The sequence below is a fragment of the Carica papaya genome, chromosome 4 (assembly GCF_054855325.1).
Source record: "Carica papaya isolate Zhongbai chromosome 4, ASM5485532v1, whole genome shotgun sequence".
NCBI lineage: Eukaryota > Viridiplantae > Streptophyta > Magnoliopsida > Brassicales > Caricaceae > Carica > Carica papaya.
The window spans coordinates 22678281-22797571 of record NC_142312.1 but is presented as its reverse complement, the minus strand read 5'-3'; the positions used below and the strand labels follow the sequence as shown (position 1 = coordinate 22797571).

The following is a 119291-nucleotide window of genomic DNA, read 5'->3' as shown; positions in this document are numbered from 1 at the left end:
CTTAATATATGAACCACAACAACATATAAGACTAGGATAAGAATTACAAAAATGTATTATTATGAACTAGAAGTTGCAATAATACATGTATGTTGTAGCTAGTATGATCGATACAGATACAAAGAACACACAAATGAGGTTCGTTATCTTGAAATATCAAGCACTGAACTTGTAAAGAGGAAAGCATTTCAGACAAAATACATGCGAAAGATTCAATTTCTTTCCTCCCTCGTTTGCTCGTGACATCTAGTTTAATTGCTTGTACAACAAGTTCATCAATCTGTCATTTACACATGATTAAATCAAAGTTAGCTTCACAATAAGGTTACCACATATACTAGACTATGTATGTTTCCCAGAAATAACAAGGATAGAAAAATAACTCTTTGGCAATGTTCTAAAACCCATATCTAGACCATGCTAGTGAAATCAATTACACATGTTGCAACACCATACTCATTCAAGATCACCAAGTTATCATCCTTGGATCCTGGTATTGCCATCAATAAGGCCTTTCTATTGCATAGGAATGCTTTAAAATTGTTTTTGTTCTCATTCAAGAATTTTTTGTGCAAGTGCAAAATGTCCCACTGATGGCACCGCCAATGTGCTTACTGCTAAGGAAAACAGTCATGTTCTTTGAATTATTGTGACCTTGCATTAATTAGTCCATATTGACTCATTACTAGCGATTCCTTCATGATTATTAATAAAAAATACCGAATTTTAGCAAAATATTAATGTTAAGCATCACAGTATCAAGTTGTTTTAGAATTAGTTGTCGATAAACATTTTTCAAATTCTTCCAATTAAGCATTTATATTCAATATTTATACCAATATTTTTCAAGGAAGAATCCTGGAACACAATCTACGAACATCATATTATGCGTCCGAACACAGGAGAAGTTGATCGACTTTATAAAATCAAATTGCAAACTATACTTTCTATTCGGTTTTACAATTTTTCAATAATCAGACAGTATTAGAATAATAGATAGTTTTGTAATTAATGTAAATGATGTGGTTAATTTTGTAATTATATTCCCTGTATAATTTTGGGTAGATTGTGTGATACATGTTGTCTACTTGATCAATCGCATACCCTATCTGGTCATCAACAATAATACTCAATTTAAGGTGTTTGGATGTCTTTATTATATCTCAACCATTGATAATCATAGATCAAAGTTTGTTCACCGAGCCACCAAATGCCTTTTTGTCAGTCATCCTGCTCATGTAAAAAGGTTTCAGGTATATGAACTCGAAACACAGAAAATATTTGTTTCAAGGAATGTCCATTCCGTTGAAACTATTTTTCCTTTCTCTTCTACTATTGCGAGCATTTCAGATAATTTTTTTTATCCTCACTGATTTTACAGCAGAATTTGATAGTAACATAAACAGGTCTTTAAGTAGTCAAGATGGTGTGGAACATGGCAGCTCTGTTGAACCAGTTACTTCTGGTAATTATCCTTCATCTACTTCTCATTTTTTCGATAATACCAGATTTTTTTAATAAAGATATAAACCTTATTCCCATTGTTTCCACTGAACTTGTTCACTCAGAACATGTTCCCACTGTTTCCACTAAACCTGTTAACCAATATACACATAAACGGCCTACCAGAACACTCAAACAACCTACACATTTTCAGGATTATTACATGTATGGTCTCAAGCCTCGGATTAATTCTAATATATCAACTCCTCATTGCATTTCACAAGTTATTTTATACAATAAAATCAGTGAGTCATATAAGTCTTTTATCCATGCCATTTCTTAAGACTAAGAGCTTAAAACCTATAACAAAGCCATTAAGTTCGCATATTGGCAAGAAGCAATTCTTGTTGAAACTAGTGCACTAGAAAAGGACCAAACTTGGGAGTTAACCACTTTACCTCTCAATAAGAATACAATTGGGTGTAAATAGGTATATAAGATAAAAAAAAGATGGATGGTTCCACTAAAAGGTATAAAGCCAGATTTGTTGGTAAACGTTACATTTAGCAATAAGGTATTTATTACTTGGATACTTTTTTTTATTGTTAAGTTAACTACTATATGAACATTGTTAACCGTTACTGCTGTTAAAGGTTGGTTTTTACATCAACTTGTTATTAATAATGTTTTTCTATATGATGATCTACATGAGAAAGTTTATATGCAACTTCCACCCGATTTTTCTTCTACTCATAAGAATCAGGTATTTAAATTGAAGAAAAGTCTTTTTAGTTTGTAACAAGCAAGTAGGTAATGGCATTTCAAGCTCATTAATGCATTAAAAAAGAAAGGCTTTGTACATACACATTCAGATCCTTCACTATTTCTTAAGTCTACTGCTTCCTCATTAATTGCACTTGTTGCATATGTTGATGCTGTTATCTTGGCTAACAATAATATGGATGAGATTCAAATTGTCAAAGTCTATCTTCATGATGTTTTCAAAATAAAAGACCTTAGATATTTAATTTTTTTTTAGGGTTTAAAGTCGCAAGGTCTAGTAGTGGTATTAACATTTGCCAACGAAAATATATGTTGGATTTTTTACGAGATACTAGATTCTTGGGTTATAAACCAGCATTGACACCCATAATGCCTTCACATAAATTGTCTCGTAATGATGGCTCTCTTTTTGTTGACAATACTTCTTACCGACGTCTTATGCCTTCTTTGACTAGATATATGCTATGCTTTGCAGCAATTATCTCAATTCTTGGAGGCACTTACACAATTGCATTTATAAGCTGCTCATAGAGTCTTACGATATCTCAAGGTTACGCTTAGTTAAGGCTTGTTTTATCCTTCATAGAACTCTTTGTATCTAGAGGCGTTTAGTGATTCTGATTGGCTTCCTACATTGACTCTCGCAAGTCTGTTATTGGTTTTTGTATTTTTCTCGGTGATGCTCTTATTTCCTAGAAAATGAAAAAGCAACAAAGTGTCTCTCGATCGTCTTCAAAGGTCGAGTATAGGGCACTTGAAGTAATAACATGTGAATTGCAATGGTTATAGTACTTGTTACTTGATTTACATATTCCTTATCAGACAACTACTTTATACTGTGATAATTTATTGGCTATTCAAATAGCAGATAACCCAATTTTTCATGAACGGATGAAGCACATTGAAATTGGTTGTCACATTATTCGTTGAAAAATTTCTAATTAACTAATTCACTTACTTTCAATTCCTTTATCTCATTAGTTGGTATATTATTTTACGAAGTCATTTTTAGTTTCAAGTTTTTAAACAAGCCATTGGCAAGATAGGTATCCAAAATTTGTATACTTCATCTAGAGATGAGCTATTAGAATAATAGATAGTTTTAGAATTAATGTAAATGTTGGGGTGAATTTTGTAATTATATTCTCTGTATAAATAGTACAAAATTTTCATTAATACACACAAAATCATTTTCACTCCCGAATTTCTTCCTCTCGATATCTTTCTCCAGAATGCTCCTTGTGCGTTCTGTTTCACCAAAGTTCATCAAGTTCATTTCATTTGTCTCCAACTCTAAGTTGTAAACTTTAATAGACAGAAGCTCAACTTTCAATGAATATGTTAAGTAAAAAAGGAACAATAGCAATCCTCAACAAAGTTCAAGGTTCATAGGAGAAAAAGAAAAAAGAAATAATTTATAAATGGATAACCATGAACATGGATATAACTCAATTTAAAAGGCTTTCTCGCCCTAGAAAGTACCTAGCTACTTAGAGATGAGATACTAGAGTGGACAAGAAGGAGGGGGTCGAGGGCACCATTCCTTTAGCCCTAAGACTCTTTTTTTTCTCATTTTCCATAACTTTCTCAGGGGGTTTCTTCTTCGATTTTGCAGATTTAGAGAAAAATCTACCATTTCTAACATTATTTGGTAAATCTCTTAACGCCGACTATTATAATAGTTTTGTAATTAATGTAAATAAAAAAATTTACATAGAAAAGAAAGAATTCATAAAAAAATTGAAGTGTTTACACCTTGCACTGATTATTAGTAGTATTACACTTATCAGCTGTTAGCCGCGTCTCAATAGTAATGCTATAACATCTAAATACCTGTAGGTATTCATTGTTTTCTATGTGCACTCATTCTGATTTTCTGATTTCCTACCCATTTTTTGGTGTTTGTAACCGAGTTCTAACACATGTAAAATTATAAACTTAATATAAATACCAAGCACAATGATGGAGATCACGACAAGACACACATGAGTGGAGATCATCATGGCAAGGCTCACATGAGCAAAGATCACAGCAAGGCCCACATGAGCAGAGATCACATCAAGATGTACATGAATGTACATCATCACGGCAAAGCCCCAATAAACGAAAATCAAGACCTAATTCAAGATGAGTAACATCTACACAGAGATAAGCCTAAGATGGACACAACAAAAGATGGGTGTGGGCTATAAGGAAGGAGTATCATAATGCCTAATGGACCAATCACTATACTACAATCTAAGAAACTCAAGCAAGCCTGTCACATAAAGCCACTCACTTCTCTTAATCCAATGGGAGAGATGACCAATCCTTTTCTTATAAGTCATGAACAAATGACCAACTTGTCCATAAGAGTCCTAACACTTCTTCAACTCATGGAAACCGAGCACTGAGGATCCTAACTCTTCCACAAAGAGTCCTAGAAATCTTGGACATTCGGCCAAATCTTCTACAAAGAGTTCTTATTGATCACTCATCTTATCTTAGGCGATTTTTAACTAAAGAATAAGGATTTTAATCCCACAAAATCATGACCAGTTCTCAATGTCAATCTCATAAAGAATAAAAGTCTTTATCCTACAATTAGATTTCAATTCATCTACAAGCCGAAAAACTCTTCTTTATGAAAAGTTCCTGTCGAGCACTCATCCATAAGCATAGTCAGCTTCCCACACACTAAAGAGTCCATGCATTTGACTATTCTTTAATCCAAGAGTAAGTAACCTATATTATGTTATTTAGCTTGTGCAAATTATCATGTTTAAAGAATCTATGATAAACATTGTTAGTTAAAAAATATTGTTAATTTAGGAGTCCTTTTTCTATGCAGAGTCTCACGGCCTACCTCTATAAATAAGCCATCTTGTATTCATTTTCATCAAATCAAGTTTCAATCAATAAAGCTTGCTACTTGTGAGGTTTCATCAACCTTTTATTTGGCATAAAAATTTGGTTTCAATTCATCAAGGTATTCTAGTGGTATTTTAATTATTTTTATCTTTTATCCTAATTACTTGTTAATTGTGAGTTAAGTATGGAGTATTTATTTAGATATTAACCTTTTATATTAATTATGTATGTGTGGGTTCGGATTATATATTAATCATGGGTTCCACATCAAATTGGTATTAGAGCTTAGGCACTAGATAAATCTCAATTTATCTTCCATATTTTTACGTTCTTTATTTCCAAACTACTTATCAATTGTTAGTTTGGCTTTATCCTTGTTTTCTTTTTCAATTGGTTAGCACCAACAGCAATTGCTAGTTCCTTATTTATGCGCTATCTTTGTTTATATTCACCCGAAGGTTCTTATCTTTGATTGTGGAGAAATCAAGTTAATTCATTACATTATTACTTCAAGTAATCAAAGTCAATCTCTTATTTAAGAGAGAGAGAGAGAGAATGAAGTTAGAATCAATTATTATTGTCCAAAATTGATTGTCACATATTCAACTCGGTTAGCATCAAATTGCTCGTTCAATTGCTTGATTCTTATTTTTGATTGATCAAGTTAAGTCATTCTAGTTTAAAGTGTCCAAATTCAAGTCCTTCACATTAAGGCATGTTTTCCCATTCTTTCCATACTAAAGCGAACGTGTATCCATTCAAACACATTACACTACATTAGCATTAAATTAAATCAAATCTCTAACGACATATCCATCTTGTCTTCCTTGCACTCTTATACTTTTTCTTTCTTATACTTCTATTCCTTTACGTTATTAAATGACTAATTATGTAACGGCCCCGGAAATATTAAAATGAAATGAGTATTTAAATATATCAAATGCGGAAGCGAGATCAAAATTTCAGTTAACATCCCTTACACGAAAAACCAAAAACGTACTTAAAATATAAAAGATTAAACTAACTAAGAGAGAAACTCGAAAATAAAACTATGAGTATGACTACAGAGTCTCTAGGCATCCCCTTCGTCGTCCTCCTGCGGAACGGGCTCGGGAACCATGTCTTCCTGATCTGAAATGGTTAAATAAGGAGTGAGCTACACTAGCCCAGTAAGAACATCACGATATCTCACCGTCACGGAGGTAAAGGTGGGTAGAAAAACACAAAAAGACCAATGGAGCATAATTTACAATAAACTCGTTTATTAACATGAAAACCTTTACCATCCACTTACCTCGGTAGAATTTATGAAAACAATATAAGAAAAATAATAACATTATCATAATCATGGAATAATATAAGCTGTAAAACATAACACTTATCACGCCTCTTTTATTCAATCATTGTACAACATATCTTTTTTCTCATTTACCAGCCTACTAGTATCCGTGGGGGTCCATAGGGGTTCCGCTACCCGTTAACCTTTAACATTCATAATCAGTTTCCAGGGCCGTCCCCATACCCCGTCCGGTATGGGCGCCAAAACCATGAACCTCAATACCCCGTCCGGTATAAGGGTGAAACGGGCCGTCCCCATACCCCGTCCGGTATGGGCGCCAAAACCATAAACCTCAATACCCCGTCCGGTATGAGGGTGAAACGGGCCGTCCCCATACCCCGTCCGATATGGGTGCCAAAACCATAAGATCTCCATACCCCGTCCGGCATGTGAGACCACAATCCCGGTAGGGTTCCCTACGGACCTGGTCCGTCCACCATCTCCCAGGATATCTAGTTAGGCTGACCCTCATAATACAATTATCAGTCTACACAATCTTTCATTTTCCTTTTCCTCAGTCAGCATCATCAATTCACATACAAACAAGCAAAACAGTAATTCATGCCGAACAGACAACATACAGTATCAGTTTTTCAGTCATTCAACCCATGATTAATAAAAACGTAGTATTTGCACACAAATCTGTAAAATGAACACATCAAATCTCATTTTGCATTTAAAGCTGTAAACAGGCTAAATAACAGTAAATCACCAATCACACTAGACTCGGGCTCCATTAGCCACCTTAAGCAATTTCACACATTCGTTAATTCAAGAAATACCGTTTTATCATTTTGAACTTTAATACTGTGATAGGAAATAGGGTGATGGGTCCTTACTTGTTTTCGGGATCCGAATACGATTCACAGTGCGCCTGCAGGCCGTCCCTAATTTTCCCTGAATTTTTCCCGGGGAACTGAAACACACTAACAGTACCTGCACGTGTTCCAAAAAAAATCCAAATTAGGCCCAGGGCCCCTTTCGGACCAAATCGCAACTCCGGCACGGCGGCGGCGAGTCGCCTCGGGTTGGCTGTTTTCGGCCGTTTTCGGCCGAATTCGGCCACACTCGCATTGGTCCTTGTCAGAAAACAACCCTAGGGCCCTCGGGGGGCCAAAAATCACGGAAAAGCGGAGCTTACCGGCGGCGGCGCTCTCGGGTACGGCGGCTCTCCGGTGAGGTTCGTGTTTTGGTGATTCGGCTTCGGTCAACCTGTAGAGAAAAGAATGGTGATCACGGTGATATAAAAATTGCATCGAACGGAGGCCGGGAAGGACCTCGTCGGAGGCAAAAACCGAGAGGGGCGCGGCGGCGCCGCTGGGTTTCGGCCGCGTATTCCGGCCGTTTGGCCGGGATTTCGGCCTCAATTTGGCCATAGGAGGAATCAGCGGAGAAAAACGAGTCGGGGTATGAAATTTACCTCGATCGGCGGTCGGAAATTTCCCCGGTGCGGCGGCGGGTGGCGGCGGTCGGCCTCTGGTTCGTCTTCTCCGGCGAGCGGCGGGCGGCTAGGGTTTGTGGTCTGGTGTGGGGGTTCTATTTATAACCCCTTGCCTTTTGATCACAGCCGTTCATTTCGTTTTAATCTGGGCCGTTCATTTTTGTTTGAATCTGGGCCGTCCGATCGCGCGATTGATCTGGGCCGTCGGATCGCACCCACGCGGATCGCCAACGTGGCTCCTTTCGGAGTGACGCGGTCTTGCCACGTGGCAGGCCCCGGTTGGCCGGGACTGCTGACCGGGCCTGCTGACGTGGCTGCTGACGTGGCCCCTTTTTTTTATTATTTTTTTTTCCTCCTTTCCGGGTGCTACAACTCTCCCCCCCATAAAGAAATTTGGTCCCCAAATTTGCCTCATTACTCTTGATCAAACAGATGAGGATATTGGGCCCTAAATTCTGATTCCAGCTCCCAAGTCGCCTCCCTAGGCGTGTGGTTCTGCCACAAGACTTTTACAAATGATATTTCCCAGTTAAGGAGTATTCTGCTTTCTCGGTCCGTGATACTGACCGGTACTTCTTCATAAGATAAGTCCTCTCGGAGTGAAAGCGGTTCATGAGCCACGACATGAGAAGGGTCCGGATTGTACTTGCGCAGCATAGATACATGAAACACATTGTGAACCCGGGAGAGCTCAGGGGGCAGTGCAAGTCTGTAGGCAGTGGTACCAATCTTGTCTAAGATTTCAAAGGGTCCAATGTATCTGGGGTTTAATTTTTCCCTTCTGCCGAACCTACTAATTCCCTTGAAGGGGGTGACTTTAAGAAACACCCGGTCACCTTTCTCAAAGGCCAGGTCTCTCCTCCGGGTATCAGCATAGCTCTTCTGCCTACTCTGAGCTGTCTGGATGTTCTTCTTGATCTTAACTATCTTGGACGTGGTTTCTTCCACCAAATCCGGGCCAAACAATCTTCTATCGCCCACTTCCTCCCAACAAATCGGTGACCTGCACGGACGCCCGTATAGCGCCTCGTATGGGGCCATGCCGATGCTTGCTTGGTAACTGTTGTTGTAGGCAAACTCTATCAGGGGTAGATGGTCGTCCCAATGGCCTCCGGAGTCAAGGACACAAGCTCGGAGCATATCCTCCAGCGTACGGATTGTCCTCTCTGATTGTCCATCGGTTTGGGGGTGGAAGGCAGTACTAAGGGACAGCTTTGTTCCCATAGCTTGCTGGAAACTATTCCAGAACCGAGAAGTGAATCTGGGATCCCTGTCGGATACCACTGTTACTGGGACCCCATGCAGTCTGACTATTTCCCGGACATACATTCTTGCCAACTTGTCCAACGAATCAGACATTCTGATGGCCAGGAAGTGGGAAGACTTAGTGAGTCGGTCAACAATTACCCATATGGCATCGTGTCCCGATCGTGCCTTGGGTAGTCCCGATACGAAGTCCATGGTGATGTGTTCCCACTTCCATTCTGGAATCGGTAAAGGCTGAAGCAACCCCCCTGGGCGTTGATGTTCTGCTTTGACCTGCTGACATACCAAGCACTTAGATACAAAGTCGGCTATATCTCTCTTCATCCCATTCCACCAGAATCGGGGTCGCATAGTTTGGTACATTTTTGTACTTCCTGGATGCATGGCGAACCTTGAACTATGGGACTCTGTCATGATGTCTCTTTTTAATTCATTGTCGTCTGTGACACACATTCTGTCCTTGAAACGAATCAATCCGTCGGCAGAGATCTGAAATTCTGAGTTCACTCCCTGTTCTGCATCCTTCTTGCGGTTTACTAGGGCGGGGTCGATTGACTGGGCTTCCTTTATTCTTTGGATTAACTCGGGTTGGACTGCTAGGTGGCTCAAATATGTGGCCCTCTTCAGATCTTGCAGTCGAACCTGCTGCGTAGCCCCAATGGACCTGCATTCCGAAACCATCAGATGGGCTAGGGTGCCTGCACTCTTCCTACTGAGGGCATCGGCTACTACGTTGCCCTTACCTGGATGGTATAGGATGTCACAATCATAGTCCTTGAGGAGTTCCATCCACCTTCTCTGACGCATGTTGAGATCCTTCTGAGTGAAGATGTGCTTCAAGCTCTTATGATCGGTGTAGATCTGAAAGGTCTCTCCATACAAATAATGGCGCCAGATTTTCAAGGTGTGTATGATTGCGGCAAGCTCCAAGTCATGGGTAGGATAGTTCTTCTCATGATTCTTTAGCTGTCTAGACCCATATGCTATAACCTTTCCATGCTGCATCAGGACACAACCCAGGCCCAGATAAGAGGCATCACTATAAACTGTATACCCTCCTGATCCACTCGGTAGAGCCAGCACGGGTGCAGTAGTCAGTCGCTTCTTCAATTCGGAAAAACTCCTTTCGCAGTTCTCATTCCAATCAAACTTTGCATTCTTCTTTGTGAGTCGGGTTAGAGGGGCCGCTAGACTGGAGAACCCTTCGACAAACCGGCGGTAATAACCCGCCATCCCTAGAAAACTGCGAATTTCCTTAACTGTTGTCAGCCTTTCCCAACCAAGTACCGCTTCAACCTTTTCGGGGTTCACCGACACCCCTTCCTTCGATATAACATGTCCTAGGAAGGCGGTTTGCTCGAGCCAAAATCCACACTTGCTCAACTTTGCATACAACTTCTTTTCCCTGAGTACCTGGAGGACTTGGGCAAGATGATGAGCATGTTCTTCTCTACTTTTTGAGTAGACTAAGATATCATCGATGAACACGATGACAAATTTATCCAGAAACTCTCTGAAGATTCTGTTCATTAGATCCATAAAGATGGCCGGGGCGTTGGTTAGCCCAAACGGCATAACCAGGAACTCATAGTGTCCGTACCTGGTTCGGAATGCCGTCTTGGGGATGTCTTCAGCTCTCACTTTCACCTGATGGTAACCTGATCGTAGATCTATTTTAGAAAAGACCTGTGCACCCTGCAACTGATCGAAAAGGTCATCAATCCGGGGGAGAGGGTACTTGTTTTTAATTGTTACCTTGTTTATCCTTCTATAATCAATACACAGTCTCAACGTTCCATCTCTTTTTTTTGCAAAAGTAACCCCGGCACCCCATGGGGAAATGCTGTGTCTAATGAAGCCACTGTTTTGTAGCTCAGTGATTTGTTTCCTTAGCTCTTCCATCTCGATGCGGCTCATTCGGTAAGGAGCTACCGAGATGGGTTGGGTTCCTGGCTGTAAGTCTATGGTGAACTCGACCTCTCTGTCCCCTGGTAGACCGGGCAGTTCATCCGGAAATACGTCTGGAAAGTCTCGGACTACTGGAATCTCTTGGATACAAACTTCCTTCTTGGGTTTACCATGTACCACGTCCGGGTCTGCATCGGCATCCTTCTGGGTAAGGTTGTAAACTCTGCCCTGGATTGGAGGCCTCCCTTGATTCTGGTTCCTAGGGCACTCCCTCGCATAGTGCTGGGCACTGCCGCATATGCGACAGGTGTTGTTGAGGCGGTAGCAGGGTCGGTCCCCATGATCCCTGCCGCAGTACTGGCAGGTCTTCCCACGAGCTGCCCCCATAGCCTGAGGAGGGCCCTGAACGGCAGGCCTGGGTCTCTTACTGGGTTGGGCAGGCATGGTAGGCGCTGGCCTGCGGAGCGGGGCTGAAGGTCGGGAACTTCCCGTTAGCTGAGGGCGGGTGTCGAAGCTCCTTTCTATGATCTGCACCTTTGCCAGGACTGCCGAATATGTCTCGAGCTCCATCACCAACAAGTGCTGTCTGATTGCCGGGCGGAGACCCCACTGGAATTTCCTGGCCTTTCGGCCCTCATCCAACAATGTCTCCGGGGCATGTCGGCCCAGCTCCAGGAACTTGCGGGCATACTCCGACACTGTCATATTACCCTGGACCAACAGAGCAAATTCCATTTCCTTTAAATGTTGGATGTGCTTAGGGAGATACTCCGCATGGAAAGCCGCTAGGAACTGCTCCCAAGTAACTGGTACAGGCAGGGTGGCCCGCTTGAGCTCCCACCAGCGTACTGCTTCCCCTACCAGCATGTAGGAGGCAATGGCAGCCCTCTGCTCAGGAATTACTCCCAAGGTCTCAAAGGCTCTCTCAGTCTCCGCCAGCCAGTATTGGGCCTCTTCGAAAGAGGATCCCCCTGAAAAAGTAGAAGGGTTCAGTCTCCTGTACCTCTCTATGAAGCCGGGGTCGATCAAGGAGGGAGCGGGGTCCCGAGGTAAAGGGACTGGGGCCGGCTGAGGGTGAACTGGGGGACCCTGTGGTGGCGCCTGCTGATGGGGTGGGGGCACTGGAATGTGCTGTGGCGGTACCTGTTGGTACTGTGGCTATGGTACCGGGTCGTACCGCGGCTGTGGTGCCGGGTGGTACTGTGGAGGAACAGGCTCCTGCCGGGGTGGCTCGGGATCAGCCTGCTGTAACGGGGGCTCAACATGCGCTAGCGGAGGAGGTCCGGGTAACTCCCTTCTCTCCTCTTGCCTTTGCTGGGCAGCTACGAGAGCTTCCACCATCTCATATAATCTGTCCAAATCCTCCCGAAGCGAATTATCTTGGGCCGCTCGGTTTAGTGGGGGCCTTCCTCTCCTCATTTCTGTGTACCTGCATTTACAAGGAATGGTTGAGTAACGACCAATCGGTGAGTATTTCTTTAAAGGACTATAGTGTAAGGGATGGGTCCGAGGAAATGCGGCTCTGATACCAACTGTAACGGCCCCGGAAATATTAAAATGAAATGAGTATTTAAATATATCAAATGCGAAAACGAGATCAAAATTTCAGTTAACATCCCTTACACGAAAAACCAAAAACGTACTTAAAATATAAAAGATTAAACTAACTAAGAGAGAAACTCGAAAATAAAACTATGAGTATGACTACAGAGTCTCTAGGCATCCCCTTCGTCGTCCTCCTGCGGAACGGGCTCGGGAACCATGTCTTCCTGATCTGAAATGGTTAAATAAGGAGTGAGCTACACTAGCCCAGTAAGAACATCACGATATCTCACCGTCACGGAGGTAAAGGTGGGTAGAAAAACACAAAAAGACCAATGGAGCATAATTTACAATAAACTCGTTTATTAACATGAAAACCTTTACCATCCACTTACCTCGGTGGAATTTATGAAAACAATATAAGAAAAATAATAACATTATCATAATCATGGAATAATATAAGCTGTAAAACATAACACTTATCACGCCTCTTTTATTCAATCATTGTACAACATATCTTTTTTCTCATTTACCAGCCTACTAGTATCCGTGGGGGTCCATAGGGGTTCCGCTACCCGTTAACCTTTAACATTCATAATCAGTTTCCAGGGCCGTCCCCATACCCCGTCCGGTATGGGCGCCAAAACCATGAACCTCAAAACCCCGTCCGGTATGAGGGTGAAACGGGCCGTCCCCATACCCCGTCCGGTATGGGCGCCAAAACCATAAACCTCAATACCCCGTCCGGTATGAGGGTGAAACGGGCCGTCCCCATACCCCGTCCGATATGGGTGCCAAAATCATAAGATCTCCATACCCCGTCCGGCATGTGAGACCACAATCCCGGTAGGGTTCCCTACGGACCTGGTCCGTCCACCATCTCCCAGGATATCTAGTTAGGCTGACCCTCATAATACAATTATCAGTCTACGCAATCTTTCATTTTCCTTTTCCTCAGTCAGCATCATCAATTCACATACAAACAAGCAAAACAGTAATTCATGCCGAACAGACAACATACAGTATCAGTTTTTCAGTCATTCAACCCATGATTAATAAAAACGTAGTATTTGCACACAAATCTGTAAAATGAACACATCAAATCTCATTTTGCATTTAAAGCTGTAAACAGGCTAAATAACAGTAAATCACCAATCACACTAGACTCGGGCTCCATTAGCCACCTTAAGCAATTTCACACATTCGTTAATTCAAGAAATACTGTTTTATCATTTTGAACTTTAATACTGTGATAGGAAATAGGGTGAGGGGTCCTTACTTGTTTTCGGGATCCGAATACGATTCACAGTGCGCCTGCAGGCCGTCCCTAATTTTCCCTGAATTTTTCCCGGGGAACTGAAACACACTAACAGTACCTGCACGTGTTCCAAAAAAAATCCAAATTAGGCCCAGGGCCCCTTTCGGACCAAATCGCAACTCCGGCACGGCGGCGGCGAGTCGCCTCGGGTTGGCTGTTTTCGGCCGTTTTCGGCCGAATTCGGCCACACTCGCATTGGTCCTTGTCAGAAAACAACCCTAGGGCCCTCGGGGGGCCAAAAATCACGGAAAAGCGGAGCTTACCGGCGGCGGCGCTCTCGGGTACGGCGGCTCTCCGGTGAGGTTCGTGTTTTGGTGATTCGGCTTCGGTCAACCTGTAGAGAAAAGAATGGTGATCACGGTGATATAAAAATTGCATCGAACGGAGGCCGGGAAGGACCTCGTCGGAGGCAAAAACCGAGACGGGCGCGGCGGCGCCGCTGGGTTTCGGCCGCGTATTCCGGCCGTTTGGCCGGGATTTCGGCCTCAATTTGGCCATAGGAGGAATCAGCGGAGAAAAACGAGTCGGGGGTATGAAATTTACCTCGATCGGCGGTCGGAAATTTCCCCGGTGCGGCGGCGGGTGGCGGCGGTCGGCCTCTGGTTCGTCTTCTCCGGCGAGCGGCGGGCGGCTAGGGTTTGTGGTCTGGTGTGGGGGTTCTATTTATAACCCCTTGCCTTTTGATCACAGCCGTTCATTTCGTTTTAATCTGGGCCGTTCATTTTTGTTTGAATCTGGACCGTCCGATCGCGCGATTGATCTGGGCCGTCGGATCGCACCCACGCGGATCGCCAACGTGGCTCCTTTCGGAGTGACGCGGTCTTACCACGTGGCAGGCCCCGGTTGGCCGGGATTGCTGACCGGGCCTGCTGACGTGGCTGCTGACGTGGCCCCCTTTTTTTTTTTTTTTTTTTTTTCCTCCTTTCCGTTTGCTACAAATTGCATCCTAACTACTTAGCATTAAAACCAAACACACACTCTTTACAACCATGTGTTTAATTTATGTTGCTTCTAGAATTGATTTACAATTTTTCTTTTCTTAGGATTCCTTTAAGTGTTTTAAAATTGAACTTGATTACCTTAATTTTATTGATCTCAATTCTAGTATTCAACTTAAAATAAGAAGATTAAATGGTAAAAGACTTGAAAGTGTGAGCTCAAAAGAGGGTAAAAGCCAACTTTAAATGAACACAAAAGTGAAACACATGAGAGAGTGTTAGATATGATTATTTTTTTTACTAACCTTTTCTTGAAAGCTTTTACAATCTCTTGGACTAGTGAACATCATACCCCATTTGACACAAAGCTCTACATGGAAGTTATACAAAGGGAGTTTACTGTAATGTCTCGCACTCGATATGAGGTGCAATTCCTTGTAATGTTATTTTCATGCAAGGGGCCCACAAAATATATATATACATAACTCAAAATTTATCATACAACCTAACATATCATGTGATATATATACAGTAGTTATATATACAAAACATAAGGTCAAAATTTAGAGTTTAATAAAACAAAATAAGAATTTATCGAATATGCACAAAATATACATAAACAAGAATATTTTTACAGGTCCTACTCGTCTGGCAGCGGTTCTTACTCTTTTTTTTCATCTAAAAAATATCAGGGTGAAATTTAATGAGTTTCACCAACTCAATAAGTATTTTTGTTCTTTCAACGCAGATAAGATTTAACACAAAATACACAATATGAAACAAATGCAATAGTAATATTTCAAATGCAAAATTCATTTATTATTTTTACTATTTCACATGTTCGGATCAAATTTTTGAATTTCTCTCGAATATCATATACAATTCTCGAATATATATCCGCATACTCTTGAAAAAATACATATATACTCTCGAATATCAATCTTAACCTCAAAACATAACCACATACACATGAAAGATCACATATACACTCGAAAGACCATTTCTAAAGTTTCATCGCGCGATACTGTTTATGTTGTCATCGATGAAAGGTGAAATAGATCTCACTATCGCATGGATAACACACACACATAAATCTCATAAGAATCACAGCAAGTACATTTGTTAGGTGAGTCACTTTCACAAACACCTATCTACATTTGGATTAGGTTTTAAACTTTATCCATGTGTAGGTTCATCATACCTGCTGAACCACACACACACACTCTCCTCCTTGATTTAGACTAAACGAAAAGGCATTCAGAGTCCATACTCTAATTACTTGCATTATCTCGTTTCTGATTTCTTATTTATTTTATTCTCACTATATTTTTTCTAAAATTTTATTTAACTGATCTTTTCAACACCATAATTAATCCTTTTCATTTTTTTATTTTCTTATATTATTTTTTTTCAACATTTCACTTAATTAGGAATCTCTTTTAATTTTAAATTCATTTATCATCACAGTCTAGGTATTTTTCAGTCTTTAAGTTTATTTTCTAGTTTCATCTCATCATAATTTCCAATAGCTTAGGTTCACTGGGTATAGGTTCAGGTTCTGTTCTTCATCGAAAATCGAGTCAGTATTCGTTCAAATTTTAAAATATACATAAATTAATAAAATACATGCAAATTTCAAAAATTCTAATTTAGGTCCAGAATCGAAAATACTTACACTCCTAAGCAACAATCTTCCCGGATATGCCTGGACGTTTTAGTTCCTTATACGTGTATGACACAAATTAATTAATATAATTTAAGTACTAAACAAAATTAATTTAATTAAATTTATGAGTTTCAATGACAACCCGACAGAATATCCGAAAATATCAAGATCTATACCTGGAGAAGACCTTTTGGCTTTCCATTCGGCGGATTGAATTTTCGTACTCGAAGAAGACTTTTTAGCTTCCTGAACGGTGAATCGGAATCCCAAAAGGGTGAATCTAGTCTCTATTCCTGATGAAGGCCCCTCGGCTTCCATTGGTGGGCCAGTTCCCACTCTCGAGGAAGGCTCCTCAGTTCCCGCACGGGTAACTGGCCAAGCTGAGTCGTGCAGCCAACCCGACCACCTCTCCCATGCCGCTCAATAGCCACCAAAAACACAGAAAAACACTTCACCTTTCTGGCATGGGGTGATTCGACCTCAGTTTGGCTCCTGGTGATTTCTTCTCGGCTACCCCCCGACTCCCTTGCTTGCTTATTATTGGAATGATGATTTTCACTCCTAAAAATAGGTTACTGCAATCTCCATTAAATTTTAGCCATTTGATCTCCTCAGATGGTTTTATCAGGATTGTCTATTTTTTTTTACCCCCTTACACTTCTACTTATTTATACTTTCACCCATATTTTTTCTTATTTGTTTTCATTTAAGTCATTCAATTTAAATGAACTCCCAAAATTCTTAAAACTCTTTCATTTAAATCCAATTCTCAATTTTTTTAAATTTATTTTTCACAAATAAAAAGGGTGGATGTTACACTTACAAAACTTCGTAGAGCAATGGAAAAGATGAAAACTGACCTTGAAGAAGTAAAGCAATGAAACCATACTTCATCAAGGCCTAAAAACCAAATCCAAGAGGAAGAGGCTAGTTCATGTAATGATGTTGACTTGGAGGAAGTAATATCCAGCCGGAGGGAAGATAAAAGAGGCAATAACTTAAGCTTTATCAAGATGAAAATACCATATTTTAAAGAGATGAATGATGTTGAAGCTTACTTGAGTGGGAGAAAGGTAGAGTTTGTCTTTCATTGTTACAATTATTGTAAAGAAAAGAATGTGAAACTTGCAGCGATTAAATTCATGATTATGTTATACTTGTGTCAGATCAGCTATTGATTAATAGGAGACGTAATAAAGAAAGACATCTCAACATGGAGGGAGATGAAGACCATCATGAGAAAGAGATTTGTGCCTTCATACTACTACCATGAGATCATCAAAAGTTGCAACATTTAACATAAAGATCCATGTCTATTAAATATTATTACAAGGAGATTGAGATAGCTATAATAAGCCAACATGGAGGAGGATATCGAAACTACAATAACAAGGTTCTTGAGTGGTTTAAATAGATAAATTGCTAATGTAGTAGAGTTGTAACACTATGTGGAGTTAGAAGACATGGTGCAATGGACATGAAGATTGAGAAACACTTAAAGCATAGAGGGATAACAGGAGAATTTTTGAATTTCACCATTAATCATAATTCAAGATGGCCAAAAAAAGATGAAATATTAAAGAAAAAGAGGGTTGATTTGAAAATAAAATAAAAACAAGTCCAAGCTGACCCTAAATGTAATTTTAAAACACAACTTTTATCAAAAGCATAGCAATATTAAATGTTTTATATGTTGGTTATATTGCAACACAATGTCCTAATAAGAAGATCATGTTGATAAGAGATGATGGTTAAATTAATGGTACTAGTGAGTATGACATTGATGATAATAAAAACATGCCACCATTACAGGACATTGATGAGGATGTTGAGTACGCCGCCCAAGGTGAAACTTTAATTATTAGAAGAGTTTTAAATATATAAGTAAATGAAGAAAATAGTGACCAAAGAGAAAATATATTCCATACTCGTTGTCTTGTGAATGGGAGAGAGTGTAGTCTGATTGTTAGGAAAAGCAGTTGAACCAATGTTAATAATATTACACTTGTTGATAAATTGGGGTTGACATGCATAGACATCCTAATCCCTACAAGTAAAAATGGTTGCATGAATGCGGGAAGTGAAAGTAACTAAGCAAGTTTTGGTTTCTTCTGCTATTGAATGATACAAAAATGAAGTTTGCTATGATACTTTGTCCATACATAGTAGTCATATTCTACTTGGATGGCGATTGTAATATGATAGATGCATAGTTTATGATGTCTTTAGGAATTCGTTATTCCTTTATCTTGAATAGACAGAAATTTGCTCTTACTCTATTATTACCTAAAGAAGTGTTTGAAGACCAAATGAAGATTAAAAAAAAATCACTGGAGAGGAGTTCGGGTTATGAGAATAAAAAGGATGAAAGTAAAAGAAAAGAGGGAAAAGAGGTCAAGAGAGAAAAGAAAAATAATAATGATCCACTGGTGAGAGAAAATGAGGAAGTGAGTGGAAAAAAAACAAACAAAATGTTTTTATGCAAAAAACAAAAAAAAAGAGTTGAGTAATGCATTGTGTGAGTAAAAAAATTTAAATTGTACTTAGATACAAAGAGACTTCAAGGAATTTGACTAAGCCTATCTCTTCTTCATTTAGTGGTGTTGCTCTTTCTTGCAGGATTTTAAGAATGATTTCCTAGTGAAATACCAAAAGGATTACCAACATTACATGAGAAGACATGTCCACATCTTGAAAAGAAATATGAGTGTTATGCTCAAGATGTCAACAAAGAAATAACAGTTTTTATTTGTTTTAGAAATCAATTTTTTTTTTATTTTCTGATGATAAAAGTTAAAATAGTTAAACTATACTTGAATGCCAAAATTAATTTAATAACAATATTAATTTACCGAGTTTGAAAAATTTATTAAATTAATAAATTAATAATATTATTGTTATTAATTCAATTAATTATTTAAAATTATTTTTTAATTATTTTTTAAAGTATTAAATGTAATTCAATTACTATTTTAGTTTTTTTTTATTACGAAATATTAAAAAAAAAAACTAAGTATTTGAGGTAATAATACTCACGAAATTATAATAAAAAAACTAAGAAATAAATTATAGTAAATTTCAAATATTAGAAACTAACTTAATGATTTATTATTTCTTTAATTATGATGTAACACATAAAATTTTGTTACAATAAAACTTAAAATTGACTCTCCAGTATAAGAGAAAAAAAAGCAGAGATAATTTATTAGTTAGAAAACCTTAGTGGAATGGTTAGTACCCTATTTTCTTTACAAGAAATTATTACTTCGAATTACGTTGTGCTCTTATGGAAATTATTTTTAAAATACACAGAAAAAAATATCATGCAGAAAACGTAAAATATTACATTTATGCCCTCCGTTTTATATGGATTTGGCGGGAGTAGTTCGTTATACTTTTTACCAGTTGCAGGAATCTTTCACTTCTCTTATCTCTCTTCGTGTGTGTATATATATGCATCTACACAAACAAAAAAACACCATCTTTCTCTTTTTCTCTACGAAAACCAGGTAGAAGAAATCAAGAAAAGGGAATTCTGCTTTTTCTCTTTAATGGCCACCACTCACCACCACCAACTTTCTCTCATCTTCCTCTTCCCTCTCCTCGCCATGGAAACTCCACGAGATCCAGAAGTAAATCGCATCATTGACTCGCTCTTATCGGGACCGTGGATCTCAGAAGCTCGATCAACATAATCTCTGCCGTCGACTTTTGCTATTTCCCCGTCTCTGCCACCTACTTCGTCCCCCCCGACGACTCTCTCTCCGGCGGAATCCTTACCACCTCCACTGCCGGCGATGGAATCTTGGATCCTTACAAGATCCCTTACCACATCGTCCCTAAATGTCTCTCTTTCTCCGATCTCCGCCTTCTCAATCCCCTTTCTTGTTTCCCCACTCTCTTTCCCCCCATGTCAATTCTCCTCACAAATACTTCTATCTCCAATTTCATTCTTGACAACACGCTTCTTTCCCAACCAGATCTTTACCTTTCTTCCTCTATTTCTCTCCACGGCGTCGTTTCTCTCCTCGACTACTCTCTTTATGGTGTTGCTCACGGTGGTGCTCCTTTCCGGTAGGATTATGTGGGATTTTAGAGTGGTCGATGCGGGTGGCCGGATGTCCGGCGGTGGTTGCTGGTGCAGGGAGTTTTCTTTAGTTTTGAAATGGGTAATGATCTTTTTGTTTTTGTTCTGCGTAATGCTGTGGGATGATGTGTAGATGATGATGACAACGATGAGGAGAGTCTTCGAATGGGTGAAGAAATTCTGTATGTTTTCTTAATTGAATCAGCGTGTTCTAGTTGTCAATTGATAGGTGAAGAAGAATTTGGACTGTTCTTATTTTTCTTCTTGCTCTTCAATTGGGTTCTTGACACCATATAATTTACTTCAAGTCATCAAAGTAAATAAAGAAAGTATTCTTTTCAACAAAAAAAAGATTTTCTTTGTAGAACATGTGATTTATATATCACAGGGATGACCAATTTGCTGTTTTTAATATTTAATTCTAAAATTTATAATTTTTAAAAAAATTTACATACATTAAATTTCACAGTTTTTATTTGTTCAAACAATATATTTTAATTATTAATATTCATATTATTAAAATAAATCTTTTCTTTTTTTGGGTTGAAGTGTCAGAACATGTTTCTTTAATTATGAGCAAGAAAAAGTTCATGGGATAAAATCACAAGAAAAGGGATTCTTGAAGCTTTAATTTGTGCATTTTCTTTATTTGATAAGAGTTTGAAACTTTAGAATATTTTCTTTAAATCTGTACCATCATCTTTTTTCGAATTTGATATTCTACAATCACACACTTAATACATATTTTTATGTATAAAAATATAGACATGAAAAAGATTTTCATATAGTAAAAAGAGTTATATTTTTCTATGATATAATAAATGGGTGGAGAAAAATTCTCTTTAAAAGAAAAAAATATTATTATTGACTAAACAAAAAGAATTTTAATACTAGTGATATCATATTTTAGAATGAGATTTGAAGTTTAATGGATTTAAAATTAATTCTGCACTCTTTACATGTCGCTGATGAAATCTAAAATAATTCTAAAAACTTATAACTTTATATAAAAAAACATTAGAAGTGACTTCACAAAATTAAAAACTTTGGTAAAATCAATAATAATTATCAATTCAGAATTACAAAAATTTCTTTTTCTATAATATTGGGGGTTGTATAAAGAAGAACATATTAGGACATGAAAAATAATAGCTAAAAAGGTGTACCTGGGCCTCTTGTTTATCTTATATTTATGGATCTTAGGGCTTGCTAGAAACAAAATGATTTTAAAATCATTGAGTTTCAGCCAAATTTGTATTACATCTGCATAATCTAGTCATCTAATATCATTTATGAAGTATATGATTTATTTTAACATTGAAGCATTTACAGATCATGCTTTTTGTATTACTTAGCCATGAGTCCTTGAAGGGGAGTCTCTTTTTCCTTGCATCTCAGCTAGAATTTAGGTGTTAAACAAGGTTTGAGAGAGCACTCGTGGGCAGAGAAACCCTAGCTTTAAGCATTACGATAACAGTTCCAATGATAGTTAGTCAGATAGGCATGTAGCCAAAGATCAGGATAAGGATAGAGAACATGGTCATTTGAATAAAAGCTTGAGATACACAAGTAAAGGGTCTGATTATACAAATTATGGGGACAAAAAGAAAACAGTCCGCAGAGCTTATTCTGATGACTATTGTTTAGACATGGATTCAGATGGTTAAAGCCACCATAGTCATGCGAAGAAAGCTCAAAACTCCAGAGGAAAATGGAATTTTCCAGATGATGGAAATAAGGGCAGTAAACCTTATGAAGCAAACAAAGAGTATCTGAGTAAGAAAAGAGTAAGAAAACATCATGGCAGTAAGTGAAGGAGCTCAAGACAAGAGACCATGGTGGGATCCCAAGTTGATCATGGGAACAACAAAAAAAGAAATAATGAAAGTAATAAAACTGAAGAGTGATTAGATAGAGACACCAACAACCAAAAGACATCATCAACATAAAAGAAGAAGCTCAAGGCACCATGACAAGGTTTTAAAATCTCTTGATCATGATGATGCTAGCTATTGGACTCACAAAACTGATTTCAATAATGATGATATGTTAGATAGTGACAACTGCAAGGGAAAAAGTAGTTCTCATAAAAAGAAAAATTCAAGACAAATGTGAGAAATATTCAGGTGATCAAGGGAAGACAATTGAGTTGAAAATAAAACCAGAACTAAAAAGAGCCTATACACGAATGCATTCAAGTAGGAGGGACTATTCAAGCTTGGAGATTGGTAAAGCAGATTCATGTGATGAGGTTTCAAAAATGAAAGAAAGCCGTGGGATACAAATATAATAAACCAGATGGTGAAGTCAAATGTAAATCATCAGAAAACATTAGCAGACGGGGTCATTAGAAATCTAAAAATTCTTAGAAGGATCTCACTTCTGTGACCTTTCTTGGAATACTACTTTGATGAAATTGAGGGAGGAAACAAGAATTCTATATGGACCACAAGCTGAAATTTGTGATGATCGTGAAGAATAACATGCAGAGAAGCCTATAAACGACTTTGATCCATGGTGCACGTTGGGGGGTTAATCATCAAAATTTGAGAGGCACTTGAAATGAATGGAGGAGAGAGCTTCTTTTTCTGCAGAGTACCTAGTATACAAAAAGAAGAAAGAAACATGGGAAGTAGAATCCCATAGTCAGGAAAGGAAATTTCTCTGTTAGACAGTTGCTTTAAAAGAATGAGAAAAGCTGGCTTAATGAATCTCATGCAGTTTAGAAGGGTATATACAATTTGGAAATGAGATAATATTAGAGAGACGTATTTGATAGAAGCAATGTTAGAAGCCCAAGTTAAGGATGATGAGAAAATCAGGAAATATACACTTTCATAGAGAAACCTTTTAGATGGGAAACTTCCCAATGATATGTTGTTTAATCTTTGTATTGAATTATATGACTGTACTATACTATCATAAAGATATAGTTTGTAGTCTATGTGCTTCTAGGCGTGAATTATATGATTATTTCAAGCGGTATCTAATATGTGATTTGATTAAACTAGAATTTACCCTCTCTTTATTTTCTTAAGTATGTTCATCAATTTGTCAACTCAGATAAGACTCTTGCGAGCCCTACGCTCTTTTCAAGCAGTCTAATATTGTTACAATTTATTGTTTGAACAAATTAAAACTATGAAATTTATTATTTAGATTTTTTTTTTAAATTATAAAATTTGGAGTAAAATATTAAAAAAGTTAGTAAATTGGATAATCCCCCATAGTATATAAAACACAATTTCTACAAAGAAAATATTTTTTAAAAAATATTTTTCCTTATTTATTCTAATAATTTGAACTAAATTATATGCTCTCAATGACCGAGTTGAATAGCAAGAAGATGAAACAAGAACAGGCAAGATTCTTCTTGATCTATCAATTAACAAACAAAACACACTGAATTCCATCACCCATTTCAACACTTTCTTCATCGAGAGTGAAATTTGAGATAGAAGTGTTGGTGAGGAGGATTGAGATGGGGGGAAGGAGAGCGGGGAGACGAGAAAGAGGTCTGAGGAGACGGAGATCTGAGAAAGAGAGACGTTTAGGGATGATGTGGTAAGGGATTGCGTAAGGATCTAAGATTCCGTCGCCGGCGGTGGTGAGGATTCCGGCAGGGAGGGAGCCGTCGGAGGGGATGAAGAAGGTGGCGGGAACGGGGACATCGGCAAAGTCGACAGTGGAGATGATGCTGGGCCAGCTTCTGAAGGTGTAAGCACTTTCTCTGCTTACTCCATCGATGTTAAAAGATTCTCATTAGGTTGATTCTTCAATAAGGTGAAAAATGAATATGTTAGTAACGTAGAAATTGTGAGGTAGAAGTTTTTACTAGTGGAATAATAAAAGAAGAAATCATAACAGTTTTTCTATCGTTGAAGAAATCGGATGAAGAGTAATAAAAAGAAATTAAATTTAGAAAGAAACCCTAATCAAACTATCAATTTAATAATTTTAATTATACCAACATTTTAAGTAATTTATTCATTAATTTTATTATTAAAGTAGAGTATGATAGTAATAGAATTAACAAATATGATAGTTGCTCACTTGCCTGCTAATTGAGAATCATAATCCGAGAGTCAAACGACTTAACATTTCCTCCATTTGCTTCTTCAAGAAAATTATATTTATATATAAATATTTTGAGATAAAAATATATATTATATACATAAGCATTACAAACTCTAACAAACCTTGTTCTGCCTCCCTTCCTTCAGCTTCATCTTTCTGCATTCTTCAGCCACGTTCTGAAACTGCAGTCTGCAACGCTATCTGCACTTTGCAACTCTACAGTTTAGCCGTCCTTCTGCTATTTTTTTTTTTTTAAAAAAAATCTTTTTCATGAATATGAGAGGTGAGAGGGAGAGCCTATTTGGTGTTTGTGTATACAAATATGTATATAGAGGAGGGCGGGCAATACGCATATTCATGTTTGTTCTGATTCCTTTTCCATTTTAAGCTTCTGCACCATGACGTGTTGATCTTCTCACTTTCTCTTTTCATGTTTCTTCTGATTCCTTTTCTATTTTAAGCTGCTGCATCACGTGATGCATCGTCCCCCTCTTTTTCTTCTTCTCCGCGGGAATACATCAACCAAACAAGATGACGTGAGCATGAACGTCATAAGTCATCCCAACTCTGAAATTTAAAGAAGGGCTGAAGAAGGTGGTAAAAGGATGCGAGAAATGCAAAGAAGAGAACCAACTCTGAACTTAATGCTCAGTAGCTCGCTACATTGTGCGACCTCTCTGTTTGTCTGTTATGTTTTGGTCCGACATAGCCGGAGAACCCTACGGAAGTAACTCAATTTCTTTCACTGCCGTAGGATTTTGCGGTTTGTCATCATCTAAGATGCTTGCCCGGTAATCAAGTAATAATCTCGATTAGTCTTCAATCAATCAGTTTACACTAAACTGTTCTGCATGCCTTGAACTTTGTAATAGGTTTTTTGAACATAACTAGCAAATTAATTGTGAGTATCTTTATTCTTTTTAAATTATTAAGTATTTAAATTATATAATTATTAAATACTTTGGTAAATATAAACTAATAATATATTCATATATTATGACAAATAATTAAAGATAAATTTTATCTTTATAGAGTTTTATATTGAAATATATTATGATAACAAAATAATGATGGAATTTAAATAATTATAAATGTTAATATAAATATATTATTATTGTCGAAGCCTGTAATTTAGTTACGTAAGGAAAAAAAAAAAAAGAAAGCTACTGAATATAAAATTTTATTTTTGTTATTAATTATTAGAATATTATTAAAATTAAAAAATTAATTAATTAATTTTTATTGCTATATTTATTTTTACTAAATATATAATATATACTTTTTTTTATTTTTTTAAAAAGTACTTTTACTAAATTGCTAGTTTATCATTTTTAACACACAATACAAATACCAGCATAGTTATTAAGAAAGAAAAAGTATTTTGCATGGACTACAATTATTTTTACCAAAATGCTTATTTTAACAGTCAAATAAGCACTTTAATGTATTAGTACATTCCTATATCATTAAGTTTAAATTATGAAAAGAGAAAAAAATCGTATTTTTACAGATTTATTGTTAAGTTTAAATTATGAAATAAAATCATATTCTCCAAAAAATTCTAAAATAAAATTATATTTTGATAGTTCAATCTAAATTTTAAATTTTGTGGAGTCTATTACTGTATGTCTTTCTAACAATACAGTATACTTTATGTAAAGTTCAATTTAGTATTATAACAACATAAATATATCATTATCATTCTATTCAATAAAAGAGAAGATGTTTTCACTCATAACCTTGGTAGAACCAATTACAATAGTGTACCAGTGAAATCCAAAAACAAATATTCTATTATTGACTAATTCAATAAAAGAGAGGATGCTTTTGTTTACAACCTTGTTAGAATCAATCACAGTGGTGCACCAGCAAAATCCAAAAACCGGAAACAAAATCTTTACTCCGCGTGTCTCTCTTCTGGATGTTGACAATTGTTATTGTTGGCCTATACACGAACCATGACAACATAAAAGACTGGAGACAGATTGCAAAAATGTATTTTCTTGAACTAAAAGCTGCACCATTACATGTTTATTTTAGTTGGTATGATCAACTAGAAATACAAAGAATACACGAAATGGTTCGTTATCTTATAACAGCAAGCAGTGAACTTTCTCCATCACAAGAACCCTCGTCCAGCATGTCAGGGAATCCTTTCTTGGTAGTCTTTCGGAATGTAGGGGCATTACAGTGAAACTCATAAGTAGATGCTGCTTCAAACCTAGTCCACCTTCTTCAGAGTATTCTCACCTGGCCATTTGCTTGTCCGAATTGTGCTTTCTGGTTCCCTTGCGTCCTTTTGGTAGGTGTCACCAGGCATATGTTTCTAATAGGAGACAACAATTTGCCCTTCTTTTTACAATTTGGATGAAATCGAATTCCAATAATTGTTCAGACTGGAGAAACTTAGAGCCTAAGTAGTGTGAACATCAGGAAGAATTGTACGAGCTCCTAGTACCTTGCCGCCAACATCAAGAAATGTTTCAAATCCAGGCAGAGGACTTACTTTGCCATTTTTATCTACCGCAAGTGGGTATTTGAGAAGGTGCCCCTGCAATTTTGAAAAATCATTGTTGGTGAACTTTTCCCAGTTATCCTCACCAATCCTGTTCACACTCACACAGGCTAAACTTCCAGGCTCCTTGAACAGATTATCCACCATCCCCGTGTGTTCTACCCACGGCGACATTCGGTACCCGAAAACCTGTAAATGCAAAGAAGCCACCTGATCAGACTACTTTTCAAGAAAGATCTCCAATAGGCCTTGTGATAAGAGTAATTACTTGAGTTGATCATGTTTTTTCTTTCACTACTTGTAATGGCCCTAGACATGGACTGATGCTAAATGCTCAATCAAAACCAGCCTATGCTAAATGCTTAATCAAAAACAAGGTATGCTAAATTTGCTTCTCGCTCTTTGACATCCTAGAGAGTAGAAATCACAACTTTAATGCTTGCAGTATGGTATATGATCAGATAAACTGGAAGTATGAATATGATGAACAAAGCCATGTGGATGCCTTTTCTTCTGACCACATGTATGTTGGGGTTGATATGCGCCTATGGCAATCTCTGTGTCTCTTGAACCAGCCAAAGAGGGTGGTTTATATTGGCTGACCCCAATATAACATATACATCATCAATTATTATTCCCTTTTCATGCACATAAATCATAAAGCGCTGAAGCTTTTGTGAAGCTGAAACCTGAAAATAAATCAGAAAGGACACGTCATTTCACATTTCCAGTACTTCTACTGCATTTGGAATAAACTGGAAGGTCATCATATTTTGAAATACTTACAACTAAAACGAATATCAATAGTTAATGACTTACTCCCCACCAATCTGACACAGGAAATAATTTTCATCTTACCTGATTCAGTTCTCCTAAATATATCAAGTACTTTACCAATAAATTTAACCAGCCTTCAACTTAATTGTTCATGTAACTGATCCATCTTTATTTTGGTAACAGGGGACAGAAAAACTATTTGTTGATTCAAAAGAAAATCGTGTTAGTTTTCAAATCTAGAGTTCGTACATTCCTTGAAACAACTAATTATTAGAATTGTTTCCCTTTCAAAAATAAAAATATCTAGTGAAACAATATGAAATACCTAAAGAGGGTGGACAGGTTTCTGTAAGGACTGACTTATAGCAAGGGTAAGGCAGCAAGCTGAAAAAAACTGGGAAAGGTACCAACAGGTCACTGTTGGTTTACTCAAGGAGGGCCCAGCCTAAAATGGGTAACTGAATTAGCAAGAGGATAGGTTAGGCACATTGGACTCAGCTAGCAGGATTTTCATTTCAAATTCTTGTTATTTCCACTCGGATAGCTGGCATTAAATTCTGTAATTTGTTATGGATTCTTTTCTGTCGTTGTATTTGTCATCAGTAGCTAGTGGTAGAAATGGTTATGTACTGGTGTATGGATTCCCTACAAAGAGAAGTGCTTTCAATAAGCATAAGCTGCATCTAACTGGCTCTCTAGTAAGAAATGCATAACCTTTAACTAAGTTATATTCAATATGCTGAGTGTACTAAATACTATGAGAACAATAAAGCACGAATTGGAAAAAAAAAAAAGCAAAAGAGAAAACTTCAAAAATTCTACACTACCGGACAATCACCAGTAGTATTATTTGCTTCAAATAGAGACTTCTCCATAGGCTGAACCAAATCATGAATGATTGACAAGTTGCAATTGTTGCCAGTTTTGTCCATTGACCTCTTTTTTTTTTTTCCTGAAATACAAAGTGTTGTCCATTGACCTCTCATCCAGTGTTCCAACAAAGCACAACTTTTAGGAGGAGAGAATGACCAATCTGGTGAGGTTTAATGCCATTCTTCCCAATTCTTGATCTATAAGCATGCTGGCCCCTAAAGGCTCAGGACATTTCAAAGCCAAAGCCCCAGATATTCACTTCCAAAGGATTCAGAAGTATGTGAGTCACTTGAATTATGAATTTCAACTGGGAATGGGGTTTATCTAACAACCTTGTTATTGCCATGAGAACGGAACTCAGAAACAGGTTCAAGCAATATGCAAGATATAGGAAGGCACATTTTTAAGCGTGGAGTCATGACAAGCTGTGGTATTTCCTTTGGGACATTGATGAGCAACAACATCCATCTTCTAGCATCTTTCCTGCCACAGCTGCAGCTGAATCAATAGGCTCACTTGAAGTGGGCAAAATCTCTGAACCTTGAGGTAAAAGGATCATTGAATTCTCTAGAAATAGTGGCAAGTAATTGTAGCTGAGAAATAGTGAAAGTAAACATTTCAAATGCAGGTTTTGATGAATCCTGCAATTTGGAAGAAAATGCTTCCATTTTGGAAGAGATGTCAGCAGAAACAGTTGTCTATCTCTCTTAACATCACAGCCAAGACGCCGTGATACAAGGGAGAAGGAGAGCTTAAAGAGTCCAACTTTATTTGCTCTGGACTTTCAACTTCAAAATGTTCGTCCTCAATGACATAAGAAACAGTTTTACTTGCCAATGATTGCTCCAAATCTTTCTCAGCCTGCCTAGAAGAAGTTGATAGTGCCTTCTAAAATCTGGGGACCCATGGCTGCAAATATGGAACATAATAACCAAAAGTTGTGTCAGTGGATGCATGCAAGTGTTACATTAGGGCATAAAGGAATAAAGCAAAAGAAATAAAGAGGAAAGCATATTGGACAGACAGACGTCAAAGATTCAATTTTTTCCTCCCCTGTTTGCTCATAGCATCTAGTTTAATTGTTTGCACAACAAGTTCATTAATTTGCTATTCAAACATTGATTAAACCAAAGTTAGCGTCATAATAAGGTAAGTATATATGCTAGACTATATACTCACCAGAATGACAGGGATTAAAAGATAACTATTTGGCAATGTTCTAAAAACCATATCTAGAGTATGCTGGTGAAACCAACATTCAGACATTGTAACCCCATGCTCAATTAAAATCACCAAGCTATCATCCTTGTGTACTGGTGTTGCCATAAAAGCGTTCTTTCCTATTTGCAGAAGAATGCTTTAAACATCCATATCCAAAATTACTTTTGTGCTCATTGAAGGCATTCTTATGCTATGTTCCCCTGATGACGCAGCCACTGTGCTTACTGCCGAGGATAACAACCTTGTTACTTTGAATTATTGTGATCTTGCTTAGATTAGTTCATATTGACTCATGTAGCAGCAAGCTTTCATGATTATAATCAAAGAAAATATTGTTACTTTGAATTATCAACTTGTCTTTGATTCATAATTGCATAAACTTTTTCAATTCTGATTAAGCATTTATCATGCAATATCTCAACTGGCATTTCTCAAGTAAGAAATCCTGGAGCACGATCCACGGACATCATTCTGAGCATCCAAATTGAGTATTCGACAAACTCCGTAAAATCACGAGTCCTTTAAAGATTAAGTAAAGATTAAAGGATATCATTTCCAAAAGGAATAAAAAAAGGAACAAGAACAAGAGATGACATTTTTTTTTTGAAATAAGAACGAGAGATGACATTGGCTGACTGTTAAACAATATAGGTCAGTTCCAAATTTATTTTGATAGCTAAGAAAAACTATTTATAATGTGATTTTCTTTTTAACATACAAGATTCATAAATTGAAAACCTCGTTTCTGATTAACATAAGAAACACACTTCAATCACTAGAAGTTTTTCGAAAACCCAGAACTTTACATATACCCATTTTTAAAAAAGAAATTATCAGACACCCTTTGACTCAACAGTAAGGCACAACAATTTCAAAGCTCAAACCATAAATTAAAAATTATCCATGTGCATACTAAGAATCAAAAATAGAAAATAAAAATGCACATGTATGAAGGTTCAACATTTTTTGTTCCCAAAAGGGAAAATGATAAAGAGCTAAATTACCTGATTAAATCCACCCTGATCATCAATAATCTGGATATGAAACCTTGAGCCGAAGCAAGAGTCTCACAACGAGCAAGAAGAGAGAAAAGAGATTTTAATTGAAAGGTTAGGTAATTTTATTTACGCCCATTTTAATTTAATTTTTAATCTTTTAAACAATGAGCAAGAAGACCCATTTAAATTTTTAAGTCCACAGATTATTTTATTACGCTTTGGGCTTTAAGAAAAGCTTTTGGGTCTGACCCGGTTTTACAATCCTTGTTCTCTTCTGGAGCGGGAACAAAAAAAGTAGCCGTTAGTTCAAGATCTGGGGAATAAATACAGGAGCGTCTTTCCCCCTTTTTCATTCTCTCTTCTACTACTCTCTTCTCAATGGAAACTTCAATTCCAAATCCCACCAACAAGAGAAACCGGTCTCTTCAATTCATCGCTAACAACAATGCCAGAAACGCAAGCTGGAAGAAGAGAATCCAAACCCTAAAACTTAAGGCTCACCAACTTGCGACATTGGCCGACGTCTCTGTTTCCGTCTTGTGTTTCGCTCCCGACGGTAAGCTCGATACCTGGCCGGAGAATCCTACGGAGGTAAAACAAATTGTAATGAATTACAAGAACTGTGTTGATCGTGATCCTCGACAAGGAAAAGGGAGTGAAAACGTCGATCTTTCGTCTTTTCTGGAAACCAAGAAAAGAAAAATTCAAGAAGAGAAGAGCGAGATCGATGGAGTGAAGGAGGCAAAGAGTTGTACTTCGGAACAGAGGCTTGATGAATTGCCGAAATCAGAATTGATGAATATGATGGGTCGCCTGGATTTCACCCTGCAAAGATTGAGAGAAAGAAGAGATCAGTTGCTCCTTGATAAAAATAACGTACCACTTCCATCGGATAATTTTGCGGTGACTGGGTTTAATGATAATATGGGTAGTCTGCAAGCTTTTTGTTCAGAGAATGAGAAAATCAACAATGGCGGCTCTGGTAATTTTATTACCAGTTGCGATATGTTTGGATACCAACCAATGCTAATGCCACCATTTCAAGTGGTTCCTGATCATCAACTAATGCTAATACCGCCATTTCAAGTGGTTTCCAGCGATCAAGCGATGTTAATGCCGTCGTTTCAAGAACCTTTGCCACTTTCATGGTGAATATACAGCAGGCAATTAAAGGACTCAATGGTTGCAATTTGGTTTTTTTTTTTTTTTTTTTTTTGGCTGATTAGTAGATGAGCAATCAAAGACTTAATGATTCAGCTCTAATCGTAGCATAGTAGACTGTGAGAATGAAAATTGTTACAAGAACCTGTTAAGAGGAAATTTTTGTATATAAATTTTTTTGTTAAGATAGAAAGTAATGGAGAAGAGAAGTGTGTGGTAATGTAAGATGTTAACCTGAAAATCTACTAATCCTCTTGATTAGTCTTCTAATCAATTAATTACACATTTAAGTATCAAATCACCTCAATTAGTCTTCAAATCAATCAATTGCACATTAAACTATTTTGCATGGCTTGAATAGTAGTATGATAAATAATATTTATTTAAAGTATCACTCTTTTAAAAATTTGTAATGTAAATTATCAACTTTTTTATAAAATTGTCACGTAATGAAACAATAACTATACTAAATGAAAATTATTTAAACCCAATGTCGAAACTAGTCCAAGCAAAATTACTGTATAACATTATTTATGAGCATAGTTGGTGGAGGGTTTTGTGTAAAATTAACTATACGTGATATTATATTTTAGGTTCATTAGTTTATTATTATTATTATTACAGTTAAGTGAACTATTTTTTTACATACAAAAAATTAATTCCGTAAAGTAATTATAATTATCTATTATAAGTTAAATATTGATTTTTTTACTAGACATCATATGTTTGATTTCAAAATTTTCATTTCACCAAAAAATTTAATCTAACCTACATTTTAGTTCGAAAAAGAAAGATAATGAGACCTCATTGATAAAGATATGCATAAGGAGAAACTAAAAACTTGTTGGAAAGATAATATTTTACATAATCTAGAAATATATATATGTATTGTTTAATTATCTTAAAAGTCAAATTAGTATCACAAATTTAAATTATGAAAACAGAAATCATATTTTTATAATTTTCTAAAATGAAATTATGTTTTGATGGCTTATCTAAATTTTAGTAATATTTTTAAAATTTACTCATATTTAACTTACTTTATGTGGAATTCAATTATGATATCTCTTTGTAGCAATATAAATGTACTAGTAACAAAAAGCTCAGTAGAAGAGATGATGCTTTTGTTCATAAGTTTGGTAGAACCAATTACTGTAGTGGACTATTGCACAAGTACTCAAACAAAATCTTTCCTCTGTGTGGCTCCCTTCTGGATGTTGACAATGGCTATTGTCGGTTTATATATGAACCACAACAAATATGATTGGGAGAGGAATTACAAAAATGTATTATTTTGAACTAAAAGATGCACCAATACACAGTAAATTTTAACCAGTATGATCAAATATAGATACAAAGAACACGCAAACAAGGTTCGTTATCTTGAAACATCAAGCACTGAACTTTCTCCATCACAAAAAGCCTCTTCCAGCATGTCGAGGAATCCTTTCTTTGAAGTCTTTTGGGATGTAGAGGCATTGTAGTGAAACCCATAAGTAGATGCAGCTTCGAACCTAGTCCACAGCTCTTTCTTTAGAGTATTCTCACCAGGCCGTTTGCCTGTCTGAATTGTCCTTTCTGGTTCTCTCCACAGAGGAGTGCTTTTAATGAGTGCTAAGCTGCCTCCAGCTGGTTCTGTAGTAAGAAAAGCATAACTTTTTACTAAATCGTGTTCAATATGCTAACTGAGCATACTAAATGTTATCATAACAATAAAACAGAATTTTAAAAAAAGAAAAAGAGAAAGCTATTGAAATTTCTAACTTTCTGGCAATCACCTGTACCATTATTTGCTTTGGATAGAGAATTCTCGATTGGTTGAATGATATCAGAGATGACTGGCAAGTTGCATTTGTTGTCGATTTTTTCAATTGACCTCTCATCCGGCGGTTCCAACAAAGCACAACTTTTAGGAGGAGAGAATGACCAATCTGGTGAAGTTTCAATGTCATTCTTCCCAATTCCTGATTTATAAGCATGCTGGATTCCTAAAAGCTCAGGATATTTTAAAGCCAAAGCCCCAGGATATTCACTTCCAGAGGATTCAGAAGTCTGAGAGTCACTGGAGTTATGAATTCCAACTGGATATGGGGTTGATCTAATAACCTTTTTATTGCCATGATAACGGGACTCAAAAAGAGGTTCAAGCAATATGCAAGATTTAGGAGGAGACATTTTCAAGCACGGAGTCATGACAAGCATGCTGTGGTCTTTCCTTTGGGATGTTGGTGAGCAGAGAAATCCATCTTCTAGCATCTTTCCTGCCACAGTTGCAGCGGAATCAGTAGGCTTATTTGAAGCGGACGATACTTCTGAACCTTCAGGCAAAGGATCATTGGATTCTCTAGAAATAGTGGCAAGTGAATTTAGCTGAGTAGCAGTGGAAGGAAACCTTTCAAATGCAGGTTTTGATGAATCCTGCAATTTGGAAGATAATGCTTTTGATATTGGAAGAGGTGTCAGGAGAAACAGTTGTCTACCTCTCTCAACATCACAGCCAGCACGCCAGGATACAAGGGGAGAAGGAGAGATTAAAGAGTCCAGCTTTATTTGCTCTGGATTTTTAACTTCAGCCTTGACTTCGTAAGAAACAGTTTTACTTGCCAATGATTGCTCCAACTCTTTCTCAGTCTGCCTAGAAGTAGTTGAAAGTGCCTTCTGAAATCTGGGGACCCATGGCTGCAGATACAGAACATAATAATCCATAAAGTAGTGTGCATTGGATGCATGCAAGTGTCATATTGAAGTATAAACGAATAAAGCAAAAGAAACCAAAGAATTAACCTCTAAAGAGGATAGCATTTCAGACAAAATAGATGTGAAAGATTCAATTTCTTTCCTCCCTTGTTTGCCCATGGCATCTAGTTTAATTGCTTGTACAACAAGTTCATCAATCTGCCATTCAAAACATTGATTAAATCAAAGTTAGCTTCACAATAAGGTAACTAAATATACTAGACTATGTATGTTTCCCCAGAAATGACAGGGATAGAAAAGTAACTCTCTGGCAGTGTTCTAAAACCCATATCTAGAACATGCTGGTGAAAACAATATACAGATGTTGCAACACCATGCTCATTCAAGATGACCAAGTTATCATCCTTGGATACTGGTATTGCCATCAATGAGTCCTTTCCCAAGGAATGCTTTAAAAGCATCCATACTTGCAATTGTTTTTTTTTTCTCATTCAAGTATTTCATATGCAAGTGCAAAATGTTCCACTGATGGCATTGCCAGTGTGCTTACTGCTGAGGAAAACAACCATGTTACTATACCTTGCATAAATTAGTCCATATTGACTCATGTACTAGCCATTCCTTCATGATTATTAATCATAGAAAATACTGAATTTTAACAAAACAATGCATATTAATTTTCTTTAATTAATGTTAAGCATCACGTTATCAAGTTGTCTTGGAATTAATAGTCGCATAAACATTTTTCAAATTCTTCTAATTAAGCATTTATATGCAATATTTCCACCGACATTTCTCAAGTAAGAAATCCTGGAGATCTACAAACATCATACTGTGCGTCCAAACACTGGGGAAGTTGATTGACTCCATAAAATCAAATTGCAAACTATACTTTCTATTCCTTTAAAGGAGAAGACTAGAGCTAAAGTGGATTTTCGCCAAAAACTACTCACTCATTCAAAACTGAAGGAAAGGAAGACCGGGAGAAGGGGACTCCCTCCCCATAAAGGAGAAAACCAGGCGAGAGGAGAAGGGACCCCACACCCAAATGAGAAGTCCCAGACTCCTAATCAGGATTAGCATAGACTTTTTCAGCGCTAGAGATTCCAGTACTGGTTCTCCCCATTTCTTGGGGGGGAAATCTCGCACTTACGAGTTTCTACTCGGGTTTTCTTAGGTAATTCAAAAACAAAGCAGTTAAGAGTAAAATATTCAGGGGATACCTGGCTACTGAGAGATGAGAGATTAGAGTGGACAAGAAGGAGGCGGTCGAGGGAGCCATCATCTTCCTCTTTAGCCCCAAGACTCTTCTCTTTCTCATTTTCCATCACTTTCTCGGGGAGTTTCTTCTTCGATTTTGCAGATTTAGAGGAAAATCTCCCATTTCTAGCATTATTTGGTAAATCTCTCAACGCCGGCCTCGCTGTTTTTGGTTTCCCGCTCACCGGCATCTCTCGAAGTGTATGCTTCTCTCTGTTTCTCTTCTCACTCTTTTTCAAATTTCTGCTCAACCTCTCTTAAGCGGGTCTCTCTGTCATTTAATTATTATAAAATGTTTCTTTAAATAAATTGATTTTGTAATTTTATATAAAAAAAAAAAAAATTCTCTGAATTTTATCCTAATTTTAAAAAATAAATAGTAAGTTTCATACACTATTATAAACTTTTTTAACTGTTAAATTCAATTATTAAATATAACGGAAACAGTAAAATTATTAGCATAATCTTACATTAATAAAAAATTTAATTACTAAATAGTTTTTTTTAAGTATAAATAAATACTAATATAGTTTAAATTATTAAATTAATTAGTTTAAATTTTCTTTTCTTTCTCTTACTTTATTTTTTTTTTCTTTTAATTTGAGTAAATCTAAATAGAGATTATCATATAGTAGGATTATGCGTGAATATATTTTGGATGGTGTAACACCAACAAATTTTTTATTGTGATTAAATAATTAATAAATATAAATTTTATTAATATATTTTATTTTATTGTATTTTGTTTTATTTAACTTAGAGTAAAAAATGAAATAAAATTGATGAAAAATTTAATTGAAAATAATTTTGGAGAAAATTAGTGAAAATTTGGATTATGTGGATATTTTTGAAAGAAAAATTAGAAAATAAGAACCAAAATACAATTTTAGAAAGTTTTGCCACATCAGACAGCCTTGACCAACAAAGATGCGCCAAGTGGTAGAGACACTGATGTGGAAGGCCACGCGGGGGGCCACGTGGGCGATCCACGTGCCCGCGATCGAACGGCTGAGAATCGTTCCCGCGTGCACGGACGGCCTGGATGCGCTTCCTCCCAAACGCGATCGAACGGCCAGATTCAAACACGATCGGACGGCCTAGAGTGAATCGCGATAGACGACCCAGATTAGATCGTGATGAATGGCTCATATTCACTCCCTATTAAATCACGATCGGACAGTTCAGATCAAACGCGATAGACAGCTCAAATCAAAAGTGGATGGATTTAAATAACTCGCATTCACACCAAACCCTAACCCTAGCCGCCAAAACCCCTCGTCGGAGAAGACGACCCAGCCACTCGGGAGCCGACCGTCGTTGCACCGGAAACCTTTTTGACCGCCAAAAAAGGTAAAAACTTTTCCTTTTGCATGAAATTCAATTTTAAGCTCACCCATGGCCAAATCGGAGTGAAAAGACTGGCCAATTGGCCAGAAAATACCGGCGAAGTTCGGCGGCGCCATCGCGGGAGATTTCACAAAACGCCTCCGATGAGGCCCTTCCCGATTCTTGTTTCGCGTAATTTTTCTACCGTTGTGATCACCGTTTTCTTCTTTACAGGTTTACTGAAGCAAAACACACAACCACAACGCGAGTCGGAGGAGCCGCTGCACCAGAGAGCCCCGCCACCGGTGAGTTTCAGTTTTTTATATTTTTTCGGCCAACCGAGACCCTTTAATGTGTTTGCTCGTAGGGATCGATGTAAAATCGGCTAAAAACGACCGACCTGATGGGGACCGCCGCCACGGGCGACAGTACCGTCGCCGGAGCACGACAGAGCCATTGTGCCAAATTTTTAAAATTGGGCAAATCGGCCCTGTGACTGATTTTGAGTTTATTTAGAACATTTGTAGGTATTAATAGCACGTTTCAGTTCCCGGAGAAAAATTCACGGAATTCAAGGACCACCCGTAGGTGCAGTAAATAGTTCAATTTTTCGAGCGTTAAATCGAGTAAGGATCCCTCACCTTATTCCCTATCATAGAACTGAAGTAAAGTTCTAAATAAATAATAATACGATATTTTGTATGAATTTAAAAAATGTACATAATTGATTACGGATTACTAATGGAGCAAGAACTGAAAATTCTCTACTATTGTTTTGTTGATATTTTTACAGTTTAAATGCATGATAGTACCTTATTAATTGATTTTATGGCTTTGAATATATGTATGGTTTATTCTATGTGTTTACTGCTGAATCGGAAAAAAAGAAGGTTAAACGGTAAAAATTGTGTGATGAAATGAATAGATGAAACGACAGTCTTACTGGATATCTTGGGAGTTGGTGGACGGACTAGGTACATAGGGAACCGTACCGTGAACGTTGTCTCATACCGGACGGGGTATGGAGACTTGATAATTTGACGCTCATACCGGATGGGGCATGGGGACGGTCCGCTTCACCCTCATACTGGACGGGGTATTGAGATTTAGTAAATTGGCGCTCATACCGGACGGAGTATGTGGACGGCCCATAATTGAGAATGATAAATGAAAGGGTTCACGTGTAGCAGGAGCATCCCTATGAGCCCCCATGGATACCAGCAGGCTGGTGAAAAAGGTGGTAGTTATTGTTTGGTTTATTGATAACGGATATGGATTTATAACATGTACTATGATGGCTGATTATGTATGAGATATCGGTCTGTATGATATTATTATTCTTACAGGTTGTTTGCATAAATTCCACGATGGTAAGTGAACGAGAAATAATTTTATGATTGATAAATGAATTTACTAAATTTAATGCTCCATTAGTGATTTTTGATTTTATACCAATTTTTACTTCTGTATCAATGATATAGTGTGATATCCTTACTGAGGTAGTGTAGCTCATCTTTTATTTAACCATTTCAAATCAAGAGGATCAGGTTCTAGAACCCGATCGGCAAGAAGATTGCGAGTAGATGCTAGATATTTTTTATTTGTCATTTGTTTCCTTATTTCTCGTGTTTCTTTCAAAAAATGAATTCTCTAATGCTGTTTAGTACTTTTAAGTTATTGTATAAGAAATGTAAATCTTAACCTTTTATTTCGCTTCTGCACTTAAGTTATTATACATTTCCTTTTGGATTTCCGGAGTTATTACAGTTGGTATCAGAGTCCTGTTCCTCTGACCCATTCATTGCACAATAATCTTTAGGGAACACCAAAACAATGAATTATCACTCAACCATTCCTTATGAAATGCAGGTACAAAGAGATGAGGAGATGAAGACCCCCACTAAACCGAGCAGTTCGGGATGGTTCATTTAAGGAAGATGTTGACCAGATATTTGAGATGCTGGAGAGACTCATTACTGCCCAGCAGGGCCTAGAGGAGAGGAGGGAGCTACCTGACCCTCCCCCACTGCCACAGGTTGAGCCACCCCTGCAGTGAGAGGATCTCGAGCCGCCGCGGTATGACCCTGCTCCTCCATAGTACCACCCGGCACCACCACAGTGTGATCTGGTGCCCTAGCCACAGTACCACCCGGCACCGCTACAATATAATTCGGTGCCCCCACTGTATCAGCAAGTACCACTGTAGGGCCCCCCAGTCTATCCTCAGCATGGCCCAGTCCCTCTTCCATGGGACCCAGCTCCTTCCATGATTGACCCAGGCTATATAGAGCAGTATAAGAGGTTAAACCTATCTACTTTTGTAGGGAGATCCTCTTTTGAAGATGTCGAGTACTAGTTAGCAGAGATTGAGAAGGTCTTCAAGACCCTGGGAGTGACTCCCGAATAGAAAGTCACCCTTACTCCCTATATGCTAGTGGGAGAAGCAGACCGCCGGTGGGAACTCAAACAGATCACCCTGCTTATTCCAGTTATTTGGGAATAGTTCATGGCGGCTTTTCGTGCAGAATACTTTCCAGAGCATCTCCGACATCTGAAGGAGATGGAGTTTTTACAGTTGGTTCAGGGAACATGACCTGTCAGAATATGCTCGCAAGTTTCTAGAGTTGGGCCAATATTCCTCTGATACATTATTGGATGAAGGCAGGAAGGTAGAAGGTTCGAGTGGGACCTTCGTCCAGAGATCAGACAACATTTATTTGTGTTGGAGGTCATGACTTATTCGGCCGTTCTGGCCAAGGCACAGCTAGTGGAGAGGAGCTTCCGCATCCTCTCTCAGACAGCAGGGAACCTCAGCTCCACTCCGCATACCAACACCTACTGCGCCTATTCAACAGAACAAGAAGCCCAGGTCGGTGATCCAGGCTCTTTAGGCTCCAGTAGCAGGACGCGGTAAGATCTGTCAGCATTATGGCAGGGATTATGGGGACCAACTATGCTATCGCCTCAACAACACCTGTTGCATATGTGGTAGTGTCCAACATTATCCGAAGGAGTTCCCAAGGAACTAGAATAAGGGCAGACTTCCTATCTAGGGCAGAACTTACAATCTCACTCAGTAGGATGCAGAAGCTAACTCGGATATGGTACAGGATATGTACACTATCTGTAACTATTTTGCTCATGTTTTGATTGATACTGGTGCATCGCATTCATTTATTTCACCTATTTTTGCATCAAAATTTAATATATTACTTGATAAACTTGATTCTATATTATTTGTGTCTACTGCTAGGAGTATGACACTATTGGAAAAAGTTGTCTACAGGGCCTCTGTCATAGATATAGTAGGTAAAAAATTGAGTGTGGACCTAATAGAATTAGACACGGGAGATTTTGATGTAATTTTAGGAATGAATTGCCTAGCAGTGTATCACGACACCGTAGATTATTTTAGTAAAAATGTTGTATTCAATCATTCTAATAAGGAGTCATTTACAAATTAATAAAGTCATTTAGCATTTATTCTTTCATGGTAAATTTTCTTATTTGTCGAGTACTTTAATCTTGCTGTTTTCTCTAAATAGGCAAACCCAAGAAAGAGATTTGTATTCAAGAGATTCTGGTAGTCCGAGATTTTTCAGATATATTTTCGGATGAACTACTCGGATTGCCAGTGGACAGGGAAGTCGAATTAACCATAGACCTCCAGCCAGGTGCCTTGCCTATTTCGGTTGCTCCTTACCGCATAAGCCGTGTTGAGATGGAAGAACTGAGAAAACATATCACTGAATTGTAGGACAGTAGTTTTATCTGACATAGTGTGTCTCTTTGAGGTGCCAGAGTCACCTTTGCTAGAAAGGGAGATGGGACATTAAGATTATGTATTGATTACAGATGGTTGAGCAGAGTTACAATCAAGAATAAATATCCCTTCCCCAGGATTGATGATCTCTTCGATCAGTTGCAGGGTGCCTAGGTCTTCTCCAAAATAGATATGCGTTCAGGTTACCATCAGGTGAAATCATGACAGAAGACATCCCAAAGATAGCCTTTCGAACCAAGTACAGACACTATGAGTTCCTGGTCATGCCATTTGGATTAACCAATGTCCCAGCCATCTTCATGGACTTGATGAATAGGGTCTTCAGACAATTCTTAAATTAGTTTGTTATTGTGTTCATCCATGACATCCTGGTTTATTCAAAAAGCAGAGAGGAACATGTTCACCATCTAGCTCAGATTTTACAGGTTCTCAAAGAAAAGAAGCTGTATGCAATGTTGAGTAAGTGTGGATTTTAGCTTGAGTAGACTACCTTCATATGACACATCATATCAAAGGATGGAGTGTCAGTGAATCCTAAAAAAGTTGAAGCAGTGCTCGGCTGGAAAAAATTGACATCAGTTTAAGAGATCCGTAGCTTTTTGGGGATGAAGGTTATTATTGCAGGTTTGTGGAAGGGTTTTCTAGTCTAGCTGCTCCCCTAACTCGGCTCACAAAGAGAAATGTCGAGTTTGAGTGGATTGAGGACTGTGAAAGAATTTTTTCAGAGCTAAAGAAGCGGCTGACTACTGCACCTGTGTTGTCCTTGCCGAGTGGATCAGGATGTATACAGTTTACAGTGATGCCTCCTATCTATGTCTGAGTTGTGTTTTAATGCAGTATGGGGAGGTCATAACTTATGAGTCCAGACAATTGAAGTGTCATGAGAAAAATTATCTGACTATGGCTTAGAGCTTGCTGCAATCATACACGCTTTGAAGATTTGGTACCATTATTTGTATGAAAAGACCTTTCATATCTATACCGATCACAAGAGTTTGAAACATATATTCACTCAAAAAGATCTCAACATGCGTAAGAAAAAGTGGATAGAACTTCTTAAGGACTATGATTGCATTATTTTATATCATCTGGGTAAGGGCAACGTCGTAACCGATGCACTCAGTAGAAAAAGTGTAGGTACATTAGCCCATTTGATGGTTTTAGAATGTAGGCAGATTGAGGCCACACAACATGTACGACTTTAGGACTTGAGGAGAGTCACATATTTGGGTCACCTGACCGTTCAGCTTGAGTTAATCCAGAGAATAAGGGAAGCTCAGTCCGCTGATTCCATTCTAATAGCCCTCAAGAGAGGTGCAGAACAGGAAGTTAGCTCAGAATTTTGAATCTCGGCTGATGAGTTGCTCAGATTCCAAAATAGGGTGTGTGTTCCAGGTGACAGTGAGTTAAAGAGGGACATTATGACAGAGGTCCATAGCTCAAAGTTTGTCATGTATCCTAGAAGCATTAAAATGTACCAAAGTATGCGACTCCGATTTTGGTGAAACGGGATGAAAAGAGTTATAGCTGACTTTATTTTTAAGTGTTTGATATATCAGCAGGTCAAGACAGAGCATGAACGCCCAGACGGGCTACTTCAGCCATTATTGATCCCGGAATGGAAGTAGGTATATATCACCATGGACTTCGTGACAGGATTATCTAAGGCATGTTTAGGACATGATGCCATCTGGGTAATTATTGACCGGCTTACCAAGTCTTCTCACTTCTTAGCCATTAGGATGACCAATCCCTTAGATAAGTTAGCAAGAATGTATATCCGAAAAATAATCAGATTGCATGGAGTGCTAGTGACAGTAGTGTCCGTCAGGGACCCTAGGTTCACTTTTCGATTTTTGAATAGCTTTTAACAAGCCATGGGAACGAAGCTGTCCCTTAGTATTACATTCCATTCTCAAACCGATGGATAGTCAGAAAAGACAATCCGTACACTTGAGGATATGCTGCGAGCTTGTGTCCTTGACTTCGGGGGCCATTGGGATGATCATCTACCCCTGATAGAATTCGCCTACAACAACAGCTACCCAGCGAGTATTGGCATGACTTCGTATGAGGTGTTATATGGGCGCCCATGCAGATCGCTGATTTGTTGGGAAAAAATGGACGATAGGAAACTGTTCGGCCCAGATCTAGTAGAGGAGACTACATCCAAAATTGTTAAGATTAGGAAGAACATTCACACAACTCAGAGCAGGCAGAAGAGTTATACAGACACCCGTAGGAGAGATTTGAAATTTGAGAAAGGCGATCGGGTGTTCCTTAAGGTTACTCATTTCAAGGAAATCAGTAGGTTCGGCAGGAGGGGGAAACTAAACCTTTGATTTATTGGACCATTTGAAGTCTTTGACAGAATTGGTATCGCCGCCTACAAACTAGTACTGCATTCAAAAATTTTCAAAGTCCATAATATATTTCATGTGTTTATGCTACGCAAGTACAATTCGGACCCCTCTCATGTCTTAGCCCACGAGTCTCTTCCACTCCAAGAGTATCTGTCCTACGAAGAAGTGTCGGTCGGTAATGTGGATCGAAAGAGTAGATTACTGCACAACTGAAAAATTTCCTTTATAAAGGTCATATGACAGAACCACACACTGAGGAAGACTACATGGGAGCTAGAATCAGACTTTAGAGTCCAATATCTCCAGCTGTTCGATTGAGAGTGAGAGACAAATTTGATGGACCAAATTTCTTTTAAAGGAAGAAGAGTTGTAACACCCAAAAAATTTTTGTTACGATTAAATAATTAATAAATATAAATTTTATTGTATTTTATTTTATTTAATTTAGAGTAAAATATGAAATAAAATTGTTCGAAGATTTAATTGAAAATAATTTTGGGGAAAAGAAGTGAAAATTTGGGTTTTGAGAGTATTTTTGAAAAAAAATCAGAAAACAGGGACCAAAACGTAATTTTAAAAAGTTTCGCTACGTCAAACACTGGGTCAGCAGTCCTGGCGAACCAGGACGGGCCAAGTGGCAGAGATGCTGACTTAGAAGGCCACGCGGGGGGCCACGCGGGCGATCCACGTGTCTGCGATCGAATTGCTGAGGTCCGTTCCTGCGCGCACGGATGGCCTAGATGCACTCCTTCCTAAACGTGATCGAACGGCCAGATTTAAACGCGATCAGACAGCTTAGAGTGAATCGCGATGGACGGTCCAGATTGGATCGCGATGAGCGGTTCAGATTCACTCTCTATTTAATCGTGATTGGACAATCCAGATCAAACATAATGGACAGCCCATATCAAAAGTAGATGAATATAAATAACCCCCATCCGCACCAAACCCTAACCCTAGCCACCAGAACCCCTCACCGGAGAAGACGACTCAGCCACCGGGGAGCCGACAGCCGCCACCCGCCACCGCACCGGAACCCTTTCCGACTTTCAAAAAAGGTAAAAACTTTTCTTTTTGCACGAAATTCAATTTTAAGCTCACCTATGGCCAAATCGAAGTGAAAAGACCGGCCAATTGGCCGAAAAACACCAGCGAAGCCTAATGGCACCGCCGCGGGGAATTTCACAAAATGCCTCCGATGAGGCCCTTTCCGATTCTCGTTTTGCATATTTTTTCTACCGTTGTGATCACCGTTTTCTTCTCTACGGTTGGTCGAAGCAAAACACCCAACCGCAACGTTAGCCGGAGGAGCCGCCGGACCGGAGAGCCCCGCCACCGGTGAATTTTAGTTTTTCGTATTTTTTTGACCAACCGAGGCTCTTTAACGTTTTTGCTCATAGGGATCGATGTAAAATCGACTGAATTCGGTCAAAAACAACTGACCTAAGGCGAATCGCCGCCGCAGGCGGAGGCACCATTGCCGGAGTAAGGTGGAGCCGCCGTGTCGAATTTTTAAAATTGGGTGAGTGTGCCCTGGGACTGATTTTGAGTTTATTTAGAACATTTTTAGGTATTATTAGCACGTTTCAATTCCTGGAGAAAAATTCAGGGAACCTAGGGACTGTCCGTAGGCACAGTAAACAGTTTATTTTTTCGGGTGTCAAATTGAGTAAAGATCCTTCACCCTATTCCCTATTATAGAACTGGAGTCTAAATAAATAATAATACGATATTTTGTGTGAATTTAAAAAATGTGTATAATTGATTTCAGATTGCTAATGGAGCTAGAACCGAAAATTCTCTACTGTTATTTTGTTGATTGTTTTAAAGTTTAAATGCATGATAGTACCTTATTAATTGATTTTATAGCTTTGAATAGATGTATAGTTTATTCTATGTGTTTACTGCTGAATCGAAAAAAAAAGAAGGTTAAACGGTAAAAATTATGTGATGAAATGAATAGATGAAACGACAGTCTTACTGAATATCCTGGGAGATGGTGGACGGACCGAGTACATAGGAAATCCTACTATGAACGTTGTCTCATACCGAATGGGGTATGGAGACTTGATAATTTGGCGCTCATACTGGACGGGGTATGGGGACAGCTCGCTTCACTCTCATACCGGACGGGGTATTGAGGTTTGGTAAATTGGTACTCATATCGAACGGGGTATGAGGACGGCTCATAATTGAGAAATGATAAATGAAAGGGTTCACGTGTAGCGGGAGCATCCCTATGAGCCCTCATGAATATCAGCAGACTGGTGAAAAGGGTGGTAGTTATTGTTTGGTTTATTAATAACGGATATGGATTTATAACATGTACTATGATGGCTGAATATGTATGAGATATTGGTCTGTATGATATTATTTTTCTTACAGGTTGTTTGCATAAATTTCACGATGGTAAATGAACGAAAAATAATTTTATGATTGATAAATGAATTTACTAAATTTAATGCTCCATTAGTGGTTTTCAATTTTATACCAATCTTTACTTTTATGTCGGTGATATAGTGTGATATCTTTACTAGGTTAGTATATCTCATCCTTTATTTAACCATTTCAAATCAAAAGGATCAGGTTCCAGAGCCTGATCCGCAAGAAGATTGCGAGTAGATGCTAGATATTTTCTATTTTTCATTTGTTTACTTATTTTTCGTGTTTCTTTTACAGAATGAATTTCGTAATTATGTTTAGTACTTTTAAGTTATTGTATAAGAAATGTAAATCTTAACATTTTATTTCACTTCCGCACTTAAGTTATTATATATTTCTTTTTGGATTTCCAGAATTGTTACAGATGGAGTAAGTAAAAATTTGTAATTAATAAATTAAGAATAAAATATATGTAAAAAATTATCAACCCAAGATAAATATAAAATGAGTATTGATTAAAAGATATCCTTAACATGCCCTAACCTCATTGCCATATATTAATTAATAAATTTGTAGTTTATTCTTATCCCAACATAAATTAATTCTATTTGAAATTAAATTTTGATTAATTGTAATTGAGCAAATTGATAGTTTAAATATTTTGTATTATATCTAATATCTAACAATTTGTTGAATTGAAATGCTTTAGTTTAAAATTTTTAATGTTATATTTTTATGGTATTTATTTTATATGTTTTATTGAGTAAATTATATTTAAAATATTATTTATATACATTGATACATAATATATATATATATATATATATATATATAAATTAGCTTTTTAGCATGCACAAATGTGCTTCCTTCCATGAAATCTTGCGTGGTTTCAACTGCATCCTCAACCTTTTATTCACCCTCAAGGACACTCATAAAGAGAAGGGCATTAGAGAGACTTTTTTCTATTAATAAAGACCTCCATCACAATATAAAAAAAAATTGGCTTAGGTATTTTGTTTTAAGCTTTGCTGATGGATATTACCTGTTGGTATGGTGTGGGTCTCGTAAGAAAAGAGGTGATCCTTTGACTTGGTGACTAGAGGCCTCTTCAGAATTAATGAAAATAGAATGGGTACGTCAAAATGTAGTCTTAAAAACTTCCTACTCTGCTTAATTTGTAGCTAGCTTAAACCATAAATGTGGGGCGAGATTTGCACTGGATGGAAATATATTAGTGAGCTTTCCATGCAATTCTGTGAAATTAATACTATTATGTTCGTCAATATTTAAGAGATTTTTTGCTAACCTAATCACTTAAAACCTACATTTATTATTGGTTTGACATTGATCCTTCTCAAGTTTTCTTCTTTTTAAATAAATATTAATGATTATTCACCATTTATACCTTGGTATAAGCATCCATTCATTGAATTACTTTCTTATTTTAATTCAGATGATGTCATTATCAAAGCTTTCCTTGAATATTTGTTGAGTTAATAATAGATCTCAGCTAAACAACATAATTTTCCTCTCAAACAACTTTTTCTACGTAGCACTCGTAGCAATAACCAATTCTATCTTATGGAAGGAGATGGAGTAAAGCCATTGTATCCACCCTGAGGAGTAGTTTGTAAACTCGAATCTTAGAGACAAGTGATTGTTGAAGATTAATTTTTAATACAAAATCTAACAAGTTATCTATGAATTCATTGAAGAGTGGTTTCGTTAATGTATATAAAGAAATAGAAAAAAAAAATGACTAAATTAATTTATTCCTTTATGATATTGACAATGATAAAATTACTATTGTCTTTTTTACACATTAATAATTATATATATATATATATATATTTTTTAACATTTTATTGAGACAATGTAAAATATTGTTATTTTTCTCTCATCTTCGTTATAATCTTATCCAAACAATTTAAATTTGTTTTCCTTACATTCGATTCGATTCCATTCCATTAGTGTTCATTTTGCACCAACCCTTTCTCTCAAACAAATTCAAATATTAGAGATAAATAGTTATTGAAAGTTGATTTCAACATAAAACGAAATAAATTACATAATACATTTAAAGAGTGATCTCATTAACGCATATATAGAAATAGATGAAAGAGACTAAATCACCCTCATTCCTTCGTTATATTAATAATGATGAAGTTATTATGGTCTTTTGCACATTAGTATTTTTGCACTTTTCTTCATGACAATCTTATCCAAACAAATTAAATTGTTTGATTTCCATTTCATTCTAGTAATGTTCATTCTACCCAACCCCATCTCCCAAACAAAACCCTTTTTTGTTTTAGTATTTTTGTAAAAATTTAAACATTTTCCAGCAGGAATTAGTTTGCAAGCCCTTAGAGACAAGTAGTTATTAAAGGTTGATTTCAACAGAAAACCTACTAAATTACTTCTGGACTCTTGAAGAGCAGTTTCGTTGATGCGTATATAAAAGCATATGAAAAGAAACAGAATCACCTTCATTCTTTTATTATATTGATAATAATAAAATTATTATTATTTTTGTACATTAGTAATTTTACGTTTTCCCCTTTCACTTTTTATTCAGCTCGCATCTTCATTGAAGTCTTACCCAAATAATTTACACTGTTTTCCTTACATTCATTCCCAAACAAAGCCTTTTCTTTTAGTATTTACGTAAAATTTTATAGTTAGTTTAATTAGAAACAATTCTATCAAAATTCGAACTACAACATCTTCTCCTATTATAAAACGTGTTTGAGTATCCGTATGCATCATTTGCAGAATACTAATAACAAAGTTTCACTCAGCAGGCACATGACAGAAAGCCTTTACATGTGCTTGCGATTACTCAATCAAGTCATACAAGTAGAAGAGAGAGACTCTGAGTTAATTTCATATAAATACCCGTCGCTAGAAAGTTAATTATAATAGAAGGGGTAAAGAAACATTTTAAACTGCATCTTGTTAGGTTGAAAAGTGTGAAATAAAAAAGAAATTTGTTAAATATAACAAAAATCTAATTCCTTATCAAAAGTCATAATTATGACTTTTAAAATAATTAAGTAATTATAGAAAAAATATAACATTAAATGTACTGTAAAACCTTCTCAATCCCTAATTTGGGAGACTGAATAATCAAGGGTTAAAATTAAATTGACTGAACTAACTCATAATTCCATTGTTTTCCTTTAAAAAACTGTTTAAGCATGGTTACAATTATACCCATCTTACTCTACACTCATTTACTTTAAAAATTAATCTTACAAATACAGTAAATTGACTGAACTATTTACAAATAGCATTCATTTTTAGGATTAAAAATAAAAAAAAAGCAATGTGTATCCACCCTGTCGCATGGCTTAGAAAATGCTTTCCATGAATTCTCACGAATGAAGACTTCTTGATGCAGTTGATGCCCTGTTTGGTATTCATTGCATATCTAAGTTAAAAAAATCAAACAGGACTCCGCACATGGAAGAAACAAGATATAAGAATCTAAAGCACTAACCATGCTTGCCGGCATCTGACAGCTTCTTGACGAACAATTCTTTTTGGGTCATCAAGTGCCTTTACTACACCTTGTATTACCTGAAAAAAAAGGCAAATACAGCCATTTAAGATAAATACCAAGACGGCCTCAAAGCAAACATGGTATGGTGATACAAAAGCTTAAAAGTATATAGTATTGTACAATCCATAACCAACCATCAATTCTCTGATGACATATTACAAGAGAAATATCTTGGCCAACAAAGGTTTGCATCTATCTTTGCTTATTACAAATGTATTTCACACTTTGGCTTTGTTTAGAGAATCCGACGACCTTTATGAATATAGAAATCAGTAAGCGTTTCGAAATGTTTGTGATTGTTTTTTCCCTTGCCTATTTTGAGTTCTTATTTTTAGGTTTCGTTTAGAGAATCCTATCATCTATTGAGTAAAAGTACTCAAATTTTCATAAATTTTATTCAAGCATAAATCCGTCTCCAAGAGAGCAGATTTTATTACCTTAAGAGTAGTATATACCTAGAAGTTATTTATATATTTATCTTAACTAACATTTTGTCCTAATCCTAATATTCTGCCGTATTCCTACACAACTTACACTGTTCACGTAACAGAATGTAGTCCTAATAGATGAACAATTTATATTATACTCCCAATATATAATATACTAATTAATTTAAACACACAATTATGCTCCTACTTTATTCTTCCTTCTTTGATACACCTTATCAGAAGGTGTAATGTTTGTTACACTTAAAGTGCCCTTATAATTACTCCCCTACTTAAAATGATGCTTGTCCTTGAAGCCCAAATTGTGGATATGGAAGCTTCTTTTGATCTTAAAGTTCCCAAGAAGCATCACCCGGAGAAAGAACCTCCCAATGAATCAGAACCTCTTGCTGGCATTTATAAGTCCGCGAAGCTAATTGAGCTTGTGGTGAAGGATGAGAAATGATTTTAATGAATGGGGAGTAGAGTTTGGCACACATTCACTGTCTATGAAACAGTTTGAGTGAAGAGATAGGAAAAATCGGATGTAATTGAGAGTTAGTAGGCAAATCCAGCTTGTATGCTACAACACCAATATGTTGGAGGACCTTGAAAGGGCCATAAAAGCAAGGATACAACTTCTGGATTTGCTTTTGACCAAGAGAAACTTAATAATGTGGCTCGAGTTTCAAAAGTACTAAGTCCCCTTCCTTAAACTGCACTTCATGGTGTTGAGAATCATAAATAAATTTCATGTGCTGCTGTACTTTAAATGATTATGGAGGTTGGATAAGATCTAGTCACGGTTCTGAAGCTCACAATCTACTGCTTCTAACTTGGATAATCCAGGACTTAGGAAAATAGGCAAAGAGCTGGATGACCATACAGCATTTCAAAGGTGCAATTTGCAAGAAAGAATGGAATGCGATGTTGTATGCATATTCAGCCGAAGGAAGCCACTGAACCCACTGAGAAGGATGTTTGCCATAGAAAACATTATAGATACATTTCCACAATCCCATCGACTACCTTGGTTTACCCATCGGATTGAGGATGGTATGAATAGCTAAAAGCAAGCTTGGCACCACAGAGATGGAGTTTGTTCCAAAATAAACTTGTGAAAACCACATCAAGACCACAAACAATAGACTCTGGCAAACTATATAACTTGAAAATAGAATTGAAGAAGAGTCGGGCTCCTATGGCAGCAGTATAAGGCTGCGATAAAAGAATAAAGTGAGCACACTTAGAAAAACGATCAACTACCACCAGTAAAACATTTTTACCTCAAGATACTGGCAGCTCTTCCACAAAATCCAAAGAGACATCTTATACAGGTACTGGTAAAGGTAATAAACCGATATTTTGTAGATGTTCAACTTTATTGCATTCCCATACTGAAAAAGCATGAAAAAAGTCCCTCACCTAAGGTTTCATACCTTTCCAAAAGAAGCTCATAGAGAGCATAAAAGAATTTTTTGATAACCCTCATGGAATTGATTCCTACCGGTAGTTACCAGAAGTTGACAGAAAGGAGAGTCAGGATTCAAGAAAATCTTCTTTTGTAGAAAATTAAGCTACCAAGAAGTTGGCATTGATCAGTTAATTCTCCTAGTAAGATCTGATTGACCAATTGCTGCAGAGAAACTAAAATTTTGACTTCTTTGTGGATTCCATCAAAGTAGTCAAGAGAAGGAATAGAAATAGTATGACAGGCAGTGTCTAACTCAAACTGTCTGGAGAGTGCATCTGTCATCATATTTTCTTCACCTGCCTGGTATTCAGCCACAAAATCAAAACCTAATAATTTCCTAATAGAATCAAAACCTAATGCATTGCTGCTGGGGAGAATTTATAATTCCAACAAGAACTTGAGGTTGTAATGATCTGTTTTAATGCGAAATTGCTGCCCCCATAAATAAGGAGGCCAAGTTCGACAGCCTTGACACTAGCCCAATTAACTCCTTTTAGTAAGCTAGCAATTCCACATGTTGAGAAGCCAAATGTTGAACTAAAAAAAAAGCCATTTGGCGACCTTGTTGTTGAAGGATTGCCCCAATACCCACATCAAAAGCATCAAATCAATAACAAAGGTTGGAGTAAAATCTGGAAGAGCCAAGATAGGGTAGTTACAATAGCAGCCTTAAGAGTCTTAAAGCATGTTTGTTGTCTTCGCTCCGCATAAATGAATGTTTTTTGAGCATGTTAGTCAAAAGGCAACAATAAGACCATAATCCTTGACAAACTTTCTATAGTACCCCGTAAGGCCTAGAAAACCTCTTAAAGCAGTTAAAGAAGAAAGAAGAGGCTAGTGTTGCATAGCTTCAATGCTGTCATTGTCAACGGCAACTCCATGTCAAGAATCATATGCCCAGGTAAGCTACAGATGTTTGGCCCAAAATACACTTGGAATTCTTAAGAAACAGAACATGCTGGCGAAGAGTCGTAAAGCCTGTTTGGAGGTATTGTGAAAGTTCAACTCATAACTTGCTATAAATTAAAATATCATCAAAGAAACTAGGACAAATTTACTTAAATATTTCTAGAAAATATGGGTCATCAAGGACTGAAAAGTTGGAGCACTAGTGAGACCAAAAAGGACTACCAAAAACTTAAAAATGACCATGTTTCAATTGGAAACCATGCGAATCTCGTGGTATTCAGAATGCAAATCCAATTCAAAGAAAGAAAAAGCATAATATTATTAAGTAACTCCAAAACAACAGAAACGATAAATTTATATTTCACTATATGAGAATTAAGAGCTCGATAATCCATGCAAAACCACCAAGTTTGATAAGTGTTCCTAACCAATCAATGACACAGGAGATGAAAAAGGAGATTGATTGTGCCTAATAATTCCTTGTTTTAACACAGTGCCACATTGCTTTTCAATTTCATTTCCCAAAAATGTGGGTAATGGTATGGACGTACCATTACCAGCAGAGTATCAAGTAGCAAAGTGATGCCATGATCACAAGCTCGCTATGGAGGCAAATTTATTGGCTCTTGAAACAAATTCCACCAATAAATGACTGATATAGGTTGAATGATATCCTAATATAGCTTTAAAAGCAACTGACCAAAACTTGTAAAGACAATTACAGCGATCATACAAAGTGATCTGCCTTCCATCGAACATAGCCCATTTTCATTAACTGGAAATCCCATGTAATAAGCCCCAATGTGCACAACCAGTTTACTCCCAACACTGCATTCAATCCAGTCAAAAGAAATAAGGATAAAGTCCAAAGTAAAATTACTACTAACCATTAGCCATTTCCAATGAGACTGATTCAAAAAGGTATTTACTCCTAATTTTTTCTTCATTTGCCACGCAAGTCGTTTTGCTAGTCAACAGGTTATTGTACTGTTGAAGAATGTACTTATATGTAATTAATCCAGGATAATTATGTTAGAGGTCATTGTGGGAAAATATACCCTATGTAATTTGTCGATTTTCTTTCTTACTTAAGAAAACTTGTATATTTGAGGTCTTGATATTCAATAAAAAGCACAATACATCATTCCTGACATCGTATAAGAGCCCTGGTAAAAGAAATCCTTTATAAACCTAATCCACCTTCATTACCGAAATAAGAAAAACCCTAAGGAGGCCAGCCTTAATAACCAGCCACCACTACAGATTGCCACCACCTACTAAGATCGGCCTTCATCACTGGCAGCAGCAACCTATTCGTGCTCCAGCTGCGCCACCTTCTGCTCAACCTTCCTATCAGCCATTTTAAGTGTGCCTGCCCCTCCTACGTGCAGCACCAGCCAATGGCCATGCATCCGCCAGGAGGACTGCCTGCAGCAGTGCTTGCCCCTCTTGCACGCAGCTTCTAGCCAAACCTGCCCCTCCTGCTGTACCTATTCCAGCAGCAGGCAGCTTCTCCAAATGCGCGGGAGTTGTATTCCAGCTGTGTATTTACACCTGTCTAGTCCGTAATCCCTAATTTTGCCTATTAAATTGACCTTAATTGTCCTGAAAGAAGACTTTAATTATGTTGAAAGCTACTTCTCAAGTTACTGGCGTGAAACCCCACATGAGAAATTCATCACACATCAATGGAGAATTTCAATCAATTCATGTAGTGTATTGCCTATATAGAGAGAATTATTTGAACTGGTTACAGTTAAACAATTCTCAAGGGAAAAGGAAACTCAGCCACATTCTAGATACTGAACCTCAATCGGACCACCCACAATTTGCAGTACTGGATTATATGAAATGCTGATTGCAGACTTGTTGTTCCAATAGTCTCATCGGGCCATCTGACTCAATCTTTAAGTCTTCCAAGATAAAATTTAATCGTAACAGTTCGCAAACTCCTTGTGTCATTACTTAGAACTTCGAGTCTGCATAAAACCTTGCTACTATTTTCTCTTTGTTGCTTCTCCATGTGACCAGATGTCCTCTAACAAAAGACACTAAACTGAGGTGGATCTTTTATCCACTGTTGACCCAACATAGTCATGATCAGCGTAAGCTTCCATTAGTAGTCCGGTATTCCTTTTGAACATGATACCTTTCCCTAGGATTCCTGGGAAAAGGTTCCTTTCAGATACTGTAGCAAGCTTCCAGTAGTAGACTGATATTCCTTTTGCACATGATACCTTTTCCTAGGTTCCTTTCAGATACTGTAGCACCTGGATGCTGCCTGTACATGCTCTTCTTTGGATTGTGTATGAACTGACTTATTTACTATGTCTGGTCTTGTATGTCTTTCAACTAATCTTTGATACATCTCCTTGTTGATGGCATTATCTTCCTTTGCTAGTCCCAGCTTGTGGTTGGGATTGATTACTGTGCTATAAGTTTGCATGTTAGCCTGCCTGTATTTTAAAAAATCAATAATGTACTTTGCTATAAGATGAAGATTCTTTATTTTGAGTGAGCTACTTCAATTCCAAATAAATATTTTAGTCTTTCTAATTCTTTAATTTCAAATTCTTTTGCTAGACACTGTTTGAGTACCAATTTCTCTTTCTCTTCATTACTCGTCACAATGGATGTCATATGTAATTTAGGAAGAATTAGATTAAAGGACATTGGGATAGAGTACGCCATCTGTAACTAATTGTTTGTTTTCTCTTCTATCTTAAAAAAAACCTGTATATATAAGGTTTTGATATTCAACAAAATACACCCCTAATCATTTTTAACATGATCTAAAAGTTATAGGTTAAAGAAAAACTAAGACTTTTTTTACAAACCTTATTCGGTGTTCGTTACCAAGACAAGAAAACTCTATGAGGACAATTTTCATTGCCGCCTCCCTCCATCACCAAAATAGCCAGCCACCATGGACCGACAACCAGCCACAAAAAACCAGCCTTCATTGCCGCTTCCAAAAGTCAGCCACGTATCAAGGTTCCTCTAGCTATGCATCCAAGGTTTCTGTCGACCCAGCACATTCATCACTCTCTTGCTCAGGCCAGAACCCGTGCACCACCGCTGTTCAGCTGGGCACCCTCGACTGCTCAACCGTTCCGTTCCAGATGCAGGCACTCTATCCAAGCATTCACAACTGCATGCGCCTACCTTGAGTGCCTTCACTAGTCATAACGCAGCCTCTGTCTTCGAGCAGCCTAACTACGTGTAGCAAAGTCCTGCACCCCTCTACCCCAATAACAGCCGCTCTCTGTACCAGTGCACATGCTCCTGCCGTGTGCTTGCCACCAGTACCTGCTCCAGCTACTCAACCACCTTTCTGGAATATACTGCATCACCAGCCACCACCTGCAGTCGTTCCTTAGCTGCTGTCCTTGCTGTCCAACCATAACAAGCGGTATATTTAACCCAGTTAATCGCCCTTGTTGTCTAATTTTTTCAGATCATGTCAGACGTAACCACTGACCCTAGTCGCGACATAACAACTTCAGATCTCAGTAAATTCAAAGTAGAGACTGAAAGACTAAGGACTCAACCTTTGGGGTCCGTTAAATATTCCCAACATTTCTGGGAGTAAATGATTTGTTTCTTTTATATATGATTGTACATAGATAACCTGGGTCTTCCTACAGAATCCAAATATGAAGTGAGTCGTGTTTTTCCTCAATTTTATTACATGATTAACACTCTGTTGGGGTAAAACACCTTCCGACTAATAATGCTAAAGATTACTTCAATCAAACGTTGTCATCCTTTTTTCACACTAAGAAGATTATTCATGAGTCTTTGTGTACACATTCCATAACAAAACGGAGGGGTAGAAAAGACAAGTAATCACTTATGTGATACTATCTGTGTCTTCTTGTTTCAACACCAGGTACCTAAATAATATTGGGGGCAAGATAGTTTTAACTGCCACATATCTTCAAACAGCTAGGGTATTAGAGTTCTGAAGCCCATAGAAGTTCTCTATATCTTTTTCATTGAGGCAAGGGTCACCAATCACCTTTCCCTAGAATTTTTGTGTGTTGCTTATATTCACGTACATCACCACTAAAACAGAAAACTTTGCTCGAGGTCCATTAAGTGTGTGTTTGTAGGATACTCTGATAAAAATGCTATCAACCTCCTATAAAAAAATATATGCATTTGCAAATACACATTTGTTGAAACCAAATCTTTTTTTAAACCAAATCTTTTTTTAAACCAAACTTATTTTTAGGAGAAGACGGTACTGGAAGATAAGGCTTAACGACCAAACACTACGCGCTCCCAGCCTTAGTTAGCCTAAAACCAAGAAAGTTAATCCCAGATAAACCAAAATTCAGATAATGAGCCTAGCACAATAACCATACAACACCCACAATTCACTCAAGGAGAAAAAAATCGATTCCTGAACCAAAACAAGTTCAAGAGTTTGAGCTGAGTGCTGAGAATGAGATAACTCTTGGGAACTCTTAGTTCTTTGAGATGGATTTACCTATTACTCTCAGAAAAAGGACTAAGGAATGTGCTAAAAATTTACTCTACCAAATTTCAAACTTTGTGTCATTTGATAAATGTTTTTTATCTCACAAAAATTTTCTTATGAGTTTAAATGCAGTGCCTATTCCTAGTACACTATCTAACACTTTATCTTGTGAAAAGTGGATAACTGCCATAGATGTTAAAGTGTAGATACTAAGTAGTGGATCTACCTAAAGGAAAGAAACCTGCATAATGCAAATGGGTGTTCACAATAAAATACAATATAGGTGGGACAATCAAAAAGTGTAAAGTAAGACTGGTGGTAAAAGGCTATATCCAAACTTACGGGATAAACTATCAAGAGATTTTTGTACCAGTGGCTAAAATGAGTACAATGCGAATAATATTTGTCCTTAACTACTCACTTTGACTAGAAACTATAATAATTCGATGTGATGAATGTTTTCCTACACGGAGATTTATAAGAAAAAATTTATATAAAAATTCCAACAGAATTTACCAAAGGATTAGGACTAAACACAATGTGCAAACTCAAGAAGGCACTCTACAGACTGAAGTAATCACCCAAAACATGATTTGGTAGGTTTGCAAAAGTAATGATAGGCTTGAGATATTAGCAGGCGCAAGGAGATCGTACCCTTTTTATCAAGCACTTAGATTAAGAAAAAATTGTAACTCTCATAATATATGTTGATGATATTATTGTAACAAGAAACAATGAAAAAGAAAAACTGATGCTTACATAATGTAGGACAAAAAAGTATTGAGATTAAAGGAGTTAAGAAAGTTGAAACACTTCCTTAGAATTAAAATTACCCGTTCAAAATCAGGAATCTTCATCTCACAACAAAAATACATCCATGACCTATTAAGAGATACTAGCAAGCTAACATGTCAACCAACTAGTACTCCCATCGATCTCAATCATAAATTGGAACTAGCAAAAGAGGATACGCTAATAAATAAAGAAACATATCAGAGGCTGCTTAGAAGATATTATACCTATCACATACAAGATTGAACATTGCCTATTTAGTTAGTATCATAAGTCACTTCATGCAAAACTCTAAAAGGTACACTTATAAACAGTTAATAGAAAACCATATTACCTAAAAGAGACATCTATGAAAAGTATCATGTTCAGAAAAAATGACAAACTATCCTTATAAGCCTATATTGATGCAGACTACATGCGGTTAGTGGTAGACAGAAAATCTACATTAAGTTATTGTACCTTCCTTAGAGTAACTTAGTTTCTTAAAGTGAGGAAGAAGCCAAATGTAGTTCAAGGATTGAATGTAGACTCAGAATTTTGAACAATGACTTAAGAAATATGTGAGCTACTGTGATTGAAAAGAATTTTTAGAAGATCTAAGGATCGAGTGGAATGGTCTCATGCCTTTATACTGCAACAATAAATCACCCATAAATATCGTTCATAATCTGATATAATACGACATGACCAAATATATTGAGGTTGACAGACACTTTATTAAAAAGAAGTTAGACAATGATTTAATATGTACTCCATCCATGTCTACCATCTTATAGCTTGCAAAAGTGTTGGCTAAAAACTTGACTAATCCAGTATTTTATACTATCATTGATAAGTTGGGACTGAACAATATCTATTCTCCAGTTTGATAAGGAGTATTAAAGAATATATCATATATAATTAAGAGATAATTAAATCAAAGGACGTTATAGTAAAATATACTCTCTGTAATTAATTGTTTGTTTCTTTTTCTATTCTAGAAACCTTCTATATATAGAGTCTTAATCTTCAATAGAATACATAGTTAACCATTCTCAACAATAACTCCCACTGAATTGAGTATTTGATGAACAAGATATGGTCTCCTTAACTTTGCTTGTATCTCATTGCTAGTATCACTTTTGTGAATCTCTCAAACCATGTTCTCATTGACTTTTTGAGTCCATATAGAGCCTTTTTAGTTTGCATACTTTATTGTCCCCTACATTTTTAGTGAATTTTAGTGGAATCTCCATGTATATTTATTATGCATAAAACCAGACATTACCTATGCAATAAGTATGATAGATCAATTTATGCACAATCTTAGAAAAATATGTTTATAGGCAATGCCTAGTACTGCATTACCTAATGAGGACACCAGGGGAAGGTATCATATCAAGAAGAAATAACAGGTTATTTCTTGAATCTTATACTGACGCAAGCTAACCAAAATTATTACTAGATCTTGAAGCTTATATTGACGCAGGGTAACCAAAATTATTACTAGATAGAAGATCTACCACAAACTATTGTATCTTCTTTGGAGAAAATCTAGTCATGTGGAAAAGCAAGAAATATAATATAGTAGCAAGGTCTACAACAAAGTCAGAATTTTGGGCAATAACTCAAGGAATATGTGAACTAAAATGGTTTAAGATGATTCTGGAAGACCTAAAGATCAAATGTGGATGGCTTTATGCAGCTCTACTGTGACAACAAATTGACAATCAACACTACTAAAAATTTAGTGCAACACGACATTTATAAAACATATTGAAATTGATAGACATTTTATAAAAAAAAAACTTAATAGTGGCTTGAAATATACATCGTACATGCCTACAAATTCTCAGCTTGCAAATGTGTTGACTAAAGACATGAATAATCCAGTATTCCAGATAATCATTGCTAAGTTAGGAATGAACAATATCTATTCATCAACATGAGGAGGAATGTTGGAAAGTAGTTAAGGTAAAAGGTATAATAGTAAAATATTCCAGATGTAATTACCTGTACGTTTCCTTTTAAATTCTCAAGAATGTGTGTATATATATAGAGAGCCATGCTATTCAATAAAATACACACAACTGATTCTTCACAATTACAATACCTCATTCTTCTTAGATTTTTTGAAAAATGTATATGTATATTAATATATATTAATAAACTTTATATATGCTACTTAATAAATTAATTAAATTTATTAACAAATTATACATATTATATTTTATTTTTCATTTCATATTACTTTAATTTCATCAAATTATAAAAATTATATAATTATTTCAAAAACTTCTCAATTTTTCAAATTATTTCAGAAATTTTTCTTTATGTTCAATTTTAAACAATAAAAAATTTATTTAATTAATAATAGAATTTTAAATATCAAAAACAAAATCACAATTAGAGTTCATCCACATACTCAATCTTGATTCAAGACACATTTACTCATGTGTTGAAATTACATCTTTGGGTACGAAGTAATCCTGATATAATTAATGAAATAATGTAATAAATATTTACACACAATAGCTATTATATTACCGACATATTCTTGCGTTATACAGTGAATCAAAAGTGGCATAGATATTTCTAACTAACCTGTGTTCTCAAGGGGAAAATTCTTGTATACGGCAACCCAGACATAGCAACAAGACATTGAATTGCCGTCTCTCGAACAAGCTGAGAATGTTCACATAAAGCAGCTATAAGTTAAGTTGAAGCTAAATAACAGCCAACCAGTAAAGGTGTTTAGAAGCCCAAATGCGTATAATGTGGAATAGAAATCTTTAATTTCTCGCGACCTAGTGGAAGATCACAACTCAGGAATCATTATACCAACCAACTTATTCTCTGTGGGTTCATGTTTTACTGTGTAAATGATGTCTTCTTGTTCATAATTCTTTGTGGAGGATGACTTATTTCCTTCATTTGTATTCTTTTTCCTCTTATCTTAATAGTAATTCTTTTTCTCTCCCAAAACCAACTTACCTACCTGCTGCCATTCCAAATCCACAGGACGATAGACCTGTTCTAGTTTTAATGTAATTCAGGCTATGTTTGAAATTTTTTGAATTCATTTGTAAATCAACACTAAGTTGAATTACGAAAATGCATAAGTTTATTAGAAGACGATAAAAATTGACCTCATAAGAAATTTCGTGTAGAATTAGAATGATATATTTCAATTCTATATGAAATTAATATGGAATATCATTCTAAATGAATTTGCAATAGTATTTACAATGCATTGTTCCAATTCCATATGAAATGCACATAAGGTTAGTTTATTATCATTTTAGTGAGGATTTTCACCATATTCTGTAGAAGGGTGGATTTGCAAATGAAATTTAGAAGAACCCGGAATTTGTTCCAAATGTAGCTTTATAAAATGATAGACTCATGATTCATCCCCTAACACTGCTAGTTATGGTGTTCCCGGGGTAATTAAACTACAATATATACCATATGCTTTCCATTGCACAAATACAGGATGCTACAAGTTTCCTATGTTTAGATCTCATATGACTGATCTGGTATAATGATAGGGGACAAGGGATGCTGTATATATATAAATTAGAACAGATTAGTTAATATTTCTTTGCTTTTCAGCATGTAGAGGCTATCTTCCATTTACCTACTGTTGAAAGTATTTCTATTTTTATGCATTTGAAAGTAGTTCAGTTCCTGAACTTTCCAGCAGGGTAGTTGGATCTGTAATATAAGATTTAAGGGCAAAAGAGAAAGGTTTAACAAAAATGATGCATTTTTTGTTATAGTTGGATTAACTTCCGTAAAAAAATGGCAGCAAAAGATTTTTGGACTTTGTAATACCAGATCCAACTCCAAAACCATTGAGTCTAAAAGCAGCCCGTAAAAGTTTAGCCAGGTAGTCAAATGGTCTTCTAAACTCATAATCTGGCAAGCCAGTTCAAATAAAATAACAAATGAAAACATTACATAGTGGCTACCTCATGTGTGACAGTGTCCTTCATGTGACAAATTAAGAAGGCATATACAGTGCAATAAACCAAAATTTTCGGTGAGATGAGATTTTTACCATCATATGCGGGTAAGAAATCAGGGCAACGAGGCAATTAATGATGATATGTGCATTCTCTGTAGCCGCTTCTTGTCCTACAAGCATAAGAAGTAATCAAATGGTCAAGTAAATTAAAGAATCATCATACACAGAACTATAACCATATCATTTTGAGCAATACCCCAATTGTTTCTTCCATATAGCAACTTATGTGGCAGAATTAGCAGGTCCACAGGAGAAAACAAACTCCTAAATTGAAAATTTTTCTCTTCCTAAACATTGCCAGCTGTAGTCTTCTCCCTTATAATCTGCTTTCCTTTTCTATTCTGTACATATTGTTCATTTGTGTAATCTTTTCCATCTATAATTAAGTTGCCTATTACTCAAACCTTGAATATATATATATACTTATATGTTGGATATGATGATATGAAATGTACATATAAAGAGAACTTTCTCTCGGCCTAACAGTCATTTTACAATATGGTATTAGAGCTTAGCCTGTGATTGCTGCTAACGTCAAACTTGATCTTTCTTCTTTCATACAGCTGCATGTCAACTGCAACTCAGGGAACCGAGGGTTCTATGCTAACTGAAGCTGCCTCCTCTTACAGCTTAGCACACCCCTCTTTTCTTTCCCAAGTAAATGTAAATGAATGTGCATTCTACAGGAAGTTGACGCACTGGAGAAGCCCATTCTCCTAGTATCGACTGCCAGAATCCTCTCCCAAAAGATCTTTCTCCTTTAATCTTAACCAATCTCTTGATTGTTGCATCTTTTATTTTGTAACCATCTACAACTAATTTTCCTATCATGGAAACCTTGTATATTTATGTTATTTACAATCATATGCAATATAGACATGGAGAAAATATCCTGTTTATCTGGTTCAGCTGTTTTTACAAAAGAGAACTAGCATGGAAGCTCATCACTGTATACCAGTGTCAGAGTCCTAGGCTCTGGATCTGATCAGAAGATCTCCCAGTGCAAAATCCTGAAGCAAGCAAGCTGCTTGCTTCCTGGTTTTCTGGCCCTGCCAGTCCGTGATAAGGCTCGTCCAAGGGAACCTCTAATCTTCAGAGAGAAACTCTTAAATTAGTAACTTGATAATTTTATTCATGACAATTGGTGTATTTATAGGAAAGCTAATAGAATTAGATCCTTATTACAGTTCTAGGAATTGTGTCTTAGTTAGATTCCAATTCTTAATCTAAATTTAATTATAACTCTAGGAATCATAATCCTAATTCTATCCAATATCTTAATCTATGCCTAAATCTAAATATTTAATATAAATTCTTAAAGAATTATAACTCTTATTAGTTACTTAAATAAACAAATTTTCCACTTAACTATAGATGTCAGTTCCTTCATTTTGTTGCTTCCATGGGTCCCACGCATATATGTTTTTTCTGTAAATTCATTTTGAATAACTGGCTGTGGGTCCTTTTGCGTGATGTGACATTTCTCCCCTCCTCGAATTGAAGCTTGTTCACAAGCGCCAAACTGGGATGTTAAATTAAGATTTCATCAGCATCTTATGGTGAAGCATTGGCTGGAGATAGGCCCTCCAATGGACGAGTAGCTCCCACTGTCTTGTGCGAACACATTGATCGGAGATTCCCTGAGGTCAAGGACGTAATTCTCCTTCAGAGAGTGGTGGAAAAGATAGTTGGACCTCCTCATTTTTATGAAACTTTTTTAAACAAGGGACATCAAAAACACAGTGGAGATGACAATTGTTAGGTAGCAGTGCCAAACTTTAGGCCATGGAGCCAATGTGTTCCAAACTTGAGAGGGTTCACAAAATCTAGGGGCCATGTTATTGTATGGAACTCACGACAGAGACTTAACACTTTCTCTCCCACCTAGAAGTAAACTTTGCGATGATGTATATTATAATTCATTTCCGCAGTAGCTTGTGCTTGCAGAAGATGGTCATGGAGGTCCTTCAAAGTCTGATCCTAATCACAAAGCTCTATGTCAACTGCTTGGACTTTGGCCTGGCCAGGGTAATAGGATAATAATTTAGGGGAGACCGACCACAGACTGCTTCAAAGGGGATTGTCCTTAGAGAAGAGTGATAGCTAGTGTTACAATAATATTCTATCCAAGAGATGCATTCTACATATTGCCTTGGTTTGTCATTGGAAAAACACCTTAAGTACATTTCAATGGCAAGGTTGACCACTTCTGTTTGTCTCTGTCTGTGGGTGGTAGGCAGAGTTGAAAGCTAGCTTAGTTTTGGATATGTGGCAAAGTTCTTTCTAAAACAAAAATTGTGAAAATGACATCTTTCTCAGTAACAATGAACTCAGGGAGTTTGTGCAGTTTCAGAACAGAGTCAAAGAGTAGACGGGCCACACTTACAGCTGTATACGGATGTGTCAAAGGAAGTGTGCACACTTAGAAAATTGACCAACCACTATCGGAAGAACTATCTTCCCATGGGATGGGGGAAGGCCATCTATGAAAGCCATTGAGATATCTGTCCATATCTGATATGGTATGTTAAGGGGCTGAAGTAAGCCGATAGGTTGTAATTGCACAATTTTATGGCACTGGCACATTTACAAATCTTCACAAAATATTTTACTTGTCATTCTTGCCCCTTTCAATAGAAATCTCATACAATTCAGCTTAATGTTTTTCGATATCGTTCATGACAATGGTCATGGATTGCAACTAGAATAATTAGTATTTGTGAAAGTTGGTTGGAGATAAATCCGCTTCTTGTAAAAAGTCAACCCGTCCTTCATGGACCATAAATTCCCTGTTTTTCCCAACTGAGGCATTGTTATTGTAGCAACTATTTCTGTGTCTTCAATCTGGCGAGAAAAGACATCTGCTATAATACTTTCCTTACCCACACGGTATCCCACCGTGAAATCGAAGCCCATTTGTTTGCTGCACTTGTGTTGTTGTGGTGAGGTGACATCTCTTTTTTCTAATAAAAATTTTAAATTGTAACAATATGTTCTTATCACGAAATGTCAGGCCTAGATATACAAACGCCAATGCCTCAGGGCTCCCACCAGCGTTTTTCATATGTTGGAAGTTTGTGGTGTCTTAATGCTAATACCTTGCTGAACAAGACGCCTCCTAGTTGCAAAACTGCTCCTATGCCATAATCTGAGGTATCACACTCCACAATGAAAGGTCTTGAAAAGTCAGGAAAGGCAAGCACCAGGGTCAAGGTCATAGAAACCTTTTAATTGTTCTAAGGCTGCAGATGCTTCTGGGGCCCATACGAACGCATTCTTGCAAAGCATGGCTATTAAGGGCCCTGTAATTACACCATAGTCTTTTACGAATTTCACGTAGTAACCAATTAATCCTAAGAACTCCTGTGGACTTTTGATAGTCATTGGTTTCAGCCATCGTAATAAAGCTTCAATTTTAAGCGTCCATCGCCACCCTTCCTAAGAAATTGTGTGTCCAAGATACAAAACCTATGTTTGGCCAAAAATCAAGACTTAAATTGCTTGAGGAATAGATGATGCCTTTCTAAAAGTGAGAAAACTGCTCTCAAGAATCCCAAGTGTTTTACCCATGTTTTACTATAAATCAAGATATCATTAAATAATACTTAAACAAACTTACGTAAGTATGGTTGCAATACTGTATTCATCAACGCTTGGAAGATAGAAGGTGCATTAGTAAGTCCAACAGCATAACCAGGAATTCATAGTGACCATGATGTGTGTGAAAAACCATTTTTTCAATATCATTGGGATGTTTTACAATGTTACAAAATATATTACAGAATATTCCCATGTAATCATCAGTTGATTTCCAATATACATATATTAGCATAATTATAGATGAGAAATTTATAGGGTGATTTATGTTGTTACCATATATAGATTCCTCTTTTATGTATATATATCCTTAACCCATTGGAATAAAATACAAGAAATATTTTACCTATTTTTTTGTTATTTCACATGGTACCAGAGTTAGGGTTTGAGAGAGAACCAAATTAGATCAAGAGGGATTGACTAAATCATTTTCGGTCCGACGTCAGTTGACAGAAACAACCTCCAATCAAGACTATATGCGGCTGGCGTGGTAGTGAAGCAGAATAAGTCAGATCGCGTGGTGGTGAAGTGGAAGAAGCCAGATCAACGCAGAACATAATCGCACAGCTGTCTTCCGCTCATGTCAGGCTCGTCTCTGTGCGGCTGTTCCCCGTGCCCGTCTGGAATAGGAAGACAAGCGGCTACCACTAGATGGTTGTTGAAGAGGCGTTCTCGATTAGATCCGCGCACAAAACCAGGAGCCCGGATAGGGAAAAGCCACAGCGGTGGCTAGACTGCGCGAAAGCCAGATTCCAACAGTTTTCGGCGCAATTTCATGATATTCAATTCGGATCTAGGTGCGTTGCGATCCTGTGGAGATTTCTAGTCAAAGCGCAGTGGTGGGCGGTGATTCTGACAGCGACATGTAGTGATTCCAATAGCGGCACGTGGTGATTCTAGTAGCGACGCGTTGAGGTTTGCAGGGTTGTCCATTGGTTACACGTGGTGTTCTTTTTGCACAGTAGTGTTTCTCTGTGAGTCGTTTATTTCTGACAGTGGTAATTCTCTCTATTTGTTTTTCGTTTGCTTTGGGTGTTTCTGCTTACTGGGTTTCTAGGTGGTTCAGGTGGTTCTCATATGATAATTTAATTTTTGCATTAAAATAAGTGGTAATATTGTCTGCCACTGCTGCCATGAACAAGGACATATAAAGCGATACTGAAAAAAATTGTAAAATCGCAATCGGAGAACATAGACCGCTAATATTGTTGCTGCTACTTCTAACTTATATTATAATAGAACTGATATGATTCCAGCTGATGAGTGTTCTAAATTTTTTCAGTATCAGAAATTTTGGAATAAATTTTCTACTCTTGCTGAATTAGAGAAAAAATGTCTCATCTCATCGAATAGATGTGTGATTGATTCTGGTGCTATAGATCAAATGAAAAGTAATCTTAATATTTTTTTAATTTTCGACCACACAAACTATCTTTTTCTTTAACAATTGCTGATGGGTCGACCTATAACATTGTAGGTTTTGGGATCACAAAACCAACTTCATTTATTATCCTATCATCTATATTAAGTATATATAAACTTGTTTTCAATATGATTTCTAAGTACACTTACTAAAAATCTTAATTGTTATATCATATTCTTTTCTAATCATTATATTGTTCAAAATCTTATGACGAAACAGATTATTGGTATATCACATGTATCAGATGCTCTCTATATTCTTGATACTTGAGTAGCTCGATCAGTTGTTTGCTCTAATGTCGTTTCTCTATTTGAAGCACATTGTCATTTGAGGCATCCTTCTCTTCCTGTGTTGAAGAAGTTATATCATCAGTTTCATGATGTACCTTCATTAAATTGCAAGTCATATCGGTTTGCGAAACATCATTGTAGCTTGTCTGCTCCAAGAGTTAATAAACGAGATAAATCTACTTTTGAGTTAGTTTATTTTGATTTTTAGGACCCTTGTCCTACTCTATTTGAAACAAGGTTTAAATATTTCGTTACATTTATGAATAATTTTTTTCGAATCACTTGAATATATTTTATGAAAAATTATTCTAAAATATTTTTTCATTTTTATGCTTTTTATGTTGAAGTCAAGACTCAATTCAATATTTATGTGCATGTATTGAGAAGTGATAAAGTCAAATAATACATATCAGACTAATTTCAGAACTATATGACTTAACGCGAGATTCTTCACCAATTCTTGTGTGTTAATACACCATCTCAAAATGGAGTCGCAGAGAAGAAGAACAAGCATTTACTTGAGACAGCTCGACCCCTTTTGTTGTAAATGCAAGTCCCTAAATAATTTTGAGCTGACGTTGTTTCTACGACTAGTTTTTTGATTAATCGCCTGTCATGTACAGTACTCGATGGAGACGTTCCATACAGTGTTTTTTTTTCAAACAAGTCTTTATTTCCGATGCAACTCAGGATACTTGGTATCACTTGCTATTTCAAGATATGCTGCCTAGTGTTACAAAATTGGACCCAAATGGCTTGAAGTGTCTTTTTAGAATATCCTCTCATTTAAAAAAAATACCAGTGCTACCCTTCAAATCTCAATAAATATTTGGTATCAATTAATGTGGTTTTTTCGAAGAAGACACCGTTCTTTTTATTGCCTAATTCTATGAGTGAGGGGGTGGACGATAAGTGGTTCATCTACAGGTTCACACCAAGTGCCTCTACTGAACAAACAAATAATAGTGTTTCTCCAGATGATATACCACCAATATTTAAGCAAACTGATGATAGTGTTATTGTGCCTCCGACACAAGTACCAACACCAATTGTTTATGTTTATTTCAGAAAATAACGAACTAATAATACATGTTAAATCCCTCGTCATCTGATCCTGCCCCACATGAGCTTGATCTTTTTATAAGTTTTCACAAAAATAAACATCATTACACTATTCTCAAACCTACTCATCCCATTGCTAATTTTATTTCATATGATCATTTGGCTCCCTTGTCTAGCTCTTTCATTACTTATATAAATTTAATATTCATACCTAAGGCAGTTAAGAAAGCTTTAAATCGTCCCGATTGGTATATGTAATACTTGAGAAGATAAATGATCTCGATAAAAATTATACTTAGCATTTGGTGGATTTACCCAAATGTCAAAAAAGCTGTGGTGTGCACATGAATATTTTCAGTCAAAATAAAACCAGATGGCTCTTTGGCAAGATTTAAAGTCAGGCTTACAGTAAAAGACTATGCTTAAACTTATGGGGTAGATTATTCTGATACATCCTCTCCGGTGGCCAAACTTACATCTGTTTATTTATTCATTTCTATTGTGGCGTCTCGAAATTAGCTCTTACACCAGTTGGATATCAAGAATGCATTCTTTCATGGAAATCTTCTAAAAGAAGTTTATATAGAGCAACCACCTAGATTTGTTACTCAAGGGGAATACGAGAAAGTCTGTCATTTGAAGAAATTTTTCTATGGTTTAAAGTACAGTTTCCGTGTGTGGTTTGTCAAATTTAGTAAAGTACCTTTGGAATTTAGGTTGAAGAAGAACAAGTGTGATTATTCTGTCTTTTATAGACAATCAACAGCTGGTTTTATATTTCATGTTGTCTACGTTGATGATATTGTCATTACTGCAGATGATTATGCAAGAATATCTTCTTTCAAGTCATTCTTACAAACTAAGTTTCACACAAAAGACTTGGTTCAGCTAAAAACTTCTTGGGAGTAAAAGTAACACGAAACAAGAAAAGGATTTTCTCATCTCAGAGGAAGTATGTACTTGATCTACTTGTAAAAATTAGAAATATTGTAGCTAAGTCATGCAACATACCAATGGTACCAAATGTACATCTTATAAAAGATGATGGTGACCCCTTTGATGATCCGAAGAAGTATAAACAGTTAGTTGAGAAATTGAATTATCTCACAGTGACTCGTCTAAATATTGCATATCTTGTTAATGTTATTACCAATTTATATCTGCACCAACAGTCAAGCATTGGGAGGCTTTAAAACAGATTTTGTGCTAGTTAATAGGTACCCTAGGACTTAGCATATTGTTTAGCAATCATGAGCACACTCACATTGAATGCTTTGCAGATGCTGATTAGACTGTATCTAAAATTAATAAAAGGCCCACTACAAGGTATTATGTTTTTGTTGGTGGGAACCTAATATTCTGGAGAAGTAAGAAACAGACCGTTATGTCCCGATACAGTGTAGAGTTCGAATATAGAACTATGACTCAGTCCACATGTGACATTTTATGGATACAACACCTCTTATCTAAACTGAGTTTGAATCCCATATTACTTGCAAACTTCTAGTGTGATAATTAGGCTGTCCTTCATATTACTTCAAATCCAGTGTACCATGAAAAAATCAAACATATCAAGGTTGATTGTCACTTCATCCATGGAAAGATTCAGAAAAACTTGATATTTAGCGATTATGTGAAGATAGAGAACCAAAGAGGTGATATATTCATAGACTTTAAATGGAAACCGAACTGAATATTTTCATAACAAGTTAGACTTGATTAATATCTATGTTTCAGCTTGAGAGGGAGTATTACAATGGTACATAATATATAACGGTATATTTCCATATAACCATTAGTTGATTTCCTATATATATATATATATATATATATATATATATATATATATATATATATATGTATTAGCATAATTATAGGTAACAAATTAATAGGATGATTTATTGTGTTACCGTATATAGATCCTTCTTCTGTGTATACATATCCTTAACTCATTGGAATAAAATACAAGAAAATTTTAAAATTCATTCATATTTGATCATAACCTGTACGAAGGTCCAATTTGGAGAAGAACTTGACTCCATGATGCTTTTCAAGTAATTCAGCACTCACTAAAATTGAAAATTTATTTTTGATGATCTTTTGGTTCAAGGTTCCACATAAAACCTCCATGTCCCATCTATCTTCTTTACTAAAAATATTAGAAACGAGAATGGTGGTTGACTCAACCATCATTCTCGTTTCCTCAACCAGATAATTCCTTGTCCTAACATCTTTTCTTACTTGCTGCTTGATCTTGTCTTCTTGTAGATGCAGGTAATGATGGCGTTTAACCACCAGCGGATCAGAATTGTCTTCCAACACAACTTTATGATTGTGGGAGCAATGGAGGAAACCCACTATGCTCGCCAAAAATGGTCCTAGACTCTTTTAGTAGTCGTTCCAAATCACTTGCTAGGGATTGAACAGATGAGAGTGCTACAATTCCCATACTCCGTTCATTTCTATGACATTGGATTCCTTGTATCTGTATGAGTTCTCCTTGCTATCTCAAAGACATTCTCATGGGAGCAAAGCCCCACAAGACTGTCCCCAGTGTCTAAAGCCAACTCTGAGAACTACCCCGAAACCATTCAAGGGCCATACAAATAGGTCTAAACAAAAGGAAGTGTTCTCTGGTACAATTTTAACTTTTCTACAATAATCTCGAGCTCTATACTTGCTCTCCATTAGCTATTATTACTTGGAGATGTCCATGTCGCTTTATTGGTAGAGAGAGTTAGCAAACTATTGATTCATCAATGAAGCAACGGGTGTTGCCAGAATCGACGAGCATGAGCATGGGAAATCTAGCGACACTAGCTTTAATTTTCATTGTCTGAGTAGTGGTCATTCCAATAATTGCATGGATGGAGATTTTAGGATCATCCTCCTTATCATCACCCCTTGAGTCCTCTTCATCCTTATCTTCAATTTCCAACTAGAATATCTTTTCACACCCATACTGGGACAAATGGTTCAACACAGTTGAAACAAAGGCTCTTCTTGCACCTGTTTTCCGTATCCTCCTTGTTCAATTTCTTGATGAATGATGGCAGATTGGATGCTCGTTGGTTGCGACCACCCTCCAATTTCCTTCAATGGCCCCCTCATCTCATAAAGTCTCGCCAAACACATGACAGTTGTGATATCAGGTGGTTGCTGCAGTTTGACCTTAATAGCAATAGATTCTTGGAGGCTGCTGATAAATATTTCAACTTTTTGTGCTAGGGTGAGGGCTAATGTGCATGCAAAGAGCTGCTTGAAGCGTCATCAGTACTCAATGACTATTCCTTCTGGCTTCAATTTAACTAGTTCTCCCAATTTGTTTCTATGTGTTGGTGGACCGAATCTAAGGTTTCAATGGGATTTAAATTCTTCCCAAGAGAGGTCCGATCAATCTCATTCTAAGTTCAAGAACCATTAATGAGCATTGTCTTTGAGATGGAAAGAGGCTAAGCCCACCTTGTCTTCTTTTTCTGTCCTTTGCTATCAGAAAAATGCTCACACCGATTAATCCATCTTAGTAGATCCTTTGATCTATCATATCAAGGAAATTCTAGCTTTGCAAACCGCAGTATTGTATTTCCCCCTTTTATGCTATTGGAGTCAACTAGCCTCTCATCTTATCTTTTTGTTGAGCTAGTTGCGTCAACAGTTTTCCCTTTTGAGGCTGACAGCTTTCGAGAGAGATTCTCAACTTAAGCGGCAAGCCCATGTTGCCTCTCCTCTAACCGAACACGATCGTCTTGGTATTTCTTTAGGAATCATCATTGAGCATTGTCTTCGAGATGAAAAGAGGCTAAGCCCACCTTATCTTCTTTTGTTGTCCTTTGCTATCAGAAAAATGCTCACACCGATTAATCCATCTTAGCAGATCTTTTGATCTATCATATCAAGGAAATTCTAGCTTTGCAAACCGCAGTATTGTATTTCCCTCTTCTGTTGTTGGAGTCAGCTAGCTTCTCATCTTATCTTTTTATTGAGCTAGTTGCGTCGACAATTTTCCCTTTTGAGGCTGACAGTTTTCGAGAGAGATTCTCAACTTGAGCAGCAAGCCCATGTTGCCTCTCCTCTAACCGAACATGATCCTCTTGGTATTTCTTCAGGAACCATCATTGAGCATTGTCTTCGCGATGAAAAGAGGCTAAGCCCACCCTTGTCTTTTTTTGCTGTCCTTTGCTGTCAGAAAAATGCTCACACTGATTAATCCATCTTAACAGATCCTTTGATCTATCATATTAAGAAAATTCTAGCTTTGCAAACCATAGTATTGTATTTCCCCCTCCTATGCTGTTGGAGTCAGCTAGCTTCTCATCTTGTTTTTTTGTTGAACTGGTTGCGTCGACAGTTTTTCCTTTTGAGACTGACAGTTTTCGAGAGAGATTCTCAACTTGAGTGGCAGGCCCATGTTGCTCTCCTCTAACCGAACACGATCCTCTTTGTATTTCTTCATGAATATTTCAAATTATTACAATATTACAAAATATATTACGAAATAATCCTATATAATTATTAGTTGATTTTTTAGCATTAATAGGGCGATTTATGTCTCTATATATAGATCTCTCTTTTATGTATATATATCCATAACCCTATTGAATGAAATATAAGAAATATTCAATATTTTCTTCCCTAACTCTTTACACAGTATCATAGCAAAGGTTAGGGTTAGAGTTTTAGAGGCCAGACTAAAAGAGGGGTAGAACAACTCATTCCCGGCGCTGGTGAAGTCAACAAAATCGATCCATAACCAGTTCAGAGTGCGGCCAGCACGGTGATGTTGGTAGAAGAGGTGGAAGAAGCAGAGGAAACTAGATCTGCCATTTCAGAACCAGATTCGCCATTCAGTGCATGATTTGACACCAGAAGGCGTGTATGCCTGATTCCGCGCAAAGACAAGCTGAAGAGAAGGTCATTAGGCCAGTTCTGTGTGCAAAACCAAAAGGCCGAAGAGGAGAAAGCCCCGGCAGATACGCAGAGGCAAATCACGTGACAGCACACGATCTTGCAAAATCCGACGTGTTTTGGCGCAGCTTTTCCATATTTGGGTGCGCATTTGAGTTCTATGGTGATTTCCAGTTGAAGGGAAGTCGTTTGGTGGTTTCCAGCAGCAGCGGCGATAGCGCGTGGGTTGCCAGTGACAACACGTATGGAGACGTAGAGTCTCTGGTGGTAGCAGTGAGGTTTTGGTGGGTTTGTTGGCAACCGTGCGTGAAGATATATTATGTTTTTTTATAATTTTTAGTTTATTTGCAGTGTTTTTTGTGTATTTCTGGTTGTTATGTTTTCAGTATTCAAGAAGGCATTTTTGTAATTCATGAATTAAAATGAGTGATAATATTGACTGTTATTACTATTGTGAACAAAGGCATATAAAGCAGTACTGTAAAAAATTACAAAATTGCAATTAGAGGAAACAGACCGCTAATATTGCTGTTATTACTGCCAGCTCATCTTCTGAGAGAACTATTATGATTTTCGCTAACGAATATGCTAAATTCTCTTAATATCAGGAATCTTTAAATAAATTTTCTACTATTACTGAATCAGATAAAAAATATCTTATCTCCTCTTCTAATATATGGGTGACTGATTTTGGTGTTACAAGTCACATGACAGGTAATTCTAATATTTTTTATAGTTTTCGACCACACAAAACACTTTTTTTTGTAACAATTACCGATGGGTTGACTTATAACATTGTGAATTTTGGGAACACAAAACCAACTTCATCTATTACTCTGTTATCTGTAGTAAGTCTACCTAAACTTGTCTTCAATCTGATTTCTGTTAGCAAACTTACTAAAAACTTGAATTTTTGTATTACATTCTTTTCTGATCACTGTATTTTTCAAGATATTATGACGAAACAAATTATTGGTAAATAAAATATATCAGATGATCTCTACATTCTTGATACTTGGGTACCTCGATTGATTGTCTGCTCTACTGTTATATCTCCATTTGAGACACATTTTAAATTAGAACATCTTTCTTTACCTGTACTGAAGAACCTATCCTCAGTTTCATAATGTACTATCATTAGATAGCCAGTCATGTCAAGTTGCAAAACAATAGACTAATGATACATGTACTGCACCAAGTTCGTCGTCATCTGATTTTACCTCAGAAGACCTTGATCTTCCCATTGGTTTTCATAAAGGTAAGCGTCAGTGCACCATTCCTAAGGCAACTTATCTCATTGCTAATTTGTTTCATATGACCATCTATCTCCTTTATTACTTCTATAGATTCAATTTTCATACTCAAAACAGTTAAGGAACCTTTGAATTATTATGGTTGACATAATACAATGCTTAAGGAGATAAATACTCTTGATAAAAATCATAACTTGGGATCTGGCAGACTTATCCAAAGGAAAAGGGGCCGTGAGGTGTAAATGGGTATTTTCGGTCAAAGTAAACCCAGATGGCTCAGTAGTAAGACTTAAAACCAGACTTGTAGCAAACAGCTATGCTTATACTTATGGGGTGTATTATTCTAATACCTTCTTTCCAGTGGCCAAACTTACATCTGTCCATTTATTCATCTCTATTTCGACATCTCGAAATTGGCTCTTACTAGTTGGATATCAAGAATGTATTCCTTCATAGCGATCTCTTAGAAGAAGTGTATATGCAACAACCATCTAGATTTGTTGCTCAGAGGGAGTATAGAAAATTTTGTCATTTAAAGAAATCTTTATATGGTTTGAAGCAAAGTCCCCGTGCGTGATTTGATAAATTTAGTGAAATACCTTTGGAATTTGGGTCGAAGAAGAACAAGTGTGATCATCCGGTCTTTTATAAACAATTAGCAGTTGGTTTTATACTTCTTATTATCTATATTAATGATATTGTCATTACAGGAGATGACTGTGTAGAAATATCCTCTCTCAAATCATTCTTACATAACAAGTTTCACACCAAAGAATTGGATCAGTTAAAATACTTTTTGGGAGTAGAAGTAACAAGAAGTAAGAAATGAATTTTCTTGTCTCAGAGCAAGTATGTACTTGATCTACTTGCAGAAATTGTAAAGTTAGGAGCTAAATCATGTAACACACTAATGGTACCAAATGTACACCTTACTAAAGATGATGGTGACCCACTTGATAAACCAAAAAGGTATAGATGATTAGTTGGAAGAATAAATTATCTTACAGTAATTCATTCAGATATTGCATATTCTATCAATGTTGTTAGTCAATTTATGTTTGCATCTATAGTCAAAAATATTGGGAGGCTTTGAAACAGATTTTATGTTACCTAAAAAATACTTTAGGACTTTATATTATTTAGCAATCATGGACACACTCATATTGAATACTTTATAGATGTTGATTGGGCTAAATCTAAAATTGATAAAAAATTCACTACAGGTTATTGTGTTTTCGTTGGTGGGAACCTGGTATTATGGAGAAGTAAGAAGCAGACTCTTGTGTCCCGGTCCAGTGCAGAGTCCGAATACAGTATTATGATCCAGTCCACATGTGAAGTCTTATCGATACAACACTTTTTAGTAGAAGTGGGTTTGAATCTCATATTACCTGCAAAACTGTGGTGTGACAATCAAACTGCTCTTCATATTGCCTCAAATCCGGTGTACTATGAACAAAACCAAATATATCGAGATTGATTGTCACTTCATTCGTGAGAAAATTTAGAAAACTTGATTTTACCGGTTATATGAAAACAGGAGAACAGTTCAGTGATATATTCACAAATACTTTGAATAGAATCCGAATTGAATATTTTCATAACAATCTGGGCATGATTAATATTTGTGTTTCAACTGGAGGGAGAGTGTTGAAATATTACAAAGTATATTACAGAATATTCCTATGTAATTATTAGTTGATTTTCTACCATTAATAGGGTAATTTATGTTTCTATATATAGTATTTTCTTTCCTAACTCTTTACTCAAATTATTGTTGAGATCTTTTGAAATCCTCCATGACCATTGGCTATGGTACCAATTTGTCAGAATTGTAGGCTTTGGATCTGGTCACAAGACTTGCTAGTGTGAAATTCTGAAGCAAGTATGTTGCTTACTTCCCCAATTTCTAGTCTTGCCAACTTATGGTGAAACTTGTCTAAGAAAACCTCAAATTTTTAAAGAGTAATAGCTTGGTAATTTTATTCATAATAATAGGTGTATTTATAGGAAGCTAATAAAATTAGATCTTCTTATAATTCTAAGAATCATAGTCCTAATTTGATTACAATTCCTAATCTAAATCTAATTATAACTCTAGGAATAAAGAATTATAAATCTTATTAGTTACTTAAAGAAACCAACTTCCTACTTAACTATAGATTTTAACTCAGTCACTTTGTTGCTTCCCTGTGTCGCTGGCATATATGTTTTCCTGCTAATTTATTTTCAATAACTGGCTGTGCATCCTCCTTTCCGTGTGATGTGATAAGCGGCATATAAATTAGAAAAAAGTCAATTGGGAAACGACCAAGACAAAAGAAGAGAAGGGTCCACCAAAAACAGATGGCAACGGGATTGTTTTCACATTTTTTACTGGAACATAGAGTAAGTTCAACGGAGACAGGACCAAGCAAAAGACGGGAACAGCCCACATAATAAAGAGAGGCAAAAGGTGAGTTTTTACCTTCTAAAAATAGCTCTTCCTTTCGAAGCAGCAGCAAGAAACAAAGGGGAATCTTATTTTAAAACAGTATGAAGTATTCCGGAAGTTCATCATCTCAATGCGTTAAAAGGAGCAAAATCTCCAAACAAGTTGATCTTTCTCATGTATCTACATTGCATATGATTTAGACTTCTTCTATTGTTGTTCAATTGCTAGATCTTAAGCATTTGATATATCAAAGCTAGTAATAATTTACATATTTGATATATAATTGAATAAAATCTATTTATACCTTCAATTCCAAATGATGGACTTATATTCCTTGCTAATGGAAGAACTAGAAGACACCTAACTTTAATTGAACAGTAAATTGATTTGGAATTAGAATGAGACATCCATTCAAGTCTTTATTCCATTTGTATTGCATTCTCATTCCTATCTCATAAAGTAAATCTTTCCATTTTTTTTTCCGAGATTTCATCTTTCTTTGTTCTCTCCATCATTCATATTTTGTACATGAAAGTATATACTGCATTTCCTTGGTCCTCCTCAAAAGTGCATGAAGTTTAAGAAAGAGATAAGAGGGTCATACGGAGAATGTGGTCAGAAATCCATAATAGAGTCCAACCACAACGACGGAATTGATTATCTTCATGCATAAGTATACTAGATTACCTAATATAAAAGATTTAAAAATCATCACAACCCTCCGTTTTTTCTCTTTTATTTCAATTTCTTGATTATTATATAATATTTTTTTAACTTTTTATATATAGAAATAGAAAAAGATAAACTAAAAACGACATCTCTTATGTTCACGAGACCAAAGAAATATTAAATAAATAAAACTGAAGTATGAGTATAATATAATTATAATGAAATAAAGCCACTTTGAGGTTCTCTATGAAATAAGGCATGGAACAAAACCACTACAAAAAAAGTTCCAGAGATTACGAAGGAAACTTCTCATATTGGTCATGACTTGAGAACGGGAAGTATGGGTATAATATAATTATAATGAAATAAAGCCACTTTGAGGTTCTCTATGAAATAAGGCATGGAACAAAACCACTACAAAAAAAGTTCCAGAGATTACGAAGGAAACTTCTCATATTGGTCATGACTTGAGAACGGGAATTGAACTCTATGAGATCTAATTTTCCATTGTTCCTCATTAACTCGGTGGTAGAACGGTCGGCTGTTAACTAACTGGAAATGGTCAAACAGTATAGCTTATGACAGCAGAAAAAGAAAATTGATACTACCAGGTTAGGAAGGGGTTAGAGTTTAAGGACAAACCAGGTAGGCTGTTCCATGAGGATCACATCGTCCGTTATGGTCAAAGTAGAGGACAAACTAGAGAAATTTAGAAAAATGTATCCAAGTTGGGATTTTTCAAATCCACAAACTAGGCCAACCAAACAATGAAATAATGTGTCCATAGCTGCCCTTCTGGTTGTTTTGCTTAATGTCTTAATGCCCCAGCTGGTTGTTCTACAATAGTTAGGAGGTTTCATTTTAAAGACCACTATTATGTCATGCCATTCAATATAACCGGGTTTGACTAATTTGAGTTATAATAATTTAATTGATTATGCATCTCTCCTTGTGGAACCTGTGAAATTATTCCTGGAGAACTGAACATAAGTAATGCACTTCCTTTACAAAGAGGAAAAGAAAAGAACCTTCTGAAGTTCAATAGAAGTCATGTAGACAAAGTCTTACCCATTTTGTCGGTCAATATTGCAGATAGGATCAGCAGTAGACTATACAAAACATCTTTATGCAGAATATCATTGCTTAAATTGGACAAGCTATCTAGCATCATTTGAATTAGCTGCAAGTATACAAAATAGTATTACAAGACAATCACTAATATTTGCTGGAACTAATTCTGAACCTGTTACTACTAAAATATGTCAAGACCAACCCCTCTGGCATTGTTCAAGATGACAACCAATGGAGTGTCCGTCACAATATGTGCAAATGCCCGATATAGCATAGGTCTGAAAATCATAAAGCAGTCTGGTGAGTCAGTTGAAATTGTCAAGCAGTAAGTTTTCTGATTATAACCTGACTTGGCAAGTAATAGTCCCTTTGGATGAGTTAGTTGGTTGATTCAATTATTTCAGAATAAATACACCATCCCTATGCATTTCATCTCGCTAGCTATCATACGAGGATTGAGAAACCTGAAAGTTGCTTATTGACAGGTCTGAGACTATCCCATTTGACATGTAAATTACAAGAATCATGAAATGATCTAGTACAATTTGAAATGTTAATCTTGTAGATGAAGGATGTATGTTTGCTTTGCAAACGAAGAATATTAGTTTTTATTTCTCTTCTTTTTAACATGACAGCAGACCTTACAATAGAAGTCCTAATAAGAAATATGACAAAAAGACTGACAATATTAAAGGGATAAAACTCTCTAGAAAAACTGAAGAGGATAACTTTAAACTACTCTTACTATTTTAGCTACATTGAAATATTAACGGCGGTACTTGCAGCCAAATTGTGTGCATGTGTGTATGGTTTTTTTTTTTTTCCCGCATTAGCGCATAAAAAATATAGTTAAATCATTTTCTATTAATTTAGTCATCTAATCAGTTAATTGACAATAACCATCAGGACTCAGTCAAATTCACCTTCAACAACGAATTTTCCTACATATTTGGTGTCAACAATACGAGCAGCATAACAATTGTACAGGCTTATCCAGAAGAAATTAATATTGAACCAGTATCAACCAAAAACTAAAGAAGAAAGAGTCCCTTATACCTAGAGAGTGATGAGTTCGCCTTAACAACTAAGGACTTCATTATGGGCAACATAGTTGAGAAAAAGCGCTGCTTGTACAGTGGCCGTATCACCGCATGGAACTTTTGATTCAAACAAATTTCGGAATCACACATAAAAATTTGAAACGCATCTGCTGCAGTTTTCATCACAGAATAGCACACATCTTGCTCAGAACTTGGAAGTAGGGCACTCTTTTCACCACCTGACAGTAAACACTCCAAAAAGATCATAGTCATGTCTTTAATTTTTTCATGGCCTCGCATAAGCAAACCTTTTCCAATCCATGCCAGTCCAATAATAACATGGACTGGAAGGCATCTATCCTTTATAAAACTGTAGCATAATGTGGTTAAATCCATCTCATTTGCATCAGTTCCCCTGGATGTGCTTGGAGAGCTGTTATCATGGAAAATCCACAAAGTTGTGTTGAAAATTATATTCACAGCTTCTTCCAAGGAACAATCACTTGAAATGTCTCCAGTGTTGGTATGTAAAATCATTTTATTAAGCATAGAACCCAATGCCTGAGCTGCTGGAATATGGCCCTTGAGAAGGAGTATCAGAAACATATGCAACATTGATTTCACATTCGGAATATGTGCTTGAGGACTAACTGCCATTACTACAGCTGCAAATAATGAAAGGATCCAGTCATCTCTACTGGACATATTATTAATCTTTGGACCATCCAGGCAAATTGGCATATTGGTTGTTGATTTCTTTAAATCAAATGTGCTTGATGAAAGTACGGCATAAGCTTTCTGGATTATTATGTTCTGGCTGTCCACTGAACAAGCGGCAACAACAAGCTTCATGACCATCATTGCCTCATCAAGAACTTCCTAAGCTGAACACGTTAGTACCACACAATTTCAAGCCCACACCAAGGTACAAAATAAGCTTAAAGATACCTACTTCTTCATGGATTTGAATCTTAGGATCCATGCAACTTTCAACTTGGTTCCAGATATTAGCAGCAAATTGCACGAAGATGTCATCAGAGTCAATGATGTTATCCATCCTGCATCAAATCAGAAATTAATATATCCCTTGTATGTCTTGCACCTGTGCGCTACACCACTTGGTGCCTTGTGAAAAAAAATTGGTTTCTTCAATAAGAAACTCCAGCAATTATTACACAAGAGAACTCATGCCCCATAAAATTGAATGCTTATCCATCCCCCACTCCACGACAAAATAAAAGGATCAAAAAGATTGTAGCCACAACAATGTTTCTATTAAAAATATACATAATTCGGCAATTTGTTAGGGTACTTGATTAAAGAATAAGGACATTAAAAAATTATAAAATTTTAAGTGTAAAGAATGAATGTAATGATTTTACAGGATGGAGAAGAGAATGGAGCATGCAAGAATTAAGAGAAATTAAAGGAATAGAAACATTCAGGATAGAGCGTCTGTACCCTGGGAGCACTTTACTGGAGAAGCATTTCAAAAGCTGAACAAGGATTTCAATTGACCTCAAATTGCCATAGACCTGGACATATAGAATGCAAAAACAGCAGCTGAAAAATAAATCGATTTTCAAAATCATTGAAGAGGGAAAAGATTCCACACAAAACTTGGAGGACTAGAAGTCCATGAGATGTCCTCATTGTGGGAGTTGATGAGATTACTAGCTCCAGTGATGTTAGCAAAATTTGAAACTTCAAATGTTTCAAATTGACAGAGGCATGCATCAATAGGATCAACATTTCTCCCAATGAGGACATTCTCAGATCTTTTCAGACTCACAGGAAAGAACCAAGTAGAGAACTTATTTTGATACATACATAAACTTCAGAAATTTTGGCACAGAGAACTTCTCCCAGTCCCTTAACAATTTTCAGCATGTAATCCACTCCACTAGTTCCAATGTCAGAAACTGCCTCCAGTTTGAGAGGAAATGGGACATCATCAGTGAGAGAAGACAATGAAATGACTTTTTCAACAACAATACTCATATAGCTCTGTGCCTTTTCAGACTCGTGACTTCTCCTGATAGATGAGCCAATGTTGACAAGTCCCTTTAATGCCAGTTTCCAGCCCAACTCATCGTTATAATTCTCAGTGACAACCGAGAGAAGCACCATTAAGATTCTCTCAAACATGATATTTGATATTAGTAAACAGCCACCAGGGAAGGTACCCAGAATCTGCAAACCTTTTACTGCAGAATAATTCAACAAGAGAGAAAAGTCAACAATGAAGTGTGATAAAAAAGGAAGATCTCAATATTTTGAACTTTACTCATAGTTTGTTTGCTCTAATGAGAAAGCTACTTGACGGAATAAGTACTTACAAGAAACTTAAGAGTATTTAAATGGCACTTTAGAGAATATGAAGCTGAAAAGATCAAAAACTTCGGTAAAGAAAAATGTATTAGGACCAGTATGGATTTCACATCTATGCTATATTGCTGTTAGAGCTCACAATTGGAGACCTACCTGTATTGGACAATGTGTAAGGCATAAACTATATATCGTTTTGCCTTTTTGATGCAGATAATACGTAAATGGGTATGTCAAAAGAGATTGGACTCCTACCATGTATCAATAGTGCATTTACATTGTTTCATTCGTTACTTTATCTTCTTTTCTTTTGCTGACAGTGTCCTTTAGTTTGTAATTTCTTCCCTCCCTTCTAATGATAGTCTTCTTCGACTAAAATGTGGATATAGAATACATACTTCAAGAAGTGCAAACAATTTAGGCAGTGACACTTCTTTTCAACTTAAACATTAAAGGTGCTTATAAGCATATTTTTTCGCTCCATTTAGAATATCTTATCTACTTAGTTCCTATTTAATTGAATCACCACCTTAAACAAATACTATACTTGCTCTCTATCTGTTAAATAAAATTATATTTCCGACATTACCAAAATGACATTGTCACTAAGAGCTCATGGAACTGCATCTCAGCCATCATTGACGGGAAAGGCCAAAGACCAGATAAGCCATGATCAGCTAAGATCATACACATCTCATTGAAGTACCTGGAAGGCCATCTCCCAAGCCCACCACTTGTTTGTCCCATTTATCGGATTCTGGATAGGAGATGGCTCTCGTGTTAAACATTGGGAATATACCTAGATGGAGGACCAACCATTGGCCACCAAATTCCCTCGGTTGTTACATATATTATTATGTTTTGTTACATAAATTATTATATTATATTCTATTCATATATTGATTTTTTCGTCAATTTTTATTTTTCTATTTCTAAATAAATAGATTTAGAATCTGAAATAGAATCTAATAGGGAGTTAGAATCTTTTTAGGCATTATAATATAGAATGCTAAATCTAAATAATAAATAACTGGGTTTTTGTTCAAATTATTCTCTAGACACGAAATCTTTGTATCTAGCTTTACATCAAACACTGAGGGAATAGCATCCTGGAATATCCACCTCTTTCACAACCTTTCAATAGAGAGACTTCTAATATGCTAGACCTATTAGACCTCCAAGAGCCCATTCATTTAACTCCTCATCCTGACATCAAAACCTGGACCTTGGAATCCACCAGTAAAGACACTTGTAAATCTCCTATTCCATCAAAAGTAAAGGTGTTTTCATGGACTGTCATCCATCCTAAGCTCAACACAAATGAGATGCTTTAGGTCCACAAACCTCACAGCGCATTGTCTCCAAATATTTGTTTAATGTGTTTTATAGGAGGGGAGACACACTCCTCTTTGTCCATACATTGGTTAAGTTATTTGGCCTAAATTGGGTTACCCCTCCTGTACGGAGAGTTCCATGTCAAGCAATCTATGGGGGAATGAGGTCGTTAAAGTGGCTAATCCCTATGAAGAGGGTTATTTTATGAAGGGTTGTCGAGCATATATCCCAGAACTGTGGGAAAGTGTGAAGCATCTCTAAGCTCCATTAAAATTAGGATATCTTGATTTCTAGCAATAGGCCTTTTATATTGTTTTTTTACTCTGTAAACGGTTCTTTCTCTCTCTAAACTCTCTCTCTCTAAATTCTCCCTAAATCTTCTAACTTCAACGGTTACTTTCAACCACTTTCGGCCAACCAAGCGGGTCCACTCTTATGAGCTCACTCGGTAAACGGTAAATCTACATTGAGAACAAATTCTTCAACTTGATATTTGAAGGAAGGAATGCAGAATGCTTGTGGATTTCCTAAAATGGTAGAGGTTTTAGAAGATTGATATTTCTCGATAGAGAAGAGTTTAAATGGTTCCTGGAAGGACTTAACGAGTTTTGGTAGAGAAGAAAGCCAGGGACTTAGGCGAAACTCTTGGTGAAAAACAACAAGAAGTTGTGGCTTACGCATGGAAAGAACAGAAGAGGAGATTTTCTAGCGCTGACGGTTCATAGTGGTAAGGAATGGTGGAAACTGGTGGCAGCACTAACCCAACAGATCATATCCGAAAAAAGGAGGGGCAAAAGAGGAATTTTAGACCAGATAAAATGAGTAGTAAAGGTGGGCCAAACGAAAAGGAAAACGCAAAGGTTTTGGGCCGAGAAAAAACCAAAAGAAGTGGGTCGATAATAAAGAAGAGGAAATTTACCTGGAAGGAGAAGGAAAAATGGCCTATAGACTCAATAAGGAGAGAGGTTGAAGTAAAGGGGTCAGGTTTATCTAGTGGTCTGGTGTGGGGTTCTTTTAACCCGACCCGAGGAGAAACCTCAAGCACAAAAGAATCCACCCCTGCAACTGCATTTATAGATTGATTCGCTGGAAGATTGGTCATTTGCGAACAAACGAAGAAGGTAGGAAATGCAGATGAGTCTGTGTACAGGAAACCAAAATTGAAAATTACACTGAGAAAGTGGTTAAAGGGCTTTAGGGCATTAAAAATTTGGGTTGGCATGCCATCCCCGCTACGGGTTCAGCTGATGGTGTTATCATCCTTTGGAATAAAGACTATGTGAACTGGGAAGATGTGGTTAAAGGGGAATGTTCAGTTTAATGCCTATTCAAGAATTGTAGAGGAAGACTTACTTAGGCTTTCTCGAGTGTTTATTGTAGGGGAAATAAGAAGGAGAAAGATATTCTTTGGAAAGAACTGGGTGAGTGCAAGATGAAATGGGGTGGCCATTGAATAGTTGATGGTGACTTTAACATGATCTTAAGAAAGGGGGAACGTAGTGGAAATATTTACTCGGCTTTTGAGATGGATGAATTTAAAGCTGCGATGAACAAACTTGAGGTAATTGATCTCCCTCTATCTGGAGGTCAATGGACTTGGTCTAATCAGAGAAGTAGCTCGAGGATAGATGAATTTTTGGTGTCCGCTGGCTTCCTGACTCAACTTTTTCGGATCCTTCAGAAAACATTACCTCGGCCCACTTCCGACCACTTCCCTATATGCTTGATTGTTGATGGTGTCCAATGGGGCCCTGTCCCCTTTAGATTTGACAATAAGTGGTTGGAGAATGACCGCTTTAGCTCTATGGTCGAAGAAAAATGGAAAAGTTATGAGTTCAGGAGGAGTGATAGCTTTAGCATTGCTTCAAAGTTGAGAGAACTGAAAAAGGATATCAAAGGTTGGTTTAAGATTGAGAGGAAAAAGGAAGTGGTTAAATCTGATTCCATTTTGGCTGAGATTAATGATCTGAACTTAAAAGAGGAGAGTTGTGGGCTTAATGATAAGAAGTGTGACAAGAGGGTGGCTCTAAAGTTACAGATGGCCTCTTCTTTGAAAGATGAAAAAATTGCATGGAGACAGAAATCTAGAGAGAGGTGGATTGCTGAAGATGATCACAATACAAAATATTTTGATACTCTAACCACTCATAGAATACAACTTCATTGATGAAATTTGGGGTGAGGATAGGATGGTTAAAGGCAATGAGGAGCTAAGGGATGCGGCCAGACAATATTATTAAAACTCTATGATGAGGAGGGCTTGCTTTCGCCCTACTCTTGATGGCATGCAGTTCAAAAAGATCTCTGACGAAAGTTCCAGTATGCTGGAGGAGGAATTCTCTTTGGAAGGAGTGGAGAGCTACTAAAAATTTTGTGACGGCAATAAGGCTCCCGATCCTGACGGATTCAGTATAAAATTCATCTAAACTTTTTGGTACTTATTGAAGGAAGATGTGATAAATGTTTTTAAGTATTTCTATAGCTCTGAAAAATTTGTTAGATCTCTAAACTTCATTTTCATTGCCCACATCTCAAAAAAAGGAACCCTAAAGAGTTCAAAAACTTCATACTTATCAGTTTAGTAGAATGTGTCTACAAATTAATTGCTAAAGTGCTGACTATGAGACTTTCTAGGGTGTTTGGTGAGGTGATTGGAGAGTGTCAGCACGCTTTTGTGGAAGGAAGGCATATCCTTGATGTCGTAATGGCTGCCAACGAATCCAAGGATGACCTTATAACCAGGGATATGGACGGGTTGTTGTGTAAATTGGATATAGAGAAAGCATATGACCATATTAACTGGAACTTTGTGGTTTACATGCTGAATAGGCTGGGTTTTAGGTAGAGATGACAAGGCTGGATGAAACACTGTATGTCTACCTCTTCTTTCGCGGTGCTTCTCAATGGTGGACCATCTAAATTCTTTGGTGCATCCAGAGGATTATGACAGAATGACCCCCTATTCCCTTTATTGTTCATCATTGTCATGAAAGCTCTAAATGGCCTATTAACTCAAGCGATTGACCTTCAACTTGTGAAAAGGATCGAGGTGTGTAGAAAGCATCGCTCGGTCCAGGTGTCACATCATTTTTTGCAGGCAATATGCTTTTTGCCAACCAGCTGTGAGATGCTTGCTGAATTTAAGATGTTTTCTCGTATGTTTTCAGATTGTTTCTGAATTTAAAATTAATTTTGATAAGTCTGAAATGGCCAGAATTAGTGGGAATGGGGACGCAAATCTGTTTGCTAGGGTGCTAGGGTATAAAGCAGTCAAATTCCCCATAAAGTACCTGGGAATCCCTTTCGATAGTAAGTATAAAGGCATGACCTCCTAGGAGTCGATACTAGAATTATTTGAAAAGAAACTTACTGGATGGAAGTGAAACTTCCTTTCAAAGGGTGGTAGATACACCTTAATTAAAAGCTCAATGGTCAACCTTCCCATCTATTATCTTTCTACTCTTACAATTCCAGTAAAGGTGGCTAAGAAATTAGAATCAATTCAATGTCCTTTCCTCTGGGGTGACGATGATGAGAAACATAAGTACCACTTGGTAAAGTGGGAGGACATTAAAATGCCTAATAGTTTGGGAGGACTCGGCATAAAATCAATAATGAAAATGAATAATGCCCTCCTTGGCAAATGGTTGTGGAAGTACATGAATGAAAATAATAGATTGTGGAGAATGATTGTAGAGGCTTGGTGGGGCAACCACAATTCGACCCCGAGAAGTATACTTACAACCCCGTATGGCAGAGGCTCAAGGCAGAAAATCTTAACTCAATGACATCAGTTTAGTCTTTACTCACAAAGGAAACTGGGTAGAGGTAATAATAACAGATATTTGACTGATGAGTGGTTAAAGGTGGATAGCGTCAAAAATTGTTTCCCGAGGACTTTTAATGTCGCTCAATTCAGAAATACACTTATTGACAAAGCTTACCAACAGTCGAATGGCAATGTAAAATCGGTTGTAAGAAACTTAAATGACTGAAAAATTAATGATTATGCGGAAATACTTAAGATTTTATCATCACAATAGATTTCATTCACTCCTGACAAATTCAGTTGGAAATTAGAGAAGTCTAAGAAATTTTCAGTTAGATCATAGTACAATTTTTTAATGACGATGTCTATTGTGGTTTGTCAGAATTTTCTTTACAAGCAAATCTGAAAAACTAAGGTCCTTCCGAGGATCACTTTTTTCGCTTGGGAAGACTGTTGAGAGAAGATTCTTACAATTGATAAACTTAGAACTAGAGGACAGATTCTTGTGAAAGGATGTTATATGTGTCTGAAGGCCGAGGAGTCCTGCAATCAACTGTTGCTTCGGTGCCTTGTGGCTCATTATCTTTGGTGCATGATTTATGGTTTGTTGGAGATCCATTGGGTTGTGACGGGTTCAATCTGCAAGGAAATTTGAGCTTGAGATGCGTTATATGTAAAAAGAAACATTGTAAACATTATTCCATTAATTGTTTTTTGGGTTATTTGAAAAAAAAAGAATTCGAGAGTTTTTGACGGGAAAGTTAGTAGTCCTAATAGTATTAGAGATAGATGGATGGATTCTTTTGGGACCATCTTATTAGATCATAACATTATCAGTGATCTGCATTTTGGGAATGTCATTGATACTGTAACTCTTTGGTATCCTGTTAATATAATACTTCACACTTTTTATTTCAAAAAAAATATATTGTTTTTTTACTCCTTCCATGGATGGAGGTTGCCTTATTCTCCTTGTTTTTATGCTTTCACTCTCATTCTCTAATAAAGCTTCTTTTTTATCAAAAAAGAAAATCCTCTAGTACACTATACCAAAAATACTTTAATTCTTTAACAATAAGAGAAAGAAAATAGCATAACAAGTTAATAAGATTGGGTTTGGAGACTTATAAGTAATAAATTAGCAACTCCAAACATCACTATTAGCATCCACTTTATATCATAGATAGCACAATCAATTTAAAAACTTGATTATTACCACACAACGCATGCATGTGGAAAGGTGGCATGACCAGACACAATGGTTCTTCGCAAACAATGCCTTAAAGACAAGCTAAAATGTTCAAACTTTTATTCCATTTCCTATGGGGGGGAGACTAGGTGTTTTCCAGTATTGTCCCAAATTTGGGGATTATTACATGTTTTCTAGTAGCTTAGAGCATTGTTCTTGTTGCCAACCTCAATCACTAGGAAATAGAGGAGATAGTGAATCTACTTGCTGCTTTGGACACTATTCTTGTCCCTGGAAATGAGGATGAACAATTGTGAGCGTTGTCTAAAAGTGGTGCATTCTCTGTCAAACCCTATTACTATCATCTCTTCAATCATGACAGCCTTGGATAATTTTCCCTTGAAAGCTATACAGAAATGTAAAGCCTCCCCTTGTATCGCCTTTGTTGCTTGGGAGGCTATTGGAGCCGTATCCTCATCATTGTTAATTTGTGAAAAAGGGTCTGCATCATTATCCAAAGAGTGCACTTTGTAAATTGATAGTGAATCCCTTAACAATTTTTTGTTATGGTGCCTTGAGGGGAGTAGACAATGAGGTTTGGCTAGCAGTCTACTGGGGATCTTGTGGGTGGTGAATGGATCTATTCAGAAAGAACTCTTGGCTTGGGATGGGTTCTTCAGCTGCAACTAAATTCCTCTCCCTTGTTCCCCTTTCCATATTCCAATCCATTTGGAATGAAGAAATAGAAGTTTGATGATTGTCAAATCTAATTTGGCAACATACAAATCATTTGTTTCAGGCATTATGTATTTCGTTCACAAGCCACCCATTTCTTAAAGGAGAAGATATTTGGGATGTCATCAACGTTTTGATTGATTCTCTTGTATAATTTTCGCTTTCTTTTGGGATATACAAGGATGAGAACCCTAGGTGCCATTGTTTATAATATATTTGCTTTCGGTTCGTAAAAACAAAATTAAATAAATAAAAGAGTTGAGGGCTATTTCTCCACATAATAATAGCAGATAGCGAGTTTATTTGCCCATCCCCAAGATCTCCCTTATGGAGCCATTATCACAGAATAGCGATATTAATAATGAAAAGCATCATACTTCCCTACCGAACAAAATAGCTACAAGTTTAAATCGATAGAAGATATGTACTCTGTCAAAAAGCAAAAGTTATCACCTCCAAGATATTTATCTCCATCATCACCATCTTCATTAGTAACCATGATAGAAAAGGTGAAGGCTTCAATTAACAAAGCCGAAAAGCTTTTTAATAAGGAGCACCATATCTCATCTCCATAAACAGATTTTGACACAAGTTCTTCAGATCCCAGAATTAAGTCTCTGGATGCCGCAAGAAGTTCAATACAAAGACATAGAGCTCCATGATTAAGTCTTCTGGAGATCGTGCAATTGTAATTGGGTAAGCAGTCATCAGAAGAACTTCTCACTGAAAGTCCCAGAATGTCCATTAAGCGGGTGAAAGAGCTCTGATAAACCAGATTGCAGGAGGCAATTGAAGCCTTGATAGACACAGAAAGAATTCGAGCAACAGTATGTAGCTTCTGTTTATTTTGCAGGGGAATTTCTCCATAACTTTGATAACTAGTGATGCTACTGAAGATTGTGTTTATATCTTCATCAGCAATAATTAAACTTACGAATGAAGGATTTTGCATAACAAGTGCATGTAGAAGACGTAGAGATTCTGTTACAATTTCATTCTCCTGAAACTCCACACCATTAAGTGATTCTGGAGCAAAGGACAAAACAGATGTGTGAAAAGTACATATTGTATCTTTTATCAAAGACCAAATAGCTACATGATGTTTAGCCACCCTCTCTGCTCCATACTTCAAAGTGCAATCACTGAGATATTTCAACGAGTCAACCTGAAGAACAGGAACTCCTAGAATATTAACATTTCAACGTAACAATTGCCACCGGCAAAAGAAGATATGGAATTAATTTAATTGACACTGACCTTTGCTACTGGCAGAGAAGAAGAAAGCTTTTCAAGAAGCAAAGGAATGACAAATGGCTCAAAAATAGGTGTGGATGAAAACGCTTGCTGCATCATATAATGAAGAAAATTATCATTCAAAGTAGTGTCAGAAACAAATTATATCACGAGCAACAGTAGTTTATATAAGTATATGAAAAATCCTGAAAAGTGAAATGAAGCTTCTTATCAACCTTCTTGAGGGCTTCATAAGGAATTCAGACATATTCTAGAACACATTTCATTTAACAAAAAAACCATTACTAAGCTAGTTTTTGAAGCTAAGTTATGTTATATTGTTGCCACTATAAAACAATGGTGGAAGACAAAAATGATCTATTATAATAAGTATACATATTCCTTGTTTAGATTTATATATATGTATATGTATATAGGTTCCCTTGAAACTCATTGCAAGATTATTAAATGCTGAGAGTCCATATGCAAAGGAAGATAAAGGAATTTCTAAATGAAGAATGGATAAAAAGGACAATATAATTGTGCATGAATAACTTTCACAACTTCAAGTGATTGCCACCTGCAACTCCAATTGTCAAACAAGGAACTTGATGAATTATCTGTTATCAGGTACTAAGAAATATAAGATCCTAGTTGTAGCATTTAATTGTGCGTCCCTATTACACTTGGCTTTCCGGCCTTTAAGATAGATATTGTAACGACCCGAACCCCTCATTCAGAGTTCTGATCGCATCCCACTGTATAATGGTAAATAATTTACAGAAAAGTCTCGCACAACCAATATTTAAGGATTCAAAGGTAAATCTCTTACACACCTTAATGTTAAAATGTTCAAAATCCATGAGGCGTGTCTAACCTCTAAATTAAATACTTGCTACAATGACATAGATATCTTTAATTACTGTCTAAATTTAGGTAAGATAGAGTGGAACAATCTCCTAGTGAATCTCTCACCCTTTGGGAGCGGGGTCCTGAACGTCTTAATCTGGAAATGATAGTGAATTAGGTGAATTACACTATCGCAATAAAGATATAAAAACCAAACAAAGTAATGATTCATCAAAGAGTTGTAGAAAACGGTAAAACAGCCAATGGAACATTTACTTTAATAAAATCAACTTTAAACTTAAAAACATATTTAAGTTCCTCACTTCATACCCCTATTCCTCTTAGGCAGAATTCCCATTATTGTTTTTCATTACAATTTCGTGCTTTCTTATAATTAGTATCATATCACATCAAATTTATATTCAACTAATCTCGTTTACATTCACAAATAACGGCAACCATATCAGACATGTAATCAGGTAGTTTTCATTTTAAAAAAAAGAAAACAATACTATCAGTTAGAATTATAGTAAGAAGCACAATCAATACACATCTTAACAAATGTGAAACTTTGAGTTCCTTATCATTTCACCTTAGCAGGATTATTTACCATTTCTATTTCTATTACTTGTTGTCATTTCCATAATCGGTATCACTGAGGGCACATAGGGATTCCCGCTTACACGTGAGTACACAAACATTTCCTTTGTAATCACCAGCCGTCCCCATACCCCGTCCGATTATGGGTGTCATAATTATAAATCGACTCAACACCCCGTCCGGTATGAACGTTATTTAACCAATTCCCAACCATCCTGTATGGAACTTTCCAACTCCGTACGACTGAGGACACATCCACGTTAGGGTTCACCCTATATACCAAGTCCATACACTTTCTCCCATGATACCCGGTAAGTTTTTTCCTCTTCAAGGATTATTTATGTTTTATGTTCTAACTTTAGAACTCAAACATTATAATTATATTTTAAAACGAAAATTCATACCCAACTACGCGTATATGAACATATCAAGCACATACACACACACACACACTGTATATTAAACAGACAGTCTCATGTGTATATATATGTCAAATATACACAGTTTATTATTTATATTTAAATATAAACAATCAAATATAATTTATTTAACAGATACTTGACTTATGTATTCTATATATATACAAATTATCTATACATACATATTTATATGACACCGCATGCATCCTTTATCTATACACCTACACTGATGCGCACATTCTCAGTAGACATATATACTAAAACGCACACTCACCACAACACAAGTACATAAACCGACACACGCATCCCACTCACACAAACAACCATGAATGGTCTTTCCCGCGCGCCGACCTACAAAGTATATCCATCCACCATGCAATACAAAATTCCAAATAACTAAATATAGTCGCACAATTAATTATATACCAATACTTGCATAAAATCAGTTGAATTATCACCATCGGCATCTCACATAAGTTAAATTCAAAGTCGCAATCAATTTTAGGCGATCTAAAGGCCAAACTTCGATTAAGTAATTATGGAGAAAGTTGAGATATCCTTACCTGGAGTTCAGTTGGAAAAAGTACCGGAATCCTAAGCACCCTAGCACGAGCCTTTGCCGGGATCAGCACTTGCCGCCGCGAATGAGCAGAAATCACCTAAAAAGTCGCGGCACGCCAGTACGAATCGAATCTCGCCAATCCGTCAGGATCTGGCCTCCCTGCGGTCCGGCCGCTCATTCCCTGCCGCACACACACCTTCAAGTTTCCTTCTCCGCTGTGGCGTCACGTGCCAAGAGCGAATCTGCCCTCTGCTCGCCGCCCCTCCCTTCTTCTCTCGTGCTGCGACGTGACTCTTTCTTCCCAGCACGTCACGCGACCATCGCGCGCAAGCCTTCTTCTCCGGCTGTCGTTTCCCCGCCTTGCAGGGATCAGCTGCTCGCTGCGCCTCCCTTCTTCTTCTCCCTCTTCTTCTTCTCCGCCCTCTCTTCCCCTGTTAGGGTTTCTTTTCCTTTTTTTGTCTTTTCATTTATTTATTATTATTATTCCATTTATTTTATTCCCCTTTTTCTTTTTTATTTTCCCTCTTTTTTTCCGGCTGTTACAGATATAAAGCTCAAACTCACTAAGATTGAAAAACCAACATCTTAGTTTTGAGCGAAATGGAAGTTCCTCCAAACAAAGGTAGATGGCAATGGACCATCCATCTAAATTATATTTTTGTGAAAATAAACATTCATCACTTTGGCTTTATTATGATTCAAACTTCATAGTTTCTTTTATGACAGTACAGTACCATACAGTTTTATTTTTTTATAATTATTTTACATAAAACTGTCAATTTTTTAGAGGATATATTTCCGTGTCTGAATTTCTAAATACAAACATGTAAAAGTTTCAAACTGACTGTTGAATACCATATTTTATTATTTTATTATTTAATTAATTAATTATTTAGTATTATATAATTAGAATTCTATGACAATAATAATCTCATATTATTAGAACTCTATTAGAATAAGAATTTTCTTATTAGTAGATTACGAATTTTATAAATACTTTAAGTGTAACAAAATAAAACATAATAAATAAAATTATATTTTTTCTCCAACTTCTATATGGTATTAAAGTCAGGTTAAAATTATTTTAGAATTTTAATTTTAGCGTTTGGAAAAATAACACAATATGCTGGATTGGTACCTTTTTATTTAGATATACTCTCATCAGCCCCCAAAACATATTTGAACCCGCCAATGTGTTCTATAGTGTTTACGGTGATTTTCAGCGGCAGTGGAGGCACCGGTAAAAAGGTACAGCTGCACTATGGAGATGTCGGTAAAAAGTGCAGCCGCACTATGTAGGCACCGGTAAAAAGTGCAGCCGCACTCTTGATGCGTCAGGGAAAAGCTGTAGCCGCAGCTACAATGGCGCTGGTAAAAAACTACAGCTATATATCTACAGGCATGGGTAAAAAGTGCAGCCGCACATCCACATGCGTCAGTACAAAGGTGTAGCCACACATCCCCAGACGCTGGTAAAAAATTACAACCGCACATCTACAAGTGTCGATAAAAAAGGCCACCTCATTCCATTTTTCTGCGCACATTCAGAGATCTTTCCGAAAAAGACGAGCCAAGCTGACTTCGAACTATTTTTTTAGCTGACTTCGAGCCGTTTTAGAGTAGTGTCTGAGCCATTTTGAGCCAAACCGAGCCATTTTGAGCCGGATCAAGCCGTTTTGAGCCAGGCTGAGCTGTTTTGAGACGAATCGAGCCGTTTGAGCTGAGTTGAGTGTGCGTACGTGTTTGATAGATTGCATGATAACTCTTTAAAACTTAATTTGCAAATTGAGCATGTGCGATATCCCTATACCAACTTGAGGGGAGGTGTTGAATACCATATTTTCTTATTTTATTATTTAATTAGTTAATTATTTAATTATTTAGTATTATATAATTAGAATTATATGAGAATAATAATTTCATATTATTAAAATTCTATTAAAATAAAAACTTATTTAATAGTAAGTTAGGAATTTTATAAATACTCTAAATGTAACCATCTAAAAAATGAGAAATAAAATTATATTCTTTCTCCAAATTCTACACTAACCAATCAAATTAGGGAAAGCACCATAAAATTATAATATAACTTTTAAAACTAATAATTTATATAAAATAACAAAAAGCCAACATATAAATTGTAAAACTCTCACAAAGAAGTTAAACGATTTGAATTGCAATTTGTCAAACTATAGGCGATGATATGTTAACTTACCCTATATTTTTCGAAAGGAAAATAAATTTTGACATAACCAAATAATTCCCCCGTAGAATTGATAGTCCATAATTTACAACGAAGGAACAATAGAGCAAAGATAACTCTAGTGAAATTTCTAGACAACCAGTAAACAATTAGCAAAAGTTTAAACAAAAGCACACACCATTAGAGCCCTTGAAAGATCATTCCTTGTCACATCTACCTCCTGACCTTTTGGCTGGAAAATATAAAGAAGGAAAACAGTGCATCAGAGACAAATAGCATGAGATGTGCAACAATAAAGTCTAAATAGCATAAACAAAAAAGTCAACTCAACCCCTAATAAATAACGCTAACATAACCTGGACGAAAAGGACCGCATTAAATACTTTCATGTTGAAGAAGAATTAATTTGAGAGACAATAAGGAACCGCATAATATACAGTACTAATGTTGCTAATTTTATGTGGGCTACATTGCTCGAACTTAGGTGCAAGGGTATGGTATAAGCATGGATCTAACTCCATTTTTGTAGCCAAATGTACTGGCAAGCCACTCAATCAGAGTCCATAAATTGGATACAGGTACTTGAATTTAATGTGAAAAAGATAATAAAGCTAAGATAAACTTTAAGGAAGCAAAGATGGCATGGTATGCATAACAAGATACAATCCTTAGCACAAACAAAAATAGCACATTCACATTTGTGATGAAATTGAAAAAAAAAAACTGTTACTATTTTTCATTGAAAGAAATAAGTATTATTAGATAAAGGAGAAAGAAGGACAAACATCAAGGATGAAAGAACTGCATTCTTTCTTTTGATAGAAAAAGAAATTTTATTACATGCAAAATGAAACAATAAAAGAGCAAAGAATAAGATGTTCTCCCAGAGTCTTCACAAAAAAGAACTCCGAACAAAACCAAATTACGAAAGGATGCAGCATCTGACCGGCACGTCGAACTATTATTGCCTCTCTATTCCTCGAAGAACAAGAAAAGAGATATCCTGAAACTGCACCTGAATTCCCCTAAAATAGCCAAAGAGTCAACCATAAAGAACCTGTGAGCCTTAGCCCATAAAGAGGCAAACAAACCCAAATTTGTCCCCAAGGTGAGGAAACTAACAATCTTGGAGAATTCTAGCATCGGACCCCAACCCTAGCATCCATTAATCCACAATGTTCGAAGCACCTTAGCTTTCCTTCTTTCCCCATGTCCCTCACTCTAAGGAAGGAGATGAAACCTTTATCATGCCAAAAGTGACAAAAAGCCCAGACTAAAGTCTATAAACCATATCACAGTGCAAAAAAAGAAGGCAAGAGGACTCCAGTCCCCCTAAAACACATAGGCTATGCCTAGTACTCGAATTGGATGGGATAAGATAGGTATTTTGTCATATAAGAAAAGCAATTTTATCAAGGGGAAGAAAAGATAAGGTACAAAGCCGGAGGGTAAAATATCCTCTTAGAGCCTTCTAGTATAAGAACTCCAAGACATATTTATACCCAAACTTAACAAAAATCAATGCATTATTAACCACCAATTTCTATGTAACACAAAAATAGAGATATCATTAAATTTCCCATGCAGCTTAGCTCATAAGGCGGCAAGAAATGTAATCCACTCCCACAGAATTTATGTTGGTAAGGTATAATCTTCAAAAAATTTATTGTTCATTTCCAACCATAATGTCCACAGACCGCATATGGACATCCTTACAGAGAATTGTAGCTTTATTGTTCATTTCCAACCATAACGTCCACAGACCGCAAATGGACATCCTTCCAAAGAATTGTAGCTTTATTGTTCATTTCCAACCATAACGTCCACAGACCCAAACAGACATCCTTCCAAAGAATTTAGCTTCTTTTCTCACCCTTTCTCCATATAGATTCAAATTATAAAAACTAACGAGGATGAGGGACGACCCACATCAATCAAACATAACGAACAATCTCGTTCCCAATTTCCAAGCCACTTTGCACTAAAGAAATTAATGATTATGAGTCTTTCTATCCTGCAACCCATAACATAAACATTCGGTGAAAGAGCTTGATCATGCAAGCAAATTTGCAATAATACACTAATATTTATCTTGATAACAACAATGGGCCAAGTGAATACCTTAACCTGTAAGATCACCAAACGACCATGTAACTCTTTGACCATGGTTTAGAAGCTGCCATTATAGCATTGGAGCTACTTTCTCCTGTCAATTAAGACTCCTTGGTGAGAAATGATATGCCCCAAATAAGCTACATAGGTTTGTGCAAATATACACTTAGATTATTTGGGGAACAAGGAGTGTTATGTCAATGTAAATATGACTTATCCAATATAATGAATGAGGTTCAACCAAGATCGACAATATACGGATATCACCAAAGAGCACCATAACAAACCTTCTCAAGTACTTTTGAAAAATATCGTTAATTAATGACCTAAAAGTAAGAGTATTTATTAAACTAAAGGGCATTAACAAGAACTCAAAGCGAACATGGTGTGTCCGGAGAGACATCTTCTTGATAGCCAAATCTAAGGTCTAACTTGGTGAAAAAAGACACATTGTGTGATCCTTCCAGCAGCTCTTCAATCACGGGAATAAGAAATTTACCTTTCCTTGTTTTAGAGTTTAAAGTTCTATAATTCACCCAAAATGCCATGTTCCATCCGCCTTCTTCACCAAGAAGACTAGGAGAAAAAAGGGGAATAACTTAGATGGATCAGCTCCTACTGCACTATCATTTGGCATTTTTGCTCAATTTCATCATTTTGGAAATGAGAATAATGACATGGGCAAACTTTTTTCGGTTGAGTATCCAGAAGTAGACGCCACAGTAATCACAAGTTCTACCAGGAGATAATTCGTGTGGTTATTTGGATAAATCTTCGAATTGCAACAATAAATGGTTAAGTTCCATCTTGCGGTCCCCTTTTAGTGATATTGAAGATAAGATCCTGTTGCGACATCATGGAACAGGAAAGACCTGACTGCCTTGCAAATAAACATTAATGCCCATTCTAAAAAAAATCATCTTCATCAATAAAAAATCCCAAGTATTGGGTCCCAAGGTCCATAGCCAACATACTGAGAACAACATTGAAGCCTATAAGTACAGCTAAAAGTAAATCCACATATTGAAGCCTATAAGTACAATTAAAAGTAAATCCACATAAAATACTCCCACCTAAACATATTGGCACCATGCAACAAATTCTTGCACAACACGTGCGTTCACCATTAGCAGCCAGGATACTCATATCTCCTTGTAAGTCCCCTGGACGTTCGAGCTCCCAAGGTAAACCGACATTCAAGAAATTATGAGTGCTTCCAGAGTCAATGAGTATAATGATCGGGCACCCATCCAAAAAGCCTAAAATCTTCACTACCTACAGAGAATAAGAGCCAACAATAGCATGGAAAGAAACTTTTGGGGCATTAATGGGAAGTTCATCAACATTTCTAAAGGATTTGTAGCAAAAGGTCCTCGGTCAGCAGCTGGTCGATCAGTTCCAACCTAAATAATTGCCCACATCGATGGCTAGGCACAAAGCTTTTCATCACAATTAAAACAGAAAACTTTTGTGTGTCGAACATGAAATTTGGCTTAAAAGAGTCTTCTTATCACTAGAGTTCTTGGAAGAAAAGAACACCTTGAAGCACTAGGTCAAATCCTCAAGTGGTAAGGTCGCCTCTCATACCGTTGAGCAGGACTCATCATAGTGGTCAAATGAGGGGGCTTTATGATACAACTTCAACCACAATGCACTCCTTTAATCCGCTCAAGAAAATCTACATTTCCTACTTCAACCTGAATGCACTTGCTTAGGCCGAGAGGAGTTCAAACTATCATTGACAATTAGCAACTACTCCAAGCTGTCGAAATCAACTCAAGTCATAATTGTTGCTCTTGAATGGGGTTCAGAACACACTAGACAATAGTATTTAGGATCCTCCCAATTAAGGTTCGACTAATCAAGCTCCAATTTTAAGGAACGATAACTATTCTTCGCCCTCCAAATAAAGAAACGAAGCCAAGGTCACCCACTCTTCTTCTTGGGTCGGTTGGTGCAAGAATAAATGTTCCCACATCCTATTCATGTCAAGGGGTCAATCTAGTCATCATGCATGTGGAAATCAAGTTTAATGCATTTGTGAACAAAGGGCTCCTAACTTTGCATCTATTTCGGTGGTCCATTCTTGGTACTTAGACTCCATAGCAACCTTGTCATGTACCATTTTCATCCTGCTTTCGTCATACTTCATCCTTTTTTAGCCCAATCCTTTTGAAATACTTTGTGGAAGACTCAAATCGATGTTGAAATGAACAGACAAATATCATATCTTGCTCTAACTCAAGACACTTCTTTACCCAATTCAACTGATATTATTTGAGAAAATTTTCAAATTTTTTTCGAAGAGATTGCAAGTCATCCTTTATTTTCAGTCTTATTTTGTACCTTTCGATTGTCTCATTTGCCTTGTATTTAATTGTAAAAACTCATTTTATCATGTTAGTTTCTTGCCTTTGGGTAGATTTATCATTTCACATGTCTAGTATTTCTCAAGTGCCTGCATTTCCATATTCATAACATTTTTCTATTTTTCACAAGATAATACCTCAATTGTTGTATCAGGAATAGACTAAATATTTAAACTTATGAGAAAATTTTTATGGGATGGTAGGCACTTATCAAATGACACAAATTGTGAGATAAGATAAAGTGGGCGTTTAATGCATTTTCTTATACCTTTACGAAGTGCAATAGGTATATCATTATTAAACTATATAGTGTTTTTGGTACTTACCTCAATTCCAAGATCAAAGTCGGATTCTTGAACCGATTTAGTCTCCATACTCGACATCTTTCTTCATGTATACACCAGAAAAAATTTAGGATCTGGTATAATCTTTTGAGTAGAAAAATTCCTCGGTAGGTTCTAAAAGTTCTCTTGCATTGATAGTGTTGAGGTGTATGGCAAAGGGTTGTGTGCCAAAGGTGGTAAGGTAAAATCTGTTAAGAACTCCACATATTTATCTTTCCAATACAAACTCCTCGTGAAGATAAGGTTTGGTAGAGTAGGATTCTTGTTCAACAAATGTAATATCTACAAACACATTAGAATTTTCAGGCGTGTGAATGGTAACATTTGTACCTTTTTTGAAAGAAGTACCTCACAAGTATATATTTTAGGGCTTAGGAATCAAGTTTCTCTATCTAATGGAAATGAATATGAACAAATACAATACACCCAAATATCTGAGGAAGCAAATAGTTTGTGATGTTTACTACTAGGTAAAATTTTTGAAATGTTTCTAGAAACCTTTCAAAGTCAAGAACGTTGGTGAGCAAACAATTGATAATGTAGGTGGCACTAAGGTTGTCTTACCCCAAGATTATTTCGAGACATTATCTTGGAAAAGAAAAGCTCTGGTGGTGGCTAAAAGGTGAATATTCTCGTGTTTGCTACTTCCTTTTGTTCTAAAGTATAGATGTAGAATAATTCATGAAGAATTTCTTCCTGATAGAAGAATGATTGAAGTGTACGATCAAAAAAAACCTTTGGGTTGTCAGTGTGGAATCTTTTTATGTCAATTCCAATACAGAATTTTATCATGTTGGAGAATTGAGGTATGATATGGCTAATATTATATTTGCCTTGAGTAAAATATTTAGATAATTTAGTACAATTGTTAGTAAATGATACAAACCATCAAACCCTAGAGATATTAAGAGTGTGAGTTAGTTCTCAAATATCACTATGAATTAATAAAAACAGAACTAATGATGGCAGCTAGAGCAATTGTGCTACTAGAGTGCAACTGGCAATGTGCAACTGCACAAGGAGGCTGCTAGAATGAGCAGAGGCTAAGCAGAAGCGGCTAATCACCATGTCAAAGTGTCATTCTAGTGCAAAGAGGTTTTGACAGAAAAGACGGATGCATATTGAAGCAAGGCATAGAGGAGAGGGGCGTTTGCTGGACTGGCAGAGTGGATGGATGCACAGAGGAGCAACACACAAAGAGAACCGCGCCAAGGAGTGGCTCGTAAACTGACTTATAGCCTGTCAGGAGCAGCACGCAAAAGAGCATATCAACATGCCATTGTAGGTAGGCCTGTGTGTCAGCATGAATGCGGAAATTGTTGGTGAAGGCAGCTAGGGACGCACGTCTGGGCGACCATAGCTGAGAGATACATAGATGGAGGCGACTAGAGATGCGCATTTAGGTGAACTGTGCGACAGAGTACTATGGCTAGATTGTGTATGTTTACGCGTCTGAGGACAACCACGGTTGCTTGTGGTTGAGGAGATGGATCCAGTTATAAAGGTCAGTCTTGTTGGAGATGGTCGACTATGATGTCTGCTTATGGTGGAGGTGGCCAACCTGTAGTGGCCGGCGGCTGGACTACGATTGCCAGCTATGAAGGCTAACCCTCTTTTTAGGTTTTTTCTTGGTTTAGCAATAAATGTCAAATACGATTTGTAAGAGTCTAGGGTTTTCTAACCTAGAGATCCGATACCATGTTAAGAATAGTTCAATATGTATTCTATTAAATATTACAAACCCTGTATATATAGATTTTTCAGAATGGAAAAAGAAATTAGACAATTAATTACAAAGGAAGTAATTTACCCTTTTATCTTTTAACCTAATTTACCATTTCTTTAACAACTACATCTCATCCCAACGGCCGTGTGGCTCATAAAACAGACACATATACACACATAAACACATATTATGAATAGACATACTATGGAGATCTAGAACTTAAGTTTATAAGATACTCACTAGATATATTCTGAATAAAGTTTAGGCATAGAGCCTCTTCAATCAGAGTTCATGGCTGAATAGTCTTACCATTTCTTTAACAGCTACATCTCATCCAACCAGCCATGAGGCTCATAATAGTGATATTCATACGCACACAAACACATACTATGAAACAGACATGCTATGGAGAACTAGAACTTAAAAGTTTATAAGATGCTCGATATATTTTTAATAAAGTTTATATATAGAGCCTCTTCTATCAGAGTTGATTGCTGAATGGTCGTACTCTTACAAATGGGAGGAAGAAGTGCTCATCCTTTTCGAGGAGTTGCTTTGTAACTAGATAGCCATCTATTTTTTTCCATAAGCAACTCCCCAAGTATAGTGAATAAGAGTTCTATCTATTCCAAGAAGGGATGGGGCTTGAAACATGCCCCATGCAATAATTTTCTATGGAAGGCTTTACAAAGACACATAGTGCAGACTTCTCAAACGGATTTCTAAACTAAATGCAAGATGCCCAAGTAATTTTTGAATTTACGAGATACCTAATGAAAATGCAAAATATTATATGCAAATAAAGAGACAGGATAAAATAGGACATTATATTGTCCATGAAACTCACATGTGTAAAATGGATAGGAAAGTAACAACTCAAAATGTCAAAAATGTCACCGGCAAAACCAGCAAGCAGACCACACGGATCAGAGAACAATTTTGCCAGAAGCTCGACAATGTGAAACGTCAACACTAAGCACTGAGGATCCTTTTCTCCATCAATGGCTTCACAGATTCCATAAATAAGATCATCACCCTAGAGCATAACATCAGTCATATTAGGATCATGGTACACAAAGGATCTTGTAGATTTTAGAAAGAAATAGAACTTCTAGATGCAATTCACTGGAACAAAATAAACGGATTCTTATAGTTCAAATTCTGTTGGTCAATATATTTCTCGAAAAAAATTTAAAATTTTTCAAAAAATTCTGTTGGTCAATATATTTCTGTCCCATGTGTATTTAGTTGATGAATTGCTATTGAAAACTGTGAACAAGCCACATAGGACAATATGAAAAATCTTATGCACATTGTAGGATAGTATGGATTTCAATCCAGCTTGATCACAATATAAAGTCTAATTATAATTTGTCAAAAAAAATTTCATAAAATCAGATCAGATTATTGCAATAAAGTCTGTGAATAAATAGTTATTTTCTATAGCTCCAAATAGACTAGCTTAAAGTGGACATGATCTGGAAAGCACTAATTCCAGAATTAGTTGAATTCTACTATGTTATCAAACATTACATAAGTACAATAAACGAAAAGAGGAAGTGCAAATAAGAAAGACAACATTGGATCTCTTTGATACCTTTTGGCTTAAAAGAAGCCAAATAAGAAAAATGAAGAAAAGAATTATACCAGTGCAGCAATAGCATCAGGATAGCATTCCAAAAGGCACTCCAGAAGTTCGAAGCAAAGCTGCAAGAACATAGATTCAACAAGTAGCTTAAACTTCAGCAACAAATGTTTATGTATGTAGATAACATTTAATTCAGAGGTGCAAAGATTTTTTATCTACAGGAACTTCATGCTTCATGTCCTACCTTCCGGTCATGCTGTCCTAGAGACTGCACTTGCAGGTTCTGTAAATAAGACTTTGCAACTTCTTTTGCATCAGTGATGGTGATCATACCAGCATCATTTTTACGCCTCATCAATGCTAAACAACCAACAAGGGCCCCACGTAAAGCTCTCCAATCTGCCTGATATAAGTAGAATATCATTTTATCTATTTTGAGTGTAGTATACTTTTTAAGAAACCACAGTGATACAATCAGAGGAATGGTTTAAGGTTAAGTTGATGTAACCACAGTCATTGTCTTATCTTTGAAATGCTGCTACTATGCTCCTAGACTACCAGCTGGAAGAACTGGTGCTGCAGCAGCATTAATCAAAGCTATAGCCAGAATCAGCATTCAACCAGCAACATCAAGGAACAAGAGAACTTACAATTAGGAGCATCCAAAATGAGGTAGATTCACTAACCCTCAATACTTACAGAAATTAATGGGTTATCATCCAATTAATCCTATCAAATGGATTGTGAATACGAATAGCTTCCTTAATAATGATAAATTTTGGGAAATGATTAAAAAAAACCTCATCTAAACTTTAGAAAAATAACAGTTTGGTTTCTTTTTTACATAAAAACATAAAGGTTCTTGTTCTAACATAATGTACGTTATTTTGTGTTAAGAACAGTTTAATTTTTTTTCTCATTGATTTTTATTACCCTATATATACAAGTTTTCTAAAACAAAAAAAGAAATAAACAATAAATTATAACTAATTATAAAAAGTATAATTTACCCTTATTTTCTTTCTTCCACCGCCCCCCGCCCAAGTTAAAAAAAATGTTATCTATCCCCAATTGCAAATAAGAAGTTGGAATGGTAGATTGTTTAACCTTTTAGTCAATACACCTATTAATTGAGAATTGATTGTATAAGGTACATATTAGACCGTTGTCAAGTTTTTCTTTGATAAAAAATATATCGATCTCGAAGTGTTTAGACCGATCGTGTAGCAACAGATTGTGAGCGATATCTATGGCCGATTTGTTGTCGCAGTATCGGTGAATAAGATTTTCCCACTTGATTTTTAAAATCTTCCAAAATTCTTTTTATCAATAATAGTTCACATACTTCTTGTGTCATTGTGCATAATTCTAATTATACAATTGATCTCACAACTACATTTTGTTATTACTTCTCCAAATGGCTAAATTGGCCTTAAGGAATGTAGAGCGTTCTATGGTAAACCTTTTGTTTACAACTGACCTTACATAATTTGCATCAGTATAGAGTTCTAAGAAAGTTTACCACTCTTCCTGAACATAACTCCTTTTTCAGAAGATCCTTTTAGGTAATGTAGTATTCTCTAAACTGCTTGTAGGTGCACTTTTTCTCGAACTATGCATGAGTTGACTTATAATACTCACTGCATAGGTGATATTTGATCTCATGTGAAATAGGTATATCAATCTCTCATACATTTTCTTGTTCACTAGCATATCTTCTCTTACTCTTCCTAATTTGTGATTAGGATCAATGAGTGTCACCTGGTTTAAATGTTAATTTGTCAGTGTTTCTCAACAGGTCATTAATGTATTTCTGCTAAAAAATAAAAATTCAAATTTTGAGCAGGCGATTTCAATTCTCAAGAAATACTTCAACTTACCAAGTTTCTTGATTTCAAATTCTTTTGTTAGGCACTTTTTAATATCAAGTTTTGTTTTCCATTATCTCCTGTTACAATAGTGTTATCAACTCATATTAGGCGAACTATAACTCCTCCTGTCTCTGAGTGTCTGGTGAATAGAATATATTCTCATTAAGCCTACTTAAATCCTATATCTATCATTACTCTTGGGAACCTACCAAAGCATATTCTTGGCATTTGCTTGAATCTATATAGGGTATTTTTTTAATTTACATATCTTATTTGATCTTATTTCTCTGTCAATGCCTGGTAGAATTTCTATCTAGATTTTTTTTTTCTAAATCTCCATGCAAGACGGCATTTCTTACATCAAATTGTTGTAGTTGTCAATAAAAGTGAACAACTAATGACAACAAGTGTTCATCTTGGCTACTTGTATGAATGTCTCCCTCCCTGGTTCATTAAGAAAACTAGAAACCTCCCTTTTCGATTCCGGCTCAAGGCTATCCACAGAGTATGGTTACAGCATCTATCCCACGTTCTTCCCCTCTGCCCCATCCCAAAAGAAATCTCTAAAACACTAAAGGATCCACTTCACCTCATCCTCCCTATGGTATATTGATGACCTAAACCCCCTCTTGTTCTCTAAGAATCTTATACCGTCATGCTCGAGCGCCCTACAATATCATATGATTTTCATTCAATGGCCAGAAATCTCTAGTTACCGAACATTGTTGTATTTCCATAACTCGTGCCACTGCTTCCACCTCGCACCCCTATTCAAATAGCATTCTCGCCCAGTACCACCTCCACTGTAACCCTAACCACTCAACTCCACTCACGACATAAGATAAAACGAAATGAATATTATTAGTTTTTGTCTCTAGAAGAATCAAATGTTACTTTACAATTCAAGTTTGTGATAACTTATTGACTGACACAAGATCAGTACACAATTTGGGAACATGTAATACATTTTTTAAGATAAGGATAGAAAGCTTAATGTTGCCCTTGCTTACAATAGTATTGAATGAACCATCTACAGTGGTTACAGTACTTCAAAGACAAAGAGCGTTACAATACTTTAAGTATATATCATGGCACTACTCTAACTGGAGACAATAAAAAAGAAAAATTGATACTAAAGTAATGTCTGACAAGAGAGCTCCAAATCAAGGAGCTGGGTTTGAAGTATTTTCTTCAAATTGAATTCATCAGCTCAAAATAAGAACGTCCTCGTGAGTTTAAATGTTGAGTCTAGCCTTAATTCATTATTTGAGACATTATCCTGTGAAAAATGAAAAAATGCAATAAATATCGAAATGCAAGCACTTGAACAAAATCAGACTAGGAAATGGTGAATCTACTTAAAGGAAAACAACCAACGGGATGCAAATGGGTGTTCCCTATAAAGTACAAAGTCGATGGCACCATAGAAAGATACAACAGCCAAATTGGTGACTAAGAATTATACACAGACATAAAATTGATTATTGGGAGACATTTTCACCTGTTACAAAAATGAATATGATCAAATTATTATTATCTTTGGCTGCCAACTATGATGGCAACAACAATAGTTTGATGTGAAGAATGTCTTTTTACATAAAGACTTATAGGAAAAAATTTACATATAGATTCCGCCGAGATTTAAAAACAATTTAGCAGCCAATAAAGTCTACAAATTTAAGAAGCATTATAAGAACTTTTGCAGCAACCAAGAACATGATTCGGAAGGTTTGCAAAAGTGATGCTTGCAATAGAATACAACCAGAGTCAAGGAGATCAAAGTTTGTTTATCAAGCACCGAAACTCAAAGAGAATTATCACTCTTCTAGTATATGTTGATGATATTATTATGACTAGGAATGATGAGGAAGAGAGGGTGACACTGAAGCAATGTCTAGTCAATGAATTTGAAATTAAAGAACTGGAGAAGTTAAAATACCCTCGGTATCAAGGTGGCCGCCCACTCAAAACAAAGAATCTTCATTTCTCAACAAAAATATATTAGCAATCTCCTAAACGATACAAGTAAGCTTGTATACAAACCTGCTAGCACATTGATTGATCCAAACACAAACTAAGATTGGCAAAGAAAGATATGACCATCAACAAGGAAATATATCAGATGCTAGTGAAGAGATTTATTTATCTATTCCAAATTAAACCAGACATTGCATATACAGTAAGTTTGATTAGTTAGTTTATGCATAATTCTAAAGAAGTACACTTCCAGACAGCATACCAAGTAATACAGCACTTGAAGGGAACACCAGAAAAGATGTTTTATTTAGGAATAAACACTTGACTATTACTAAAGGTATATACAGATGTAAACTATGTCAGGCCAATGATAGATATACGATTTATATCCATTAAAGGGTATTGTACATTACTTGAGGGAACTTGATCACTTAGAGAAGTACAAAACAGAATGTGACAACAGGATCTAATGCTGAATCAAAATTTAGAGCGATGGTCCAAGAGGTCTATGAGCTTCTACGATTGAAGTTGATTTTAGAAGATCTAAAATTAAGTGGGATGGCCAATGAAATTGTTCTATGACAAGAAGTAGGTGATCAGCATTGTCCATAGTCTGATACAACATGACCAGACAAATCATATTGAAATTGATAGGCATTTCATCAAAAAAAATTAGACAATGGTTTGATTTGCACACCCTACATACCTACCAGCTCGCAACTTGTGAAAACGTGCTCATTGAAGGTCTTAAGTAATCCTACTTTTCAATTGATTATAGCCAACCAGGGATGAATAATATTTATTCACCAGTTTGAGAAGTGCTAGAAGTAGTGTATGTGTAATTTAATATATAAGGATATAATAGGGAAATACAGTGAGTAATTCTTTTACGATTTCCTCTCTTATACTAAGAATCATGTATATCTAGGCCATTTACTCTCAATAATCTCTTCTCCAACAAAAAGGTTTTTAAAATGTGTTTGACGCAATACCCATTGACAACACACTTAAACCAGAGGAGTGCAAGAAGCGAGCAAGTACCAATGAGCTTTCGAGAAGCGAGAGAAAGCAATTGCGAGGTAATGATACTCCAAGTTACTCTGTTCCCGATCAAGTATCAAACAGCGAGGCTAAATCCATCAGACACAGTTCCTGGCTTAGGAAGAAATGGCACCAGAAGGTACCAAAAACTCGAAGGGTAACAGGCCTTACTGTTAAGGAATGATTCGGCATAAAAATCCCGACCCAAGATGAAAGCCCAAATATAGTATGGGTTTGGGTACCCGTGGGATACACATGTTGCTATGCACGTACAGGATACTTGGCCCATACATCCACCAGTGTTTCCCAGTCCTGTGGTAAGGCAATCAAGGTGACCTTATACTCCACAGGAAAACCAGAGACAGACAACCTTCTTGAAGCAGAGATCTGGAGGCCCACACGCAAGCAAGGAGAGCCACGCGTGCGCCGGACATCTGGCCCAGCCCACACGTTTCCTGAATGTGCACGAACCGCGCACACGAGCACCCGGAAGTGCCCACGCATGCGGTCATCTGGGCCCGCACGGAACCAACCGCGAACACGCAAGCCCAAGGGCCGAACATGCACATCCCGTGCGGACAGCCCAGCAAAACGGCCCAAGCCACTAGCCCACGTAACTGGCGCGGACCGGCCAGCCCGGCCCATCCAGGTAGCCCAACCAGCCAGCCCTCTCTCCCTTTGTTTTAAAATATTATTTAATATTTATTTTTATTTTAAAACCCTTTTAAAAAGGCTTGAGATTCACTTTTTAAAACCCTGTGTTAAAATTAATTTCTACATGTTTTTTAAATAAATTTCACATGGGATAAATATGAATTTTAAATTAAATATTATTTTAATGTAATTCTATTCTATAAGATTATTTAATTAATTTATTTGGGATAGAATAATTATCTTATTTTGTATTTATCCTAAATTAAAATAGAATTTTATGTAGATTAATATTTTATTAATTATCTCAAAATTTTTATACTCATCTAAATTGTCTGGGAAAGTGTATAAATAGATCTTTGCTCCTAAGATGTAAAGTACGCATTTGAGAATAAATTTGAGAGAATTCTTGAGATATTTGACTTTTTTATTTTTAACATTTTTACTAAAATTAGCTTCTTCAAGTTCTTCGGGAAGCAGGAGTTTTCAAAAATCTTATTGAGTTAAGAAACGGAGATCAGCTTATCGGTAAATCCGTGACATTTTTCCTTTCTTTATTTTATTTTCCTAATCTTTATTTTTGCTTTTCTTTTAAGATTGTCGATTCAATTAGAGGGAGGGGTTTTATTTTACGTGGTTATTGTTTCAATATTGTATACGTTGAGTAGGTTTCCAGAAGTAGATTCGATCCTCCCCATACCCTCCCCCGTCAGTGTTCTTGTAATTTCAAAAAACATCTTTATAAGAACAAGTTGCAAATTAATACTCAAAATTCATGAGATATGAAAGAGATAAAACTGGATATGATGATAACCATGACGATGATGAGACTATAAAGAGAAAAAAGAAAGAAGAAGAGTACCTCTGGGCTGATGAGAAACTAGGAGAGAACTAGCAGTGGAGCAAACGATTGCAGTGCTGATATTTGAATAAGATGTAAGGACAATGGCAACAGTGAAGCAAGGTGGCTTGAATAAGAAGAAGAAAATCGAGCAAATATGGGAAATCAAAGAGGCAAAAGGAGTCAAGGGCAAAGCAACAGGTTTGTGAAGTGGGTGAACTTTTCAATTTTCAATCGCTAAAGTATATATACTTTTTATTTTAATTAAAATCTTAAAACATATAATATTTTATTATATACAATAATGGGTTAGGTTCGAACGGCTTTTTTCACCACCAAACCTGAACCCCCCTACCCTAATTAGACAAATAAAAAACCTGAATCGAATTACACCAATTTGGTTAAAATCCACTACAATTTTGAATAGATTGGGACGAACCTTCCAAGCTACAGGTTTTCTTGCCACCCTTGTACAAGACCAGACATTACATATGTCTTGAATATGATTAGCTAATTTATGCTTAATACGAGTGCGGCTCACTTTCATGCAATATATGGGATACTATATGATCTAAAAGCTAATCCTGGCAAGGAAACTTTAATTAGTCCTTGAAACATATCTAGTACAGATTATGCAAGCTCGTTAATAGGTGATCCACTACAAATTGTTGTACTTTCCTTGAAGATAATCTTGTGACTGGAGGAGTTTAAAAACAAAACGTGGTCACTAGATTAAGGATAAAGGCGAAATTCAACTTGAAGGCATAGGGTATGAATTATCTTTTTTAAGAATAGCATAGATCTGAATTATTAAAACTCAAGATAATTTTACAAGATCTAAAGACCAAATGAGAAGAGCCAATAAAATTATTTTGCGATAAAAATTCTACTATCAACAGTGCTAACAAAAGTCTACTATTAACATTGCCGATAATCCTATGCAACTAACAGAACAAAGCACATTGAACTAGATAAACATTTCATAAAGAAAAAGTTGGATGATGATTTGATTTTCCCCATACATCTCAACTAATGGTGACACTTACAAATGCGCTAACATCAGGCCTCACTAGTGCAACATTCCAATAAATTATCTCCAAGTGGGAAATCAAACATGCATACTCACCAATAAATTATGCAATATTGATTAGGGAATCCCATTGGCATGGAGACTAATTTCCTATTTTTTCTTTTTGTAATAGCTATATATACCCACATATATATAATAAGCTCATTCTCAATACATAAGAAATTTGGTTCCCCTCTAAATTCCACAAAACAATTAGTTAATAAGCTACACTATTGACAAATTACTTCTAAACTCACCAGTCTTTCTGTGAAGAATCCAATCAGGCTATGCATAGTAGCACTGTCCAGTGGCTTTGATACCAGATGTCTAAGCAGTTCCCCAAGAAGAAGGATACCTGAAGAAAGATTCCATGCTCCAAAAGTTTCACACTTACTGTTTTTAGGTTTTATAAAAAAGAAAGAAAGGAGATATGCTCAATACATTAATTAAATTCTTTTATGGCTTATGCAACTTCAATACATTAAATTAAATCCTTGTAATGCTTATGTGAAATATCATTATAAAGATTAGAATCCAATATAGTGTATCTGCTTGGGAACCACTGCATAGAAGTGATTTTCTCATTAATATTCAAAAACCAGATTCAAACCAGTTTTCAGTTATCCCACAAAGAAACAACATTTATATAGAGATTGGCAGAAGTTACCTCTTGCACGAATAACGTTATCTGTAGTAGTTAAGTACATTTCCATCTCTGTAACCTATAGACCAGGGGAAATGAATGTAAGAAACAGAATCCAAGAGACAACCAAAAATTTGGCAGCAGGATAAAAGAAAATACATGCTTACACACAGAAGAACAAGCGGAGAAAAAAAGGTCTACAAGTATGATGGTAAGTCATACCAGTGTTTCTAATGTTAGTACGTCTTTTCTCACAAGAGAAGCAATTGCATCTAAACTTGCAGCCTGTTGAATTACAAATACAAACAGTACATCCAAATTAATCCTGGCACATAAGTATATAAATTAACCTTGTATAGAATCATAAAACACTGAGCTGATAGTTTTGAACGAAAATCACCGGCTTTGGTACATCCAAGAACGAACCAGAACCCCAAAATCCAGAGCTTAATGGTTAATACCCGTTAAGAACACTGAATTAAACTAAATAATAGTCTCATGTTTGATTAATTAAAGAATTGTTTTTCTCTTTATTGGTGAATAACTGCATTATTCAGTTCGGAACTGTGTTTTTCTTTTTAATATTTGCTTGTAACAAATTAAGCTAATTTGTTATATTTTGTTTACTGGAAGATGAAAAAGAGAACCTGTTGAGTTGTCGATCGAGAAGCGTCAATGAATGCTTCTATGTGCTGAGTCAGCTGTATCGTTTCCGCCATTGTATTAGAATTGAGAAGTTTCTAGGGTTTTAGCGCGAAGGGGGAGAGAGTGAGAGAGATTGTTTAGGGTAAAAGTACTAACTATAACAAAGTGAAGCTACAGAGAAAAAGAAAACAGTGAGGGTTTACGGAAGGTGACACTTGAAAGCCAGGGTCTCCGCGATGGAAGTGTTTAGGGAATATTTTGGAGCTTCCAGAAAAATAGTATTTGGTAATTTGAAGTAAAACGAAGGCAGAGTTTAATCTCTAAACTTTTGAGAAATCTTTTTTCTAAACTAGATTAAAGTGAGGCAGAGTTTTTAACTTATGTTTAGTTTAAATTTTTTTAATTTTTAAATTTAATTATTAAAAATAAATATTAATCACAATTTATGATGTACAATTTAATCAGCATTCTCATATTTTTATTCTATGTTAAATAATAAATCACAAAAATATTTAGGTGTGTTTAGCTGCAGCTTCTACGTTTAGGAAGCACTTTGTATTCAAATAAGCAAAATCAAAAGCCTCTTGTGTTTAAGTCAAAGGTAAAATGTATTTTTGATACGCATCAATACAAAAATTAAAATACTAACTTTAAAGAATGGTTTCTACTTCAGCAACGTTTTTAATATTTTCTCTAATTATATTAAAAAATTACATATTTTCATTTCTTATACTTTGTCCGACTGTTATCATTGTCATATATTCATCTTTCTTACTATTCACCACCATTCATGATGTCATCTATTGTTATCAATGCCCACCATCCACCATCGTCTGATAATATATTAGTAAAATTAAAAAATTTATTAATTACATAATTATTTGTTTTTAATATAATTGTACAAATAATAACTTAAATTAAATTTTTTCTTTTATCCAATGTTTTTAGAAGTATATATATTATATCTTTTTTTTGTACATAATACGTACTACATATTATATACTTCACAGCATATACTGTATATATAAATATATATTTGTAATGACCCAAAAAAATTATACATATATGGATGCTTTATGATTGATAAAATGAATGGGTAAAATTATTTAAATAAATTTAAAATTTTAAAAATTTTAATAAATTAAGAAATTGACTATAAAGGCTTAATTAAAAAGTTGTTGAGAAATTTAAGATTGTATGATTAACAACTATGGTTTATTCCTCAATTTTGACGGTTATAATTTAATTAGAGCGGTTATAAATATAACTAGCATTTTCAAAATTTTAGCAACAAAATACTAACAGACTTAGGAGCCTCAACCAAAGAAGGAAGGAGATGAGGAGTAGTCGTGCAAGCTCACTTTGGCAGCGTACCATCCTTGATTCAAAAGTAAATTCTTCGCTTTAGATGACTTATATTCATTTTAATCTTAAACTCGAAAGTATTTTAATATTTTAAGCTGAACGCTAAGGTAACATAAAATTTATAGGCTCATATTGTGTAAATAACTAATAAAAAAATATTCATCGCACTGTAACCGTTATTTGTCCTAAATTCAAGAAAATATAATAGTAGTTTATATTCTAAATCCCTATATTTAAGTTAATATAGTGATTTAACTCATTACTTGTGATGAGATTGAAATTTTGGTGATTAATGTGGATATTCCATGCAGGGTTTCAAGGTTGAAGAAGATTTAGAAGAGGTTTTAATATCGAGTTAGGTCGGGTCAAGTAATCCATAGGGTCCAGATCTGAGTCCATGGTAATATTATTAAACCTGAGCTCAATAAACCTTATGAATGGATATATTATTAAAGAGGGGAGGGGAGAAGATAAGTGTTGATGAACTGAGCCCAAGCCCAAGTGGGTGTGTATATGTATTGGACTTAGTAATAAGTTGTGTGATGGGCTTAGTTAAAAAAAGGGTAAAGGAAAAGAGAAGGGAAGATCAATGTTTAGGTAGATCCAGCCCAATAGAGGAATGGGCCTTGCAAGGCGGCCCTTATTATTTTAGTGAGTTTAATGTAATAGTTGATCAAAGCTTGAGCCAAAAAAAAAAGAAAAAAAAGCCTAGTGTAAAATGACTCATTGATGGAATAGATTAAGTCTAAAAATAATAATAATGATAATATATAAAATAAATAAATAAATAGATTTTGTATCGGATGAGCCTAGCCATAAGAGAAACAGGCTTAAAGAATTGACCAATGTTGCAAATGGGCTAGAATTAAGGTTTGAAATAATATATATATATATATATAAGATGTAATAAATAAACAAAAATAAGAGTATCTAGGTTTATATGGGTTAAGCTTCTATGAAAGAAAAAATAAGAGGAAAATCCAGTGGTTAATTGGGTCTACATTAAAAAACAAATTAGAGATATTGAGAAATTAATAAATGGGTTATTCTATTGGGCTTTAAACCTAGAAGCAAATTTGAATCAAGGTTTATTTGGGTTCTTAGTCTACAACCCAATAAAAGGAATCGATATTCTAGGCAATGAATAGAAATTATTGGCTAGAGATCTAGAATCTTGGTTAAGGAAATGTATTATAACAAAAAATAAATAAATTATATAAAAGGTAGCATTATCAATGAATATGATACTTTAAATAAATATTATATATGTGATTTAGTTTAATAAATAATGTAGTGAATAAGCTTCTTATAAGATTATAAAGGAGTTGCAATTAATCGAATGGTGATAACAATGTGTACAATAAAAAAAAATAGAAATTATTTGGTGACTATGAATTAGTGGAGAGTTTAAATAATTCATGATGTAAATAATTTGTAGTTTAAATGTTGTGATCTATCTTTTAATATCCTAAATAAATTAAGATATTTTAGAAGTTGATGAGTTCTAGAACTTGCAGGGTAATTTACGCTTGAATAAGTGTGAAATTAGGACTTGCCCCAAGAATAGAGTAAAGATAAATTAAGTTTAAATGTCAATGTATTATGTAATGCCTTGATATATCAAGTGGATTAAAAGAAAACTCATCTATAAAGATATATGTAGATTTACATATATGTAGTGAATAGGGACTTGAAGGCATAATGCTAAGTAAAATGGGGTAAGACGGAATTTTTAAGAGTATGATAAAATGATAAGTATCCTGAACAATGCTGAGTTAGGACTACCATAATTGACAGCTGGGATGAGGTATATGACTTCAACGGTTGTGATTTAACCAGACTAAGTATAAAAGAGGATGCGGACTAAGTGAACGAAAAAAAAGAGGAAATGAGAGGAAAAAGAAGAAAAAGGGAAATATGGAGGAGACATGTTAAATCTAGGAGAGTGAGAGAGCGACACTGTGGCTGAAAATTACTAGGAAGAGTAAGACTTAAAGAAGATTTTTGCTGAACTAAAGGAAGATGGCAACAAGAGGTAAGTAAATTTTGAATTTCAAATTTCAAATACTTTATGGCAATACGTGTTTAAATTCCTACGTTTTTAGTAGCAAATTTACAACGAGTACTTGGAGAAAGGAGTGGAGATGAGTTTTAATGAATTGAGTGACACAAAAAGGAAACTAATCGGATGTTAAAACAATAATATCAGGTAGACGAGTGTGAAAGGACACACAGGAAGGAGTTATGAATTGTTTTAGGGATTAGGTTTAGAAAACAGTTAAAAAAATAAAATGAATCACATTATAGAGACAAGTTAGAGGAACCTTTCAAAAAGAATGAATGAGAATAAGGAAAATCTTGAGTGTAAACTAAGAGAAGGAATAGAAATATGGAAGTAGACGTATGTATAGGGAAAACTGAAAAGGACAAAACCTAATCTAGACTGGTGAACCTTGGAGGATGTGGTATAGAGAGAAAATTTGACCCTGGGTGTTAAGAGAACTGATAAGGTGAGGTTATTGATAAGCAGCTGATTAGAGTATAAGGAATGAGAAGATTTAAGGGAAGTACAAGTGAGGAAATTGTTGATTTATGTTTTGTGTGTGCTAATATTAGCGAAAATGTGTGTGTGGCCTACTAATGGCTAGTATTTGCATGGAAAATACGTTAAAATTTTTTATTACTTATGCTAAACTGAATTAAATATGTGCTGGCTATTTGTGTGTTTGTGAACAGAGGTTATGACCGGTAAGGGTCGAACATCTTCATTTTATTCTATTTATATGATGATATATGAGAATTGAAGTAAAATTAAAATGAGAATGAAAATAATTAGGAATAAAAGAGGGAGTGGTTTGATAAAAAAACTAGTGTTGAGTGGAAGTTGATGAGGTTCATAAAACCTTGCAGCCTAGGGAGGAGAATTTCTACAGGTTTAGGAAAGCTGGTGAGTTAGTGGGGAAACTGAGGAGTGTGGAATAATCCTAGATGAGTGAAAGGAGGATAAAGGAAGCAAGGACATTGAGAAAGGCCTGTAGGAAAAAAACAGTAGGTGAGGAAAATAGGAGAGGACAGGAAATAAATGAGAATTTTAAAAGGGGAGTAGTGGCTGTGAAAAAGGGGAAGTGGTTGTGTGATTTAGTAGTATAGATTCCCCCACAAATAAGATAGCATAGAATAGAATAGGAGACATTGTTGGGTGAATTGGGGAAAACAGAATAGATATAATCAAAGAGAAGATACTGATTTAGGGATTTAACTTATTTCCATACATTGTTTTTAAGTTCTAAATTTATCTTACTGAACCTATGTATGCACATTACATATTATTTTCATATGTTATAAAATAGGAAACTGAATTAGAACTACCAACGATGGGGCCTAACACCTAGGAGAGGTGGATCGACTGAATGGAACACTAACCATTGATACGCACACACTTATACACAATAGTGAAATGTAACTCTTATAAACAGATTTTTATACTGCATATCGAGTTAGTGAATGTGACAATGATGGTTTGAAATAAATGGGATAGAATAGATTGGCTGAATGTATAGTAGATTTTTGTTTTTAAAATGGAAATTAGGTTAGTTTCACTATATGAGGTGTTATTACATTAGAATGGTATGACAAGTTACATTGACTGTAGCACCCGGAAAGGAGGAGGGGGAAAAAAAAAAAAGCCACGTCAGCAGCCACGTCAGCAGGCCCGGTCAGCAGTCCCGGCCAACCGGGGCCTGCCACGTGGCAAGACCACGTCGCTCCGAAAAGTAGCCACGTTGGCGATCCGCGTGGGTGAAATCCGACAGCCCAGATCAATCGCGCGATCGGACGGCCCAGATTCAATCGCACGGACGGCCCAGATTCAATCAAAAACGAACGGCCCAGATTAAAACGAAATGGACGGCTGAGATCAAAAGGCAAGGGGTTATAAATAGAACCCCCACACCAGACCACAAACCCTAGCCGCCTGCCGCTCGCCGGAGATGACGAACCAGAGGCCAACCGCCGCCACCCGCCGCCGCACCGGGGAAATTTCCGACCGCCGATCGAGGTAAATTTCATACCCCCGACTCGTTTTTCCACGCTGATTCCTCCTGTGGCCAAATCAAAGCCGAAATCCCGGCCAAACGGCCGGAATACGCGGTCGAAGACCAGCGGCGCCGCCGCGCCCCCTCTCAGTTTTTGCCTCCGACGAGGCCCTTCCCGGCCTCCATTTGATGCAATTTTTATATTACCGTGATCACCATTCTTTTCTCTACATGTTGACCGGAGCCGAATCACCAAAACACGAACTTCGCCGGAGAGCCGCCGCACCCGAGAGCGCCGCCACCGGTAAGCTCCGTTTTTCCGTGATTTTTTGGCCCCCCGAGGGCCCTAGGGTTGTTTTCTCACAGGGACCGATGCGAGTGTGGCCGAATTCGGCCGAAAACAGCCAACCCGAGGCGACTCGCCGCTGCTGGGCCGGAGCACGGCGGAGCCGCCGTGCCGGAGTTGCGATTTGGGCCGAAAGAGGCCCTGGGCCTAATTTGGGTTTTTTTTGGAACACGTGCAGGTACCAGTAGTGCGTTTCAGTTCCCCGAGGAAAATTCAGGGAAAATTAGGGACAGCCTGCAAGCGCACTGTGAAGCCGTGTTCGGACCCCGAAACGAGTAAGGACCCCTCACCCTATTTCCTATCACGGTATTAAAGTTCAAAATGATAAAACGGTATTCCTTGAATTAACGAATGTGTGAAATTGTTTAAGGTGGCTAATGGAGCCTGAGTCTAGTGTGATTGGTGATTTACTGTTATTTGGCATGTTTACAGCTTTAAATGCAAAATGAGGTTTGATGTGTTCATTTTACAGATTTGTGTGCATATACTACGTTTTTATTAATCATGGGTTGAATGACTGAAAAACTGATACTGTATGTTGTCTGTTTGGCATGAATTACGATTTGCTTGTTTAAATGTGAATTGATGGTGCTGACTGAGGAAAAGGAAAATGAAAGATTATGTGGACTGATAATTGTATTATGGGGGTCAGCCTGACTAGATATCTTGGGAGATGGTGGACGGACCGGGTCCGTAGGGAACCCTACTGGGATTGTGGTCTCACATGCCGGACAGGGTATGGAGATCTTATGGTTTTGGCGCCCATACCGGACGGGGTATGGGGACGGCCCGTTTCACCCTTATACCGGACGGGGTATTGAGGTTTATGGTTTTGGCGCCCATACCGGACGGGGTATGGGGACGGCCCTGGAAACTGATTATGAATGTTAAAGGTTAACGGGTAGCGGGACCCCTATGGACCCCCACGGATACTAGTAGGCTGGTAAATGAGAAAAAGATATGTTGTACAATGATTGAATTACAAGAGGCGTGATAAGTGTTATGTTTTACAGCTTATATTATTCCATGATTATGATAATGTTATTGTTTTTCTTATATTGTTTTCATAAATTCCACCGAGGTAAGTGGATGGAAAAGGTTTTTATGTTAATAAGCGAGTTTGTTGTAAATTATGCTCCATTGGTCTTTTTGTGTTTTCTACCCACCTTTACCTCCGTGACGGTGAGATATCGTGATGTTCTTACTGGGCTAGTGTAGCTCACTCCTTATTTAACCATTTCAGATCAGGAAGACATGGTTCCCGAGCCCGTTCCGCAGGAGGACGACGAAGGGGATGCCTAGAGACTCTGTAGTCATGCTCATAGCTTTGTTTTCGAGTTTCTCTTTTAGTTAGTTTAACCTTTTATAATTTAAGTACGTTTTTGGTTTTCGTGTAAGGGATGTTAACTGAAATTTTGATCTCGCTTCCGCATTTGATATATTTAAATACTCATTTCATTTTAATATTTTCGGGGCCGTTACATTGACTCATTTCGAATTTATGTTAGGGCGTTGGTATTAAAGCAAAATTATAGGGCTTGATTTCATACGATAGATTGAAAAAAAAAATCTGATGGCCTAATGTTGTTGGTTGAACTACAAAGAGACAAATGGAGACAATGAAGAGAGGCAGAGGTCAACCTTGACTGAAATCCACCCTAGCCCCTCAGGATGCATTGGAGGCACCTAAGAGGGCACCTTCTTTCCATCAGGTGCCACTTCTGCTTTTCAATGACCGCCCCCTTATTAACCTGTGTCATCCATCACCCACCAAAGGCCCCCTCCTGCTCTACAAACACCACTTATGGGGCAAATAGTTGCCCACTTAGCGACTTCAACAGATTGTACAGGGTAGTCGAGAGCCCAGCAATGATCATTCGGGAGAGAGAGTTACGACCATAAGCATTTTTCCCTCCATATCAGAGTGCTAGTTAGGGTGGGATGGATACGAGTAACATTGAGAAGTACACGAGACTCAACCCCCTCTATTCAATGGGGGTTCTGATCCACTTATGGTAGAAGACTCAA

At 36.4% G+C, this 119291-nt stretch overlaps 3 protein-coding genes across 8 annotated transcripts; 1 reads left to right on the top strand and 2 right to left on the bottom strand.

Annotated features, from left to right (window-relative positions):
• The first annotated feature begins 31051 nt into the window (after nt 1-31051).
• On the top strand, nt 31052-32488 carry LOC110818448 (MADS-box transcription factor 23-like). The gene has a single exon (XM_022047349.2). It carries the CDS (start codon nt 31421-31423, stop codon nt 32192-32194), a length of 774 nt encoding a protein of 257 aa, XP_021903041.1. The 5' UTR covers nt 31052-31420; the 3' UTR covers nt 32195-32488.
• Nucleotides 32489-33302: 814 nt separating this feature from the next.
• Nucleotides 33303-36420, bottom strand: LOC110818389 (uncharacterized). Of its 3 annotated transcripts, XM_088218174.1 has the most exons (5): nt 36124-36420; nt 34988-35098; nt 34684-34882; nt 33982-34464; nt 33303-33838 (listed from the first exon to the last, which is right to left on the bottom strand). In XM_088218174.1, exons 1-5 carry the CDS (start codon nt 36349-36351, stop codon nt 33582-33584), a joined length of 1278 nt encoding a protein of 425 aa, XP_088074300.1. In that variant the 5' UTR covers nt 36352-36420; the 3' UTR covers nt 33303-33581. The 3 variants fall into 3 exon arrangements, with proteins under 3 accessions (XP_088074300.1, XP_021902949.2, XP_021902950.2); XM_022047257.2 differs by having other exon boundaries at nt 33982-34882; XM_022047258.2 differs by having other exon boundaries at nt 33988-34882.
• Nucleotides 36421-49162: 12742 nt separating this feature from the next.
• Nucleotides 49163-111824, bottom strand: MET18 (ARM repeat superfamily protein). 4 transcript variants are annotated; one of them, XM_088218169.1, is made up of 20 exons: nt 111521-111822; nt 111096-111158; nt 110898-110952; nt 110488-110585; nt 103025-103183; nt 102840-102899; nt 102040-102228; nt 94820-94873; nt 90033-90119; nt 89229-89940; nt 81250-81626; nt 80881-80954; nt 80372-80477; nt 79436-80298; nt 78582-78657; nt 78377-78488; nt 61709-61785; nt 60250-60330; nt 49518-49597; nt 49163-49426 (listed from the first exon to the last, which is right to left on the bottom strand). In XM_088218169.1, exons 1-20 carry the CDS (start codon nt 111590-111592, stop codon nt 49393-49395), a joined length of 3429 nt encoding a protein of 1142 aa, XP_088074295.1. In that variant the 5' UTR covers nt 111593-111822; the 3' UTR covers nt 49163-49392. The 4 variants fall into 4 exon arrangements, with proteins under 4 accessions (XP_088074295.1, XP_088074297.1, XP_088074298.1 ...); XM_088218171.1 differs by lacking the exon at nt 60250-60330 and having other exon boundaries at nt 111521-111824; XM_088218170.1 differs by lacking the exon at nt 49163-49426 and having other exon boundaries at nt 49505-49597; nt 111521-111823.
• Between the last annotated feature and the right edge of the window lie 7467 nt (nt 111825-119291).

Coding starts and splice junctions, on each gene's coding strand:
- LOC110818389 (XM_022047257.2), bottom strand. CDS start 36,351: ATGCCGGTGAGCGGGAAACCAAAAACAGCGAGGCCGGCGTTGAGAGAT. Junction 35,099..36,123: donor TCTCATCTCTCAGTAGCCAG/GTATCCCCTGAA, acceptor TTTGAATGGCAG/ATTGATGAACTTGTTGTACA. Junction 34,883..34,987: donor AAATGCTATCCTCTTTAGAG/GTTAATTCTTTG, acceptor CTGTATCTGCAG/CCATGGGTCCCCAGATTTCA.
- MET18 (XM_088218169.1), bottom strand. CDS start 111,592: ATGGCGGAAACGATACAGCTGACTCAGCACATAGAAGCATTCATTGAC. Junction 103,184..110,487: donor GATTCTTCACAGAAAGACTG/GTGAGTTTAGAA, acceptor TACTTATATCAG/GCAGATTGGAGAGCTTTACG. Junction 78,658..79,435: donor GCGAACTCATCACTCTCTAG/GTATAAGGGACT, acceptor TATGATTTTCAG/ACCTATGCTATATCGGGCAT.
- LOC110818448 (XM_022047349.2), top strand. CDS start 31,421: ATGGAAACTTCAATTCCAAATCCCACCAACAAGAGAAACCGGTCTCTT.